The 110,943-nt window shown below is 29.0% G+C and overlaps 4 protein-coding genes across 4 annotated transcripts; 3 read left to right on the top strand and 1 right to left on the bottom strand.

Annotated features, from left to right (window-relative positions):
* The first annotated feature begins 8,157 nt into the window (after positions 1-8,157).
* On the top strand, positions 8,158-19,988 carry LOC111634375. Its single transcript, XM_023379140.1, has 7 exons — positions 8,158-8,303; positions 14,586-14,697; positions 16,873-16,973; positions 18,610-18,715; positions 18,799-18,909; positions 19,046-19,090; positions 19,972-19,988. Exons 2-7 carry the CDS (start codon positions 14,616-14,618, stop codon positions 19,986-19,988), a joined length of 462 nt encoding a protein of 153 aa, XP_023234908.1. The 5' UTR covers positions 8,158-8,303; positions 14,586-14,615.
* Positions 19,978-45,448, top strand: LOC111634372 (Ig-like and fibronectin type-III domain-containing protein 2). The gene is made up of 23 exons (XM_023379138.1): positions 19,978-20,077; positions 20,161-20,271; positions 20,408-20,452; positions 25,451-25,591; positions 25,865-26,020; positions 27,118-27,275; positions 27,356-27,421; positions 27,680-27,957; positions 29,684-29,977; positions 31,327-31,458; positions 31,548-31,740; positions 31,846-32,058; positions 32,142-32,324; positions 32,461-32,623; positions 33,074-33,640; positions 35,026-35,207; positions 35,503-35,653; positions 35,732-35,860; positions 36,465-36,611; positions 36,685-36,836; positions 36,913-37,048; positions 38,734-38,906; positions 42,366-45,448. The coding sequence occupies exons 3-23, from the start codon at positions 20,416-20,418 to the stop codon at positions 42,486-42,488; spliced, it is 3,774 nt and encodes a 1,257-aa protein (XP_023234906.1). The 5' UTR covers positions 19,978-20,077; positions 20,161-20,271; positions 20,408-20,415; the 3' UTR covers positions 42,489-45,448.
* An 8,207-nt stretch (positions 45,449-53,655) lies between these two features.
* LOC111634377 (protein bicaudal C homolog 1-A-like) lies at positions 53,656-81,758 on the top strand. Its single transcript, XM_023379142.1, has 20 exons — positions 53,656-53,886; positions 56,926-56,975; positions 57,456-57,525; positions 57,620-57,699; positions 57,768-57,926; positions 59,981-60,034; positions 62,688-62,918; positions 62,990-63,211; positions 63,273-63,330; positions 68,386-68,459; positions 68,518-68,734; positions 68,800-69,411; positions 69,484-69,555; positions 72,614-72,698; positions 72,756-72,862; positions 72,944-73,086; positions 73,144-73,189; positions 73,257-73,396; positions 79,309-79,405; positions 81,368-81,758. The coding sequence occupies exons 1-20, from the start codon at positions 53,766-53,768 to the stop codon at positions 81,466-81,468; spliced, it is 2,739 nt and encodes a 912-aa protein (XP_023234910.1). The 5' UTR covers positions 53,656-53,765; the 3' UTR covers positions 81,469-81,758.
* Positions 81,759-89,322: 7,564 nt separating this feature from the next.
* Positions 89,323-108,983, bottom strand: LOC111634371 (sushi, von Willebrand factor type A, EGF and pentraxin domain-containing protein 1-like; the record flags this gene model as incomplete). The annotated part of the gene is made up of 12 exons (XM_023379137.1): positions 89,323-89,330; positions 89,415-89,588; positions 89,666-89,856; positions 89,936-90,203; positions 90,674-90,883; positions 90,965-91,060; positions 91,145-91,389; positions 91,462-91,662; positions 91,784-92,035; positions 92,107-92,272; positions 92,353-92,732; positions 108,790-108,983. Coding segments are annotated over 12 exons (2,385 nt in total), but the record flags the coding sequence as incomplete, so codon positions are not given.
* Positions 108,984-110,943: the final 1,960 nt, after the last annotated feature.

Here is a 110,943-nt window from a genome sequence, read left to right as displayed (position 1 = left end):
TGAGCAGATACTATTTTTATACATGCAGAAAACTATTCTTAGTATTTTAAAGTATTTTATTAATAAATATATTTTATCCGTAACCATATTCTGTAATTTCTACAGAACGAAGAGTAAAGACTACAACAGAATATCAAACTGTTCTAGGAACACTTTTGTTACTTCCGAACAATTTTTATCGATATAATTATCAACATAATTATGTTTAATAATAGTAATAACTATAGATATATTTACCTTCGAAGATTATGAGTCTAAAAACGCTCGACAAATTAAAAAAAATAGTTAAATTCCAAAATTTCCTTCCCTTGCTTACAGTAGTGAAGCAGTCGCTAGGCCTCGGCTCGACTACGAATGACGTATATCCGGAATCTGGCAGGAAGTGGCTAAATCGGCTGTATGAGGCAACCTTATAAATCTAAGACCTTGATATTGGACAACTTAACGGGAGTTATAGGGAATTCACAAACACACACGCAAACGATGACTTTTATATTAATTATAATAATAATAATAGGACTAGAGATAAACTTTTTTATACAATTAAGGGCTTTATAAATAATTTTGAGACATGTTTTAAGCTTAATTGTTTATTAATAAGTTATTAAATTATAAAGATTAAAATTGAAATGGAATTAAATAAAAGATTATTTCTGAGGAATTTCAGTAAGTATGGATATTGGTATATTTTGTTCACCCTCTTTGAAGCGTAATAACTCCTGTTTTTTTTTGTCGAAAATTTATAAAATTTAGCAGGGAAGTTTGTATATTAGGGGAATTTGTGCTATTAAATTTTGGTGGTTAAAGGTTAAGGGAGTGAGGAGATAATGGGGTTTGTGTGTATCGCCAGTAGGATAGGACTTAATGACGATTTTATTCGTTATTTGCATTTACAATTTTTTATAAAACGCATCCCTACTCTCAAAATTAAGCTTTGTGCCGTTTTATAATTGTTAAAAATATAAAAAGTTTTTAAATAAAATATGATAACAGATGGCGCCAATAAAATTTTAAATGTTGCCGGGAAAGTTAAGCAACATGTTGTTGGTTTATATACGTATGTTTTGTATAAATATAGTCAGACCTATAATAACAGTAACCTCTCAACAACGGCCATTTTCTTTTTTAAGTTCCCGTCAGTGGCCATTGCTCAGAGATTTGACTGTATCAGATGTATTGTTGCATTTAAATTATAAAACATCTACGCAAGGCATACTTACATAACATACTCGTCTTAAAAAATGTAGTGATTATTTAGTATTACTAGATTAAACAAATGATAAGGTTTACGTTCATTTTTATATATAACTATAAACACGAGCATATATATATTATATATAGGCCTATATATATATATATATATTCTGTATAACGTAAAAACAGAAGCAGTTCATTTTTCCTCGTAATAACAAGGATAACGTCGTTGCGAAGTTACAACCCTACATGCATAATGTATTATATCAGTTTGATGTTGAGCAGACAATTGAATGTCTACCTAAAAAATTGTTTCCAAGTTAATAATTACTTTTATTTTCTTATAAATTGTTGTTTGTTCTATCAATACAACTTGGGAATTCCAGTATATTATATTCTAAAGCTTGAGAAGATATCATTCTATTGTATTGTATTTATATTTTAAGTATGCAAACATATTATATTTTAGAATTTACAAGAATATCTGTTTTATCGTATACGCTTATGCATTGAATATATAGAGAGGAAAAACGACTTATTTAATTACAAAACGATTAACTTATGACACAAAATTCCTAAGGAAATATTTCTCAATACGCACTAAAGAATCATGTAAGGGTTGCATAATGAATTTTTTTTTGTTTTTATATATTACAGAGATATACAGGCTTTCTAATTGATTAAAATGAGTTAGAAATTATAATTTCTTAACTCATGTTTAGCCTATTTTTCTTATTATATTTTAAGCTTTCTACTTAAATGTTTATTTTGTTTAAAATTGTAATAGAAAAATTTTAGCTAAACTAAATCATATAAAGTTCAGGGTCATGGAGAGGGGAGAGCTGGGGATTTTTCTCTGTGCCTTGTTAAAACTGGAAAGCCCGTAGTGGTTCCCTCTAAATTAATGTTATTACCAATAAAAAATAAAATCCTTAAGACTGTTATTTATTAATAAAGAAACATTCTACGTATTCCATTCGTTAAAAAAAAAAAAAGAGGCCCGCTTTGCCTCCGGCCACCATACCAAGCTTTCAATGGCCCTGGTAAAGTTATAACTAATTTATTAGGTCTAACTCTTTGTTAATAGCATATGTAACAGGGAAAATAATTTTATTGAAACGAGTATTTATGAATGTCTTTACCAATATTATTAATAATATATTTCTAAACAAATTTAAAGAATTTCGATAATTTTATATATTTCTTAGAAGAAAGAAATGTATTCTTTTTATAGTTTCGAAAGTGTAAATGAGTTCAGAGTTAACTAAATTGTATTTTCGCTACTGCTATTTAAGCACAATAGAGCAGAGCCACATACCGAGTAAAGTAAATTTTCTCACCGCTAATAGTGCTCTAAGGGGGTAATTGTTACTTCCTAAATATACAGCAACTAGTCACTTGCCGCTTTGTACAGATAATTACTTGATAAAAGTTCAATTCTCAGTATCGTTTTTATTTTAAACGGATTTAAAACCATGAAATAAATATTCTAATCTATTCTAAATTATTTAAAATTCCTGAATGTAATTGTTAATGTATAATTTGTAATGGTATGTCTATGACGACTCTCTTAAATTAGCGATCTTGTAATTGTTAATACATAATAAGATTTTCGCCTAGAAAAGGGAATAAAAATAGTATGAAATCAATAGATATTGCCTAATTTAAATATATTTTTATAAATTGGAAAATGTAAATGATACATTTTACATTTTTAAAACTTTTACTAAGTAGAATTTGATGGTTTTATAGGCTACTGTAGTCATTATATATTTTTTTATAGTAAAGTTTGAAATCTAGTTCTTTATTTAATGTAATATAAAAACTGTAATAACATAATAAATAGAAAATAATTACATATTGTAGTCAGTAATATTAATACGTGATTTGTAGGCATTTTTCTTTTAAATATCCATGAAGGGTTTATTGTTAACACAATTTCATAGAATTAATTTGCGTGAAATGTTTGTAATCCAATATCTTTTGACTTTTTCACATGTACATAATCAAAACTTGGTATTACGAATGATCTAATAAAATTATTCCTTTTAAATGGACCGAACCGTATTATTGAACCTAAACAAATTTAAAGAATTTCGATAATTTTATATATTTCTTAGAAGAAAGAAATGTATTCTTTTTATAGTTTCGAAAGTGTAAATGAGTTCAGAGTTAACTAAATTGTATTTTCGCTACTGCTATTTAAGCACAATAGAGCAGAGCCACATACCGAGTAAAGTAAATTTTCTCACCGCTAATAGTGCTCTAAGGGGGTAATTGTTACTTCCTAAATATACAGCAACTAGTCACTTGCCGCTTTGTACAGATAATTACTTGATAAAAGTTCAATTCTCAGTATCGTTTTTATTTTAAACGGATTTAAAACCATGAAATAAATATTCTAATCTATTCTAAATTATTTAAAATTCCTGAATGTAATTGTTAATGTATAATTTGTAATGGTATGTCTATGACGACTCTCTTAAATTAGCGATCTTGTAATTGTTAATACATAATAAGATTTTCGCCTAGAAAAGGGAATAAAAATAGTATGAAATCAATAGATATTGCCTAATTTAAATATATTTTTATAAATTGGAAAATGTAAATGATACATTTTACATTTTTAAAACTTTTACTAAGTAGAATTTGATGGTTTTATAGGCTNAATATAAAAAGTTTTTAAATAAAATATGATAACAGATGGCGCCAATAAAATTTTAAATGTTGCCGGGAAAGTTAAGCAACATGTTGTTGGTTTATATACGTATGTTTTGTATAAATATAGTCAGACCTATAATAACAGTAACCTCTCAACAACGGCCATTTTCTTTTTTAAGTTCCCGTCAGTGGCCATTGCTCAGAGATTTGACTGTATCAGATGTATTGTTGCATTTAAATTATAAAACATCTACGCAAGGCATACTTACATAACATACTCGTCTTAAAAAATGTAGTGATTATTTAGTATTACTAGATTAAAACAAATGATAAGGTTTACGTTCATTTTTATATATAACTATAAACACGAGCATATATATATTATATATAGGCCTATATATATATATATATATATATATATTCTGTATAACGTAAAAACAGAAGCAGTTCATTTTTCCTCGTAATAACAAGGATAACGTCGTTGCGAAGTTACAAGCCTACATGCATAATGTATTATATCAGTTTGATGTTGAGCAGACAATTGAATGTCTACCTAAAAAATTGTTTCCAAGTTAATAATTACTTTTATTTTCTTATAAATTGTTGTTTGTTCTATCAATACAACTTGGGAATTCCAGTATATTATATTCTAAAGCTTGAGAAGATATCATTCTATTGTATTGTATTTATATTTTAAGTATGCAAACATATTATATTTTAGAATTTACAAGAATATCTATTTTATCGTATACGCTTATGCATTGAATATATAGAGAGGAAAAACGACTTATTTAATTACAAAACGATTAACTTATGACACAAAATTCCTAAGGAAATATTTCTCAATACGCACTAAAGAATCATGTAAGGGTTGCATAATGAATTTTTTTTTGTTTTTATATATTACAGAGATATACAGGCTTTCTAATTGATTAAAATGAGTTAGAAATTATAATTTCTTAACTCATGTTTAGCCTATTTTTCTTATTATATTTTAAGCTTTCTACTTAAATGTTTATTTTGTTTAAAATTGTAATAGAAAAATTTTAGCTAAACTAAATCATATAAAGTTCAGGGTCATGGAGAGGGGAGAGCTGGGGATTTTTCTCTGTGCCTTGTTAAAACTGGAAAGCCCGTAGTGGTTCCCTCTAAATTAATGTTATTACCAATAAAAAATAAAATCCTTAAGACTGTTATTTATTAATAAAGAAACATTCTACGTATTCCATTCGTTAAAAAAAAAAAAAGAGGCCCGCTTTGCCTCCGGCCACCATACCAAGCTTTCAATGGCCCTGGTAAAGTTATAACTAATTTATTAGGTCTAACTCTTTGTTAATAGCATATGTAACAGGGAAAATAATTTTATTGAAACGAGTATTTATGAATGTCTTTACCAATATTATTAATAATATATTTCTAAACAAATTTAAAGAATTTCGATAATTTTATATATTTCTTAGAAGAAAGAAATGTATTCTTTTTATAGTTTCGAAAGTGTAAATGAGTTCAGAGTTAACTAAATTGTATTTTCGCTACTGCTATTTAAGCACAATAGAGCAGAGCCACATACCGAGTAAAGTAAATTTTCTCACCGCTAATAGTGCTCTAAGGGGGTAATTGTTACTTCCTAAATATACAGCAACTAGTCACTTGCCGCTTTGTACAGATAATTACTTGATAAAAGTTCAATTCTCAGTATCGTTTTTATTTTAAACGGATTTAAAACCATGAAATAAATATTCTAATCTATTCTAAATTATTTAAAATTCCTGAATGTAATTGTTAATGTATAATTTGTAATGGTATGTCTATGACGACTCTCTTAAATTAGCGATCTTGTAATTGTTAATACATAATAAGATTTTCGCCTAGAAAAGGGAATAAAAATAGTATGAAATCAATAGATATTGCCTAATTTAAATATATTTTTATAAATTGGAAAATGTAAATGATACATTTTACATTTTTAAAACTTTTACTAAGTAGAATTTGATGGTTTTATAGGCTACTGTAGTCATTATATATTTTTTTATAGTAAAGTTTGAAATCTAGTTCTTTATTTAATGTAATATAAAAACTGTAATAACATAATAAATAGAAAATAATTACATATTGTAGTCAGTAATATTAATACGTGATTTGTAGGCATTTTTCTTTTAAATATCCATGAAGGGTTTATTGTTAACACAATTTCATAGAATTAATTTGCGTGAAATGTTTGTAATCCAATATCTTTTGACTTTTTCACATGTACATAATCAAAACTTGGTATTACGAATGATCTAATAAAATTATTCCTTTTAAATGGACCGAAACGTATTATTGAACCTAAACAAATTTCAAAAAAATGATTAATAATCCAATTTTTTTTTGTTTAATTCTTTAAATTCTTTTTAAAATATAAACAATAAACTATATCATATCATTAGGATAAAATAATAACAACAAGTTTTTAATATTGAATAGGTTAAACAATATTGAAACCTCTATGAACTTTCTCAAAAAATTATTTAATTAACCTATCAAAATTTCAGTTAAGATTACTTCCTGAATCTTTAGAATTAATTTTTGAAGAATAGACAAATGGTATTATAATTATAGATTTACAAACACTTCTCGTATGTTTCACATCCCATATATATTCTTAGAATAAAAAAGAAACCAGGCTAATGTCACGATGAGAGACGATTATCATTCGCGTATATTTCAACTGTCCTAATTCACACGCTGACACAGTCATATCGTGACAGTGCAACTCCTTCTGGCTGATATATCCAGTTCGCCATGCCTCTCATATTGTTTTGGGATGTTGAACACGCTCTTTGATCTAGATACCTAAACTGAATAGAAAGTTAGGATGTGATGACTGGGTCCAGATATTTAGCTACGGGCGTAGAAAAATTTTAGGTGTAGCGTAGGCGGAGATAGAAAGATTGTTTCAGTCTCTTATCGTAAGAACAGTAATTAAAAGTATTTAAGATGTTTTTTTCCATAATTATATTCATGAAATTCTACTTAACTTTACAACCAATCCCAATTTATCCGCAATTAATTATTACAAATTGGAGTGATATATACGGAAGAGAAAGCGAATTTTTACCGAGTTATATTCCGTATGGTCAAGAATTTTCTTTAATAACTTATATAACAAACAGAACTGAAATTACACGATGATAAATGATGTTACATAATATGATATCATCTCAGTCCTCCTTTATCGATCGTTAGATTCAACTTCATTACTCTCCAAGGAAACAAATAGTTGAAGTTCATATTAGATCTAGTTTAAGTTTTATTATAGATTACAACATAACTGAAATATTTAACATGTAAGATATTAACTTTTACTCACGTTTCAACATATCAATATAACAAGCTAAATCTCAATTTTACCATCTTTTTTTCTATGAATAATTGTAGTTTCAGCATATTAATTAGGCTACTCAAAATATTACGAATTATTATTATTATTATTAGCAATTAAATTTTAATTTTTAATTAAAATTCGGTTAAACTTTATTAACTATTTCCGGGAAGTAGATTAAACAACAGAGATAATGTTCCTGGTGAGAATCAAAACATGACTTCTTGTTCTGTGAATCCGTGTCAATTCCTAAATAGCAACCTGTTACCGTTGCATTACCCAAAATTACTTTCACAAACTTACATTTTCCTTATTGTAACATTACCCTGTACTTTCACTGTCGTTTTCATCTTGAATATTTAAAGATGTCCGTAAAGAATATAAAAAGACACGGATAATAATAAAAAATAGGCACCAAATTAATTATAAAATTGTTATTTTCTTATTAATATAATAAATTATTCATATTACTTTTCTTTATTTCTGTCATCATATAGTTACGATGTAGTATTGTTATTTAAAAAAAAAAAACAAGTTGTCATATATAAGTAAAAATAATTTTATTAAATAAGGAAAATTGTTATTTTAATAATTAAAAATTGTTTTCTTAGAAATTACGGAATTCCCAATTAGAAAAAGAATATCAAGTTTTAAATCGTTCATAAATAAAGTTGATTTATTAAAGGTTCATTTTGAAAAATGTTCAATAATATTGCTATTGTTTAATAAAGCGAATAGGTATTTTTTTTATTATTTTAATCTAATAATTACGTGATAAAAATAGCGTATGTAATTTATTTAAGTTAATTGAAATATAAATATCTAAGAGATAAAATTCTTTAGTTAATTTTATTGTTTTAGTTTATTTAAGTAAAACAAATAAAGAAAGATAGGAGATTATCTAGGCGTCACGTGAATACTTGACATAAACCTGTTTTACAGAATTAGCAGAAGGGCGATGGGATGTCTTCAAGGCTGTCGGACAGGTACGTCACATGCCAAGGCCAAAGGTGAATAGAAGAGAAAGCAACTTAGATGTATGCATGCAGTCGCTTCTAACATCAACTCTCGATAATTTTCACAGGTGAGTGGGAATTTCAAATTTTGTATGTGATCAATCGATAAATACAGTTTAAATTTAGCATTTCCTATTCATGCCAGGAAGTTTTTGGGTAAGTATGATGATCCTTCCGGGTTTTTGTTAAGGGTGTACTAAATTTTTAAACTTTCCTAACACCCAGTTTCCTGAATATTAGCCTTAACAACTTAATGCAAGTGTACATTTCAGATTTGTTAAAAGATAAGAAAACTGCACTGTAGGAGTGACTATAATAAATGCAGTATTTACTATTAAGTAATCTAGACGATGTAACAAATATAATTTTATGCCATTTAATGCTATTGAAAGAAAAGTGATAAATATTTTATGTAGAAGTAATAAATGTATAAAAAATTATATAAGGTTAAAACGTTCTGTTTTAAAATAGTTATCAATGGTTGGATCGAAACCAAGTCAGAGGGTGTGGTAAGTGTAATAACTCTTAAGTGATAGATAATCATTCGGATGGGATATTTTATTTTTATCCATGTATTCTAGCTGTGATCGATTTAATTTACTGATCAGTATGAACGTTTATAACGCAAAATTATTCGTTTTTTTTTTTAAGTTAAATGCTATACATTTAACTTGCACACCTCATTCTTATGTTAATATTCAAAATAAACATGTTTTTTTTTCGTATTTGGTGTTTATTTCATAAAAAGTATCGAAGTTTACAGGTAAGATAGACTAACATTAACAGAAAGACAAAATTTTAAAGAAAATCGCGGAATTAAAGTTTTTATACACACACAAACACATGTAAATTGCAGTTAAATGTGTAGAAAATACAGTATTCATCATCAGCTTTCTCATACTTTCTGAGATTGTTGAGCGTGTTCTGATTTAGCATGTATTTAGTAGGTTAACAGGAAATGTAAGAATAGCTGAATAATAATGAATATTTAACTCAGCGGGATCAGAATTTTATCATAAAATCTCACACGGACTTTATATGTACTATCAAATTCTTACCATTTATCTCACGATTATAACTAAGATATTGATATTTGTATGAGAACTAATAGAAGGAGAGATGTCATGAGAACATATTTTATTACAAGGTCGATGCTATTTTCTGATGACTTTTACCAATGGATTCTATCCAATTTTATTCTTTTCAAGGTCGGAAATACTAGTTTTTTTTTTTTCTGTTATTAATTGTGCGAGAATTATTTACATTCGAAACGTTATTATTTTACATTAAAGAAAAAGGATCGGAGAAAAGATGCTTATGCAATTAATAGTACCAATTGATGCCAATACTTTAATGCAATTACGTTCTTATATAATGATTTTACAGTCGTTGCTTACATTCAAATATATTATTGAATAAAAGGAAACTTATTTCATCGACAATGAAAAATAAATTATTGGATAGCATTTTTCCTAGAATATTTTATTCAATTTTATGGGGAAAATCTCGTAAAATTTTTAAACAATGAAAATTATAATACTCTTATCTTGTTCTATGTTCAGTTAATAAGAAAAATTAAATAGTAATTCATTTAATAATGTGTATAAAATATAAAATATTGAGTATTAAATATATTTTTGAAATATCAGCAAAATAATTCTTGTGAAAGATAATGTATTATTGAATATTAAACTATATAGAAATTAAATAATAATAAAAATATTTTATAATTTTTNAGTTAAATATAACATCATAACTTTTAATAAGAATATGAAAGAATGTGATGAAATCATATGAAAAAATAATCAAATAAAAATGAAAAATTACGTAAAAATTATTATTATTTTTTATTACGTAAAGTAAGAAGAATTATCGATTATAAAACTTTTAAAATCTAGAAAAAAAAATTATTATTATTATTATTCTTGCTGGTAAAAATTTTACGAAAAACAATAAATTTAGGTTAATATTTATCGATAAAGATGTGCAGTTGTGCATTAAAATTCCTATTATTTATGTGCAAACAATTAATATATTTTTCTTTACATCAGAAATTATATAAGTAAATAAATAAACTTTTTTTTTCTTTCTTCCTTCTGAAAATGTTTTATATAAAAAAAACAAAAAAAAACGTTTTGAATGTAATTATAACTTTGATGGCACCTTGAAATATGTAAATGTAACCTTGTCCCGCTTTCTAATGTCCTTCAATTTAATTATTTGTTTATATTATTTAATTAATAAGTTATTAATTATATTATAATATATAGTTAAAACTTTTAAATTCAACGAAAGTGATAATTCGAATGAATTATGATCATAAAATGATTTTAACACATGTTTTGTTTTATATTATAAATTAGTTTCAAGGATATTCAGAGAATTATAACATTTTTAAAATGTTTTAAGAGTTGTTTCTGAATCAATTTCTCAGAATTGAGTTTTCATTGATCCTTCAATTTAATTTCAAATTTAGTTTATCCAGGAAAAATCCGTTTTTTTTTTTATTACTTTTTTAATGTTTCAGTTGGTTTAACATTTTCTTGGCAAAGTATACTGTATTCGATTTGTATTAGTTGTCAGAAGGGCCTCACTTCCTTGGGATTAGTCTGCCAATTCTGATGATTGACCTTTGATACGACCTACATAGATTTGGAAAGAGTCTAGACTTGAAAAATTCTTTTCTCTATAATTTTGAAGATGTACCTGTAATTTTTGTATTGTCATGATTATGTATAGATTAAAAAAAATTGTTATACTGTATAAGTTTATTAAAGAATATTAAATTTTATAATAGAATAAGAATAATTTATTCCTGGTTTATTAATAAACTGATTATTTGAAGAATAGAAGCGGTTAATAGATCTGTTATAGTTATTGTAATTCTATGCTTTAAATGATTATCATCATACTTAGAATTCCAAATGCTGATGATAACAAATGTCTGAGAAATGCTCGTTATCTGACTTACGTTGAAATGCTTATTTAGACTCACTGGAATTGTTAACAGTTGTTTTAGTAATCAGAAGTCCAAGATCCAGTCTAGTTATTGCATCTAAGTTTTAACTGATAGTTATTACGTTTCGAATGAAATAGGCAGAAATATACTGGTAATTTTATATATTTAATAAAACTGTGTTATAAAGAATATGATTTAAGACATTCTGAATATAAAGCTCAGTAAAATTGTAGGTTTGTTATTGATTTATAAGTTTATTTTAAAATATTTCTTCCTCTTAACTTATAATGAAACGTCTGATTTAAGCTTTCAATCACAGAGAAATCATCATAATGATTTAAAGATTACAATCTAAAAAAAAAAAAAGAACTTTTAATTTGAAAAGCCTAGATCTAGAAACAACGTTTTTAATCTTATAAATGATCAATTATCGATCAGAAATTCTTAATTGTGAGAATGAATGAGGACAAAAATCTATATTGTATCAGAACAAACTAAATTCTTATTGTATAGTAGTGCATAGCTTGATTATGAACTTTAATTTGAAATTTTCAGCAAGGTGATTCAGAAGTTAATTATTTTTCTTTACTAAAAACTTAGTTAAAATATAAATATATGTAGATATTAGAGATCATCCTACGCTATTCGTGTCTATTTAATAACATGTTCTGGTTTTCAAAACAGGTACTGTATTCTTTAACGTGTGTAATAAAATTTTCTTTACAATTATCAACTGTAATTAAAATTTATTTATTTTCTAAACTTGAACTGCGAGAAATAGACAGTGTTTGTAGAAATAAAGCTTTTCAAGATCGATGTTGGTATATATCTTTAAGGGTCGTCTACACGAAAATAACTATCATAGCATATAAGTCTAATTAAATTGGAAAAAAATATATAACAGGAGTTGTTGAACTGGTTTCCCTCGCACCAGAGCAACAGGTTAAGATTTTGCCAGACTGAATATTTCATATAAAAATAAATATTTAACTGATGTAAAGATTAATCATTAACTTAAGTAATTGTTATATTATTTTTTTTTTTTTGTGTGTGTGTATGAATAGAAAATGGTATTTTCCGGTTATTTATAGGCTATATAAAAATCATCAAAAAGTTAATATAATGAATTGACAATATTAAATTTCATAAGAAACGATTTAATTACTTATGTTCTTAATAATTTTTCCTTAAACGCATCCAACTAGAAACATTCCTTATTGTCCTTTCTAATATTGCAAAACTGTTAAATTCTCCACCCTTTGTAACAATAATAGGCGGATTCACGGCCTAAAATTGTTTCTCAGATTAAAAAGTTTGACAAAAAAAAATATTGTTGTGGGCGAAAAATTTCATTCAGAAACAGATTTGGGTGATCCCGATTCAAATCTCTCTAGAACATCTGTAAATAGGCTACTTTTTCCCGTAGAGTTGAACATAAAACTGAAGCAATTTTCTATAATTATTGTAATTTTTAATTGCTTAACAAAATATATAAAAAATATTAAACAAAATCAAAAATATTATATAAAAGATGATCTGAAAATATTTTTAACATTTCATAAAGCTAAAAAAATATAAAAGCTTAATGTAATGGCATACCGAATTTGGTTCACACACTACTGATGGCACCATATATATTTTTATCAGTACAAAACAAGACTTTCCCACAAATGAGATAAGAATCTGTAATAAAAGGTTAGTGTTTTAAAAGCACGAAATTTTACCACGAAGAAAGAAATATTTAACAGTTTACAAAATCACGTATAGTAATGTAGTTTGCATTGGGAAATTTGGTGGTATTTACACATTATTGGATTACAAAAAACAAAAAAAAAAATAACTGACAAAACTTAAATTATCAACATTGATGACGTCAGAGCACAAGTTCTCCTTGTGGTGTGGTTGCATCGTGTTTGCCCTTGGCATCTTACCTACACAATGTCACGTTTGTAGTTAAACATAAGAAAAGATTCGCAGAAGTAGTAAGTATTAAAAACTAAATATGAAATCTCATCTACTCTGTATTTTAATGAGATTTATTTAGTTTTAGGTTCTATATATATTCATAGATGGTAAATATATTCAGTTTGTTGGAACGACCCTTATTATTATTATTATTTTTTTAAATTTTTCCCCTTCGCCTGATAGAAATTTAGTACAAAGTCGACCCCCCTATAACACTGTTGATAATTCCGTTTTATATGAATTCCATGTTGTACGAGTCACTTAGATTTTACTCATACGTGTGCCGGGCTGTGAACGGCTCACGTATTTGTAAAATCTAAGTGACTCGTACAACATGGAATTCATATAAAACGGAATTATCAACAGTGTTATAGGGGGGTCGACTTGTATCAACGAAAAATGTTTTCACGTTACAACTTGGTATAAAAATATATGTAAATCAATCATTTACGAGGAAAATAGCTTTAAAAGACGTCAAAAAATTTTTTTATTTGACTATTTAAACTTATTTGCTATCAGTCTTTGCAATCAGAAATTTGAAAAGATTTAATAATTTATAATTAAGTAGCATCAAGGTCAAGGTAGAAAGTGATGTAACAGGTTAAATATCATAGTACTGTATATTGCTAGGAATTCAATATTTTTGGATCATATTCAAAAAATATTTATAACGAAACAAGAAATTCATTATCTTAATATTCTTACGAAATATTCATACATTTTTCAATATATTATATATATATAAAGACACTAGGAAATTTTATATAACCTATAATTATTTAACTCTTGTTATATACAAAAATTGGAAAACTCAATAAATAAATACTACAACAAACTCTCACGATAAGTGAATGGCATTTTTTTCAACTCGATCGACGAAGCGTTAAGAACTTTCACATCCGATTGCCTATATAACCACTTCATGCTCTAATAACTATTAGCATTATACAATAACACGACATTAACATCAAATTCGAAACTTACTTTCTCTTCTCACAACGATTTGGTATCATCTCTATCCTGGAATGAAAAACGTGGATTATAAAATAGACCTACTTATCTAAAATTGTACCGTCCCTCAGATAAAATGAATGAAACTATGTTCTAGTTTTCTATCTTCATCCTCTTACGTCCGTAGATCGGAATGAATATTAAACATTCTCCGTTAGAGACATATATGTAACTACTGTATACAAATATATATATATATGTACTGTATACCTTTATCGTATCATTGGTTTAGTAGGCTAACATAAGGAATATTTTTGCTGATTATGTAATTTGTTTTTGGCTTTCGTGCGTGCTGTTTATTATTGGTGAGTAAAAGGATGTTTGCGATGCGCTTTGTATTTTTTTGTAAAAGTTTTTTATGTATTTTTTTGAATTTTTTAACGTTTATATTTTTTATAATCTTTTTTTTTTACAGATATAACAAGTAAAAATTGTCTTTGGGTTAATGCATGAGATGATAAAAATGAAAATGAAAAGACTGGCGAAGCAGTTGTATATAATGTGTTTCACCTTAGTTGTAGTTGAAGGTAAGGTAGTAATTATTTAATATAAATATACATTTTTTAATTAATTTTATAAATTTTTAACTAACATAAAACATAAAATATATCTTAAAGATTCTTTTTACAGTCTTCTTGGTTTAATTATTAATTAAATGGAGGGATTAAAAAATTAGCATGTCCTCTCTATTAATGAAATCATTAGGAAGGATGCACTGCTTTTGTAATTTAATTATAGTTTAAGCAATCCAGGCTATTCTATAGTTTAAAATTTTATCGTTTGTATATAGAAGAGAATCTTTGTGAGGTTGTAACTTTGAAAGGTGTGTTAATTAATTTACGTAATTTATAAAATAACGAGAAACGAAAAAAAAAGAGAGAGAGACTTTCTTTCAGATGCCAATGAACTAAGACGTGGTCAGAATTCGTATATTGGAATCCCTGTTTTTTAAACCGGTCAGTTGCCTACATGTGTTAACGACCTTTAGGTCATCACTCTTAACCTAACGACCTACACGCTACATCACCCTAGCAAATTTACATCTATGATGAAGCAGCTTAGAAGGCGAATACCTAAATTATACATCGGTAACTTTTTAAAGTCGGTACATAACGACATTCGACGAAACGCGCTATTTTCTTTTTTAGTTTTTGCTCCCGGTTGGGCTCTTGAACTTATAAGCAAATTGCATAACTTCGGTGCAATTGATGAATAATTTTTAAAAAAATATATAATCTTTTAAATGCTAAGTTATTCTCTAACTGCAATGTATAATTATCAATCGGATAAAATTATATCCAGAGTTCGATGATTTATCTAATTACCATTTAACACTGTTCTCAATGATAGTATTACACAGTCAATGATAATTATATTATTACACTCTTTTATTTCCATTGACTTGATTCTTTGCATAATTATTAATCAAAAGTAAAAGGAATTTTGTACTAGAGGCGTGTAACTTTTCTTTCTTCGTGACATCCGTTTGGAGGTCCTGATATAATCAAAAATAGGACAAACAGAAACAAAAAAAGGAACTGTGTTGTAATTTTCCTATGTTGTTGGTCTTATTGTGTGTAATCAAAGTCACAAAACTAGTTTATTTTTATCACTACTCATCTAATACTAGAAATTACAATGAATCTGTAACAATCATGAATTACAAGGCGACTGTATAGGCTAAAGCCTTGTATTAAGAGCTATCTCATGAAACCCATGTTAAAGGCTATCTCATTTTATTCCAGTTTTATATAAACAGTAAATGGAATCAAGTCTTTTCATTTTAAAAATTGACCAAATTTAATATATTTTGTCTGTATCTTGATAATTTTAAACTGTTGAAAGAATTGTTTGACATACAGTATATAAAAGGTGGATATTTCTAAATTGGCATAGATTTTTTTTCATTTTGACAGTGAGTTGAGTACTGTACTGCAACAGCCTTCACACTTGACATGTGATGTTAGAGATGAACAATGCTTTTATAGGCTAATAGACATATAAATTTTACTGGAATGGTTTTATATTTTCAAAAGAACAAAGAAACTGATGTTATGTTTTCCAGAATTTTCAATATTGTATTTGCTGAATGTACTGTATATACCTTTCCAGAAAAACACTTTAAAATGACTTTATTGATTAGTTTTTGGAATTCTATTTTATGAGGTTGTAATGCTTATTAATTGGATATAAAATTTTTAAAAAATAAGATCATTTGTAATATTCATGACAATGCTTTCCTTCAAAATTTAATTTTGCAATTGCTTTTTTAAAATTTAAAGATTAAATATGAAATTTTTATACTGTTTTATTATTATCTTAAGATTCATGTTAAAAATGAGAATACATTCTTAGTAAAAATAACAAATTATTGAAAATTTATTTATTTATTTTATTCAAAAATTTGACAATTTAAAGATTATCAAATTAATTAAAACTTTTTGTGAATGCAAAACAGAAAAATATGTAAGAAATACTATACAATAATGGTAATAACTTTATATAATTTAACTTTACATTTGCATTATAGAGTTACATTTTATATATTATTATAGCATATAGTTGTATTAATATATGCTTAAAGCATTTAAGAACAAAATTGTAATAAAACTGTGTAGTACATATATTAGAAATACTTAAAAATTTTAAATGCTGTTCACATATACTGTATGTAAAATTCATTTATTTTTCTGTTTTAATAGCTATGCCAAATATGGAAGATACACCTTTGGGTGTAAATACATTTTATGCTGGAGGAGAATTACTTGTTGAATGTGTAGTGCGACATATAGATAATTACACAGTAAGAATGTGTTTTTCAATTTTTATTTTAAGTGATATATAATTTACATAAGCAGCAAATTCATATTGAATAATAATTCTTAGATATATACTTTATTATATATATATATTTTTAAATCTTACAGGTTTTAATACTGTATTTTCTTATTAACACCACTGGTATATTTATAAAACATGTCAATACTTATTAATATATAATTTTAGCTAATCTCTAATGAGTTGTATTGTAAATATAGTAAATATGCATTTAGATTTCTTTTCATTTTTTTATAGACATAAGTACTTAAATATATTTTAAATTAAAAAGTTTTAATATATAAAATAGAGAATGATTACATTAAATTATCTGTTTCATTATTTATAAATTCAGATAATTACTAACTTTTAAATATTACCATTTTTTAATCTTTTGTTTTAATTTTACAAAATATATTAATCATTTTCATTTCAAATAAAACTTTTATGATCTATTTCAAGTAAATATAATATTATGCAAAGAATATTAATGGGCATCATCAAGCTTTATATATGGTTTCACCAGCCAAATATTAGGAGTTAGTCTGACAATGCCCATTAAACATGATTGAAACCATTTGTCTTCTTGTAATTTCTTCTTGCTATATGTGCAGTGTTTAATAACTGTCCACAAAAAACCTTTAATAACTTGTCCACAAAAAACGAACTCAGTGTTGTGTTCGTTACAAATATCCACTAAAGGTTTTTGTGGACAGTTATTACTCAACACAGTGTTACAGTTGGAAGACATTTGTGCAGTGTTTATCAACATATTCCCAGTTTTGAATAGTTAAGTCTTAAATAAATTTAAAGCTTTTGTCTGAATGTCTGCTTTGTTGGAAAATACATTTTTTATTGCAATCTTCATTTCATACAGTTAAAAAATGTTCCATTTCTATCTTTGTAACACTTCTATCCCTTGTAGATGTTGGCAAACTACAAAAAGCTGATGCAATGCTATCTTTTTCTTATATTTCCCCTGTGTGTTTTATAATAGTCCTTATTATAAATTCAGGAATTCTGACATCTTGTCTTATTTTAAAGTTGATGTGACCATGTTCATGCCATGATCATAACAATCTTTAGCAATAGCATGACCATCTATAGCAGTGTTTTTCAATCTGTTTCTCAACATAGACCAGTAAAGTAGCAGTATCTGAAATATTAGTGGTAACCTCAACTGTGCATGTGTTGCTAGCTCACATTAACTGAGTGTTAGCTCAGATTAAATGTGATCTCGCTAATCAAATATTGTGTTATTAAAACTTGGATTAATTACATCCTAGATGTAAACAATAATTAATGCCTTTTTTTTGTATTTATATCTTTTGATTTGATAACTGCATGTTTTTTTTTATTAGTTTTGTATTTAAATAACTTGTTATTATATGTTTTTTATATAGTTCAAACACTGTAAGACTGGAATATATTATATCATAAATAAATCATAAATATGTTATTATTAATCATTCTTAAGATTATATTACCTAATAATCTTAAGAATGATTTTTATACATTCATTCATTTCAAGATAATATAAGAATATTAATTTGAAAATAATAATATGTAAAAAATTTAAATATATGTAAAGATACATATATGTAAAAAAATATTTATTTCAGGTATTATGGAAGACTGAATCTAGAGAAAGTGAAAAAATTGAAACTCTTACAGCTGGTAATATTAGGGTTTCCAGAGATCCTAGAATATCTATTTTACATGAAGAAGGTAGGTATTCTATTTTACTTTTATTAGTTTTAAATCAGTAAATAAACTTTGAAAACATTTTCTTATTTGTTTTTAACTAATAGGGCATGATACATGGATATTGAGGATAAATCCTGCTAAGCTGTCAGATTCAGGCCGTTATATTTGTGAAGTTAATACATCTCCACCTCTGCAACTTAATAAAGCAGTACAAGGTGGGTCTGGAGATAAATATACATATTCAATAGTTAGTGATAATAATTTATTATATGTAAAATAAATAACAATTTCCATATATTTATTTAGAATCTTGTAATTTTCTCAACTTCTCATTTTATTTTTATTTAACAGTTATCAAAATGCCAATTAAGCAAACAGCAAAACATAATTATACAGGTAAATATGCAAATATAATTCATATATGCAAAAGTTATTATTATAACTTGCTACTTAATAGTCATTTTCAAACAGTCGCACTAATTTCTTTATCATAATTTTTACTGGTAAAAAATCTTCCTTTTATTACATCAGAAAATTCTGTTTATAGTATTTAATTAATATAATTAGTTTAATAGAAAAAATTCCTTCAATAGTTAAGTTATAATCAATAATATAAAATTTAATGTATTTAAAATATTGTAAATTAAATATATGTTTACTGTATACACATAATTAAATTGTGAGAAACCGGGATCAATAAGAATAATCTATTGACACTTAATCAGCAACAATTCAGCAAATGGTTGGAGCAAATAGAAATTCAGCAAGAACTGCTCACTTTGTCACCGAATGGCTATAAGTTAAATTTGTCATGGGATCGCGAGATCCCTGTTGACGTCAGGACGTGACACCAGTTAGGATATTTAAACTTGTGTCCTAACTTGCAATATTAAAATTCATTCATTCAAAAAAGAGGGTTTGATTTCTTGTGAATGGGGAGATTGTAAATCAGTCAATAGGCATCCAATTTCAATTGAACTGACATCAAGACCATTTTAATAAACAACAAAATTTAATAAGAATAAAATACAAGAGTTTATAATAACTAAAAGATAAATGACTCCTAAATTCTCTAATCTTTGTGAGAGAGAGAGTTTACATAAAGTTTGACATAATACCTCTGAATATAATCATTAATCTTGTGTGAGGTCTGCCGATCGAGTGGAAAGGTGTCCCGACAGTCGAGCGGTCAAAAAAGTCATGTGGGTGTGGAAAGACTCACCGAGACAGGTTTACCATTTGAAANATACATATATGTAAAAAAATATTTATTTCAGGTATTATGGAAGACTGAATCTAGAGAAAGTGAAAAAATTGAAACTCTTACAGCTGGTAATATTAGGGTTTCCAGAGATCCTAGAATATCTATTTTACATGAAGAAGGTAGGTATTCTATTTTACTTTTATTAGTTTTAAATCAGTAAATAAACTTTGAAAACATTTTCTTATTTGTTTTTAACTAATAGGGCATGATACATGGATATTGAGGATAAATCCTGCTAAGCTGTCAGATTCAGGTCGTTATATTTGTGAAGTTAATACATCTCCACCTCTGCAACTTAATAAAGCAGTACAAGGTGGGTCTGGAGATAAATATACATATTCAATAGTTAGTGATAATAATTTATTATATGTAAAATAAATAACAATTTCCATATATTTATTTAGAATCTTGTAATTTTCTCAACTTCTCATTTTATTTTTATTTAACAGTTATCAAAATGCCAATTAAGCAAACAGCAAAACATAATTATACAGGTAAATATGCAAATATAATTCATATATGCAAAAGTTATTATTATAACTTGCTACTTAATAGTCATTTTCAAACAGTCGCACTAATTTCTTTATCATAATTTTTACTGGTAAAAAATCTTCCTTTTATTACATCAGAAAATTCTGTTTATAGTATTTAATTAATATAATTAGTTTAATAGAAAAAATTCCTTCAATAGTTAAGTTATAATCAATAATATAAAATTTAATGTATTTAAAATATTGTAAATTAAATATATGTTTACTGTATACACATAGTTAAATTGTGAGAAACCGGGATCAATAAGGATATTGACACTTAATCGGCAACAATTCAGTAAGAACTGCTCACTTTGTCACCAAATGGCTATAAGTTAGAATTTGTCATGGGATTGCAAGATCCCTGCTGACGTCAGGACCTGACACCAGTTAGGATATTTAAACTTGTGTCCTAACTTGCAATATTAAAATTCATTCATTCAAAAAGGAGGGCTTGATTTCTTGTGAATGGGGAGATTGTAAATCAGTCAATAGGCATCCGATTTCAATTGAACTGACATCAAGACCATTTTAATAAACAAACAACAAAATTTAATAAGGATAAAATATAAGAGTTTATAATAACTAAAAGATAAACGACTCCTAAATTCTCTAATCTTCGTGANATTAAATTGTGAGAAACCGGGATCAATAAGAATAATCTATTGACACTTAATCAGCAACAATTCAGCAAATGGTTGGAGCAAATAGAAATTCAGCAAGAACTGCTCACTTTGTCACCGAATGGCTATAAGTTAAATTTGTCATGGGATCGCGAGATCCCTGTTGACGTCAGGACGTGACACCAGTTAGGATATTTAAACTTGTGTCCTAACTTGCAATATTAAAATTCATTCATTCAAAAAAGAGGGTTTGATTTCTTGTGAATGGGGAGATTGTAAATCAGTCAATAGGCATCCAATTTCAATTGAACTGACATCAAGACCATTTTAATAAACAACAAAATTTAATAAGAATAAAATACAAGAGTTTATAATAACTAAAAGATAAATGACTCCTAAATTCTCTAATCTTTGTGAGAGAGAGAGTTTACATAAAGTTTGACATAATACCTCTGAATATAATCATTAATCTTGTGTGAGGTCTGCCGATTGAGTGGAAAGGTGTCCCGACAGTCGAGCGGTCAAAAAAGTCATGTGGGTGTGGAAAGACTCACCAAGACAGGTTTAGCATTTGAAACTGTTTAATAGATATATAAATTTCCTTACAATTATTCATATAATGAGGTGTAATGCCTATCCAATGGTGGGAAACAAGTCAGTTCAGAAAAAGTCCAAATGTTCTGGCAATCGTTTTGTTTCTTCCGGTGAAGATGATGTGGAGAGCAGCAGCCCCAGGGTGCACAGCACAACTTGCCGAGATGACCTCCAATGACCAGGTGTATCTGGGCGAATCGTGATGGGACAGGATTGCGAAAACAAATCGTAGGGTGTCGAACAAGCCTTCGTTGTTGAAGGACAAGAGCACCAAAATCCAGGAGGGAAGCACTATTAACCAACAACTTTCCGATCTTGAAACGTGCAGTTTTATAAATTTTTCCCATAAAGCTGCATTTTCATTGGTCCTGACTTGTCACCTGGTGACAATTTGAAACCAATTGGAGGGTGTGGGAGAGGTCAGTTTTGTGACTAAATATGACTCCTCTCCAGCTTTGTTTTCCTCAACTTTAGTATTTTCCATTGTTTAAATAAAAAAATTTCCATTGTTTAATCGAGATCTTTAATTTCTCCCTTTTGAGTTGGAAAGGAGATTTTATTTATTTCTCGATTGATAGTCTATATTCGGACCTCCATGTTGACTTCCTTCCGGGACCTCACACTTGCTTTCTTTGATGATTAGTATGAGAGGCGGAGGTCGGAGACTAGGCACAAACAAAAGTTCTGGAGAACTGGCTGGAACAGCCGAATTCATCTCAAATCAGGCACATAAAACCCTTAAATTTAGAAATTTTCTCCAATGACGAGTTCAGATTGTGGTCATCTGATAATGAGTCAAGTTAGTTAGGAGTTTAGTCATTGGATGCAATAGTAATTTTCTTAGGAAGTAAACAATTGGGAAAGGAAGCTTTACTTCCTTGTTCTCCCCAAATTTCTCTCAAAAGATGGAAAATTGCACAATTTAATGACGAAATATTACATCAAGTTTTAGATTTTAGAAAAATAAATTAATCTTATATTCAGATTCTCACAAAATTGTAAAATAGAATAATAATACAGTATATAAGTCAAATACAGTATATTTTATATTTATTGTTTTTTATTTTGGTCAAAACACTTCAACATAAGAAATCTTTACAGGCATAATCATATCTGATAAATTATGCTAATTACATGAGCACAATACTAAATGTTGAAGCTAAATTTTATATTTCTACTTATTTAGTTTCTGAATTAAGAAATTTTTTGAACACAGAAGCCTACAATACTGATTTTAATAAACAATAAAAATAAATTTTGTCTTTTACCATCATCTTAGGCCACAGTTTTACTAGCTGAGGTGATAAAACTGATGGAATGATAAAGTCTTTGTATAGCTTCATTATTTGTATTAGTTTTAAGACAACTAAAATGCAAGACTACATAGTACAGTCGACCCCCCTATAACATGGGTTCCTATAGTTTGTATTCCTATATCACAGTGAAAAAATTGTGACAGTATTCGTACAAACATGCTAAAAAAAAAAACTCCTATAATTCGGTAGAACGTCATCGCGGACTCATGTCGCAACAGGATTGGTCGAATCTAGACCAATAGTGGATATTGCACAAACCATTGAGTTTAAACAAGCAGCGGACCTAATAAAAACCATTTATTATTTATCATCCATAAAAATTATATTTATATTAATGATGTCTCCAAAGTTCAGCAAATTTTTCGCAAAAAAATAATTTATCAGGAAGCACGCAAGCGCCATTCGATGACAAGCTCCACGACAAAAACAAGCTAAGCAATAGCGTAGTCGAATGGTGCATGCTTGGTAAGTAATCCTACAATTTTTTGTTTATAGCATAGTTTATATGGATTATTCCCAAAAAATTATACGTATTTTGGAAATGTTGAGTCGAATTAGTCTAGAATTGATTAATTTTATGGAAGAAACCTTTCAAACAACCGTAGTCCCTAAACTGCATACGTGCTGGGCTGTGATTGGCTGGACTCGTAGAAAATAGATTCATAAAAACCAGAACATACCTACCGTGTTATAGGGGGGTCGACTGTAATCAAATTTTACTTTAGTAATTTAATTATACAGTAGGTGATCGGTTAACAAACAGATTGGTTAACGAACAAATCAGATAATGAACACTTTCATGAAAGATTTTTATGATCGGAAAACGAACACTTCACTGAACAAACATAAAAAGAAGCAATGAAAATAGCAAATACCAATTGATTTTCCCTTGTCTTCAGGCAACAATTCAATTCAAAATTTTTCAGAGCGCTGGAGACGTCGACATCGATACTCAACCCAGAATATACTGATCAGATAGTATTCCTCTGAACTTTGAAACTCTCCCTTGTAATTCCAGCCTTTTATTTTTGTGACAGAAACGATTCTTTTATAGTATTTGTGAGACTGTCGGGCGGGCACTAGTTAAGTTTTGCGTCAAATTTTATTTTCGAAAGGTAAAATACCAAAGGTAGAGAGTGAGCAGGTGTCTGATGTTGCTGGGCGGTATGGCTTGAACAAATTTACAGTAGGGCACAGTTCAATCTTATCTAAGAAAGATACAGTATAATCAAGAAGACTCAAGCAGCTAAAGGAGTAACAAAAATCACATCAGAGAAATAAAGAATATTGAAGAGCTCATAATGGAACCAGAAATGGATCTGACAACAGAAGAATGCCAAGAACTCTTGAATGAAGAATTCTTGTATGAAGAACTCAGCAAGATATGTTTTATTATGAGAAAGGAAGATTAATACCGATATCTGCTATTAATTAAAGATGTTTTGAAGAAGTGGGGGATGTCAGATCAACGGTCTTATAATGGCATACAAACCAGGTTGTTTAATAGGCTTGGGGATCTCTACAATTACAATGCTATTAATTACTTCTGAAAATCCTGAAGAGAGAAAAGCAATCAACATTAGACAGATTCTTTAATCCCCACAAAGAAAAAAAACATAACTAATAAAAATGCAAGACTGCATATATATGTATTTTTATTATTACATATAAATGAATGTAGTAAGAAAGTATATATTTTTATTTTTTGGGGTCTCCAGAATGAATTAATCAAATTCCCATACAAGCCTATGGTAAATTGATAATTGGTTAACGAACAATTCAGATAGCGAACAAAGTCTTGGAACGGATTATGTTCATTAACCAATCACCCACTGTATTTGTTTTATCATGCATTGTATCATATATAATCAATATGTTGCTAATAATTATTAATAAGCTTCTTAAATTGGTAGTGAAGTGTAAATTTAAAGAGTTCTAGCTCGTTCCAGCAACAATTTTTTACTCAATGATATATGACTTGAAATTAAAATTTGTTATGTGTTTACTAATTCTCTTTCACTAAGCAGCTGAAAATAATTAATTACTTATTATTACTGCTTTTTCTTTTCTCATATCCTCTCCTAAAACTTGGCAAAAAGTGATTTAGTCTGTTTTGACAATTGTCATGTTAAGTTGGAAGGACTAAATATTACATTGAATGCAATGGCTACCATTTACAGTTCATGTAATTATCCAAGCAGCACTGGAGCATTGTTGTTTTAATGCATTGCCATTATTATCTGTTAAAGCAATGATTGATATCCCTGCTCTGTCTAATCATGTCATTGCCTAGCACAATGTACAAATGTTGTGAATGACCATGATTTCATATACTCATATCATTGACTATAACATATAAGATATATAAATTTTGAAATAATAAAAAGTTAATGTAAAAATTTAGAGCATAATCTATAATTATTTTACAGACTGTTGTAGAAAGAATAATGTTCCTAGACAGTGTCTCTTCTTCTGCAGTTTTGATAATACTCTTGCAGAGAGTGAAGATACTCCAGATGCACCTTGGCAATGCTCAGAACATTTAAGTCCTATTACTAAATGCTTAACAGGTATGTTCATCAAATAAATAGTACTGAAAACACTGTCTTTTCAATATTACTTGTGCTTAATAATAAAGAAATGCTCATGCAAGCACTTTCAACATTTACAAAAATGTTTTTCACCTGACAAAGGCATTTTTGTAAATGTCAATAGTGCTTGTGTGAGTGTTTCTTTTCATTATATGATTAACAGGTAATAAATTTTCTTGAATATTTTATATAACAATATTTAAATATGTTAGGATCAGAATAATACTAAATTTTTAAATGTATTCATTTTAGATGGTCGAGATCATATGCCTTGTTGTGTGAGACAGAACATTCCAGAGATTTGTCGTTCTGTATGCAGGGGAGATTATCAACAATTGACTGTACTTCAGCATTATTCATGTTCAAAATATGCTTTACCTACATTAGCATGCATATCTGAAGGATTAGGTAAAAGATATTTTTGATTATTTCTTTTTTTTTTTTTAATTACTTGCTTATATTAAAGCATGATATTTAATCAGTAAAAAATGTAGCATTAATATAAGTTTAATTTATTTCAATAATAATTATATTTTATATATAACTAATAATGACTATAAATATTTAAACATATTGGCCTAGGAGAACTCCATAATGTTATTCAAATAATAGTATTGTGCATTCATCCTTTCATAAAAGTATACTATTTTTCAAATATAAAACCTAAGATACCTTATTATCCATGATTATATTTCGAAAAATTTTTTAAATATATAAATTATAACTGTTATTTTTATTTTAACATTTAATGAAAATTCACAGCTACTAGTCAAGATAAATAAACACATCTGACTGGATTCTTAGCTACGATAAACACAAAAAAAAAACTAATTTTTCAACTGCATTTAATAGTCATTCTTAGGTTAGAATCTAAATGTAGTGGAAAACATTAGTTTTCTTCAATAAATGTCGCTAGATTTTTTGGTATTTTGTGTTTGTTGTACTAGTCAAGATATTGAGATATTTAAAAAATAATCATTGTATTTTATTGCAATTAATATTCAATAAATCTAAAAAACATATTTAAATGAGAATTTTTTAAATTATGTGTATTCAGTATATAGTTACAATTAAGCTCTTATTTTTCAATGTTGACTAAAAAGAGGAACATTAATTTTTAAAAATCATCAGATAGTTTACTGAAACAGAAATAAATTAAAAAATAGTTAATAAATATGTACTTATAAAATATTTTAATTAAATAAAAATGTCTGTTGTGTAAGTTAATAATTATTTTAATTTATCCACTCTCATCAAAATTAAGTCATTACAGCCAAATTAATGTCATTATTAATATTATGTATGATATATACTTAAGTATATATCATACATAAGGTATTAAACATTATTGGCAAATTGGTTGTTTAATTTAAATTATTAGATAAACTTTTGCTAAAGTTAAATTATTTTGTTTTGTTTCAGTTAATATATTTTTTAGTGTTAAATTATTATAGAGTTATTTTAAAGTGTTTTTTATATTAATTATTTCTCCTTCTCTTTTACAGAGTTATTACCAGGTCCACCCAAATTCTTAACAGTAGAACCATTATCATCAACAAAATTAAAATTAAAATGGCTACCTCCTCATCAAACAACTAAAGTGAGTCATTATAAAATTAACATAACTCAGTTACATGAATTTGATGAAGATGGAAAATTAAAGGTAAGAATGCTTAATATTTCCATTTTGAATATGCTTTCATTTTCATGATGTAATTCATCTGAATACTTTTTGATTTTTAGGAAGATAATAATAGAGAAAGTAAAGAATTATCTATTGATAAACAAGATCCTATAATTACTGTTACTGTGAGTATTTATTTTAAAATTTTCAAGATATATAAATCTGAGAGTTTTTCAAACATTGGCTATATCTTTATCTTTAACCTTTTAATTCCGAGTTTTACTAAAGCTGTTTGGTCTTGAAGAGTAGACTTTTTTCCACTATTATCAACACTTCTCATATCATTGTATTTTTTATTATTTATCTAAAATTATATAATTTTTTCATTTTTCTTAAAATTCATATGTATTAAGTAAATTTTATTAAACATATTAAAACTTTAGGTAAATGGAACTCTTAGAGATTATACTGTTGAGAATTTACATCCATTAACTATGTATGAAATTGCTGCAATAGCTCAGAATGAACATGGATCTAGTTTACCAACATATGCTCTTCGAACTCTTACATTGTCATCAAGTTCAGATATTGATCATGATAAACCAATTGAGAAGCCAAATGTCACAATACCAGATGTACGTGGATGTTGTGAACGTAAAGGTGTTCAATTAGGAAGATGTCTGAGAATTCTTTGTGATCCTTCAAGAGCTGATGAAACAAGGTTTGTTTAATATGTGTACAAAAGTTTTATAAATTAAATATTTAACAAATTTTTTAAAAAGACTTAAAATGACAATTAAAAGGAAAAGTAAATTGTCCAGAGAATAAAATGGCTCCATAAATTTACAATAAAGGCTAATCATGTACTCAAAACGTTTTAAGAATCTATAAAGTGTTTTAATGGGTTGTGCTACAGCCCTTGAACAAAAATGATAATGTCCAAATATTAAGAGAATGGGACCTTACATCATGTACAAATAGTCATATAATTTCTTTTTGAGATTGTTCAGTAAACATCTTTCCTTCAAATTACACTTAATATCCAATTTTCTTTATAAGCAAATGTATAAGCATTAAAGTATAAGCAAATGATTAATATTACTCAAATATTGTATACAAATGAATAGCATATATTTTTACATGCTATTTGTTGATATTTGATCTTTACAAGATAATTAAATATTGTGTAGTTCTACATGATACTTTAGTAATATTAATTGTTTGCTTATACATAAAAGGAAAATTTAATATTAACTATAACTTGAAGAACAAATAATCATACCTGAATCAAAGATGGTACAACTGAGAATAACAGAGGAGATAATAATAGTCAGATTATTTTTGATTGATGATTTAAGGATCAATACCAAAAAAGAAAATATCTGTGATCTTTGGATATAGGCATTAATGAGATTAAGGTTAGTAATAAGCATTAACACACTGGACCCATGTTAATATCTCCCTGAAACAGTAATCTGGATAGCCTTTATAAAAAAGAAGACTCTTATACAAGAATAGAAAACATTTTTACTATGGAAGGCCAAATACAGTTTTAGTGAATGTTATGTTTTATTACTGGAGACAAATTTTTTATTATCGGAATATTTAGGTTTTTATATTAAAAAAATACACATTTTTAGGAAACTATGATTCTGTATTCATGAAACATGATGCAATAATGCTGCATAATAAGTACTAAATTTCTTTTAACATATATATAATGAACACATTAGTACTTATTATTAATAATAATAAATTTAAAACATAATAAAAATTTTACTAATGATTTTTATGACTGCATAGTATGTGACAAAAAGTGTTTATTTGGTTCAAATATAGTTGTACAGTACTGTACATAGCTTGAGTTAGTCCTCCAGATGATCATCAGTCATCTAAGCCCTAAAAGGAGATTTAATTTGTGAAAGATATGAAAATGTGGATTCACAACAGTAAGTAGTTGTAAAACAGAGAAGCATTCAACAAACATGTTTATGTAAATGTGGATATTCAATTGATTTTTTAACTGTTGAGAATCTTTGGAAAATAAATTAGACATTTATGACTGTAAAGTATTATCTTATGTAAAAAGATAAGTTGTTATTTTACAAATTGTTTTGCATTTATAATTTTAAACCATCTAATTCTGTTAATAAACAATAATACTTAAAACATAACCTTAGTATATAAACCACAGGACTGTCTGAAAGTAAAAAAAGTAAGACTGGAAAACTATATTTGGTTCTAGGTAATCTGGGTAAGAAAAGTTAAGTTTAATATTATTAAGTCAGTATTTTTAAATACAGTATATAATCATATTTTATGTTTTCTTTTTAAAAGGAATAGTTTAAAATAATGATAATTGTTGTAATAGAACTTCACCATAAATTAAATATGTAATTTATAAGTAAATTTATATATATATATATATATATTTTTGTACTTTCTAGGATGACAGATATAATGATTTGTGCTCCTTGGGCAAATGTAACTTTTGAATGTATGGCAGGTGGATTTGATCATTCAGATTGTTGCAGACTTAGAGGTGTTCCTGATATTTGTTTAGATTTCTGCAGAGGAACTGTTACACGTGTTGATTATCGTCATTTTGTCTGTCTTGAATACATGGCACATTATGGAAGCTGTCTTTTAGAACATTATGGGCTTATAACAGGTCCTCCACAAGACTTTTTATTAACTACTGCTCATACTCATTGGGCTGTTTTACAATGGAATCCACCAAAGTAAGTTTGCAATTATTTGATTTTTATTAAATCATTCCTCACAACAAAAAGAAATTTATGTTATGTGATTAACAAATTTCAGATTATCAAAAAGTGTATCTAATATTTATTTTTAAATTATCTGTCACAAAAAGTGACAGAATGTTTTAATAAAAAATTTCAATTTTAACATAAAATTTTAAAATTAAATAAAGCATTAACTCCCTTAAAATAAGATTTTTTTTTAATCCAAACAAGATGTATAATCATTTCCATTATTAGAACCTAGATATATAATTAAATGTTTTTGTTAGTAAAGATTTATTTTCAATGATTGATTCTATATCCAATCTTACATTGATTAAAGTTAATTTGATTAACTACTTAACTAGATTCCTAGATGATATTTTATAAACTCTCTTAACCTCTTATCTTGAATGAAATCTCAAACAAAGTCTATATTAATCTATTAATTTAGGTAGATTTTGTTTGAAACATATTTTTATCTCTTATTTGTATTTGTAATAAGTTTTTGATAGTTTAAATGTCTTAAATAAGTCAGAATATAATTGTTATAATATTAATTACTTAAAAGTTATTATTTTTTTTAATTTTTAGTAATTAATTTCAAATCTTCAGGAACATTAATAGGGTAAAAAAGAGTAATAATGAACATTATCTGTAATAATAATTTTCTTGAAATTAACCAAATTTGTTTTATTGCAAATTAATTTTCTCACATTCAAATTATTTAGAAGTCATTAACATGATTACTTTAAAATATTTGCAGAGATTTATTCTCCATCAACACTAACATAATGTATATTTAATTCATGTGAAATGATTAACTTCAAACATTTATCTTGATGCAAACTAGCTTGTTTTTAGAATAAAAAATAAAACCAGTTTCATTGATAAACTGTTTAATTTACTTACTTTTTTAATGTATTTGTATTGTTATATTGTATACTGGGATTTAACATATTTCAGTTAATGATTTTTATAAGTGAATTAATTGGGTCAATATATTTTATATTTAAGTATAATAATGAATATTCAAAAATACTTTTATATTTATTGTTTTAAATAAAAAGTTTAATCATTTGATAAGTTAATTTAATAGAGATTCTACACAAAGATTTCTTGATCTTAATATTACAGTTACAACATATTTAAATATAATTATAATTAATATAACATTACTGTTGTTTATTTTGTTTCATTTACATTTATAATTTTAAAAAATTCTTTGATTTCTTTAAAAAACTTCAATATTTTCTTCCCTGTGATCTAAATAATTTAAAATATTCTTTTGTTAAATACAAAATTTATTACTAAAATTATGAGTTATAAATAAATTATTTTAATAGCATTCTTGGTAATACTGTGGAAAGATATGTTTTACATTGGAGAAATGTCAGTAATATTGAAGATGTTGAATATAATATTATTCCTAATGTTCATTCTCCATACCTTTTGGATGGGCTGAGTCCAGGAGTGAGGTAATTAAATTATTATTATTGCATGAAATGAATATTATCACCATTATGCTAATGCATATTTTAAAATATTTGAAAATTTCATTTTGTAGATATGAAGCATATGTAATTGCAGAAAATTCTTTTGGAGCAAGTCAAGGATCATCCAGAGTTGTTTTTTCTACAATTGCTTTACCTGATGCTCCACAATCAGCTGAAGTAAGAAATGAAACTGGTTACAATGAAACAGCCTGCTGTGTTTCTGCAGGATTGAGGGACCATTGTATTCCTTTATGTTCCTATGAGGTAAAAAATTTTATCTTTGATGTATCCATCATCAAATATAATTAGTATGAATATATCATTAATTTTATATTTATAGAGCTTAGAACTAGTCTTTTTTCGTAACAGATGAAGATGACTGATTTGGAATTATTAGCTCCATTGTGTGTTGAAGATCTTCATACATTATTAAGATGTGGTGCTGGAGGTAGAGACCATACCCCATGTTGCATGCGTCGTCAAGTTCCTGACAACTGTCTTCCTTTCTGTGCTGGAACTATGAGTGATGAATTATATTTAACTGCTTTCACTTGTGATAGTCATATTGCAGACATAATTCAGGTAGGCTCAAAAGTATAAAAAATAAAATTCTATTTAAATGTATTTGTTAAAATTATATTAAATGTAACATAAATTGTGAATAGTGTATGGCTGATGGAACAGAAGTTCTTCCTCAAGCTCCTCAAGAGTTTCAAGCAGTGACAATAACACCACAATCTATTCAGATTCAATGGAATCCACCTGATAATGGAAAATTTACAAATTTTCAAGTTTATTATGAAAAGGTTACCGATAAAAAAATACTTCATCCAACAAATTATACAAATGTGAGTTAATACAGATTATCAACATAAATGAAATCTTTATCCATATTTTCCATAGTTAAAACCAACATACTATCTTCTATAATTCAAATAAAATAATGTATTTTAAAATTCTCTATAAGATGATAATTTTTTCCAGGTTGTTAATGTTACTTCAACAAGTACAATTCTTAATAATTTAGAATCAGATACTCAATACAATATGTATGTTGTTGCTTTAAATGAACATGGAACTTCTTTGCCTTCACTCATATTATCCATACATACTCCAGTTAGTGGAACAAAAGATACAGTTGTTAAAGGTATGTAGTTTTTACAATAAACAATTTTGTATTCGTGATATCTAATATTTATTAATCCTGATAATCTAAAACAGAAACAAAAATAAACACTGCAAAAACTAACAAACCAGTGATAAAATTATACAACTGGTTTGTTAGGTTTTTGCAGTGTTTATGTTTGTTCAATATTAACCAATTGTAAAGTAGCAGTTGTTAACTAAAACAGAAATCCAGCAATGTAATAAACAAATATTTTCAGTCATCTTAAATACCCATAATCAAGATCTAGAACAAAATTCCAAATTTCATTCTAGAACTTGTTTGTTTTATTTATCCAATTTATATGATTTTTTTTATGTTTATCCTAGATATTAAAATACTAAATATCTAAAAAAAGAGAGTTTAAAATTATAATAACTTACTTCAATTAAAGTTTTTCTTCTGATATTTATAGATATATTTATTTTTCAGGTACTTTGAGTCCTCCTCATACAGTTGATATTCCATATCAAACAGTTGATTCAATCACTGTAACTTGGAAACCACCTTATCATGTACCCCCTGATGCTTATCTTAATTATATTGTTTATTATCACCCAGCTAATGGTAGTTTTGATCTTGTTCATGATGGACTAACTTTTGCTACCACATTCAATTCAGTAATTTTAAGAAATCTTAGTGTAAATACAGAATATGCTATTGCTGTAAGAGCTCGAAGTGGTCAGGGAGAAAGTGATCTTTCAGAGACTGTTATGGTTTGGACAGATCCTGCTGTTCCTGCTTTGGTTCATGCACCTGTTATAATACCTGCTGGACAAATCTTAGAAGGATTAAATGTTACAATTCTTTGTATAGGTGTTGGTATTCCTGTACCAACTACTTCTGTCTTTGTCAATGGAAAATTAATGAAAAAAGAAAAGCAGAGACATGTTGCTTACACTCTTGTACGTATACAACGAAATATTACTAATGTTGGTTGTTATGCAGACAATGGTTATGGCTATGGAGCTCAGAGTTCACAAGATATCAGAGTTGGATGTAAGTATTCATCATTACTCATCATATTTCAAACTGTAAATATACTTCTAATAATATAAAATTATCTGTATTTACTGTTATGTTTATTGTACAGTAGCTACATCCAAAGTGAGTATTCAGGTACCGTATGTTCCTGTGATGCATCACTAACGATCACCACCTGGCGGATTCACTAATTATATTTTATATTTCTAATACTATACATATTACATCTCAAATATAATATGCATTACATTTATAAGCATATCTGCTGCTTTCTTGGAGATCTAGTAAACCTAGTACTTTTGAATGGGGCAGAAGGAGAAGGAAAGAGTTCTGATTGTTAAAAATAAAAACCAGAAGTTATTAAACTATTCCTTTTAATCTTTACATAAAAGCTACATAACACAAAACAGAGAGAAAACGAAACTGAAACATCAATAAAACTTCAGAGCACCATCTGAGCTCTAAGACAAGTATATATAAAAATGCAACAAAATAATGTTGGCAGATTATACAATCAAATTATTCAACACTGATTCAGCATACTATTGGGTAGGATGAGGGCTTTTATAACAGGAAAAAAGATGATTGAAAAAGGTTGTGTATAGAAGAGTTATATTATTTGATTTGCTGAAAAAGAGAAGAGGATATTAAGCTGGAATTTACATTATATTAGTAGATAGTGGGAAGGGAGAAGTATTATGCAGGGATATGAGAAGACGTTTGGTAGCTAGATTGAAGGAGAACAGGGAGGACTGCAACAGATAGAAGATCAACATGATGTTAAGCAGAGCAGAGTTGAGGAAGGAGTTTAATGTGAAATGGAGGAAGCTATAATATTAGATGGTGGGAAAAAGAGAAAACAAAGCTGTATGGAGAAGATAAGAATTTATAAAAACAGACTAGTCAAGAGTAATTAATATGATGGATGGAGAATCCTTGACATCTACATTTCCTGAAATGAGATAAGAACCAGTTGCATTAAAAAAGGGAGAATGGATAGGTATTTTTCTAATGTGTAGATGCTTGAGGAGTTGTGGGAGTTAAATGGGGAGCTAAAACAGGATTGTTCAGGATACATACAGAGTATCCTGAAGGAGGTAATTTTTGTAGAAAAACAAAAGGGATTGGAATGATTGCTTAATCTGTCTGTCAATGGATGGAGATTAGTTGGGAACAAGTATGAGGTATTGAGTGGCATATATTTACAATATATAGTGTTAGAATCTGAGTTGCTTTTTTTTGTCACTACTGTATTAATACTCCTGAAGATGGGCTGGAAAGCCTGAAAGTACTAGGTTTTAAAAAAAAGTTTTACATCACGATCTCTAAGGAAGCAGTTAGCTAGACATGTTTTTGAGGAATTTGAGTAGTAAGTTTGTGTATATTTGTATTTAACACAGTTAAACCAACTGTAGAGACCATTACAAAAGCAGTGACTAGCACAGAAGGGGGACGTGTCCGCCTTCAATGCATTGTTCATGGTCATCCAGAACCAAGACTTACATGGTTTAGAGACTATGAAAAACAAACAGTTCTTAGAAGTAATTCAAAGTATGATACCAGTTACAGTCGTCAGAGTGAGGTTGGTTTTTATGAAATTAAATATATTTAAATAAAATATGTAAAAACTTTTGTCATTCAGGAAGCCAAAAAAAATCTATAAAAAGAAATTTTAGTTTATTGTAAATTTACTCATCTAAAAGCTTAATAAGTAAAAAAATCTATAAATGTTTCTAAATGATTTCTTTATTTGATTTCTTAATGAAAGATATTGTTTATTATTCCTTTCATATATTATACAGTGCCAAGATAAGAAAATTAATTTAAATTTAAATAGATTTTAAAGAATTATAATTCAAATTATTATTTTTATACAGAATCCTTCTTCATATATTGCAAGTTTATTACTGAAAAATGTAACAAAATCTGATGCTGGAGATTATTTCTGTAAAGCAGAAAATAGATTTGGAAGTTCAATATTAGGATTAACATTGACATTAAAAAAAAGAGAAGCATTAAATGTTTCAGGTAATTTTACAACAAAAATATATATAAATTGTAAAGTGTACTTTTAATTTAATGTATCTTATTTTTATTTTTCAAAAGCTTGTTGCATTGAAAAAGGAGTTAGTGAACAATGTTTAGCAGCTTGTGCATTTGATATAGATATACAATATGCCTTATCTAGACCACACTGCATATCAGAAATTGACAAATTAATGATGTGTGCATCAGGTAAGTACAGTATATTAATAGAATATAATCACTATACAGCAGGTGTGGCCAAACTTTTATCTCTTAGGGGCTACTTTTTTGGTAAAATATAGTCTGCGGGTGACTATGAATACGGGCAAACAATTTTAGGATTTTTATATGCGCATGTGTTAACATTCATTTGCATTGTTCATCGGGATGAATAAAAACAGTATGGGTACGTTGCACAGACAGTCTATTATTGTAAGAATAAATTATCGAATTAAGATTTTTAAACATTAATTTAAGTGAAAGCAAATTGTTCAACTTTAGCTTCGTGGGCTACTTTCAAAACCTATGTGGTCAACCGCAGTCTACATGTTGGCCATCCCTGCAATACAGATTGCATTAAGTAATTAAATTTTAATAATATCATGTTAATATTTTTATATCATAAATATGCAACTACAAGATTTAAAATTTGAATTTTTAACTTTAACTTTTACCAAATTTTGTTTCCATTGTTTTAAATTGTATATACTACTTTTAGTGAAAATCATTGAATTTTACAATAGCCAGTTGCATTTCTATGATTGAATTTATATGGCAATTTTTAAATTTCCAATAAATTAATTTAATGTTTTAGATGGACGGGATCATCAGCAATGCTGCAGGCAACACAAAGTTCCAAGATATTGTATGAGATGGTGTAAAGGGTTTCCTGTTATTCATGCTGATTTGTGTATATATAGAGCAGCAAGTGAAATAATATCTTGCTTTGAAGAAGGAAAAAGTAAAAGATAAATAAACATATTTTATTAACATATAATTAAATTATAAATAAAATAAATCATTTTTTTCTGCAGATGTTCTTCCAGGATTACCTGAAAATGTATTAATTAAACGGTTATCAGAAATAAGTATAGAATTAAAATGGGAACCACCTACAAAAAATGCACAATTTGTTCAATGGTATAGAATATTTTGGAGGCCAGTTGGCACAAAAGAATTGTTTAGAGTAAGATTACAGTTCTTTGAAGTTGTTTATTTACATTAATATATAATATTTATTAATAATAATGACAATTTAATAGAATCAAACACGAGAAACTTCATTTCGAATCAGTGACTTAAAACCAGGAAATACATATGAAATATTTGTTAAAGCTGGAAATCATTATGGTCAAAGTCAGCCAACAAATCCTAAAGTTATAACAATGTCTTTAAATGGTAAGGAATTAACAATAAATTATTATTTCAGTCCTAAAATATTTGCATTTAATAGCTTTAAAACATATTTTTTATTATATTTTATTTAGTTTTCAAAAACATATTTAATGAGAGTTTATTCTAATTATATTTGGAGTGTTTTAATTTAATAAAATACAATAAATACAATGCACTTTTGCTAATCTGAACTAATTATTGTATGAGATTCTTCAGATTAGTAAGAATGCAGTCTCTAATTCTAAAAGTTTTGATTTTAGATTATTTCAATATAAAATAAAGTTTTAATTCAAAATAATTTATAATTTTGTTTATAATAATCTTTTGAAATAAATAACTTAACTTTGAATTTAAACATGTAGTTATATCAAAATAAATATAATTTTGAATTTCATTACAAGATCTATTTTTAAACAGCCTAAATAGACTAAAAACAGGATAAACTACCAAATCAGATATATATAATTACATACTTAGTATTCTAAAAAGTATGAGAACAATTGCTAAGTAACTGTTTCAAATTACCATTAATTAAGAGTACTAATGGATTCAAAAGTCACCAAAATCCAATTAACTTAATAGAATGTTAAACTGAATTTTCAATAAATTTTACTAATGTTTGGTGATTTGAAAAATTAATTAGAACTTGGTTAATGGACATTTCCCCATATTTTGAGTAGTTTAAACGCAATATTGAAATAAATCAAACTTTAAAGTTAAATTTGAATAATATTTTTATCTTTTATTTTCAAATAAGTCATGTTTTCATTCAATAAAACTAATAGGATGATATTAAAATTACAGAATTTAAAACCAACAGAAAGTATTCTGATATAATTTTATTCTCAGAGAGTAAAAATATACATGTATAAAAATATCTTTATTGTGAATATAAATATATTGTAAAATTCTCATCTGTAAAATAAAAAAACTCAATTTTTTATAGATTACAGTTTAAAATAAATTTTCAATGCTTTCATGAAGAAATTAATTTTGAGATATTGAATTAAATACAATTAAAACGTTACATTTAATTCAATTTCAAGATATTCAAGGTGTCTTATGTTTTAGTTGCAGTATCTGTTTACAGTTTTAAGATAAAATGCAAGAAACTACATAATAAGAGAGAGAATATGTGATTTCAATATTTAAATTTATAATAGATAACTATACACAGTCATTTTTATAATAATTCTGCAATAATTTAATTCATAATATTTAAACACAGACACTTGTTAATATAAACAACTGTACGATGATGAACAAGCTGATGCATTGCAATTACACACCAACAACTGCCGTAAATCATTGGGCTATAATTTGGAAATAATAATAAATGAATTTACGGCAGTTGTCGGTGGATCAAGACATTTGTTAATCTGGTATCTATGGGACCAAGTGGTGTCAGATTATTGAAAATGTCAGATTACTGCACATTTTTGTATTTTTTCAAAATTTAATAAGTTATACGCAAATTGAACATTACAGACATTGCTGTACTCTTTACAGCAATGTCTGTAATGCACTGCTGTACTACAGTGCATACACTGTAGTACAGCAGTGTACGCTGGTAAAAAATGCAATTTGTTTACACATGCTATCCAATTGTATATTTCTCATTTAGATTGTAATGTTTCAGTTAAGAACTGAATATAAATTTAATGTATTTTAAACTCTTTACATTTCAGAAAGTGACTCAACATCAGCCATTAAAGTTGCTGTTGGAATAATTGTTACTGTTTTAATATTGGTTCTTATTGGAATTCTTATAATTTATTTCAAGTTTAAATATCAACCAAATATAGAGAAAGGTGTTTCATTTGAGAATCCTACTTATATGAAAGAAAACATCTCTCTACAGGTAAGATGTAATTTATTTATTTCAAAATTTTTTGAAGTATATTTTGAAGAAATTTCAAATATAATTGATTAAATCATAATTTGAGAAACAAGAATTATGTCTTAACTGCTATGTAAAAGAACAAGTTCATGGCTCTTTACAATTGTCTTTATTGCATTTCTTTTACATAAGATTCTGGCCAGACAGAGGACCTGGGTTCCTTTGTTAGCCATTTTTTATACCCCCATATAAGGTAATAGTGTTGCCTAGGGGAGGATTTCCCATAAGACTAACCTACACTGTGGTCATAGGATGCAGCAGTCAGGGGACATATATACAGAAGAAATAACAACCAAATATTTACAAATTTTCAGTATTATTTTGAAAAGGACATAAAATGCTGTTTTTTAAATTTACATCCATATACATTAAATAAATTGAGTAGTACATTTATGCTACCCATCCCTACAGCTTGCACTGTCATGCTAAGTCACAGCAAAAAGCACTTGCTATCTCTCTCTCACACACACTCAGTGTAAGCCACACGTTAAAGAACAATTCCAGATTTGGCATTACAATAGTGATTCCAAGTGATTCATTACCCTCATATTGCTTGACTTCTACATATCTACTGATAGTAGGTATGTAAAATATATCATTACTACTATTATATACTGTTTAGTTTATTTAGGGCCATAAGCCTGAAAGTCATAAGCAGAAAAAGTTGACTGGAATGTTTTCCAAATTATAAGAGAGGCTGAGATTTTTATTACAAAACATGAAAAATACACAATTTATGGCTTGTTTATGCAGCAACATTTAATATGGTGTAATGTAAGTCTGAAACAAAATGCAAAAGATTTCAATAAAATTCTATAATGTCAGATGAGAATCAATGTAAATCTTTTGTATTTTATGTCAATTTTATTCACTGTTTTTCATATCAAATATGCCATCTGAGTGAATAATTTGAACTAACCAAAGAAGTAATCATCCTACTGCACATGGGTTATATAGTCTATTTTGGTTAATTATTTTTACATTAAAATTAAACAACTACAAACCTTTACGGTGCGATATTAAATAAAAAATTATCAAGAAAAAAGGTCCCACAAACGTTTTCGAACCAAAGTAGGTTCTTCCTCAGGTGAAAAAACTTAAATACGTAAAAAACATTCGATGGAATACAAAATTTGAATGAGATACGATCAACGAAATCTATGAGTTCTACCGAAATCTATGAGTATTTTTACATTTTTAAACTGGTTTTAAAGTAATGATTTTAAATTGATTATTTTTTTAATAAAAATTAATTAGTTTATTAAGATAATTAATTATTATTTAAAAAACCCTCATATCAGCTGGTCATTTGTTTGGCACGCTACCTATAAAATCCTGAATAATACAATAATGACAACTTAAAAAATCTGATGTAAATTTTTTTTGTAGGTGTTAAAATGTGGATTACTTGATGCAGTTACTTGATGGCAAGTACTCTGCAGTTAAAAGGTTTTAATGTTATACAAGTTCATAAGTAGTGTAGTTTTGAATTAAAAATATAATGTGGTTCAAAGATTACAAAGACTGTATTAAGTGCTTATATGTTTCAAAAATAAACCATTAGATATTAAATTGAAAATTATAAATCAACTTTTTGAGGGGGCACAGAATTATATGCTATTGCCTAGGGCAGTGTTTTTCAACCTGTGGGTCGCGACCCCCCAGGGAGGTTGCAAAGCTTTACACGGGGGGTCACGGGTGAAAGAAAAAGACAAATGTTTGTAGGTCCTACACTACAATAAAAACAACTATAATTTCAGTGAGAAGGCTGTGCCTGTTTATTTTACAGTACAATTGGTTTTTTAGTCAATATTTAAGGAAAGAAAATTAAATACGTAGTTTTTAAAATCACTGATATAGTTTTAATATGGCCCTGGGGGTTTCCAGAATTTTTTAACTTGTAAAGGGGTCACATATTCAGGAAGGTTAAAAAACACTGGCCTATGGCATAGAAATATGTAAATCCAGCCCTGGTATTGCCAATACATAACAACAAGACAATAATTAAAATGGATTTTATTAAAATTGTGTGTTTTGGTATAAATTATAAATTGAAATAACATAATTTGAGTTGATAGCCTAAATTTTAAAAAGGTCCACCAATGGCTAAGCAGTTCCATTGTCTGAACACTGGGAGTTTGGTCATGGATTCACACCTTGTGTTTTTTTTTTTTTACATCTGTAATGCCTGAATAGGGGCAGTTACCCTTAAAAACACCTCCAGGAGGTCTTTTTTAAGGATAACTGGCTCCTAGGCATCCCCCTAGGCGGATCGCCCAAGTGTTGTGTTGCTGTAACTTAACTAAACAAACAAACTAAATTTTAAAGTAATAATTATGATAGTAATAATAGATAATTTCTGTAACTAAGACAAATTTAAACTGAATATGATAAATGATCAAAGTACAAATGTTGAATTTAAATTCTTTCTATTTCGATGTTATAATACATGTTTATTTGTTATTATCTCCATTATATTTCGTTTTTGTTTTGTAATTAATCTAAAAATTTTACTTTTTTTCAATTTATATTTATCTCCATCTGAAGAAATTTTTCTGCAAAGATATTTCTATCTGTTCTTGTATTAATACATTTGTGTTATTCAATTTTAGTTTTAATTTGTTACAAATATCAAAAATAAAGAATGAAACCAAATTTTTCATTTGTTTTTCTCCAAATATAAAAATGTAATATCATTAAATATATTAATATATGTGCTTGAAAATAAGAAAATTATTATTGACATTTATCTAATAACTCTTGTTAGAGGAGTGAATATTCAAAACTTTAGGAGTTATTGCTACATTTATTAAAAGGCTAATGTGCAATATTATGAGAATATGTATTTGTTAAAAGTTATTTTATACAAAATTCTGATTAAGATATCAATATTTTTAATATAAATATTCCAATATGTTAAAAATACTGTATATGTATATTCTTAGTCTATATGATTTTTTCTTCTTAAAATAATGTAATTTACTCTGTTGCTCTTTGTTAATTCATAAAACTAATTTATGTAAAGTAAATTTACTTATGTAACTAATATATATATATATATATGTTTTGATAAAAGCTGATCCTATACATATGTTACCATATTTTAAATGTAGAATGCGTAATTGAAAAATATGCATTCTACCTAAATTCCTTTGAACATATTTGAAATTATTTCTTACTTATTAAAGACGTTTTCTAAAACATTAATACCAGATCTGTTAACTAACTACATAGTTCATGTTTCTTTCTATAAAAAAAATCTTTTATAATGGTATTAATGATGTCATTACAGAAAATACAATATTCTACTAAATTTTAGACTAAATTTATATTTACATTTATTTGATATTTTAATCTAGTCTAGTTTATGGTTTATAGTCTAGAGTAAAATTTTATATTTATTTTGTATTGTTATTATAGAATACTGGAGAAGATAGGAATACAACTATTGAAAATTCTAGTGAACAGATTCAAAAGAAACAAGAAAATCAAAGAGCTGTGGCAAACATCTATGAAGAACCGAAATCATGCAATGGTCAATAAAATAAGTCTTTCATTTTAAAGATATATCAGAATTTAACAATATGTACAGAGTTGTGATATTTTTCATTCTTCAGGAATTAAGTAAAATACAGCAATGTTGCCAATGTTGTGGGTTGTGCAAATCTGAGAGCTATTTCCTTCTAAAAGTCAATATTATGTATGTACAAACATTCCATTATGATGTTTTATATAATTTATTCATCTGTGATGAATAAAATGTACAATATTAGTGAACAATGTAGATAAATTTTATCATTAATTGGATCTAATTTAATTGTACTTGGATAAACTAGAATTTTTAATCTAGAAAGTAACTAAATATAATTTAATCCTTACTTTAGTTTTTGGATTGATAGTATTCTCATTTTATTATCAAAACGCTTAGTATTAATGCTGTTGGTTTTCTGTTTATAATTAAGAAAAAATTATGATTCAATTATTAATATTTGAACATTTCCATAAAATAGATGTTAACAATAATTACTTTATGATATATTCCCAAGACTAAAATATTTAATAGAGTATTTTTAAGGTGGATAAATGTCCATGATTAAAATACTAAAATTCATTTCCTAATTTATGATAACACAATTTTTAAAAAAAATTGTTACATTCCATATATTCCTGGACCAAAATTTCTATAAATAAGTAGCATAAAGAATAACAACTATATCCCTTTGTTAGCAAGCTTCACATTCATTATATATTTTTTAAAGCTAGATAAATAGCTACAGCCATCTACTAAAACTTGTTGCGAAGTTAATGGATTATGAATATATAAAACTAACTTATGACAGATAGAAATGTATTTTAGCAAAACAAATCCAAAACATGGAATAGATTCAACACAAAATTTATGATTGAACAAAATAAAGTGAAGACTAGCTTTAAAACATAAAAATACATTTATTTATAATTAAATTTATTATTAAGATAGTTTGTTTTCAAAAAATGTTTTATTGAAATTCTTATTTAAGTCTCTATGAAGAAGGGATTAAATTAACTCCAAAAACTTCTAAATAACTATTCTTTTATATTTTTCTCATTTAAAACAAATTGTGTGTAAGAACAAATTTAAATAATAATATAGAAAAATAGATGCTGAATCAGATATCTGAAAAGAAATTTAAAATATTTGATTTCTTGTAAAAATGATATGGTAAGATACAGCTATTCAACTTATTTACAAATAGTTGAAAAGAAAATGTTAAATCCTTTAATACAAATTAATCCATATATACGAATTAGAAGAAAGAACAAAAGATACAAGTCTAGTATATGAAATACATAATATGTAACAACTATGTTCTAAATTGCATATCAATATCACTTCTAAGAATACAGAAAGAAAGAAATCATCCATGCATATCATTTTCGAAGGTAAATATACTTATTAAAATTTTAAAAAATCATTTTTAATAAGTTATATTCATTTTTAAACTATAACATTTGCAAAATTGATAAACTTTCTGTGATAATTATGAGAACTTTTCTTAACGTTTAACAATTAGGATGAGATATAATGATTGAACATTTACTTCTATAGGAAACAAAATAAACAGTAGTAGAAAAAAACTCAATAGATTTTTTTAATATCAAAAAAAGAATGCACTACTAAAATGATTTGCTCAATAAGAAAAACTGAATTAAGGATTTCTAGATTGTGAGAAGACTGAAATTTTTATTTTTTAATAAATTTGACTCAAAGACCAACCTTGTCCTGTTTCAAGTCTCTTTCGACTTGAAATGGGATCCAGATAACTTATCATAATAATAAGACTTTAAGAGATATTTTCTAATTATTATGATTAGAAAATGTCTTTCTAGCTATAATATTTAAATAATCTTTCCTTAAATTAGTAGTTGAAAAAGAAGTAAGAAAATTCTAGAATAGTGTCAAAAATAGATACTTGAATTTTCATATGATTTGGTTCAAAACATATTTTTAATCATTTTTACAAAAACTGAATAGCATATAAAAATTGTTCTTGAAGCAATCTGTAATAAGCAAGCTTTTATGCTACTTTATGTATTCAACATTTGACATTAATTACATGATCCTACAGCAAAATAGGAGACTATTAATGTAAAGAACTTGTGAGTTCAATTTTGATCAAAGTCTTTGTCATTTTTCTTAGACAATTTGGGTTGAGATTTTGTTATTTCTTACAGAAATGGGAAATATGAAAATAGCCTTAATTTAAATTATCTACAGGATCAGTTGACTTCAATTCAGGCCAGACTTGCTAATGATAGACAAAATTGCAGCATGCTATAAAAATCATGACATCTGGTATTGAGAAAATCTCATTCACAAGATCAATAAATCATAATCCAGAGAAAACAAATTTCAATGAAGTCATGTAAGAACAAAACCATAATCATTTCTTTAAACATGTCATAAGCTTAGAGTATTCTTATTCCTAGTCTGTATAAGTTAAATTTTTTTAAAAGCTGCATGCACCTCTAACAGATGAGCTGCCTCAGGGTAGTTTTCTTAAGCCACTTAGTATAATTAGTACTGCCTCACTGTTAGAATATCATTTGTGAAAATATCAGCCTAATCTCTGATTTTAAACTCAACAAACAGTTATAACTAAAAGTAATCAAGAAGAAATTCATAAAAATTATTTTTTTCTTTTAAAATTTTAACGTTCTGCCTTTTTTTTAAAACTTTATGCTCAGGCAATGCCTGAGTGCTAAGGATGTCCTCCATATCTGGTCACTCCAATATCAAGTTAAACATACATGCTAAAATGAAATAAACTGTAATCTTCAGAATTTCCCTACAAATCTTACCTGTAGATGTGATTTGTAAGGACAAGATAAAGAATACTGTCATCTATGAAACAATGCTTTTTCTATTTCAGGCTACACAAGGTAAAATAATGAATTGGTCAATTCATAAAAATAAGCTTTTTTCAACTTGCTGAATAAATAATTTTTAAAAAAATGAACTTAAATGCATTGATGAATTTTATATTGTTGATGTGTGTATTTAACTTCATTTCATAAAGAAATTGGCCAAATAAGAGAAAATTATCAGTTGTGCCAATTGACACAATGTAAAAAGATAATATCCAATTTGGGGAAATATACTTTTTAGTATATTTGAACAAAAATAACTCTTTTACATTGTGTAAAACCAGTCCCTAAGATTTACACTATTAGAAATAAAAAATGCTCAATTTTTAAAAAATTAGAAAAAACAAATTGTCTTTCAATATAAGATCAGATAAATGCAAATTTTATAAGATTATAAAAATAGCAAAATTATCTAACTCTACTAATAACCATTGAACTTCCTGAAACTTAAATTGTTCCCAAAATTTCAATAATCACTCACTAGTGTTTATATTCACTTGATCAACAAGCAAATGATTCCAAAATCTCTAATACTATAACACATTTTTTTTTGTCTTTGCTGATATAGTTTATGATTTCATGTATATGAATCATTTATTTTTGTCAATATATACTTCTATTTTCTATTTTTAATATTTGTTTTTGTTAGATTACTCTATTATTGTCATTAATATAACATTGAATTGTATAATATATTCTTATATTATGACTTTTTGTAAATAAAATAATATACAGTAAATAAAATCAGCAAAAGTATTAGATTTAAATTACAGCATGCTTACTTGTCTTTTTTATTTTTGCATATCTGTTGTAAAAGTAATAATTTGTTTGCTGTACACTTATTTTTTTCATTTCAATGATTAGAAATAGGAAATCTATTTCTATTTTCTCTTCAAGTTACATATGGCTGTTAAATGACTTTTTTAATTCTCAATTACAGTGGTGCCTCGTATAACGTACTTAATCTGTTCCAAGTGCACTTCCGTTAAGTGAAAAGTCCGTTATACAAAACGTATTTTCCCATAGAAATACATGTTAAAACATATAATTTGTCCCGCAGCATAAAATAACCATACTGTACCATTAAAAAAATGAAAATGGAGCAGTCACCAATTATGCTGGGTAGTCAGATGTTGTGAGGAGGAGGTGGAGGAACACTTTCTTCACACATTCATACAGATACCAACTTTTTACACATTGCAGCAGGTCTCTTTTTATTGTTTTTTAATCGGAGTCAGATTCAGGAGAGGCTACCGGAGCTTGCAGGATCATCTCCTCTTGTTCCATCCTTTGTTTTTTGGCAGCTTGCTTCTTGAAAAACATGTCCAAAGTGGTCAACTCCTCTTGTTCCATCCTTTGTTTTTTGGCAGCTTGCTTCTTGAAAAACATGCCCAAGGTGGTCTGTTTCTCTCTCTTCTTCAACACCTGTCAGAAATGACGGGCAAGGGTGTCATTGTAGAGATCATTGATCCTGTTGGCTTCAGTTCTGTTTGGATAATGAGTGTTGGTAAACTCCTGAACCTCTCCCCATTTGACAAGGAAGTTTTTGTCAACTTTCACTCCTTCTGATGATTTCTTGCTTTGTTTCAATTGAAATCACCTTTCTGCTTTTTAGAAGCCATGATTTTCACAACACTTGAATAAATATAAAACCCTGCACTGAGGTGATGTACATAATAAACAAGGGAGCAAGCCGAATCCCAACAGGAGCTCGGTACTTCAGATATACTAATAATATATTCTAATAATACTAATATATTATAAAAATAGCAGATTGTCATTGGCAGCGGCAAAAGTGTGGAAACATCATTCGCACTTCTTCGCAGAAAGTTTGTTGCTCGCCTCACGTAACTGCCGAACAGAAAGTCCGTTATTCGAGTCAACATAACGGCCAAACAAAGTGCATTGTTCGCAGCATCCATTATTTGAGGCATACATTATACAAGGCACCACTGTATTTTCTTTCAGCAAGTACACAGTATTTTGTGATATCTATTTATATCATCATACATTAATAAATACCGGTACAGTAAAAATCTCATTCAACTTAGAGCCTTTTTTTGTTTCCAGTACTGTTTAATGATAAACAAAAACAACAACAAAAAAAAAAGGCTCTAAGTTGAATGAGGTTTTTATTAGTATTACTTTCCAGCCTAATTTGTTGGGAAGTTATTTCTCAATAAATACAGTATTTTGTTGCAAACTGATTATTGTATTTAAATGTAAAAGATGCCACCCATAAATTATCTAACAGATATGGGTGGGTGGGAATGCAGGTAAACATTATGATAAGTTACAAGGAGTGGAGGGTGTTTACAAAAATTGTATATATTTCGAGTGTCTTTAAATTGACCGGTGTTGTTTGTTAAATATGTAGGGATTAATCAACTGGTATTTTTATCAAAAAATGTCACAACTATGATTTGGCTATAATTTTCATCTAATTTATCAAAAATCAAACGAAAAAAGTGTTGCATAACAATAAAGCCAACTAAAGTTGATTCCAGTTATTAGCCTGGTTAGTAGGAGATGCCATGTATTAGAACAAAACATTCAAGAATGGAATCAAACCCTAGAATGCAAGCATAATTTACTTTGTCTACTGGCCCCAAAATGAAGCTTAGTAGCCCTGCTGACACAGTATTTTTCTTTGAAAACTAGAGAGACAAATTTGGATATTATTTGGCTTTTCCATATGTGACCAGTCCAGTCTGTCCAGTTTCCTTTTTCAGCAGTCAATCATGATTAAGAAACTCAAGAAACCTTTTAAGAGTGCAGGCATTGTTTTCACCTTTCTCACTCAATTGTATCAAATTGGCTCGACCACTCATAAGGACAACATGTTTCAACACGCAGTGTACCACTGTCATACAAAATGACAAGACAGAAATTCTCAGAAATTCTTTATTCCCTACCTCATGTCCCCACCGCAGTTTTGTTTTTGTGGCCATTAACTGTCTGGAGGGCAGACGGAGCACTTGCCCTTTGGTTCTCCAGTGTTCAATTCAAGATGCCATGGATGTAATTGACACTTGCTAAGAAAATTGATCTGCTAGATCAAATCAGAAGAGAACCTTCCAGTGGTGTGCAGTGACATTTGATGATAGGAAAGCCGTGTTTCTCATAAGAAGCCAACTTCCAGGGGCAATCAGTTAATTCTTTAAATGTATTTTTAATAGATTATTTATCTGATGTAATTAATAAATAGTTAAGAAGTAGCGGACAATAAAGGTTTAGTAAGTACGGTTTTATGCAAAATACCGGTATTCAGATTAGAAGATTTGTAATAAATAGTTATTAATAAAGTCCAATATAATTACCTGTTATTAGATTCAATAGATTCCCTATGCCCTCTAAATGCCGATTCTCGCTTTGATAAAAACATATAACATCTATTAATTTAAATATATCTATTAGACGTAACTATCTCGTTATAATTTTCAATATTTATTTTATATTGTTTACTAATGTTAAATTCTATTCCGCTTCGATTTCCAAATTGCTTCAAATACGAATGAATCGACGATTTTTCGTGTCTTTTGCCAGCTAAATTGTCAAAGCCATTCTTATTCCATACACTAATTTCATTTGAAAATAGTAGGCAAAGCCAACAAAACAATTTTTGCATTTTTATGCATTTACAGAGACATTTTATCGCGAAAATGTCGAACAAATTTTTTATTGAAGCATTTATATTTAACTTAGGCATTGGCCTTTCTCTTTTAATAATGTTTTCTTTTTCATTATATGATATCGAGCCAAAACTTTTTTAAAATAAATTTTCAGTATCGCAATTACATTCCAAATCGCTAGCCATAATATAAGGGCTAAAATTAAAAATAAAATTATAAAAACTTACTTGTTAAAATAAAATGTGTGATGGATATACATACCTGGTACAAAACATTCTTCAATTGTATGAATATACTTTTAAAGAAAATTATAATTAAATATAGCTTTGTAAAGAAATGTACTGTACATAAAAATAACATAAATCATCTTTACTTTTTAAATCTTAACCACTTACTTGTTAGTCAAATAGCTCCCTACCATTGGAATCATAGATGGTCCTGCTAGGTGTGCGGTACGTGCATGCACGTGGGCTGCCACATCCCGAGGGTGCCGATACCGGTTAATTAATGTCAAATGCCTCTTTTCTCGCATCACTAGTATATCTCAAAGGACGCGACAGAGTTGTTGTAAATTTTAAACGTTTCTCACCATAGCTGTAAAAATCTAAATTTGTTAAACTTAAAATTCATTTCAAAAAATCACAACACAATAAAATTCATTTGTTTTCTAACTACTGTAATTCGTTTTAAGACCAGGTATTCACGGAAATTTCCAAAATTTACAACTTTTCGGTCACTCTCGTTCAACTGGAAAAATTTGTCTTTATTACGTCTAATATTACGAAGAAATGAGTCCCCACTGTACTCGGCTAGAGATTGGGTTGGTTAAGCTTTTAAGTAATATTCCGGCTCTTTCAACAGGGTTTTATTTATGTCCCTAATTCCTTAATTATTTAACTACTTCTTACGTAGAAATAAGTCAAAACCGATTACTTCGTACTCGAATATCTGTAGTCTCGAGGAAAAAAGTGGAAAGACAAATTTTTACGACAAACGGATACATAAATCGTAAATTTAAGGAAAATAAATTCTAGAGCTTTTTCTGTACCTGGTGCATCTCTCTCATTCATTAAATTTAGTTGTAAACGACTCTGTCAAAGAAACGGTTAATTTTTTAACATTGTACAAGAATTGTACACGTCTTTTTCTACATCCCCTTAGAGATGGGACATACGAAATCGTAATATCACCGGTTTAACATTGAAATCCGTAATATAAGATGGGAGAGCGGAATAAAAATATCAAATATTTTAATGGATTTTTTTAAACTTCTGTCAACTATACAGAACTATCGTAAAAACGTACCAGTAAATTCTTATCGGTTGGGTTAAGTTATAAATCTACTCGTGATTCACGTAATCGGGCGAGGGCGGGCGACTAACAGCCCGGAACCGGTCCTGGATGAATTGGAAGCGTTATACGTGTAGCATCCACCCGAGGTCGTAGGCTTCCACCGGCTAAACCGAGTGACGTTGGTGCTGTGTAAAGCGCGTGAGCGAATCTGGCTTTTTGGATGCCGACGATACGGCGCTTCCACTCCGCCACTAATATTCGAATATACAATAGCGATCTTATCTTTTTTTTTTACATGTAGTATAGAAATTTGTAATAAAATACATACTGCGGCTATAATAAAATATTGTGCGATTATTTTGGTATAATTAAAATTAATATGTATTTATTTTTTAGAAAATAAAAAGGAAGCGGCGCTTCCACCGCTTCCAATGACGGCACGCCACTGTGTAATAGAGATAACAGAGACTTATAACAATGCTATTGGCAACATTAAAATGATAGAAGATTGCATTCTGATTTTAGATCATTTTAACGTTACCAGTAGCATTGTTATAAGTCTGTTATCTCTATTACAGTATTTTGAGATATTAGTTTCAACAATTTTCAAGACAAGAAGCTCTTTTATAATGTTTAAAACTGTTATATCGCTACCTATTGTGAATGAAACTTTTGTACATAATGTTCTGTGTATAATATATCTGTTTAATAAATAGGTAATGGTAAAATAAGTAAATACTGTAAATTTGAATTTTACTGTTTTGTTTTATTACATATGTATGACAATATAATTAGGAAAACCATAGCTTATCCTCTGATACATTTAACTCTTAGACATCCTATTGTCCTCTTGTTATAGCTTGTGGATAAAAAGCATTGATGCTAGTTTTTAGTTGCTAGAGACTCAAATTGGCAAATCTTGTGAAGTAACGATTCGAACGAAATTTTGCTAATAAATGGCATGTTATGACAGGCCAAATTTTGAAGTTCTTAGAAATTTCAAAGGAGATTTCAAAGGTCAAAGATTATTGTCTACCCAACATTCGAAATACGGCGAAGTTCCTCTTGCCAAATTTTTTAAAATACGTATTTTTTTTTTTTTCCAACTTTTCTTGAAAAATTGACCCAGCATATCTTAACGTATTATACCTTGCACAGAAATTCTTCTTAAGAAACAATTAAAAACGACAGTACATCGAATTTCGTATTCCCATTATAAGTCTATGTAAAAAATTCCATTTAACTTCTATTAATTATTATTATTTTGTTAAATATAGGAGAATTTTAAACTACATTAAAAGTAGTGTGTGTAAAATACCCTTACCACGTCTACCTTTTTTATGTAAGTTAATGCTTTATTTGCGGTGTGTAGCTTTTATTATAAGCTAAGATTCCTACAACTATAATTTAGTTATAGAACACTTAAAACTCACTAAATGCTACTATTCTCCAACTTTTACTCCACCCCATCCTACCCAACGAAGTAAAATTGAATGATTTTTTAGTTAACAATTAAACATTTTGTTTATATTCTTTAGATTTTGATTTAAAAATTGTAATTTTTATATTGACTAAATATTTGCAAATTTTAGTCTAATCTGGAATTTAAAATATTTAATGGTAAACTATAGCTTTCTATGGGGCAGGATGTATTTTTTGTAATTAATCTTTTATGAAGTACTTATAAATATATGTGTGTATCAGTTTCTTGTTAGTCATAATATTTGTTCAGTTTGTTCAGAAGTTAATTGTGTATGTCACCGTGTCCATTCTGAAGGAACACAGAAGATTTTATGGAATCGCAACCAAATACAGTACTACGCAATGAACCATAATAAATTGAAATTAATCTTGAAAAATATGAGTTAGATAGAAAAATCGAAATCGGCAACCAATATGGCGCACGCTTCTTTGCGCAGTCTCTCTATATATGAGCGGAGTCGTGTGATGTCACGTGCATCCCCCTCTATACTGCCCACCAGAGACCGAATGAATAAAATCATTGAACACTAGTAGTGACCGTGAGTTAGCGCCTGACCAATAAGTTGACCACGTGAAGTTATCCGGGTTTTCTTCATGTGTCTAACACCTAAATTAGTTTCCCATAAATTTCTACTATGAGACAGCTTTCTCTTGGCAGATCGTTCATGCGTTGTCGTGTTGTTCCATCAATCCAATTTCTCAGCACGAAGACACAACTTTTATAAGGTTCCGTTAGTTTTGAATAATGTATATTTGAATGCGTCGGACAGGCGTGCCTAACATTTAAAAGACCTTCAAACTAACAAGTACAGTCGACCCCCCATAACAGTATTGATTTTTCCGTTTTATATGAATTCCATGTTGTACGAGTCACTTAGATTTTACAAATACATGAGCAGTTCATAGCCCGGCACACATATTTGTAAAATCTAAGTGACTCGTACAACATGGAATTCGTATAAAACGGAAAAATCAGCGCTGTTATGGGGGTCGACTGTACACTAAAAATTCTGAACACTGAACTTATGTGCGTATTTTTATAAGATACTGAAGTAGCAATTTTAAAGCACTCTGGTGTTATTACCTGGTGTGCAATCGGGCCACATCTGTAATTATTTATACCTTCTAAAACATAGCTGTATGCAGAGTAGTGTTGCGCGATGGCTTTGAACTCATGAATCCATTCTTGGCGTTCTTAATCATCGGCAATAGATCGCTGGTTATATCTGGCCATTTAACTTTTTCTTTCCTGCGGGTACTGAGAGGGCTTTTTTTTAAACATATCTATCGTAAGTTAGGTCAGGTTCACAAAAGGGACGGCCAGGTCGTGAGTGACGGGACCGTTGCAACATATCCGAGACAGACCACGAAAGATTCCTCAGGAGTTGCTCTTCCTGATCGATTCCGAATCCCTCAGAGCCATAAGCCGATGACTTAATCCACTATATAATTTGATTTTAAAATAAACTCGTATTTTTTTCTTTATAATAATATTTTTGTTATCAAAGTAACATTTTTCTCTGTAATTTTAAACATGCCAATGGGATTTCTAAAGCGTGAACGTTTTAAAACAGATGATAGCATTTAAAACAAGAAAAACTTTTCAACAGATTTTATTTCATAATATGTATTTGATGGGTCTAATAATTATCTCTATTTTTGAAAAAATAATATCAATATAAAATTTTTATGACGCCTTAACATTGATAAAGTACCAGTATTATATTTGCCAATTTGATTGAGTAATTTTCTAACCCAAATCGTGTAAATCAAATTATTACCAAATATATATATATATAGAAAAACATCGTTTAAAATATTAATTAAATTTATATTTATTAATAAAAATTTTAAAAGGAAATTAATTGAGGCGGAAGTGGAATGAAATTTCCATTTACGTTACCTTTTAAGCGGCGGTTGAAAGATGCGTTGAAGATTTCCGGGATTTTAACTTGCAGGAGGAAGGAGGGACAGAAGAGGAAGGGTCTTCATCAAACAGGCAAGAATGGAAAATCAGTGTAAGGTTTCTGAATCGGTCGTATCGGAGAACAGCGATCTTTCAAATCAGGACGTGATGGAAGAAAGGTTTCGAGTTGACAGAAGGAAATTAGAGGATATGATTCAAGGTATTTTTTTTTAAATAAACACTATATTCGTTTTATTTGCGTGTTTTAACGCTCTCAAATAAGTTTTTTTTTCTGGTTTTTTTTTACAATTGAGAATTTGAAACTTGTGTTAATTTTTCGAATAAATTCTATTTTTCAAATTTACTGTAGTATTTTTTTGAAACTTCTAAAGTTCTAATGTTTTTAAAATATTCAACAACTTCTTTTTAAAGTTTTATTTTCATTATTTAAAGAAAATAATACTTTTTCATTTATCTCAACGTTAATAGAGACATTTGATTAGCACTTTGATGCTTCAATTGGTTTGATATCGAGATATTAAATTCTATTTTGAAGATTATTTAGCAACGTGATTATAGGTACGAATTAAATTCCAATATCTGTAATAACAATTCTTTGTAATATTTCATTTTTAGATAAGTTTTTTTTTTTATATATTTCTTCTACCGATAAATTTTGGAGTTAGTATTTATTAAATTTTATTAATATGGAAAAGAAGATAAATTCACCATTAAGCTTATTTGTGGTCAATTTTAAAAGAAATTTTGAAATTATTTGATAGATTTAAAAGGATAATTTTCCGAAACTGTTAATTAAATAAACATTTGCATATAGCTCAACTCGCTTGAATATGAATTTAGTTTTAATAATTGAAATTTTCCTTCATGTAAGTTATTTTAATTCAAATGTCTTATTGAATAGCAAAACAGTTTAAACATTTTTCTTTGGAAAATTCTTCTAACCAATTTTTTTGTTAATCAATTTAACCAGCATATAATGTAAAGTTATTTTAAATTTCTTTTTTGGATTTTTTTTTAATTAATATTTTTAATACATTAAAAATTATTAACATTATAATAGTAAAAAAAGTCCTCTTCATTAAATGTATTTTCTAGCGTTGAACAAGGTATAAAATCGCACTGTGAAACTCGTTTAGTGAAAATTTTCTTAATTGTAAAGTTTATATAATAATTACATTATAAACAGATCCTTGATAATTGCTAATATCAAAATATACAGTGTTTTATATGAACTAAAATAATTTGAATAATTTTTTTAATTTTTAGTATGAGGAAATCTAATGAAATGATAGAGCAGATTTTTCTAAATATTTTTTATTATTCGTGAATATTAAAGGCATATTGTAATCTATACATTTTCTTGGTACGAAAATGGCTACATTTTTAAATAGCTCTCCTATATAAGCCTTTTGCTGTGGCTACAGTTTTATTTTGAACTTTTTCGTCCTGTGAGTAAGAGCTTAAAAGGCCATCATTGGGTATGGCAATTATACCCACCCATCATTGGTTATGCCAGGTTGAATAGTGAGGGGGAGATATACATCGGAAAGAGACCGCCATGAAAAATTTGTCTGACTTAATATGAATATTTTGTACTTCGTTTATTATCCTTTTGATAAAGAAATCATTATTACACTGTTCATTATGTACAGTACAAACGAATTTAATTAAATCTTTGCTCTAAAGCACCGGTGTTTCTCGGAACACTAATGTTCCGCGAACTTGTTTCAAGTGCTCTCCGAAGGACTATTTCATGCACATTACAAATATGATTTATTAATTGTACGGTGTTATATTCTTTCCGAAACTCATAAAGCATATACCCAATAAACTTTTTATTCAAAGACGTTTCGACTTGATTTTATTCAAACAAAATGTGATGTAAGAATATTAAGAAACTTCTAAACAAAGAATATAATCTCGCATTAGCAGTAGTATTAAATTTCACAACAATTACTGCTCTGAAGTGATTACTTAACGTTCACGTGTACTATTCTTTTTATTTTATGTACTGTACTGTACATGCAAGGAAAAATCAATAAGGGATTATGAAAATTCAGTTTAAATCTATTTGCTCATTTAGTTCTTTTTACGTTAAATTTTTATAAAGTTAAAACTAAATTTATTACTTTCAATAAAATTCGTAAGTGAGCTTATTCGAATTGTCTATTTATAACCCGCTAAGATTGTCTATTATTTAAACTATATTAAACAGTTAAAATACAGTATTTAATATAAACAATATAAGAGTAATATAACCATATACAAAATGTCCCAAAAATTATGCAACTTTAACTTCTGTACATATTTTCTTAATTTTAACTTTTTGAATTTTTTTTTTTGATTTAGAGTGAGTAAATGCTATAAAATTTTAAAATTTTCTTTCAATAAAAACGTTTAATTTTTGAAAAAAAAATTTTTTTTTGAATTTTTGGAATGTTTTTTAGGTCCCCAAATTTTTTCAAAATTTTTTGCCCGCGCGAAAAAATTTTATCGCGATTTTAATGAGCCTATGTGAAGGCTCGATTAAGGCTTAATTGTTTTTTAATGGGAGTTTTTTATCAATTTTATTTCATGGTTCCTAAGTTGTAGCGCACGGATTTTCATTCGGTAAAGTTATTTAAAGTTAGTTTCTGATGTCAAAAACGACCTCCAATGGTTTTTTAATTTTTTTAATTAATATATTTTTTTAAATATAAAATTAATTAATTAGGGGGGTCGGAAATCGCAATAAAAGTTTGAATTTTTTAAAAATATTTAAAAATTTCCGTGTCGCTTATAGTCACCCTACTTTAAACCCTTGTCCTCCCGAGACGTCTATGAGAATGTCCCGGGAAATCCGACTCCAGCTGTGTTCAAGGTCACCCAGCTGTGTAAACAATGACTCATCGGTGTTAAATTTCACATAAAGGAGAAACAAAGGAAAATAAAATTTAAAGCTTTTTCTTCAAAATTAACGCATTTCTTTCGTGTTTTTTCAGTTTTAAGTATTTTTAATGTATTTTAATATTAATCAAGTACCAATTAAATTAATGATCGGGAATGAAGGGGTTAACAATGAAAGTGTGTATCAATACATTTTTGGGACACCCTATATAAATAGATACTAAAAATTTGAAGAGCTACTTCAAATTCTTATTTAGTTTAGATTTTTGAAATGTTAAATATGTAACTAATATATAAATTTATTATAAATGTGCGGATTAAACACTACAAAATACTATATTTTTTTAAATAGGTGAAGAAACAGATATAGAAAAGACAGCCGCAGGAGTATTTTTCCGTAAAGTATGCACTTAATTTATAGTATAACGAAATTTAATGTTTAAAATGTTTGTTACAGTTGATATAAAAAAAATTTATATGTTTTAAAATGCTTCATACGAACACGCTGTATTCCCATTTTACATTTTACCATTAGAATTAAATGTCCCAGAATTATTTTTAGGTTTAAATTTATTTTAAAAATCACAAAATAAATTAATAAACATTTTTGAAGTTTGATACGAAAATTTTCATGAATATTTAGAATTTTATATTGAAACTTGAAAAAAAAAAATGCATTTCAGAGATTTAATGTTTATACCCATTTAAATAATTACTACTCTTATGACAAAGTTAATTAAACAACTTAAAATTACAGCCTAAATAGGGAAAAGATCATGTTTTAATTCATTAATGAAGTCATTCACTTATTGCTTGCATTAATGCATTAATTAAATGATAATTTCGATGGTTATATTTGAAATTTTATGGAATATAATATAGATAACTGAAGAAACTGGAGCAGAAATTTATTGGCCAACGAGATTAAAAATAGGAGCTAAATCTAAAAAAGGTAAACCACTAATATTAATTGAAAACGTAATTACGAAGAGAAAACAGTTTAAATCTTTGTCCTTACTTTGTCCTTAAACTCCAAAACATTTCAGATCCAAATATTAAAATCTGTGGAAAACCTGAAGTAGTTTTAGCTGCAAAAGAGAGAGTTCTTAAAATATTGGACACAAAGGTAAAATTGATATACAAATATCATGCTTTTAAATTTATTTAAAAATGAAATTTTCTTCCTATTTCTAGCGTAACAAAGTAACACTAAAAATGGATATTCCATATACTGATCATTCTCACATAATCGGCAAAGGTGGAACAACAATTCAAAATATAATGGAAGAAACAGAATGTCACATTCACTTTCCTGATTCAAATCGAACTAGCACAACCGAGAAAAGTAATCAGGTAAAGGACAATTTTTCTACCTGAATGTATAAAACGTATGCTATAACAGGTACAGGGGCGAATCTAGTTTTTTTCGGGGCCTAGGGCTTATTGAAATCCAATGGGCCCATTTTTTTGTTAATACAAATACTGTGAATTATATTATTAACGTTAACATTTTTTACTATACGATAAATGCTCATTGTTAATGAAAAAGTATTTAAAAGTTTATGATGATATTTCAATGTTCGGAGGCCCTTGACACTTCGGAGTCTAGGGCCTAAGCCCTATTAGTCCCTATGTAGATCCGCCCCTGAATAGGTAACAATGTCAATACAGTATTTTAATTTTACAGAAAAGTTTTGTTACGTTTATAGTAGTATAACATAGTATTTAATTAGACGGCTGTTAAAGATGAAAATCTGATACTTGTGTGCATATTTATGAAAATATTCGTATGTACCGTTACGTTAGAGTTTTAGGTCTTTTCAGGGAATGTCTCGTCCAAAGGCGCTCGTTTGGGTATTTACAAATACTTGTTATTGACGTTAATAATTTAAAATTTTATAATTCAATAATTCCGGACGTATTGAATTATAAAATTTGAGTTGCAACGAACATATTAAATACGACAATCTGGCTGACGATCTGAACTGGGACTTATTTAGGGAATAGGTCTTATTTTCGGGGAAACACGGTAATATTAATTTTTAACATCGAGAAATGCAAAAACATTCAGAGGGGTTTTTCTGTATGTATTGATGTTAGTGTATTTTGTTCACCCTCTTTGAAGCGTAATAATTCCTGGTTTTTTTGTCAAATTTCTGAAATTTTTTGGGGAGGTTTGTGTGTTGGGGAATTGATACTATTTAAATTTTGGTGGTTAAAGGTCGAGGGGTAGGGAGATAATGTGGGTCGTGTGTATCTCCAATAAGGTCGGACTTAATGACGTTAGCATTTACAGTATTTTATAAAAACTCATCCCACCCTCAAAATTAAGCTTTTTGCCGTTTTATAATAGTTAAAAATATAAAGTTTCGTTAAAATATAACACGATGGCGCCACCAAAATTTTAAATGTTGCCGGAAAAGTTGAGCAACTCGTTGCTGGTTTATTTTACATTGAGTACCGTAGCAAGGGTCCTTAATTAGGTTGTGTGAGGACTGAGGATGTCAACTTGATAGATCAGCTAAACTGTTGCCTATTCATAGATGAGATTTTATAGGTACACCGATAAATTAGAATATTTATATGATATGAGAAATATTCTAATTAAGTAAATTTTTACAAAAATAAGCTGGTATTCCAAGAGATACGTTATTTTTTTTTTAATGAAAATGTTAGGCTTTTTTTTCTTTTTTAATCATTAAAAGTTTTGGATGATCAAAAGAATGCAAGCCCTGCTTTAAACTAAAGCATGGGCATCTTAAAGCATCTTTTATTTTTGACTGATATTGAAGTAGTAAAAATTTGTCAAATAATCCATCAGTTGACAATGAGTTATTTGCAAGTTTGTTATCTTTAAATTGGTTTACAGTAGAGTTTTTTAGGATAAATTTTGGTCGTAAGTAGCTCCATCATGATGCCAAACAAATGCAGATCACTGCAGTCTTCTGCACTACCAGCCCTTTGACATTTGCAATAGTTTGTTCATATTTGTTCACTTATGAATGCTTTAACAAATGTTTTGCAGACTGGAAGTTGTAAATCATCATTGCTGTGTTGACCATTTTTGAAATAAAGCAACAGTGCATGAATGATTTTGTCAAACATTACTGATGCATCTATTTCTAATGAAATGTGTGATGAAAACACCTTTTGATTATTTTAGTTATATATCCTCACTCTGTTGTAGAACCACATATATACTTTCAGTAGTTTCTAGAAAAAATCAAAATCTCTAAATTTTACCTTTACAACCTGATTATTATACTATATTAGCTGAATTTGTAGTTTTACTTACTTAAATTAGACCATTAAAATATCAATGTATTGTCTGACTTCAATAATGTAATTTGGCAATTGATGTAGATTAATAAAATTACAACTTTACAGAGTACTGTTTTATATTACAGGTATCGATCACTGGTCAGACAACTGGGGTGGAGAAAGCAAGATGCAAATTAAGAGTAAGTATTCATTGAGGTATTTTAACTTTTCTAAAAGATTTTATTGAATTAATAATTTTTCTAAATATTTAGTTTAATTTTATCCATAATTTTAGCTTAAAATTTTGCAACTACACTAATTCATATTAATTTTAAGAATATGTATCTTAAATTACTAATGTCTAGACAATCTAAAACTTTTGATATAATTTTACACTTCTAAATCAAGCATTTTTCATGCAGGAGTGTTGTAACTTTCTGCCTATGACTTAAAAATGGAATTTATTATTATTATATCATGATACAATAATTTATGCAAGTTTGCTCATTTTTTTTTCTTGGTGCATAATCAATAAATTCTTGAAATTTGTAAAGACACTTCAAATTTATTTTACTAGATTTGCACTTTTATTAAAAAATTGACTTTAAAGCAGAATGAATAGGCTATAAACTTATTAAATAGTCAAATCTCTGCTTAAGACAATCTTTACTTTCAACCACCAAAACTAGTAAATTACAGTTGACCCCACATAACACTGTTGATAATTCCATTTTATAAGAATTTCATGTTGTACGAGTCACTTAGATTTTACAAATACATGTGCTGGGCTGTGAATAGCTCATGTATTTGTAAAATTTAAATGACTCATATAACATGGAATTCATATAAAACGGAATTATCAACAGTGTTATAGGGGGTTGACTTATTCCAAATAACCATTTGCACTTGCTAATGGCTTGATATGATCTCACATTAAACTTACAAGTTTTGTAGTTTGCATTGTTCACTATGGTAATTTTATTTGTTTAAGAACTCTGGTTCTCTCTTAGGATAAAAAAAAATCAAACAACTTTCTGCAGATCTGTTTGATCAAATTTTATAGTAAATTTTCAGTGATAGGTTAAAGGAATTAATAAATTAAAAAATAAACTGTAATTCCACACAAAGAATGCAATGCTCCCTTGGTATGTTTTTGTGACTTTGAACATATTCCTGGTGTTTCTGTGAAACTTTTTATTAACCAAATATCTTAACTAAATTGCCTTCTAAGAACTTTCTGGATTTGCTTCTGAAACACTCAAATTTCTCCATCAATAATGAAAGATTGCTTCTTGGTTAAAATTTTGGGATCAGACAATATTAATCATTCTTTGCTAAAATATCTTAAGCTAAGATGATATTTTTTAAAGATTTGGCTTGGAGGTGGTTATTGAAGACTAATGGACATGTATTCCTAAATAACGCATTCTCATTCACAAAAGTGAAGTGAGTTTGCTTGCACTTTTGTCTGCTCTATATGTAAACATGAAGATAGTCATGTTTACATATAAAACATCTTGACAGGATGTGTAGTAGCTTGACATGTCTCAAGTTATTTTACTCCTGGGCATTCACAGAGGGGNTATCCAATTCCATCTTTTAGACTCTGATCACGTTTAATAGTTGTCTGACACCTACGCTCATTTTGATATTTTTTTTCTAGTTTCGTTTTGCTTTCTAAACCACATCTTAACTTTAATATTTTTAATTTTCTTCTTTTACATCAAAATTTTGTTTTTCCTTCTACTCTATATGTAAACATGAAGATAGTCATGTTTACATATAAAACATCTTGACAGGATGTGTAGTAGCTTGACATGTCTCAAGTTATTTTACTCCTGGGCATTCACAGAGGGGACATACAGGGCACTTGTCCCTTTCTTCTGGGATTGAGCAAGATTCCACAAATTTATAATTGTAAAAGTAATTGAGAAGCATAACCTTACACCCTTAGTCATAAGACACTGATGCAATATTGAATTCTATAGTCCACTTGTAAAAAAAATTATCAATAAATTTTTAAGTTTTTGGGAGATTATTTCCAAGCTTTCAAGAGATACGTTATTTTTTTTTTAATGAAAATGTTAGGCTTTTTTTTCTTTTTTAATCATTAAAAGTTTTGGATGATCAAAAGAATGCAAGCCCTGCTTTAAACTAAAGCATGGGCATCTTAAAGCATCTTTTATTTTTGACTGATATTGAAGTAGTAAAAATNCACCCTTAGTCATAAGACACTGATGCAATATTGAATTCTATAGTCCACTTGTAAAAAAAATTATCAATAAATTTTTAAGTTTTTGGGAGATTATTTCCAAGCTTTGCTCTCCACCCAGAAAAAAATTTCCTGTACATGTCTATGATTTTACTTGTTATTTTTTGAGGAAAATTGTTAGGTTATAGGCTGTAGTCTATTCAATTGTATCATAGATGCCAAAGATCAATATAATTTGCAGATTGTATTGAAAGGAAATTAAAAGTTAGATCATAAATAACATAAGGCTAAGTTAATATCTTTAGGAAATATATTGCTATTCAGTTAACTGATCTTAATACTGATAGTTGTATACAATGCTAGATTTCAAATTGTCTATTAATTTAGAAGACCTATATTACACACATATACACACATACGCCAAAGCTTTTTCATTTGGAATAAATCATCATTGTTTTATAACTGTTAAAATTTAATTACTGAAGCTAATTAATATATCTTTTTTCAATAATAACAATAACAAAATTTGTTCATTATTAAAAAGACAAATTAGATATGTCTTGAAATGATTTATCTAAGATTGGTTTTAAGTTATCATAAATTCCAAAATTTATTTAACAAAAATGTAAATTTTCTTTCAGAACCTCCTACCAGTTGTAGTGACCTTTGAACTACCTGCAATTTATTGTCAATCCCCACCCGAGCCCTCCTCCCCTGCAATTCAACTAATCCTACAAAACTATTGTTTTACTGCAACATTCCATCAACAGTACAAGAGGATATTGATTACTGCCAGAGGACTACAGAAGCAATTTTCACGCTTTCGACAAGGATTGCATGTTTTAATGGAATACTTAACTGGAAATGACGATGTTTGTATTAATTTTTATAAAGTAATACTTTTTCTTCTTAATTAATGACTTAAAACTTTTTTCTTATTCAGTTTAAACTCCCAGTAACATTAAAGACAGATGTTGGTTTACAAAATCATCAAGCTGTTATGGGTCCTGCAAGTATTAATGTGCAACAGATAAAGCGCAATTGCAATGTTAATATTGTCTTCCAGTCTACAGTCACTCCAATCACTGATACATCACAAAATCGATCAGCAGTATATATATCTGGTGCTTTTGATGATGTTTACAAAGCGTGGAAGCAATTAATGGTATGGTAATGGATTAACAGGTTTGATTTATAATAAAGTTCTAAACTTTACTTTTTTTCAGGGTTATTTACCTCTTACTCTAAGTTTTAATCTTAAAGAAGGACAAGATATACCTTCAGGTATCTTAAACTTTTTTCCTATATTTAATTTTTAACAAATTTCAAACAATTGTTTAAGATGCTTAACTCTAAGAGAATGTGTAAATAAAAAATTTCAACTATACAGAATAAATATTCAAAAATATTTAGTATAGAAATGAACATTAAGATTGTATTAGTATTAGACTAAAGTATGTGTAATATCAAAAAATCTTTTTTAAAACTAAATTGTCTTTATGTAGATTAAAGTAAAATTTTTCTTATAAAGATATTATGTACTGTACAAATATTAAACAATTATATTAATGTAAAAAATTCAAAATTGCAACTTTATTTCATATTGAAATAGTTTTAAAATTAAAAACTGTTCCAATAGTCTAATTAATTTCTAGTATTATTACCATTTGAAGTGAAAATTATTTGCTTACAATATAAAGTAAAATTTACACAACTTGAGTTAATTATCAATTAAGATTTTTTACAATGATTACAGTTCATCCTGGTAGATAATTGCAATCATTAACAATGTAAGGATGCTGATTGGGGGGGATTTTATTCCCTACCGTCCGGATGGTCTAAGGTCTATGCGCATGTGGGTGGTGGTTTTGAGGAGGCAGCAAAAACAAGTGTTTCACACAGAAACCGTTTATTCTTGTCAAATGCTTACATTAATTTAGCAATGGTCCTTAAGTTCAGAACTTTAAGTTGTCTTCGGAAGTTGTTTTCGGAGTCAATCTGGTCCTATGCTTGAGGGGCCCCATGTCAGCATCATGTTGAAAGTTCAAAGTCTGAAGAGACAGCACACAAAAGATGAACAGAGGTACGAAAGCTGGAGGCAAACAAACACAACAGGTAGTCAGTGGAAGTCTCTGTTTGTCCTTGAAATCGGTGTTTTTATAAGTTTTTAGAGATTGACTTGTTGCTAATTGGACAGACTTTTCCTCATTACTTTCTAATTGGTCTTCCACCTGTCTCCAGGTGTAAATGGAGCTTCATAAAGTTTGCAGGCAAGGTCGGCTGAGATGGTTTATCCAATTCCATCTTTTAGACTCTGATCACGTTTAATAGTTGTCTGACACCTACGCTCATTTTGATATTTTTTTTCTAGTTTCGTTTTGCTTTCTAAACCACATCTTAACTTTAATATTTTTAATTTTCTTCTTTTACATCAAAATTTTGTTTTTCCTTCTACTCTTTGAGTGTCTACGTCAAAGTCTGGTGTCATTGTTTTGACACTTATATAATTTGCTTTCTTGATGATTTAACTTAACAAATTTTTTCATATCTTTCTTTAGGGGGGAGCTGGGGCCTCACACTTTTTTATGAACTCATTACTTTAAGAATATAGCCCAAATTTAAAAAATTTATATCTGGGGGTACCTAGATTACCAGTTTGCAAATGCAGGGTGCACTGGTACTCATTTGTTTGGTATCCTCATTTGTTTTTTAATGCAAAAGTTGCATTAAAAACAAACTAGGATACCAGATTTCCCCAAAAATTCCCCTGAACAGAAATTTGTGTTCTAGATGCATTTGTTAATATAACAGGAACTGATGACAGATTCCTCACAGAAATTTATAAATCATCATTGTTTTATAACTGTTAAAATTTAATTACTGAAGCTAATTAATATATCTTTTTTCAATAATAACAATAATAAAATTTGTTCATTATTAAAAAGACAAATTAGATATGTCTTGAGAAATGATTTATCTAAGATTGGTTTTAAGTTATCATAAATTCCAAAATTTATTTAACAAAAATGTAAATTTTCTTTCAGAACCTCCTACCAGTTGTAGTGACCTTTGAACTACCTGCAATTTATTGTCAATCCCCACCCGAGCCCTCCTCCCNCTGATGACAGATTCCTCACAGAAATTTACATGAATGGTTCAAAAGTTCGTCTTTAAATGTGACGCTGGCAGTTGCGTCACCATCATCAGTATCGATGAATTCAATCGTTTACAATTGAATGCATCCATAGTAAAAACGGAAGTGAATTTTTTGAAGTTACACAGGAGACATTTTCAAACCCCTAGGAGTAGCAAAAGTAAAAAATAAATATGGTGGTAACTACAGTATAGAGAACTTGTATGTCATTCCCTACCAAAAAAAATTCAATAGTAGGAAGAGATTAGATTCAAAGTTTAAAGATTGACATTAATGAACTCAGCCATACAACTAAGGTCAACAACACATTTCAAGAGAAATAGAAATATCCAGGTCTGCAGACAAAATAAGCCATCCAGGATCCTTATCATGACACTGTTGTTAGTTCCAGTTGAGATGTTTATCACTGACAAGGACATTTGAAGAGACTCATCAATTGATAAGGAACTATCACAGATCAAAAATGACATTGTCAATGGCCTTGTGTGTGGATATTTCTGGGTCATACATAATGGCATTCTCTTTAGAGGACACTACGTAATTGTCCCAAGAAGTTTACATCCAGCAGTCCTGCAAGAGTTACTCTAAATGCTTAGGAATTTTTCAAATGAAAGTCCTAGCCCGAAATTACTGTTACTGGCATAATATTAACTCTGATATCGAATATGGTTAAAAGTTGCAGTGTGCTGTGACATTAAGAAAAACCCAATAAGCCCTAATACACAAATCATAAATGCCTACAAAAAAAACTGGCAAAGTATACACATCAATTATGCAGGACCATTCATGAATCATTGATTTGGCATAAATAACAATAAAGAAATAAAGTAGCCAGAAATATTCTATACAAAGTAAGCACCAAACACATCCATCACAATTCATTTTCTATGTGAAGTCTTTGATCGATTTGGTCTACCTGAGATTTTAGTAAGTGGTGATGCAAGTACTTTTAAGTCACAAGAATTTCAAGAGTTTTGCTTGAGAAACAGAATCCGTCAAAGCTTAATAGCACCGGGACACCCAGCCACAAATGGCCAGGCTGAAAGATATTGTCACACCATAACACCTTAAATGTATGAAGCACGAAAGTGGTACTCTACATCAGAAGCTCTGAACTACTATTCCAATTTAGAGCGACTCTCTTATCTAACAGGAAAAGTCCAGCAGAAAACTTATTAGGGCATACAATAAGAACAAAATTAGATCTGCTCAAACCCCAGACACAAGCCAAAGGAACATAACTGAACAACCGAAATTAATTCTAAAAATTTTATTGTGTGGGAGATCATGTACAATCCCAAAATTATACAACCTTCAGTCCTTGGAAATATGGTAGTGTTGCTGAACGACTAGGTCGTGTACATTACTTAATTGAACACAATGATGGATATGTAATAAAAAGGCATTACGATCAACTATTCCTGTGTAAAATTAAGAAACAGACAAATCCTATTCAGATAGGATTTGACTTCAACAACAAGAAAATTGACAGATGCAATGACATAGTAAACAATACTCATCCCCAGCTAGCACTAGTCCACACCCAAGCACAATTAGCAACAACAAAGGAACTGTAACGACTTTACTGAACAAAAAGGAGACGGTGATGAAAACAGCTTTCAAACAGCTCCCAGAAGAGGAGGGAGAATCTAGCTGAACTATGACAAACTCAAATGAATTGGAGCCTCAACAATCAACGCGAATACAAAGACCAGTGCAATGTCTAAATCTTTAAACGAAGAAATTTTAAACATTTTATTAAATGTGGGAGAATTATGTATGTAAACCTCCAGGAGATAACCCACACCAAATTGCCCCTCAACCTAGTTAAGCGATCCCTGCACCCCTGACCTTTGTTGTTATGCAGACTGACTGAAGACAAACACAAGCTGTAGTGGCACTTAGACCTGGAGGCACAAAGTTAAATTTCATATTATAATAAAGTTAAATGATTACTTGTTAATGTATATAATTATTTTATGGACACAACAGTGTGGCCTCCTAATTCAAATTTGCTTGGGCCCATGTAGCTATAATGCACCACTGCAGTTATGTTGGTTGGAAGCAGCTCCCTCATGATGCCAAATGCAGATCATTTCCTTCTGCACTATATCCTTTGGCATAACAGCTGATTGGTCTTTTGTTAAAGCATTCATGGGTGAACAATGTTTTGCAAGTGAGATTGATTTTTTGTTGCATTGCAAGGCCATTTTTCAAGTGATAGAACAGCAGCATATGATTGTTCTTTCAAAAATTTCATATTTTCATTTGGAAATAATTTCCAATGAAAGGTGGTGAAACGCCCTTTGGTTACTCTACTTATATACCCTCAATTGTTCTATAACATGTTTTAGGAAAAAGTTTTAGGATATATAGTTTTTTTTTAGGATATATATTTTACATCCCATAATTGTGGGGCCTGGTGGAAAAATGGCATATGTGCTGGCCATGTAGTTAGGTTCACCCTTTGTCTGCCAAGAATGTTAAAATTAGTGTTGCCAGCTCTTTCTCGCGTATAAAATGTTAAATACAGAAAAATTATTGAAAAATAAGTAATAATTCAAATTAAAATGTGTAGAGGTGGTGTGAAATATTACAGGTATACAGTGGATTGTTAACTGGAACTCAAGCAACCAGCAAAAACTTTAACTAATACTTTAAATACAAACTATTAAAATCAATTTCTAGCATGGCCTATCTAGTCCTTATGCCACAAAACCCCCAAATCCAACCAATTATCAATTTCTAGCAGAAATGTAGTTTAAACTTTGCATGCCACATTGAGTATGCTTCATGCACCAAGTTTCTCCCACTGCCATTTAATTAACTGTAATTGCACACTGTATTCAAAGCAGTTTTTATAAAATCTGTTAAATTAAATTGTCTTTTTATCTTAATTTGCTTCTACTGTATTTCAATATTAATATAAAGTCAATATAGTTTGATATGGGATAGTATTGGGTATAGTATTACTTGGACCTACTTTTAATAGTAACTCTCAAGCACCCAGAAACTCTATCTGGCATGTATGTACTAATCCCCATGGGTGCTTGGTTAACTGAGTGAGTCTACTGTATGTAAGCAGAATTTTTTTTTTGTTGATCTGCAATTTGCATTATATTTGTATCTATTTCCCTTTTTTTTTCTACCAAAAATTTAAATGATTGTTTTCATCTTTAAAACAGAACAAGTTACAAATATGATGTCAGAATATAAAGTTAACATCATGATGAGATTGAAGAAAAAGGAGAATGTGAAGGTAAAAATAACTTAATATTTCTTTTAAGGTTCATTGTTATAATAAATTTTTCCCCCAGACCATTACTGTGCAAGGTCCAGAAAGAGAATCAAGGATCTTATTTGAAGTAAGGCGACAGATGTTGAATCTTGATAAATCTGAAGTCCCTGTGTGCTGTGACAAGCATGCTGCTGCCTTGGCATCAGCTCTCTTTATTGCAACAATGTCCTTAACAGAAGGAAATGATGTATGCAAAAGTTCAAAACAAGTTGATGAGAGAGTTAAAATTCTAAATGGTACTTTTTAAATTAAAAAGATTTTTGATGTGATTAATAAATAAGTAATTAACTAATTTTTTCAGATTTTCATTCTGCAATGGCAAATATAGACAAAAATTTCCTTCCTGTTCAAGTTACAACAAATCCCAAGTTGTCATCTATTATCAATAATGTTCTGGAACAGCTAAACAAAACTAGCAATCTAGAAGGGCCCCTTCCACATTTTCAGAATACTTACAGAATACCAGCACCTCGTGCTGAATTCTGCATTCCTCAAACAAGTTGTAGACCAATGCCACCACAGATTAAAAGAAAACTTGATTCAGAATCCTCTAATCATCTGATTAAGAAGCCAACTGTTAATACAAGTTCATCTAGTAACTTTTCTGTTTTACAACAGAATCCAAAACAAAATGAGTTTTCAGGTGTATGTAATCCTTTATTTATGCCAGATATATGGTCTCCCCAAGCAACTTCTACAACTTCATGGCCTTGTAGTCAATCAACTACATCTGTACAAGAGAAACCAACATTTAGTGGTTGGTCTTTTCAACAGGTGCCATCACAGACAGGAACACATCAGTTGTTTTCATATAATTCAAAATGGGGAAATGATATAATTCAGACAACACAAGATAAAGTAACTCATGAATATAAGACTACAGATCCTAGTTCTCTTTACTTATCTAATAAAGGTATTATTTTGTTTTTTTGAATGCATGAATAAGTTTATTCTTTTTGATCATATGCTTTTTTTTTTTTTATAGAAAAAGATACGACCATTCATAATTCATCTCAAAGTTACCATGAAGTTAAACATAAAATGGCTCTTTCCAATGGTGAGTAGATTTATTGTTTTACTGGAGAAATGTTGGATATTTCTGCTCATATTTAGGAATAATACATTGAACATTCTTTAAAAGAACAAATGCAAGTAATAAAGATTTTTAAAATTGATAAATCTAAAAATCTTATTTAGATAAGATAATGTCTAAATTTGGAAACTAGTGCCTTAATATTTATCTTAAATAATTAAATGGATTATATATTGGTTCCAAAACTGTTTAATAGGAAATACTTTATTTAATTTTACTTCTCTTGAAATAGAAATGCATCTTATCAACAAATGGCATATTATAAATGATAAGAAATTACTGAAGAAATTAAATGGATAGTAGAAGGGGGGGTCAATAAAAGCAATTGATTAGTTCTGTGAACTAGGGTTACTGCAGCTGTTCCGTAAGTGTTACAAGCTCCTAAATGTTTGCTGCTATACACTTACTACACACATGCTATACACACATGTATAGCATGTGTGTAGTGTAAGAAGGCTCAGTTATTACAATGTGCCTTGTTTCATGGTTTCCTGTAGCAGTTTTAAAACAAGCCATTCCTATTTTCACTTTTAATATTCAACAGAGAATGTTTGTTTGTTTTTTCTTTATTGATAACCTACTTTTTAATTTCATGTCAAACTAAATGCAATTAACAATAAAGTTGATCAGATAAAATATAAACTTCACAACTCTAAATCTGTAAAGCCAAATAACTGTTTACATTGGGCTACTTGTTCAGTTATATTTAATTACTAAATAGTTTGTGATGTCTAATTATTTAGTAATTTAATTATAAAGTAGCCTGATGTAATCTGGTGGTTAAGTAAAGTACTTTCAGATTTGACTTATCCTTTATTATGAAAAAAATGATTATTAAAGGATAATATTCATATCTTAAGGAAATGCAAATTAGAACATTTGCAAAAAGGTATTTAAGATATTACTGTCTACTTGTAATTAAATGTTATAAAAGTTTCACACTGTTTTCACATTTTAGTTTGGTGAGACAGCACAGGATTTAATCTTGGAGCCAAGTTGAATGGATAAAAATTAATGCAAATTCAATAAAATTTCCCATTTTATGTGGCCACTAATTCATGAATAATAAAAAAAATATATAGTTTCATGTTTTAAAGACAAGACATAATATAAATAAAACAAAATAATTTGGTAAAAAATTTTTTAGATAATTTTCTAGTTTTTTTTTTTTCCTTTTGTCTTTGGAGGTTCCAGAGCCCCTTGATCCTCTGCCTCCTGGGTGCTCCACTGGATACAGCAATGCAACATGTGGGTGATTTGCCAAAGGAAAAATGCTACCCAAGAATTTTAAATAGGGACAAGTTTTCAATGAGAAATGTTAGCCACATAGAGAACCTGTGGCTAACATTTTAAATTGGCAGCCCATTGGTGATGCACCTATCTCTGACAAACTATTAGTGTTCAGTGGTTTTTTAACTATTAACTAAGTGAATGTTTCAGATGTAAAGGAGAAATTTACATCTTGGAACTAGCTGACATGAATCTTAATGGGGAAGCTAAATGCAAAGAATGATCAGCACAATGGCTGTATTATAAATCATATACTCCTATTATTTAACATTTGCTGCAATCTATAATTGTGAGAAAAGGAGTTTTTTTTTTTTTTCAAGATCAGATGGACAGTGATTGACCCAAGTGCAATAAGGAAAATTTTGAACTAGTCATTCAATATATGGACAAGACTTTGACAAGCATGAGAGCTGCTATTTGCACTTTTGAGTTGAATCCTGTTAACATCTAGACTGTGCTATATGAACAGATGGTAACTCTTTCATCATCAAACTTAAACCCTGTAGTTTTATCCATCAGTTTTCATAGTGGTATTTAGAAAAGTATGAATTAACAGCACTCCATGCATTGCTTTAACAAATGTTTAACAGCAATGTCAGACTTTTGTACAGTACACTTGTTGCTCTCCTATAATACAGGCTCCTAAACTTTGGTATTCCTAATTCCAATCATAGGGCCAAATTACTTGTATTGATTCCTTTACCACTCATTTCACTTTGTCTAATTTCTTAACATCCTATGTTTGCAGTCTATAGCAATCATCTGTCATTATGAGTAGACTGCATGGTGCAATATGTACCAATAAGATATTTCTGGCCCTACTAAATGGTATGTCTAACTTAAGTTAGTTTTGGAAATGTGAAAATGCCACAAGATCATTGTGAATGCTTGTTAATACAACATGACACAATTTTAAATTTCTAAGACAATTCTATTTATCATTTTTTTAATATAAAAATCTTGTTTTGGGTTGGTATCTGTGTGAATGTCATTATTGAAAACAAATTTGCAATGAATTGACAGTCACAAATTAACAGCAAATTGTCATCTTGACTGAATTATACAAGGAAGTGTTGAGTAAAAATATAAAAGTTCTATGAATTATATAACATCGTGTTGGGAACTTTGTTTATTAGAAAAATACTGTGATTGTTCAGAATTAATCCTTTGGTGGAAATTATACATTTTAAGTATTTATTAAAAATATCTGTGCAAAAATTTATTTTTTGCACAGATATTTTTATCACATTGCACTATGGCTGCATTAATAATTGTCCTCAGTGTATTGTGGCATTTTCAATTGCCAGATCATGTGTTGGCTGATTATTAAAAGAATCTTGATTGTCTTTGTGACTGAATTGTACAAGGAAATGAAGTGTTAAGTTTTTCAATAAGACCACAAATTTCACTTTGTGGTCTTATTGAATATGCCAAAATGTGTTGTAGGCATTTTTGAAACTGCCATGATATGAAAATTGTTATTGTAGTTGGATCTGAAATTGGAATGCATTTGTGGAAAATTTTTTTTTAGTTCTTGAGTTTAACATAGATAATGAACAGAAAATAAATGTTTTTGTTAAACATTCTGTATTTAAGCTTATACAAAAATGCTTAATATAAAATTACCATTTTCAGAATAAATACAGAATGTTATGTCAACTAATTTCAGTAAAGCAAATAGTGAACTTTTTAATTTATTCCTTGATAATTATTGTCCAATTTAATAATTTAGTAAACGGAACTGAAAATTGCATGGATATGAAAGATTCTAGTGTACAGAAGAATGAAAAGTGGAATCTTAAACAGTTATCCAATATGTAAGTTCATTCTTTAAATAATTGTTTACTTTAAAGTAATCAGTAATTTATTCCCAGAGATGAATATAACTCTGTAAGCCAACACTTAAATAACTTTGAAGAAAACTTGATGGCACAACTGTCTGACTTGTGCTATGATGAAAAGTGGCTTTTAGCTTCTAAAGGTACTAGTATTTCTTTTTCTAATATTTTTTAAAAATGCAATCTAATTTTTTCTACTATGTATTCAATATACTTTGTTGTAGCTTTTGAACAATCTGTTGACACAAGCACAAGGAAGCCAACAGATATCTGGTCAGGTTGCTATTTCTCAAAATCACTTCCAGATTTGCAGCTTAAGAATAAACTGAAAGAAGTTGCATCATCAAATTTAAGAAATGCTGAACAGGTATCTAATTTATTTAAGTCATCTTTTAATTTGTATTAAATTCTTTTGCTGTTATAGATGCATACAGATCTCTCTGATGATAAAGTATTTGTAAGTGATTCTGGTGAGTTGTAAAGTTTTTATTTTTTCTTTAATGTATATGTGTATATTAATAAAATATTTTAACATAGGTGGAAAGTTTTTCAGCTCTAGTGATTATTTTGATTATTCTTCACAATTAAATATTTCATGGGAAGACTTCAATCATCTGCCTAGATTATTTAGAAAACTTGGAGTAGAGAAGTACATAGATATATTTCTTGAAAATGAGGTAATATCTTTTAAACCTAAAGTAGTGATGTAAAAATTAAATTTGAGGTAAATTATGTATTTTTAAATTTTAGAAAATCTCTTGCATTTTCACTTGTGTACTTTATCATAATAAAATGGATATTTACATATATATATATAAGGATGTTTGTTTGCTAAACACTTCTAGGCCATTTGACCAATTGCTACAAAACTCTGCAATTATGTTTCACGTACATCTAACTTAATGTCGTATATCCCACCCCAAAATATTGATTGGATGTCTATAAATCAATTTCTATCTACATTCAATTTGCTTACTTTACATAGTGCCCACTATTGGCAAAAAATGTGAGAAAATAATAAACTATCCTTTTTATTGTAAAAATTACATTTATAATGGTTACAATAATTAAGTGAATGAATATATTTTTAAAAATGATATAGTGCAAAATAGACATGCTATATCATTACTGTGACAGGTAGCATATAGCACTTGTCTACATGAAATTGAAAGTGTTATCCTGTGAAAAGTCTCTAAGTATTAATTTTCCACATCTAACAACCCAGTACTGTTCAGAAATGAAAAACCCTTCTTAATTCTAATAAGTCCCTCCAGTAGCTAAATGGCTAAAATCACAATGCTGGTAGTTAGGTTGTGGGTTCAGGCATTGTCAATGGGCTGTGCACATGGAGTTTTCCAGGTTTTCTTTTCTTAGTATCACCTAAGTAGGGTCCAGCTTCCCATAGGTCTTTCTGGGATGCATCCCCTCGGCAGTTCACTAACATGTTACATTGCCATAATCAAATCAAAATAATTCTAACATTAATAATAGATTTCATTTGACATTGTCACAATGTTGTGCTGCAATTTTTCATCACAATGTTCTCAACTCTTTTAGTGTTGTCTCTTGCCCCTGTACATCATACTTAACCAGCATGACTATTGCTAGCAGGAAATCTAACTCTATTCAGCTGAATTTTTTGAATTAATGTGACTTTGGTCCAAACCAGAAATTTGTGTATAGTTAATCTAGGCCTCCTGCCCTAAGCTTTCAATATCCAGTCTTGACTTACATGTATGTAACTCTTTTCTTGAGATTTTAAGGAAGGACACATGCAGATGACAGTGGGAATTTATAGGTCTACAATTTTTATTAAATTGCAGCCCAATAATTTTTTTATAAGCACAATATTTATGAGAATATTTATGAGAACATTTATGAGAATATTTATGAGAACATAGTTAAGCAATTTTTGCAATATTGTATATTGTGATGATAAAAAGTATATTATTCTTGCATTTTTTTTACAAGACTTTATTTATTTAAACAAGTCTTATAATGAATCTTTGGACATTAATATTAGCAACTTTGATCACATGCAGAGGCCATCACAATCTATCCAACACATGGATCACATTTTCAAATATTAATAGACCAATATTAATTAAGTCACTGACCCTCCTCTCTTCTGGGAGGAGGATAATGACTACTATGCAACCTCCTTCTGTAACAGTTACTTCTATCAGACCCAGTGGTATGATGGCATTCAAATAGGAAAATTATATAAAACATATTTCATATTTTGTGCAGGCTAGTAACTTTGTATTAAGTAGTCTTCGAGGGTATCATGTTTAAACATTTGGTCTGTTTTTTCACAAAATTTGATTTGTTGACAGATTACCATTTGATATATGATAAGTAGACACCAATTGAAAATATGATTTGTGTTATTTCTTACTAACTCTATTTCATTAGTCATCAGAGTGTCGCAATAAACATAATGGTAGGCTAAAATGACAACTCTTTATATGGTTTTCATTTTAATGCTTGTTATATTATAATACTAGATTATTTTGTAATCTTTAGTTTTTGCCCAGGCAATCCAGTTTTATATATCTTTTTTTATAATTTGGAATTTTGTTAAACCTGTTCTGTAAACAATGCAAAGCATTATTTTACATCTGACTTTGCTAATACCCTACATAGTTTAGTTTGTAAAGAAAATAGTCTTAACTTGGAGGTATAGCCAGAAGGAAGGGAAGAGGGGGATGGAGATAGGATAGGGTGAGGTGTGGGTGGGAATGGGAAAAGAGCAAAGGGGAAAAGGAGAAAACAAGGGTGCCTGCTGCGAACCATCTGTCCAGAGAGAACAATTTAAGATTAACATGATTGGATTAAATGATTGTGTGTAGGATAAAGAGACTAAAGTGGATGCCTTCCATAGACATGACAAATAGCAAGAGAACAATGACACAAGGTGCCAGAGAGAGTATGAACGGGGAGGCACCTTGATAGTGGGGTACAATGGAGTAGGTGGACTGATACTGTCAGGTTAGTCAGTCTTGAGAGCTCAAAGGTGAGGGAGCTGGAGAGAAGACTGTTAGATGCTGAAGGGTTGTAGTCCATGAGGTGGAGTTTGTTGACATAGTTAATGAAAGTCATAAACATGTCCTTGTCTTTGAAGGCATTGAGGTGGCAGGGCCAGTGGTGACCTGTTTTTGTTAACATTTCTTTCAGCTGTTCTTATGTCATGGTGTGTTTCGAACAGGTGAAGATGAGATGGAATGGGTCATCTTTTTCTTTGACAGAACAGTCAGAGACTGTCTGACTGTACCATTTTTACGAAGTGGTGCAGGTAGCATTTGAAGTTCCCACGTGCAGTTAATATCTGGGTAAGAGCGTGATTTGTGCTCAGGTGTGTGAGGTTAAACCTATGGACAACGTCAGGGAAGAAATTGTGGATGATATGCCCAGTGGAATTGCTGTCCCACTCCTTTGCCACCATGACATAAGAACAGCTGAAAGTTTTCTGTATATGTAGGAGATTGGAACAGAGGAGTAGAAGGTGAGATGCCACCTTGTGTGCTTTCTTAGCGAGGCCATCTACTTTTTCATTGCCCCTGTCGCCAGTGTGTCCTTTAACACATTAGAATTTAATGGAAGCAGCATCTTTGAGTGCCTTGATGATATTCAGAGTGTTGTGGATGTTGGGGAGTTTGATTCCCTTTTTTTAATTTGCTGTACGGCTGTATGGCTGTTGCTCATGTTTATTGTTCTACTCCTGAACAGTTGAATGTTGTCTTGCGCATACTTCAGGGTTTTCCAAATTGCCAGAGACTGTTTGGTTGTTAGTGCAGTTCTTATGAAGTTTAAATGCCGCTTCCCAAAAGATTTTCTTATGAGGGTCTTCCAGACAGGCTGCTGTGACAACAGCTTTAGATGCCTTGGAGCCATCAGTGTAGATACAGAGCCCCCAGGGGTTTGAGGGGGTGTTGGTCAAAATTAGAGATCTGGTTTGCAGGGTGAATGATGGGTTGATCAACATTGAGATCAAGGCCATGCTCCAGGTCCTCATCCACCAGTGGGTGGATCTGGTCAGGTACAGTGGCGTAGCGTAATGGGGGTGACAGGGGTGGCACTTTTTAGGGGGCGGCAAAATTTCACAATAAATAATATCTTGTAAAAGTTTAAACCATTTTATCCCATATTATCGTCTCACCTATGATTCGGACTGATTGAAATGAGCATGGAATAGTCCAGGTGAAGTATTAATTTCACCCGGGGATGCAATGTGCAGTTTTTATTTGCTTGTACAATTCATTTGTATTCATATACACCTCCAATATCCAATGGAGCTATTTTAAACAGGTGGCTACACTGGCAAGGAAATTTTCATTACTTGCTCTGATACGAAACTGAATTTTAGTCTTTTAAATTGAGATACCTAAATAACGGGACGGCAAAGTTTTCCTTTGCCCCAGGCGGCTGACACCCATGCTACTCCGCTGGTCAGGTAGATTGTAATTGATAACAGTCTTGTGAATATACTCTTGGCTGGTGTTGGAGGAGTTCATGTTCACCAGGAGATTCTTAACCTTGTGATCATCTATAAATACATTAACCGGAATCAGGCCAGCGATCACCAACAGGGCGTCCATAGGAACAGTGATGTATGTATGATTTAGTGACTGCTATTGCAGCGGCCCTCTGGGCAGAAAGGAGTTTCTTTCATATGTTGGTCCTGTTTGCTGTGTAACCCCAAACCTCACATCCATAGGTGAGGATGGGTTCGACAACACATCTGTGAATGATTTTGCAGTTGCTGTCCAAGCCCCAACAATTCCTGGCAATGGATCTCAGTTTATGACTTACAGTAATAGCTTTGTCGTAGGAGTAGTTTACGTGGTCTTTCCATGACAGTTTTGTGTCTAGGAGGACTCGGAGATACTTAATGGTGTTTGTGTATTGAATTTTCTGACCATTAATCCGGATGGAAGACCTTTTTCTTGAGGGGATTTCCCTTAGGGAAGATCATTGTGCTGCATTTTCCATAATTAATGATATGATAATTTTCTTGACTCCAGTTATAGACCGATTTTAGGAAATTGTTTGTGTAGTCCTGAAGCACTTCATGATTCTGATGGTATAGCAGAATAATAATATCATCTGCGTTAATACCCTACATAGACTCATAAGTTGCAAATACTCTTAACTAGATTGATGAAGGCAAAATAGTTTTATGTAAATAAGTGTGTATTTTTAAAATTTTTAGATTGTCTTGCCACTGTCAATCTATTTAGAGTAACTATTACCAGAAATGTGCATAAATGCACAATCTAAAATTTTAAATTGTTACCATAGTTGCAAAATATCACCAAAACAACATAATTTCAAGAAGTGAAAAATGACTTGCTGCTAGTATCATCCAGATAACACCTTAGTCCAGTTAATCTAAAATTGCCTGTAATATAGATATATTATTACATTAACTTTACAAAAAAAATACTTAGGAAGCTTTTTAAAATTTAATATTTTATTTTAGTAAATTACTTAGCTCTGCTGGAATAAGTAGATATTATGTAATATTTTTTCGGGGGATATAAATTCTTGATGAATGAATGAAAAATGTATCCTGAAGTTGATATTCAATATGGAGAATAAAATTTGACAAAATTCATATTTTGACTTTCAATTCTTTACTTACTATACAAAAATACAATATTATATTTAAGAATGATTGTAATCTCAATTCAATTATGCATTTGGAATGTTTTTTATAATATAGAAATTTTAAAATAGTAAAATAACTGGACTTTGTCCTGACTATAAAATTTTTTTAAATGTAATTATCAATGAAGAATATTGTAAAATTATTCAATTTGAAGAAAGTCTTTGCACCCTGCCCTTCTTTCACAGCCTCAAAATATTTTTTTGTCCTTGGCCATTTCATTAATGTATTAATTGAAATACTTTTTTATGAAAAATTTTCAATTCGATGGATATATTTGTCATAAATATATTCTTTTCCACTGTTGGTATTACTGATAAATAATATAGGAGTAATGTTCAGAACAAAATATTTGAAAGTTTGCAAATATATTCAAAGTTTGATTTTGTTTATAGTTGAGAGAAATATCTTCTTCAAAAATAAAATTGGAATTTTTTAATAGATTATAACTTGCTCAGAAATGTCTCTTGACAGGAAATTTTAATTTGTTCAGTGTATAAATTAGTTTTAAAAATCTATTATGAAGGTTTGATGGTGCCTTACTGGTTAATTTAAAACATATTTTCTAATATTTCTAAGTGTTTTTTGGCGTTAAGCTTCAAATTTCTAAGCTAGCTTAGTGTGAAGCTTCTGCAAATGAGTCTAGAAATTCCAACATTTAACATTGAACTAATGATATGATATGTAAACTTACCAAACTGCATTTCTTCAGAAAGTTCTATTCATAAAATAACTAAATGTTATTTGTAGAAGCTTGAATTCTCATGAATCTCAAAGACAACAGTCTTATCTTTAATCTTAAGTTCTAATTTCTTCTTGCCTTAAAAAATTACTTTCTTTCTTTTTATTAATAAAATTGTAACAATTGGTTAAAATGTAATTGATCATCTCAATTTAACTTATGCATCTTTTTACTTTCAGATTGATTTAAGTGTGTTCCTTACTTTGAAAGATTCTGATTTACAGGAACTGGGAGTTACATTTGTAGCAAGAAGAAAAATGTTACATGCAATCTCAGGTAATTTGAAATGTTTTAAATTTGTTCTGTTTAAGATTTGTTCTGTTGTAAATCTTGATCATCAATTATATTCAATGGCTAGTGTACTGGTATTTTTGTAGTTAGTTCAATGGAAGTAGTACTTTAATTTAGCTTGATCTTAAATATATTGAATTTAATATTTTTAAAAGATTGACTTGACTAAAATAGATTTCTTCAGTCTTAAAAAATTAAAGATAGATATGTTGTAATAAAATAATGGTAGATTTGTCATTGGTCCAACCCCCAATGAGTAAGAAAAATTTCTCATTGTCAGGTTGAGTGGATATAAAAAGGTATACCTGTTGTACTTTAACTAATTCTTGTAGTATGACATTAAAATATTGGGTATTTGCTGATACAAAAATATTGGGAAAATGTCCCTTCTATCCCTTATACATAAATGTCTATGGTTAAATGTAACATATATAGTTGTCATGAATGCAAGAATATATGCAGGCAGTAGCACAAGATTTAATCTTGGGAGCCAAATTGAACAGGGGAGAGAAATTTTTAATGAGAACTCAATAAAATTCCCACCTTATGTGACATGTGTTCTATTTCTATATTATGAATTAACAAACATAATTTTAATTAGTAACTACACCACAAAACACCAGGATGTGTTAAATACTGCACTCTTAGAACCTGTAACCAGTGTGACATAAAAAAAACAAAAGATAAAGATCACCACAAACGTTTTTGAACTGCTGTGAGTTCTTCAGGAACATATAGCAGACATGCATCATAATAGAAATACTTCTGCCCTCGCCACACACGCCACCAATCCAGATATTGTGGCAGCCTTCCACCAGGCAAAGCTCTTATGCACCACGTCACACACCAAACACCTTAAGTGGCTAGTCCATCCACATTTATAAATCGACCCTCAATGACAACTGCATCAATTTTAAGGATGAGTTGGTTCTGTTGCCAGCCTGTCAGGTGTTGGACTCTAAACTTTAAGGTTGTGATAGGTCAACCAGATGAATATGCATACGTCTCACATAACACCTTCTTCTAATGTTTCTCGAATTTCCTTAACAGTTTCCTCTGTTCCATCAGTAATTCTGTTTCACACCTGAAGAACTCACAGCAGTTCAAAAACGTTTGTGGTGATCTTTATCTTTTGTTTTTTTATATCACACTGGTTATCGGTTCTAAGAGTGCAGTATTTAATTAGTAAATTTCCAAAAGTGTTTTCCTAGTGTTTCTTTTCCTTTTACTTTGGAGATGTCAGAGCTCCTTTGCCCACACTCTGGGTATGCAGGAGTAACAATTTAAATATTATTCTATTTATTGCTGTGCATATATAGCAAAAAACTGGAATGCTATTCAGTTGAAATTGCTTTGTTTTTTGACTAAAGTGAGTTCTGGTTGTTCTAAACTTAACCATAAGAGATGTGGGCTTTATAAATTGAAAATTTTTCATTTTCTAAAAAACTGTCAATGAAAAATCTTGTTACACAGTATAATTTGAAGACTGAAAACAAATAGAATTCAGAGATATCAAATAAATTTTATTGTAACAATTTACACACTTCCTTTTTTTTATTATTATAATTGCAAACTAAAACTACAACTGGGTTTTTTTAGAACAGTCTTAAGACATTGGTCTAAATATCTGCTATAATAATAATTATACTGGAACAGGTGATCGGACTAAAGGTCCAGATAGTGTAATTGGTAACACATCCACACGGCAAGCGGGAGTTGTGGGTTAGTCCCACTCCGGGCCTATTATTTTCTTCCAGTTTAATCTATAATTATTAAATTTAATATGGAGATGGTGCCTAATGCCTCTCTCTTTGGTCAAATTTAGTCCCATGTCATACAATACTTGTAGCTTTATGAAACCCGATACCCTACAATAAAGATGTTTATATATATATATATATATATATAATAGCAAACTTCTGGTTTTATAAATTTTTATTTTTTCAGAGTTAAACAGTTACTTTGGAAGCATGAAGAAAGATGTGCATTTTGAAGCTGCACCAGGTTCTGAAAGGAAACGTCTGTTGTCGAAATTGGCCAAATATTGAATATGAATATCATCAGTCACTCAAAATATACAGATTGTGCCACTTAAAATATTAACCAATTAATATCTCAACCAGATTATGTAAATATCAGAAATTTTCCTCAATTGTTGCAAATTTTAGTTTTTATTTTGCTACTAACACTATTACTGTTTGTGAAAGTGTGAATGGGTATGAAATTTATACAATTTAATATTGTAGTGCATGTCTGTTTTTGATTTGTTAAATTCAATGTATACACCTGAATTTTTTATACATGATTGTCACTTGTTAAATGGATATACTTTTTGATATTTTCAATAAAATATTTTATTTCAGTTTTTTAATCATTGTTTTAATTCTTTTTGAAATTTAAATGATCTCTGCATTTATTTAATCCAGAAAGCTAAGTTTTTAGATTATTAAAAATCAATTTCTCCAAAAATTGGTCACAATTTATATTTATACTTATTGAAAATAGTAAATTTTATTTCTAAAATCACAACTTAGGTTGCCAAATTTAATGCCCCCATTTTGGCAAGAAGTGATTTCAGATTTAAAATTACTCTTAAGGACTAATTTTACCCCAAATGACATTTCTGTAAACCTATAGTTAAGTTTCTAAAAAGCAAAGAAAATCATGGCTTAAATTTTATTTGAATGTGATTTTATTGAAGTTATCAATTTTTTAATTTTTCTGATGTGTTGGTAATTTTGAGGGGGAGAAGGATTTAAAGTATCTGTATACTATTACAGTTGAATTGTATAGACTTATTCTTATTTGTGTATTCAGAGAATCAAATAAAAGTTTTCATTCATTAAATTTCATAACTTCAATTGAAGTTTTTTTCTACTTTGGGGGAAAAAACTGAATTCATTAATATAATCTTATCCACTTACTATACTATTCAGAAATCCCAGATATATATCTTATATGGCTTTTAATAATTTTTACTTATTGAATAATCATGAAACATCAGATTAAATTTTGTATGTACTTTCTTCTGGATGATGATGACTAGTTTATTTTTAAAAAATGCATTCTGAAATCATTAAATCAATCTTAAATCATTCATTTAGTCTTCATAGACCATTTGTTATGGATAATATTTGGAAACATTGTGCACTAATAGAAAAAATTATATGAATTTTACATTTGTGCTCATTATTGTGCTCATTAAATTTAAGTGAAATTTACATTTTTATTTAACTTTGAGCAATTAAAGAATCTTATAAATTTAAAATTTTTAATTATATAAACTTGCAAAAGAATGCAAAAGTACCAAAGATAGGATGAACTTAAGCAGTACAAAGCAATAAGTTTAATAATAGATACCACTTAAGAAAATAATCTTAAGAAAATACTGTACTATATTTAAATAAGATTATTTCTAGGAATTTTTATTACGGTATATTGCTAAACTACACATAGTGAAAACACATTGACTTGAAAAACTTACTGAAGAGCAGGAAATAGAATTACATTTAGATTTTAGCAATAAAAGTTATTTCTGAAAGTTTTTAATACTTCTTGTGCAAAGATTTTAAGTTTTGTCATGGCCTTAATTTACTTAAAATTGAAAGTTTTTCTTCAATCGCTCATTAAAACCACAATCTGATTTATTTCATACTAGCTGAGGTACCTACCTTTCTTTGTGTATTTTTATATCTTATTTTCCAAGCAATTTTTTAAATGGAATAATATATGAACTTAATATAATAAATTTAATTTACCTGATCAAACTGATTTTTATATAGAAATTTACTGAGGTTATAGAATGCATTTAAACACATGAATTTAAAGTATATATCCTTTCCATGACTATCCAGCATAGACTGTTATATAGATGAATCTCAAACTTTGTACTGTATATTATGTTGATATATAAAATTGAATTCACATCTGAGTATAATGGGTATAGAAACCATAGTTTGCCTAATTTTCATCAGTCCAATAGTTATCAGATAGTCCAATTTTCAAATCCTGTTTTATCAAAAATTTGATATTTTACACACTTAAAGTCCAAAATAGAATGTGATGATTATAATAGGAATACTTTAAATTTTTCAGTTTTTCAGGATAAAGGCTGCATATTCTATACCCACAATATATAGATAGATTAATCATGATGCAACATGAAAGAGCTTGCATATTTTAGACCTGTGACTCATAGTTGAACATTAGAAGTAAACAGAACTTCAATGTTTAGACAAAAGGAAGAAATTGTGTTACAGTAACAGTGCATTGACATGCCATAAAACTCTGTATTGGTAAGACAAACATGAGATCAAATGCATAGCCACTCTCCCATCAAGAGAATTATAAATATCAGATCAGAACTGTAATTGGATTATTGTGTATATAACTAACACTATACAATAAGAGAAGAAAAAGGGTGAGTGGGAAAAATGTTTCTTGGAGGAAAGTGTTAATCTCTGAGTAACTGTCTCTGGTGACAATTCAAAAACTTAATCAAAAAAGATTAATAGGTCATCAAACAGTATTTTCATGGTCTCCGAATGGAAGAGTTGGGAAAAGAAACCTCAGAACAATGCTTGGGCTTTTTTCATTTATATATTTCTTTGTATATGTGTGTCCATGTTCTCTGTTGCCTCCATTCCAGTGGTGTAGCGTGGGTGTCAGCTGCCCGAGGCAAAGGAAAATTTTGCCTCCCCCTTATTTAGATATCTCAATTTAAAAGACTAAAATTCAGTTTCGTCAGAATAAGTAATGAAAAATTCTATGCTAGTGTTGGCACCTTTTTAAAATCACTAACCCGGACGGCAGGTGAGATTTGTTCGAACAGAAGTTCCTGACGCATGCATAATGTCATTTTGCAATGCAAAGAATAATGTGCAGTGCATGCCAGTTCTAAATCAGTTACAGTTAGGGACTAGGGAGACTTGGGTAGGAGTAATGTAAGTAAATTAAGAAAAAACAACTACAGATGACTTAGCTCTATTGGACATTGGAGACGTGTACGAATACGAATTGTACAAGCAAAAAAAAAAAAGTCAACAGGTTGCACATGATATTCTCGGACAAAATTAATAGTTCACCCAGACAGTGAGTCGATTCCCGGACTGTCCGGGTAAAAATCGAATGGGTGGTAACACTATTCTGTGCTCATTTCAATCGGTCCGAATCGTAGGTGTGACAAATATCAAATAAAATTGTTCAAATTTTTACAAGATATTATTACTTATTGTGAAATTTTGCCACCACCTTGGGCAGGCTGCCCCCACTACGCTATGCCACTGCTCCATTCTCCTTCATGTTGACTAGTCTGGCCAACTTTAAGTTGCAAATTGGGTATTTGTTATCATTATTACCATCTTCAGAATGCTCTTGGCAAGAAATGCCTATCATGCTTTAAGATGTTATTGCATGCATGCAATGTAAATGAGTCCCATATAATTCATTGGTATAAATAAACTCATTTTAGAAGAGGGGAGATTATCATCTAGTAAAATCCATCTAATAAACAAAGTATTGACAAATTGAACTCCACTTGAAGAAGGTCCTAGGTGGACTGAAAACATTTGTGATACATTCTTATGCTTTGCAGATATTTTTTGTGATATATTAGCCTTCCAGTTTCTAGTGGTTATACACTTGCCCATGAAAAAAGATTGAAACATGCATTTGGGAAATTTTTGTCAGTTCTCCCAAAGAAAAACTGACTGGTATCAGACATCCTGACACTTCATAATCATTTATCTGATCACAATAGTAAGAGGAAGCTCCCATACAGAATTTTTTGCAGCTTAATGATTTGGTAAAATTCATTAAGCTGAAAAAATCTTGATGATCTGTTTTTAAGGAAATATGAATGGATCCAATTTTTAAAAATTCCTCATTGGAAAATTAATAAAATAAACAACATTCTATATAAAGCTTTTATCATTAAATTTATTTTCTGAGTTAAGAATAATTTGATTATTATATTTGTCACTATAATTTATTGGACTATGCTACTAATTGAAAACTTCTCTTTGAATTTAGCTGTCATCTTTCATGAAAGGCCTTACTAAATCTCTATAATTTGTCTCGTAATGATACACTTACATAATGACTTAGATATACAATAACCCCCACTGTAACAAATTCTGCTTGTTAAAACCAAAAGTGAAAATAGGTGTATACAAGGAACTCATTCACCTGTATGTCCAAAAATTTTATTGATCAAACTGCAAAATTTTATCCTAGTGAGTCTAGGCATGTTTATAGCAGATGGCCAATTTTGGTGAATACTGTGTTTCTATGTCATTAGTCATCTGTGAGTTTATAATCTTCTACTACCAACAGGTACAAGAATATGTTGCAACTGCTTGTTTGTCTTACCAATACAGAGACATTATGAACAAGTATCCACTCTCCCATTTAGAGAATTATAAAAATATAAATATCCATAAACCCAATTATTAGGTTAATGCCAAACAATCGCCAGATTATATTCGGTTATATTAATGCTGCTATTAATAATAAAATTACTTAACCATCTAGGCCAAATTACTTAATTATTAATAGTATAATCTGGCAAATGTTAAGACTTTTGACAATTCTTATTACCAAATGATAAATAGATGGTTCTGTCTAATGCTTGTTCTGAAGAGTATATAACCCATTCCAGCATATATGTGAAGCCACCTGCTTTAGGAAGGTAAGATATCCTAAATTCATTGCTTTATGAAATTAGGACTGTAACAATAGAAATCCATAAAATTCAAAAGATAAACTTTTATGTTTGTTGCCATAACAGAATCCTTATTCTAATTATTTGAAATTGTTGCTATCAGTTTTATTAAAGTAACTGTTCTATTGCTTTAAACAATGAATGAAATAAACCATTGAAAAGAAATTGTTTGGAAATGGATGGAAAGTTCAGAAAAACCAAAACATTTTATACCAAAAGAGCTACAAATTTTCCATGGTGGGTGGAGTTTTAAATTGGTAAGACATTGTCCATTTTTCGAAAGCCAAGTTCTGGTGAAAAATATGGAGCTTGCAGCTCACAACTCAACCAGAAGATAGTCATTTCCAAAAATTGCAGTAAATCAGTGAGATGTTGGGAAAAAAAATGTCAAACTATGGTTCAAAGAGCTAAGCAATTTGCAAGTATAACATCATATTAAAAAAATACCTAAAGTGACTGAAATACAAAAAAGGGTAATTAAAACTAGAGCTTGAAAATTGTATTCTTTAATTGGCAAAAAGAATGCTTGTTTGGTTTTAGATGACAAAAATATGTGAAGTTGACTTCTTTACACTTCCAAGCTCATGCTATTATACAGTGTTTGAAGGTTTTCCAGAATCTCAAACATCAATTGGTGTCAAAAAGTTTGACTCAAAATATCTGATATGGCAAGCAATTTGCCAGTATGGATTGAAAATTGTTGTTTGTGACAAAAGGAAATATTGCTCTGAATATAAATGCTGAAATTTATATTAATGAATATTTAAAATGTTGTCTTCCTTTTTTAAGAAATCATGGTGGCCATACTTTTTGACCAGATTCTGCAACAAACATTGTGCAAAATCCACACTAAGTTGGCTGGAACAGCACAGATTCAATTTTGTATCTAGAGACATGAATCCACCAAGCATTTAATTATTTAAGTCTTAAATGTATTTTGAAAAACAAACTTTTAAATAATAGTTAAAGTCTTTTGAATTTTACAGATTTCAATCATTACAGTCCTTAGGTATTTCTCTACAGATAACACAGTGCATTGCATGCTAAAGTTTCTGCTAAAAATCTTTTAAGTTATAAAAGATTCAGTTATTTTATATGATCTAAATTATATATTAACAAATAACTACAGAATTCTAGTTTTAAAACATATTTTTGTTCAAATTAGTCAGGATCAACTATTTATGTAAACTTCGTTTTAAAGTATAACAAACTTTGAAACTGATATTTTGTATTTAAAGTTTATTCATATTCTTAAAAAATTCTTTAAAATTTCTCAAAAAGGAGCATACGTTACAAAAGTTTTTCTTAGTTTTAAAAAGTTTTAGTAACAGATCATTAAAAAAATAAATAATAATAAATGGCTGCTTTAATTCTTCCCACTCTTTGAGAACTAAAAGAATGTTTTTTTTTCATTTTTAGTATGGGTTCATTTAGGCCAGAGCTGCCCAATGAAGGCCGTATTGACCCCTCAAGGTGAATGAAAGTTTGCAAGTTTCTATCAACTCTCCTCAGATTAAAAAATTTGTTAAAAAAAATATTAAAAATTTTCACTTTAAAAGGCATATTACTAAATTTATTTGAAAGTTATGTAGGAGGCAGTTATGCGACTGTATATATATTGCATATATGTGCATATATTGAAGGGGTAAAAATACTTTTTAAAGGGTGACCAATACATAAAAAAGATTAGGAAACTGAGCTAGGCCCTTTTGGTTAGTAAGGACCAAACATATCCAAATTGATCTATCCATGAAAATTTCAGAGTAAATGTATTTGAACCAGCATTACCAACTATCTAACCATCAAAGCCAGTTTGAATTTGTAAAAACTGATTTTGTGCACCTTTAGCAACACGATTTTAAGATTTCAACAAAACTTTGAAAGATAAAAATGATATCAATATAAAATTATTGGAATTATTAATAAACTTAGATTTATAGTTTTCTTGTGCTTCTCTTATTATTTTCATTAAAAGTTTAAAATAATTTCTTGAAATAAAATATAAAAATANTTACAAGCAAATCAACTTATTCTATAGAACAGACACAAAAAGTTATTATATTTTATTTTAAGATTACATTGATAGATGTTAGAAAGATGTTTAAAGATTTCTTATGGAAGGAATAATTTTGATAAGTAATGAGCAATTATTTTATTGTGAAATTGTCACAATGCCAGGTTGCAATTTTTAATTTATTTAATTTAAAATGTATGTTCTCCACCTCAAATTAGTAGCGTCTTACCCCTGTATATCATACTTTTCCTGTTAGCAATAGAGTTATGCTGTTCATCTATCTAACTCCTTTCAGGGAAAAATTTTTGAATTGAAATAATGTGACTTCCAGTTTGCATCAGAGGTTCGTATATAGTTAATCGAGGCCTCCTGCCCCTAAACTTTCCATACCTGGTCTCGATTTTCATCTATCTAATTCTATTCTTGAGATTAAGGAAAGACAGACAGATGACAAATAGACATAAGACTGGAAATTTATAGATCTACAATTTTTTCAAATTGCTGCTCAATAAAGCTTAACTAAAGTTAAATTAAATTAAACATCCTTTAAAATTTATGTGATTTGGTTTAAGTGTAATTTGTTAAGCATTTGGTTGTACTATATAAAGTACTGTACATCTAATTTTGCTCAGAAACAATTAAGAAAACAATTATGATAAAGTTGATTATTTGAGTTTTGATTTCCTATTGGGATAAGATAATTATTTAAATATAATAAGTGAATACAATCATTATTTATTTTTGTAGGATGAACTAAAGCAGTATTTGACTCAGAAATATGAAGAAAATATATTGAGAACATTTCTATAATCATTGTTTTATATATAAACAATTATTGCAAACAATATTCATTGTCTTTACTAACATTTGCATAATACTGTAATTGCAAAACTTTAAAATTACCTTATATAATTTTTCTTAATAATATAAATTTTTTTAAATATTAAAAAATTATTTTTTACTTTCTATAATTCTATTTTTATAAGTAAGAAGGTAGAAAAGCTCAAAAACTTGTATAAGTTTTCAAATTGCTACCTTTTCTTAACCTTTAAATTAATTCATATTTGATTTTTTTTTTTTTTTGGAAAAAATTTCTTATACAGTATATAATTAATTTCTTTAACAGTATTTTTATAAAAACTTTTCCACAAAAAAGTTTCAGTTAATTCAGTTAACTAAATATTATAGATTATAAAATTATACATGTATAATATATATTGTTATTCTATAACTATGATTTTTAAATATTTATTACATACCTTTACATTCTTCTACCGATCGTGCTCCTGAGGACATAGTAATGCCTTGTTTATTGCCTATTTTAGGACATGGTTTGCAAATTAATTCACCGATACCATTCTGATATGTTCCAACCATACAAGGTATACATGATTGTGTATAATTATTGTAATAAGTTCCTCTGGCACATTTAACTAAAAATCAATTTAAGACAAAAATTACTATTAAAAAATACAATTATTTTAAAACTTCAAGTTGAAGTAATACATACCACAGTTTGGAGCAACTACAGCTTGGCCAGCTGGACAAGAATAGTCAGTAATCATGTTAAGTGATGTCAAATCTGGTATAACGTTTGGTAATGTATCTCGCACATCAAAAGCCGAGTTCTGCAAAATTGCTGTTTCTACAACTTTTTGAACTGTTGATTGCTGTTGTGTATTAATATTAGTCACAGGATCACTACCATTTAAAAAAGTAGGTTTAAAAATATTATCAATATTAATATAAAAAAAATAATTTAAGCATCATTCAAACTCACTTATTTGATGGAAATGATATTTCTACAGTGTAAAGGTCATTATTGTCTAATTGCCTTGTGACACGACCTTGTTTGTTACATTTAACATTTACACGTAATCCACTGCAGGAGCCAGACGAATAATCAGTACATATACGCCATTCGTGATTAACTCGCTTCAAACTGTTTACAATTCGAGAATATAGGATTTTCTTTCCTGAATCAGAACACACCACTGTAGTTGGGAAATTCATAGTTATTTTGAATATACGCTGTGCAGCTTCTTTGGCTATAAAATAAAAAGTTTTACATGTTTTCATTTTCATTCATTACTAATTCTCTCTAATTATTATAAAGTTATATTTATATTTAATAAAACCTTATATTTATTTTACATTTATTTATAAAATATAGTAGTCTGCTGTCTAACAACTGTTCATTCTAATAATTATGATCTAACAAAGCTTTAAATTTTAAAACTGTTCAGTGTAGATCAACAGACCACCATATGGTCAGTATAGCTTGTAAACAACATAATATTAGTGGTAATTATTATTACAGATTATTTTCTAATTTTAATAACTTTTCAATAACCATGGCCTTAGTAGAGCACTTATAAAAAAAATAAAATAGTTTTATTCTTTTAATTTGTCATTACATAAAATTATTTGTTATATACATACATACATATATATATTAAACTATATTAAATAATATTTGATAAAAATTAGATTAAACAAGATTAATTATATTTCTTACGTGCACAAGATGGAAAGATAAGATTTCTAGGTTCTGATGCAGGATGCCAGATTCCATCGCTACCACAAGTATAGAATTTTGGAATAACTTGAGAAAATTCAAGATCTTTTTCACAGGTAATGGTACAAACTTTAAATCGACCACCAGGACCCCAGTCTGAACAATGGCGGGAACCCCCTTCAGGAGGTGGTGGCAATGGACAGAATTTATCTGTAAACAATTAGATAATGGATCATTGATTACTTAATACACATAATATAAGTATTTTTACATAAACAGTTATAATATTACCTAAAATATGAAGTTTAAAATCACATTTTGCTGTATTTCCTGATTCATCAGCAGCAACATATGATAAATCATAAGTACCTTGCATAAATGACTGACCTAATAATTTAAGATAATTTATGTAGTGTATATGCAAATGTACATTATATATGATTAACGATAAAATAAAATAAAATGTAGTACCTGGTCTAAGACCATTTCTTTCTTCAACATGCAAAGAATTTAAATCATCAACAAAACGTGGCTCTTCCCAATTCACTATAGCTGTATTGTTTTTACTGATAATCCATACATCTGAGGGGCAATATGTAACTTTAGGTGGAGTTTTGTCCATTTGTAAAATTCCACAATCATCCCCAATATAACCAACAGGACATACAGGTTCACCACATGTACCAGGTCCTTCTCGTTCAACTGTGCCATCGACTCTAAAAATACATTTAATATCTTACAATACAGTATTTGTATTGCTTCAGTATTCATATTAAAATAATTTTTACCTATCAAATCCTGTCCATCTGAGAAGAAGATCTTCATAAAGTACAGGTGCATTTTTACAACTTCTAAATTGTACTGGAATTTCAACTGTGACATCTAAAGGTCTTCCCCAAACATTAACTCGACTGATTTTGCCATGGAAACCAGCTCTTGTCATGGCTTTATTTTCATTATTTAATGGTGCTCCAAGAGAAATCCATCCACTGCAATAAACATTTCTTTGATTATTAATACAAATGTTTAAAAGAATAACTAAATATTAGTAATAAAGAGGTTTGAAATTAAAATAAATGATTATATCTGTTTAAAGTAAAAGGGACATACTAATCAGGTAATATTTCTCCCTTGACATAATCTGTAATTCCACCTGCTACAGCTGTATCTGTTATAAGACTGATTGTACCCTCATCACCATTCCAAACAAATACAATATGATGCCACTGGCCATCATTAATTGGAACATTTTGTAAATATGGAATAAAAAGATCAGGAGTTAAATGAGGAAATAATGATATCAGTATGCCAGAATCATCAATCTGTATCAGCACTTTCTTCCCAATTGGTAAATGTGGAGAACTATAAACAAATTATATTTTTTAAAAACAATATGAAGATAATTTAAAATTACAAAACTTTTAAAAACTTACTCCACACTATATAGAGTAAAGAACGTTCCAGTTGTATCAAGTTTGTTATACTGTATCCATAGGGCTATAGATAAACTAGATGAACCTAAATCAAATGGTGCAGCAAGTGCAACACTTGAAGAACGACTCTCGTCATTTATATACAGATCATATTCTATGTTAATGGCTGTAATATAACAGAAAAATGTTTTAAAATATTACTCTTTTAACTCATTAATATTTTGAACAAATTAAGATTAATCTTACCTTTTCTACAATCTTCACCAGTTACATTGAAAGGACATTTGCAATAGAAACTATTAGTCAAATCAATACAGGTTGCTGTAGGTGGACAAGAAGTTGAAGTACAGTCAGGAATATCTTCATCACAAAAGGTTCCTGTGAAACCAGGTGGACATATACATTTAAAATCATTTCCTATGTCATGGCAAGTAGCACCATTTTGGCAAACATTATTAACACAAGCATTAAAATCAAACTGGCAACCAATTCCAGCATATTCTGATTGACAAGTACAATTAAGACCACTTCCATAATCATGACAGAAACCACCATGCATGCAAGGATTTCCAATACATCTCTCAGGTGAAGTCTGGCATTGTTTTCCATCAGTTCCTGATGGGCATCTATTATAAGAATATTTACTTTTAATATTAAAATAATATAAAAACAAACTTATTTAAATAATTACTTTGATTTTTATGACAAATTGTTATTGACTGCAACTTGGAGATAACAGTGAAACCAGGTTAAATGAACTGTTGAAAATCAATAAAATGTAATTTTTATTTTTATCGTAACACTATATTAACTTATCCTTAATGGCCAATGTAAATTGTTTTTGCACCTTTTTTTTAATTTGTTTGCTTTGTACGTTATTATTTATAATTAAATTATTTTAATTAGATCTCTGGTTGTTTTTTTACTCTTCTACCGCACAAACAAATAGCAAAAGGAAAGAAATCCAATAAAATTATCATATTAATATTTAAAGTTTATTATTTGATTTGTGTTCTTTTTAAGAATGAAATTTATTTATAACTAGCTCGTTACACCTGGAGTTGCCCTGCTTTATAAAGTAAACAGCATTATTAATTGTAAATTTCAAAAATGTAAATAGTAAAAGCCATTTTAAGGACATTATCAGAATCCCTATAAAATATGTGGAAAGTATTTCATCATAAATAGCAAGTTTACACAAAATTATTATAATTAAGAAAGTATCTATCATTTAGAAATGTAAAAAAAACTGCATTGTTAGAAGTAGAAAATCAAATATTTATATAGTTTTCACAGTGTAACATTTTTGATTGGATGCATGTGAGTGCTCTGTGTTACCAGTTGCAGTAATGATATAGCATGTCTACTTCACGGTATATCACTGTCACAGTAATTAAGAAAATATAATATTTGTTTTTTTAAATTATATTTTTTTTGTGTGAATTATATTTAGTTTATTATTTTTTTTTAAATTTTTTGCTAAGTGATAACACTACATGTAAGCATCAAATCAGATGTAAACAAAAATTAATTGATATATAGAAATTAAATCAATATTTTGGGTGATATGTACAACTTTATCTAAGTTAAAAGAATGTTAATGTAACTATCATGTTTCCTAGCAATTGGTTGAACGGCCTAGGAGTGCATAGCAAACAAACAAACAAACCAGTGGCGTACCATGGTTATCAGCCGCCCAGGGAGGAGGAAAATTTTGGCCCCCCCCTTATTTAGGTATTTCAATTTAAAAGATCAAAATTCAATTTTTTCACAGAACAAGCAATGAAAAATTCGGTGGTAGTGCAGCAACCTGTTTAAAATAGTTCCATTGGATATTGGTGGTGTATATGAATGCAAATGAATCATACAAGCCAAAAAAAAAGTTCAACAGGTTTTGCAGGAATTCCTCGGACGAAAAAGTTACTATTTCACCTGGCGAGCCGATTCCTGTACACTGTCCGGACGATAGCACTATCGTAGGCACGATGCAAGTATGGATTAGGATGTTTCAAATTTTTACAAGATATTATTATTATTTATTGTGAAATTTTGCCGCTCCCTAAAAAGTGCCGCCCCACTACAGTACGCCACTGAAACAAACATNAATTATCTTGTGAATAAATTAACATGTGAAATATACAATACTGTATTATCATGATTTGCAGATACTTAGACTAATTAGACAATCTAAAAATATGATTTTTTGAACTGAAATATAAAGTTAGGCACATAAGTGGCAATGGACAGTTTTATACATGGTCACGTTCAAATATATTTTGGAATGAAGATTTCCTTATCATTTTGAACTGATGAGTTTAATGAGTATTATAATGTCTAATGTCCATGATCTTCACTGTCGCTGGTATCTGTCAAAAATCAATAAAAAAAATAATTAAATACTGAGAATAAATAAGTGATAGATTAGTTTTAATGTATATATTCTACCTTTCTTCCCTTGATATTGATGTTTTCTTAGCCTGTCATAAAGATCTTCTTTAGTTGTTCCATATAAACTAGGATTGCTATGTCCGAGAGTATTGGTTTTCACCTGATGCAAACTATCTATAATAAATATATAGATTTTTATGAAATATTAAATGTATAAAAAAAATTGGATGTTTTAAAGAAGAAAAATTAATATAAAATGTAAAATATCTCATTTCTATATCTACCTTTCATGTAAGTTTCATTATAAAAATTTGGCATTTCCCATCCATCATCATCATCATCATAATAATGAGCATAAGTACTATGATGAGAGGGTGCTATACTTTCAGCATAAGGAGCCGGTGCACCATAATAGAAATTAGTTTGAGAACCACTTAAATCTTGAGAGGGTTCTGGCATTTTCTTTGGTACATTTTTATGTGAAGATCTGTAAGAGGAAAATCAATCAGTTGTTATATAATATAATGATATATGAACTTATATATACTTTAGTTTGTTATAAAAATTTAAGCAATCATACCTGACACATATCATCCAAATAAGCAATACTAGTAATATAATAAATATAACAGCTCCAGCTATACCTCCTGCTATATATACAAATTCTGATTTCTTTTCACATTTATCACCATAAAAATTGGATAGACAAGTGCATTTAGGTTGATCAGTTTCTGCATTTACTTCACAACTTCCTCCATTTTGACAGTAATCATCACAGATAGCTTCAAAGTATTATAAATGTTTTAATGATTTTTGAACTATATGATCAATTAAAAATTAAGAAATTATTTACGCTTACATATACATTGATCTCCTTCCGGTCTATATTTTGGTTTGCATTCACAAGAAAAGGAGCCGGTATCATCACGAAATACACAAAGTGCATTTGCTTGACAGAGTCTAGTTTGACCATTGACCTTACAAGGATTAGAACAATTTGATTTGTGTGTAGCTCCTAGTCCTTCAGTTGTAGTATCAGAAGGACACGAAAGACATTCAGTTTCTCTTTGTTCTTTATCTTGGTAAGTACTTTTAGGACACGGCATACATTTTTCTAAAGTTGCATTTAGGTAATGACCTTGTTTGCATACCTCTGAAAAATTTAAATATTAAAACCAAACGTGATAAATGTTTTTGTGTATATATTGTTGACTTGGACTTTGTTTATTAATAGGACTTATTATTTTGTTTTGACTTTAGACTAAGATTTCCTCTCTTTGCTAATCAGAAACTTCACCAGTATAATTTTTATTAATAAACAAAGTCCAAGTAGATAATATATACACAGAAATGTAAAAAGTAAGGACAAAGAGGTAAAAAGAACTGATAAATGTTATTTGTAAAACAGTACAGCCAGAATCTTATCAGACTATAATATGGCTAATTAATAAGATATTAAATAATTTAGACTAGAGCTTTTATCTGACATCCATGCCAATGTAAAAGTTTAAATTGATTGAATGCCATGGAAGACTGTAAGCGTATAATCATAACCAGTATGATTATTACCAAATTAATTGGTCTGGAAGTAATCATCTGGAGGTCCTGGTAGCATAACTACCAACACATCTACACAATAAACAGGAATTGAAGATTTGAGTCCACCCTTTTCTTTCAGAATATTTTAAATTAAATTTAACATGAGATGTTGGCTTAACTGCCTATCTCTAGTCCAAATTGGTTATATATTTTTTTACTAAGTATAAGTACTATACGTTCATTATTACTAATTAATATATTTTTTACATATATTACCTAAAGAGCATTGTTCTTGCCTCACAGAACTAACTGATGCTGTTGTAAGACCTTCAGGACATTTCAAGCAAGTAGGTGTTCCACGTGGACGATAAGTACCTTGAGGACAAGGTTCACAATTGCCATTTATGGAAAGATTTAAACCAGCAGCACATTCCTCTAAAAAAATTATGGCAAAATTTTACAACTTGTTTTTAATTAGTAGATTCATAAAAATCCTGTACTAACCTCGGCATTCTTGTGAAGAAGTAGCCTGATTACTTCTGGTTGTCAATCCAGGTCCACATGGAATGCAGCTGAAAGAACCTTCTTGAGGCTGATATAATCCATATCCGCAAGGATGACATAAATCTGTCTTCAAATTATAATATTTTCCTGCTGGGCAACGTTCTGAAAATATTGAAAATATATTTTAGTAAATTACATATTTTAATGATTTTGCTAACAGATTTTATGTTTACTTATTAATAAATTACTTTAAATAAGCCAATTTGTTTTAATTAAATTAATTTATTAATAAGTAAACATAAAATCTTCATTGCCTAGCATTTTTATGCTAGGCAATGAAGGCATATGCCTTCAACAGCAAATTTTAAGGAGTGCAAAATTTTTCAGGTGACATTATAATTATATGATCATAAAATAATTTAGAAATTCCCGTTATACGGATTCCCATAGAATATCCTTTAAATGTTATGGATCCTTTTAAAAAACGTTCCAAAATGCTTGTATCGGTAATTCACATTTTCTCAGAGTTCAGAGTTCGATTTTTTTCTGTTTTTTCCGTTTATTCTTGATAAAGGTCATTAAATATGACTGAAAACATTAGAATTTAATAAATACGGCTGCATAGTTAAAAGGTTTTCTTGAATGTGTTTAGTTATTAAGAAATGCAGTCTACGATGAGTTATAAAATGATTTACACATTAAACATTATATTAAAAATAATTAAATTATATTTATAAATAACAAACAAAATTATATACAACAATAATAATTAATACATATGAAATTCTTGGAGATGTATTAACCCTCAGAAGCATGTTTCTGAGACAATTGAGTTTGATTGTTTGAAAAAATCTTCAAATCGTGTGAATATTTTTGTTGTCTGAACATTGCTTGTAGATGTGGCTGTCATCACATCATTTTAGGATTTTACATTTTACGATTTTTTCAAGCATTCAAACTCCATTACCTCAGAAATGTGATTTTGAGGATTAGCAATATTCGTCCCAATATATATTGATTNGTCCGTCCGTCCGTCTTTCATTAATCTCGAGAACGGAGTTAGATGAAAATCGAGACTAGATATGGAAAGCTCAGGGGTCGGAGGCCCCATTAACTATACGAACTTCCGATCCAGACTGGAAGTCATGCGATTATTTAAATTAAAATATGATTAAATATTTCATTCAGGAATTGTGACGATGTAACAATAATATATTAATACAACTATTTATTCATTAATTACTTTAAAATGTCATCTGGATGGTTACTTATCACGTGTCAGAAGATTCGGGTTCGGAGCTTTATCATAAATTGTTAAGATCTGGGCATTGAGGTCTGGCTTGCTTCTGTTTAATGCGTGTCAACAAATAAAATTTTTAAAAATCGGTTAAATGGAGCCCTCGCGCAATAGGCTAGCATGCTTATTAGCATGCTAGCCTATTGCGCGAGGGTTCCGGATTCGAATTCCGATCTAGGGATTCAACCCTCACTTTATCATGTGTAGTAAAAGTCAGGAACCATTCTCCATTCCTCATTCACGGTAGAAGAGCCCATTGCAAGTCAAAATTACCAGTAATTAAACTTATGTAACACAATTGTGCCATAGTGTAGTGGCATCTCGAGTTGATAAATCAATCAAATTTTTAGAGAAAGATATGAAAGCTTTATGAAATTTTGAATTGATTAGGCCTACGAATCTTTTTTAAAAGAGTAAATGTTCATATTTAGAAAACATTTTAGAATTTACAGAACTGAAAACATATTCCTAAAATACTATAATAAATTTCCGGAACATCTGTTAAAACGTCACCCTACTGTTCTAGGGCACTCGGGATCTCCAATAATTTTTCCGAATATGGTGCCCTATCCCACACCACCCATTCACCCTCTTGTGGGCTTAGCCGAATCCACGAGGGGCACTGAAAAAAAAAACCACCCACTTACTGCCCACAGAAGTTAAAAAATAAACAAACTACTGTACTGTACATCGGTATAAAATTGAAAAGTGTTTTAAAAAATTGTATTATTTTTTTATGGTTTCAAATATCTTTTTAAAAAATATTAGGAATATAAAGCCATACGTTTCATCGAATCTTCCGTGAGTATACTTCGAAGCAACGGTAATACTTTTCTGTTGCATTTCAAATACAAACAATCCCAAATGGTATTGTATATTGTTTCTCAATATCTGTAATATTTCCGAATTGGCCATACTTAACATTTCTCCTTATATATATATAGTCTATAAGTTTTTAAGGTATGCTACACACTAAACAGGAGAAGAACTCTGTTCTTTTATCTGTATCTTTTCAACTATACTTTCTACTTTTGTAGACGTGACTTAAGCTGTAAGCGTTTCTGGTTACTATCTTTCTAGTCGTATCAAGCGATTAAGACGTCATTTTACGATAATGTCTTATTCAATACTTCTAAATCTATTTGTTCTAGATATTTCTTTTATATCTGGGATACATTAACGACACTTTTATCGACTCCTTCAATAAAGTTTGCCTTTCTAATTGTCTTCCCTTCGTCTCCTTGATATTCTTACTTAGGGAATTTTTTTCCCACCCTCTCGCTAGATTGTTGAGAAATGTCTTAACATACGAAGTGATTAGAATGGAGAGGGAGAGAAGGGGAGGCAAGTAGAGAAGAGGTATTTGTTGTCTGGTGATAAAAGATATCCTTTACGTTCCTTAACGATACATCAAATTGACAGAAACATTTTTCTAATCGACCAGATCTTGTAAAGTTTGCAAGAAGTTTATTCATTACTGCGCTTTCTTTATAACACTGGCATTTGTCCAATTCTTTTTCAGAATTTATGACAGTTAAATTTTTTCCCCTTTATATATATATATCATTTCTCTTCCTATCTATTTTGCTAATTCCGAGGTATCCAACCTTGCAATATCGTTCTCTCTCAATTCATTCTAACTCCACTCTCGATTTTGTTTCCTCTTTTTGGATTGCAATTTGAAAAAAAAAAAATTGTAGATCTATAAACCTGTCTGTCTGGCTGTCTGTCCTTCCTTAATCTCGTGAAAAGTGTTAGATAGATGAAATTCGAGACCAGATATAGAAAACGTAAGGGCAGAATGATCGGCACGACTCTGCTATTATTACGAAAAGTGTGATGTACTGTACAGGGGCAAGCCACTACTAATTTGAAGTGGAGAGCATATATTTTAAATCAAATAAACTAAAAATATGATTAAAAATTTCAGCCCGGACTTTGCTCGTTCTTCTCCGTAACAGGAAAAATGTGTTTTTATTCTAATAAATATTATAAACTACCTTTCGTACGGGATTACATCGCATTAATCCTTTAACAAAAGATGTAATGGCACAGACATATAGACAGACGCACTAGCGTGTTTTCTTTTATCTTACAGCTCAGTTTATTACCTTCTGTTCCCTTTATACCATTCATAACTCGAACATAACCTCCATTTAATGTAACTGAATGTAAGACAAGGAGTTTAAGGGAGGGAGAAGTGTAGATTCTAATCATATTTCATTAATAACTCCCTCTCCTGTACGAATTTTAACTTTTAAATTATATAATTTAAGCCGATTTTAATTATTAATAATTATAATTTTCGGAAGTTTAAATGTACGTTATTATAAAGGGATTAATGTTATAAACATTTTTAATGATCCACTCTTACTTTTTACTTCGTATTTCCGGTCGACTGTCGTCGTAATCTCCAGTTTATCTCAGGATATTGTTCGAGAATCGATCGGTGTTTTATTATTTGACAGGTTAAGATGGGTTTAGTTATAATATAAATTCGAAAAATACAATTATATTAACTATATTATTGTTAAAAATTAAACATTAATTGTGTTAAATTAAGAGAAAAATGATTTTGCTTCCTTTAAAAAAACCCAGCGACGAGTTGCGTAACTTTCCCGGCAAATAAAGTTAAAATTGCGTGTGACGCCATCTGTTATGAGATTTTAAAAACTTTTTATATTATTAATTATTATAAAACGGCAAAAAGCTTAATTTTTAGGGTAGATGACGAATTGTAAATACTAATAATGAGTAGAATCGTCATTAAGTCCGACCCCACTCGACACGCGACTCCCTCTATCTTCATACCCTGTCGATCTTTAACCACCAAAATTTAATTGCATTGATGCCCCTAACACAGAAACCTCCTTGCAAAATTTCAGAAAATTTCGACAGAAGGTACGAGAGTTATTAAGCTTCGAAGTGGATGAACGAAATCGTGCCCCTCCCCCACACACACTAACATTCATACGTACAGAAATAATCCTCAACTTTTTTTGCATTTCTCGATGTTTCGAAGTCCAAAAATGAAAAAAATCTCGGTGGAAAACACAGAAAATCTTGTGGGAAAACAGAGGAAAAATACGACCGATGGCCATACTTTTCCTCTGTTACATATAAGAACAAAGAAAGTAAAAAGTGTTGGGGAAATTTAATCTTTCAAAGCTAATTTGAGGCTATAAAACGTTAAAAATGTTTCTTTTTTAATAAATAATTTCATCAAAATAAAATTATTTTAAAGGATTTAACCCAGGGGTTTATATATAAAATTATTATTAGATGAGGGAATTGACGAGAGATGCTCGAAGCTAAGAAGAATATAAATCGTGTACAAGCGAATTTTAAGAGTAATTTTCTGCCAAATTTTAATTTCAGATATGCAAACTACTGAATATGGACTATTAAAACTAATTATAAATATTAATTTGAATTTAAATGAGTATAATTATCTGGATTTTCAAGCAAATATCCCGGAAGTTGAATCTTGATGAGAGAAATTCTTTTCGTCAAAATGAAATTTTATCGCTGTATTTGTCTAGAAAATATGAATATTTGCAAGTGTGTTCACGTTAAATTCTTATCTATTTAGAGGGAAAAAAAAGAAGAAGAAGAAGAAAAGTAACAAGATAAAGGGGAAATCATTGTATTTTTTCCTGTTTTTTTCCCCAGAAGCAAGGGGAAAAAAACTAGAAGAAAAAATAAAGATTAATAGTCCCGAGTAAACAATGTTATAGGTTCTGTTCAAATAAGATTTAGTAGAATAAAATTAGGAAAAATTGTTTCAGTCACAAACAATATTTTATAAAATATATTTTACTTTTTTCTTGTTAGTATTATCGTCGTAATTACTATTATTATTATTTTTTTCTTATTATGATTGTTTTGAAGGAACATTCTCTTCCACCCCCTCTCCTACCTCTACCCTAACAACAGACTGCATATACGATATTTGACATTCTTTAAGAAGAGATTAAAAACAATCCCCTTATCGTAGACGTGCCTCTTCTTTGAAGGATTCTTCCCAAAGGTAGATTTTCTGATTCTTAATTGGGCACGAAAGTGTACAGTTTTGCGATAACGAAAATAGGCTTAAAAGTTTTTCTCTAGAGACGATTGCTCGACTTTGTTTAACTTCAAAATAAAAAAAAAGTTCGATCTTTGGGTCCACTTAGTTTACTTGTACCGCACACTAAATCCTTTTTATACGGAATTTTTCCCCCTATTAATGATACCTTTTAAGATCTACCGATGATTTTTTTATGGAGCGTGTACGAAATATTTAAGTGATTTATCGATGTATTAAGCTGTATTTTATATTAAAATGTTTAATTAATTAATTTATTTTTTGCTGGATGATAAAATATAAACGTTATTATAATAGTATAGAGCCTGAGAGATGTGAAGGCACCACTCGTATCTCTCGGGCCCCGCTCAGAATAAATCCCTGGTGTCTTCTTATCACTCTTCGGAAGTGTAGAAATATTTAAGTAACGTCAACAAGATGCTAATAAAGATAGATTTTTTTGTACCATTTAGCGGAATAAATTTTAATTTAATTTCCTTTTATATTACTATGTTTTGTTTTTCATACAAACAAAGGAAATTTTGGGACTCCATGCGTGTAGGACACGGGCCAAATAATCCGAACTCGAACCTGGTTTCTTCTCTGGAGAATTCGGGTTCGAGTTCGCTTCGAATCCTTAGAAATTTTCATGAACATTTCATTGAATACAGGGGAAAGACACTACTAAAATCGAGAGCATATGTTTAAAATGTGATTAAAAATTGCAGCACGGACGGCATTGTGACAGCGTCACAATGCATATATATATATGCCACTATCATATTTTGAAATAGAATATATATATATATATATATATATATTCTATTTCAAAAGATGATAGTGGCATTATTTATATATATAAAGAAATTTAAAATATTTCAAAAATTTCTTTAGAAGACCCCCTACGAGATATATCCGGAAGCATTGAGAAGGAAAGAGTATTCTTAGACACCAAAACATACCCAAAATAGAATCATTCTTTCCCCTTTTCGTTCACAGTAGATTTATGATCTTCCTTCTTACTTTCCAGGGACCTATACCCATCCTGTTTTGTTTTGTTCAAGACCTGATTTAGTATCATTCTTCCTATTTTGGATGACATTTAAACCTTTCCGTCTCATCGATAGGAATATTGAGTCTACTTTTATGCATCTGGAAAGGGTATTTTTTTTTAAAATTTAAAACCCATTGATTTAAATGGGGTTCGGATATTGGATCTCTCGTCTAATTTTCCGAAAAAAAATTAAAATTGTTTCCTCCTTACATTCTCTGGCATTGTCGTAAGTCTGTCCCCAGATCGATATCTATTTTGGCTCATAACGACAGACAATACTAAAGCGAAGAAAATTCATTGCGCCTAATTATATACTCGATATTGAGTTTCTACCCTTTACCGGGATGGATCAAAATTCAGTTAACCGTGCGCAATTCAATGTACTTAATTACGTTCGAAGTAATTAATTTTGTACACTGGTCTAAAAGTCAGTTAACTACACTCGCGAGTACGAGTCGCTAAATTAAGTGTAGAACGATAGAGGCAGAAATTTAGTCTTTAAATTGGTTAACTGACATGTGGACCACCCTCTTTCTAAAGCGTGGTTAAGCGACTTTTGGGCTACCTTACACGTAATTTCCTCTTTCTAACGCTACAATTCACTCCTTTATGTAACTCTGAATATATAAAAGTATATTAAAGATTAAATAAACGATAAAAATATATAATTCGCGTGGAGGGGGAAAAAATAAATAAATAAAAGAAATGTTCAATTCCTCGACTTGTTGTGTGTTTTTTTTTTTTAATATTATCTTTAATATAAAACATAAGAGAAGATATTAAAGTAGAAAAATGGCATTTTAGTAATGGGAAGAAGGCAAAGAAACGTTTAAAGAAACAAATATACATCTTACAAATATTAAAGATACGAGAAGAACAGAGGAAAGAAAGAAGACTTCATCATCGAAAATACAATAAAAAATAAGGAAAAAAAAAATAAAATAAATAATAAAAGCTCTCACGCACACATTTGTAGATATATATAAAAGGTTTTTTTTTTCTCCCTGAATGATTCATCAAATATATTAAAGTTGAAAAATTGATGCGTAATCACAAAATTGATTTTTCCCTTCGTTCTGGTGTGAATAATTCTAAAAACCGCACCAGAACATCAATCTTAACCTTTAGAAAAACAAATATTTTAAGGAAGCTTCATCAATATACAAACTTATTATTTTAAATCTGTCATCTTTGATCTATGATAAAAAGGAAGATGAAGAAGAAAAGGGAAAAAAATACATTCCATTTAACTTAACGAAGGTTACTTAAATAAATAAAAAAAACATTACTGTGTTAATAAGTACACGCTGTACAGCTCGATATAATTAATGATTTTTAGTATTTAACATAGAGAAATTTTAATAGAATAAAGTGGAAAAAAATGCCTTTTTTTCGCCATGCAAAAAAAAAACACTTCTCCAAGGTATAAATTTAATGGCGAACAAATTATTCATCTCTTTCCCCTTTCACGAATAAAATTAATAAGTTTTTCTATTGACAAACTGATTAAAATAATTCTTAAATAATTTCTAAATTTGATTAATAATTAAAAAAATACTTTAAGATACTTTCGGACATTTAAATTATGAATAAAAGGAATTTAAAATATTTCTATTCAGTAAAGGGGGAAGGGAGAGGGACCCTTTTCATCAAATAATGTTACATTTTCGATCGAGTGCAGACTCGATTTTCTTTAGTAAAATGTGCAAATTATATTAGAATCAAAGTCGTAAGTACTCCTACTTAAGGATCCATAGGGGGAGGGGAATTTACATTTTATTTTTCGAGATGAATGGAAGCGATCAAAAACGTCTTTTATGGAATTTAATGAGAAATATTTTTGTAATTAAGTAAAATTTTCTAGACACGATAACGTTTGTCGATTTTATCTTTCCCCCCTTCTTTATCGCTTTAGGTAAAAGGAGGAAATTGTGTGCTTCGGTCGTCTCCCCCCGTTTTCTTTACAAGAAATGGGGTATTTTGTCTTCGGCTGTTCTACCTTGTGTCAGTTTAGAAAAGAGGAAATATTATATGTGCAGTCATCTTCTTACTTTCTTTTTTTTTTGTTAAAAGAAGACTGGGAGTTCTGCGTTTAGTTAGGGATAACTGAACACAGTTTCCTTTTAGAAAAAGGGAGAAATTCTGTGTTCAGTTATCCCCGTTTTCTTTAGAAGGAACAGAACAATTCTGTGTTCAGTTAACCCTCTTCCTTTAGAAGAAAAAAAATGGAGAAATTCAGCGTTCAGTTACTTCCCACTTTTTTAAAAAATAAAAAAAAAACAGGAAGGATAACCGAACACAAAATTTATATAAATGAACTCAGAATGAATATATAAAATTCTGCATAATCTTCTCCTCCGCATCACTTCTTTATAACAGATTTCTGAAAACAAGTCGAATCAATACCCCAGTTCATTCAATGACAAAATATGCAGCCAACAGTATAAAAAAAAAGAAGAGAAAATAGATTTATACACACGAAAAAAAGGGAGAGGAAGCAACCATTATCATTCTAAATATAAAAGGAATAAACGTCGCTTCCTTTAATAAAATTTTTACTTTAGTGGAAGGATATAAAATTTTACAATTGGCCTCGACCGATACGTAAAATAATGACGTAGTAAATTGACGTCATTAACGTGACCTCAGTTAATTAAATCCGATTAAATGGGAGGGTTATTATTATTATTAATCGGTTAATTTAATTTTAAGTTGTGATTGTATCGAACTTTAAAGGTTTATCAATCTTTACTATTGTTGCCAATGTTGTTTCTTTACGAAAGTGCTTGTAAACATCGATATATAGACGTTGTTCACAGCATGCTTTCAGCAGAATCAATACAGTTCCATTTGTCAAACTTCAGAGCCTGAGAGTGTTCAAATATTTAAACACAGAGCCTGGTCTTGGGGGAATAATTCTGAAGTTATGAATGGAAGGAAAAGTTACTGAGTATCCAAATTAAATTAACTTAAGTTTCAAGTCGAAGACTGTAAAATTCTCTCCTCACAACTGCTCCTCTTCATAACTTTTCAGCTTGCGGTTTAGCTGCTTTTTTTATTATTATTTTTTAAATAAAAATAAAATGCTTATAAAATTTTCAGTTTAATTTTAAAATAGGAGTGATATTTATTAATTTAATTTTTTAAAAGAATTTTAAAGTGTCTGGAAGTATAGAAACTGAAAAAATGCACGTGTGCACAATCTAAAGATCTAGCAAACTCAGCGAATCTTATAAAGGAAAAAATATAAAAAATAGGGGGAAAAACCCAGTTACTATCGATTTATAGAGTTATAAACGTATATTACACTTATAAAATATATATTTTTTTCTTTATAGGAAGGTAGTAAAAAATGTTTACCGATTAATTTTAATATTCTTGTAGTAGTTGCAGTAAACTTAGTTGATACTTCCAACGTATTTTCTACGCTTCCTGTTGGTTCTATCTTATAAATTTTATGGATTTAATCTGGAAAAATTGCAAAAAAATTAGATTTATGCATCGAAATTTATCGCAAACTTCAATATTTTTAAATATTTAACTTCTCGTCTAGCTCGTCTCTCTTGCTCAATTAACCTTAATAAAGTGATTTTATGGAGTTATATTAACCAAGAAAATAATTATTGAGTTAGATTTTATAATAATAATAATTCTTGCATTATTAATTTAAATGCATTTAAAGATGGAATAAGTTCACTTTTAATTAATTTTCTGAAGTTGATTTGTTGAAGGGATAAGAAGCTTTAATGGATATGGAGTTAGAAAGATGGAATTGTTAATGTTATGTCTTATTTATTTTTTTTCTTTTTTAAATTTTATTCTGTTATAGAAATAATCTGAAGCTTTACTACTATAGCAACAAAGCTGATTACTCTAGTAGTAAGCAGCTTAATTTATTTAATACTCGGATGCGGTTTGTTTAGAAGATTATCAACATTTTGTAGGTTTGCAAAGATAAAATTGTTAGTATTAGTTAGCATGGTAATTAAAAAATAGCAAAACTTGATGCGGAATATTATAAATTTTCTTTCTCTCAGTAGAAAATTTACCTATTTATACACGAATTTAACTTAAAAACATAACAATTAGAACCTACATTCACCCGTTTACTACTGTGACTTGGATGAAGTTATAAGAATTTTTCCCTGTACTTACTTGATTTTTCTTAATTTATTTATAACGGTTAGAGGGCCCGGGCCCTCTGGATCCCCCTCTGATTAAGCTATTTGTACCTAGCAGCCAGCTTCAAATCAACAGAGGTAAGTTTTCTATAACAGAAACAGTTATAAAAATTGCAAATTACATGGAATTTAATGAGGAATTTATTATTTACACGATCAATTTTTGGTTATAAAATGTCCGCTTTAAGGCTGTAGATAGCCGCTAACGTGTTATATAATTAAAAGCAACTGGTTGTAAGTTAACAATGTAATTGTTTTTTCTGTAGCGGAAACAGTTATAAAAATTGCAAATTAAGTTTGATTCAATGCGGAGTTTATTATTTATACATCTTTTATTGGTTATAAAATAAATAAAATGCCCGTTTTAAAGGTTGTAGGTAGTAGATAACATGGTAATTAAAGCAATAAAGTTAAGTTTTCTATAATGGAAAGCAATGAAATTGTGTAAGATGTGTTGGCTTCAAGGCCAAATTTATTATTTACATACTCACATTCTGTTATAGAATTAATAAAATTCTTGTTTTAAAAGATGACCACAGCTTTAAAAACAAGAATTTTATTAATTCTATAACAAAAAAGTCAGTAATTTAAAGAGGAACAATTTAAGAAGGAACATGTGAAAGGGGCTCTGTTCCTCTTTATTGTTCTGTGTATTTTTAATTAATTTAATTTGAAATATATGCGCTCGATCTCAAATTAATCTTGCCCCTGTACATCATACTTTTCCCGAATAGAGAAACTCCTTTCCGGGGAAAATTTCTGAATTGAAACCACGTTACTTCCGGTCCAAGCCGGAAAGTTCGTATATAGTTAATCGGGTCTCCTCCCCTAAGCTTTCCATATCCGGTCTCGATTTCCTTATACCTAACGCCATTCTCGAGATTAAGGAAGGACAGACAGACAGTCAGATGGACGATAATGGGAATTTATAAGTCTATAATTTTTTTTTCAAATTGCAGCCCAAAAAAAATATACATATACATTTTATTATTTATATGTCTTTTATTGATTATATAATTAATTTTAGAAGGGAGAAAAAAAAAACAACTTACACTAAGGTTAGATGGTAAAAGCGCTCACTTATACGTCAATTTGACGTCACTTCGATTTAACAATGCGAAGTTCTGAAGAACGACGTCAAATTTACGTAAGAAAACGTTCGACAAACCATAACCAATGGAAGAGAATCTAACAGATATGTTCATTTGGAAACGAAAGTTTATTATTTTCCAACTCATTTCTGATTGCAAAGTAAATAAATTACGTGTCTCTTAAGCTGTCAGCAGTTAGCATAATGATTGACAGTTTTAATTCTAAAGTGGGTTAGAAGCAAAAGAGAAAAAAAAAAAAAAAAAGAAAAGAAAAGAAAAGGTCAACAGGTTTCGCAGGAATTCCTCGGATGAAAAAAAGTTACTAATCCACCCGGCGAGCCGATTCCCGGACTGTCCGGACGATAGCACTATCGTAGGCACGATGCAAGTATGGATTAGGATGTTTCAAATTTTTACAAGATATTATTATTATTTATTGTGAAATTTTGCCGCTCCCTAAAAAGTGCCGCCCCACTACAGTACGCCACTGAAACAAACATCCTCATTTATATATATAGATGAATAATGATTTAAAATGTTATTTTAGTTTTAAAAATACTTACACACAGAAGTAGTCTTGGAATAGATCAATACATTTAGCATCATTTAGACAAGGTGAAATATCACATTTTCCAATATCTTTTTCACAATGTTCTCCAGTCCATCCCTGAGAACATTGACATTTAAAGCCATTTACAGTATCTATACAGATTCCATTGTTTAAGCATGGATTAGAGGCACATTCATTGATATTAAACTAAAAAATAAAATACCAAATTTTCAATAAATTACATAAATGTAGGCTACAGTTTATTAGTAATAAAATTTTAAAATATTTGAAAATAAAAATTATTTTCTATCTTATATGAATAAATATGTATAAAATAATTAAATACATTTTAAAAATTTAAATCATAGATCATTATTTAATTTGTAGTTGCTAATTTCTAGAATAAATTGAAATTGTTTATTCAGAGGCAATCTAAAAAGAGTAATATTAATCCTATAAAATATGTTTTATATTGGTCATCGAATTTACAAAGAATAATCAGTAATCACAATTTTTGAATAATAAAAAGATTCAAAAATTTCAAATTAGAGTGTTTTTTAAAGAATAATTTTCAATTTAAAACAGCTGCTTTACATGAAATTTTAAAATTAAAAAGTACAGTCAACCCCCTATAACACTGTTGATTTTTCCCGTTTTCTATGAATTCCAAGTTGTACGAGTCACTTAGATTTTACAAATACATGTGCTGGCTGTGAACGGCTCATGTATTTGTAAAATCTAAGTGATTCGTACAACATGGAATTCATATAAAACAGAAAAATCAACAGTGTTATAGGGTGGTCGACTGTATTCAACATTTATACCATATATAATTAGTAAGATATTTTAAAACATAAATTATATACTCATTTTTCTGGAAAAAACCAAAACTACATAACCTGTATATCTAAATACAAAAATACTACAAGTATTTTTTACTAAAACTTATATTTTAATGGATCTATTGTTGAAATAAATAGTCAATAATTTATACTAATGTTTAAATTTTGTATGTATTTGAATTATTCTATGCTAATGTAACTTTAAAAATGGCACTGGCCATCCCTATTGTGGCTGGCCAAACCCACAATAGGCTTAAAAGAAAACTCTCTGTACTGTCCACAAGACAGTAAGAGTTGAAAAAGAATAACCTAAAAAATGATCTTTAAAAATATTACTGGTAGTTAAATAAATTGCTCATTGATTTTGAGATTTTTAAGATTTATCTCACTAATGACCTTTATTTTAGATTTAGGTCTTGTAAAATTAATATTAATTCAAAAAAATAAGCAAATAAATTAAATTGTTCACCTGTTAGATAAACAATTTAACAAGTTAATATACTTTTAATCTTTTACAATAATTTAAAAATTCACAATTAAAGATGAAAAGTGTATTAATAATCTGTATATTATTTAATAATAAATTAATATTTAAACTTTCCCAACTATTATGTATATAATATAGGAAATTTTGTATTAAAATTGTAACAAATTTGACCCTCTGGAGTTTTTGCAAATCTTGATGTTTTGAGACCCCTTAAACAAAAAAAAAAAATAAAAAAACAGGAAAAAGTTCCATAGATATGTGTGCATCTATTTCATTTAATACCTCAGGATGGAGTAAAAATTAAGAAACAAAATTTGGTATGGTCACTTGTATATAAGGGCTTGATGCTATTAAATTTTGAGGGAGGTCACATGTCATATCTTGGATGTGGTCGGACTTCACTAAATGAAAAATTTTAATTGTTATTAGCTTTTACAAAATTTCTAAAAACTCATCTCTATTCTCAAAATTAAGCCACTTATATTACAGTATTAATTATAATAAAAAAATTAAAAGTTATTTTTTAATGAAATCTCGTAACAGATGACACTACGCACAATTTTAAACTTTGCTCATGTGTATTAAGAGAAATGATATTTCATTTAAATATCATTTCTCTTAATAGTATGTCTTAATATAAATATGTTTGAAAAGAAATTCAATGTACGTACAAAAGTAGAAACTGGTGAAATTTGTTCAAAGAATAAAAGGCCTAAACTGCAAATAATATATTGGAAAACAAAATATTGTCTTAGTAGTATAATTTCCCATTGTAAAAGTTGCATTGCAAATCTAAATATTATTTATTTTCAAACATTTGCATAATTTATTAAAAATG

Source organism: Centruroides sculpturatus, unplaced genomic scaffold, assembly GCF_000671375.1.
Source record: "Centruroides sculpturatus isolate CEXI.00-Female unplaced genomic scaffold, Cexi_2.0 scaffold945, whole genome shotgun sequence".
Classification (NCBI taxonomy): Eukaryota; Metazoa; Arthropoda; class Arachnida; order Scorpiones; family Buthidae; genus Centruroides; species Centruroides sculpturatus.
The sequence above is the reverse complement of the archived record's forward strand: the minus strand, read 5'-3'. Positions and strand labels throughout refer to the sequence as shown.

Bases quoted from the DNA above. Each gene is read 5' to 3' on its own strand.
- LOC111634375 (XM_023379140.1), top strand. From the start codon at position 14,616: ATGCATGAGATGATAAAAATGAAAATGAAAAGACTGGCGAAGCAGTTG. The intron at 14,698-16,872 runs GTAAGGTAGTAA...CTGTTTTAATAG, and splicing joins CACCTTAGTTGTAGTTGAAG to CTATGCCAAATATGGAAGAT. The intron at 18,716-18,798 runs GTAGGTATTCTA...TTTAACTAATAG, and splicing joins ATCTATTTTACATGAAGAAG to GGCATGATACATGGATATTG.
- LOC111634372 (XM_023379138.1), top strand. From the start codon at position 20,416: ATGCCAATTAAGCAAACAGCAAAACATAATTATACAG. The intron at 36,612-36,684 runs GTAAAAGATAAA...TTTTTTCTGCAG, and splicing joins TTGCTTTGAAGAAGGAAAAA to ATGTTCTTCCAGGATTACCT. The intron at 36,837-36,912 runs GTAAGATTACAG...ACAATTTAATAG, and splicing joins GCACAAAAGAATTGTTTAGA to AATCAAACACGAGAAACTTC.
- LOC111634377 (XM_023379142.1), top strand. From the start codon at position 53,766: ATGGAAAATCAGTGTAAGGTTTCTGAATCGGTCGTATCGGAGAACAGC. The intron at 60,035-62,687 runs GTAAGTATTCAT...ATTTTCTTTCAG, and splicing joins AAGCAAGATGCAAATTAAGA to AACCTCCTACCAGTTGTAGT. The intron at 68,460-68,517 runs GTAAAAATAACT...TTTTTCCCCCAG, and splicing joins AGAAAAAGGAGAATGTGAAG to ACCATTACTGTGCAAGGTCC.